Below are 144,179 nucleotides of genomic sequence, written 5' to 3' on the forward strand. Positions count from 1 at the left end.
CATACTTGTATTTTGTTGTGTGTTTTTGCATAAACTGTTTTTCAAGCCTTTGCTCTCAGTTTAGAGGTTTGTGTACAAACTCAAGAAACAAAAAGTATTCAGTGCTTACAGAATAAAAACAAAAATGCCTTTCTCTGTATACAATTTGCTGACTCGAAAGCTCTTGTTCTCACAGGGATTATGCATATTGCTGATTACTGGGATATGGTTTGTTGTTGTGTATATACACACTTATTCATCATCCTCTTTGTATTCTCTGATTAAGGTCAGCTATATCCAAGGCTTGGCAATAAAGATGAAAACGGCATTGATCTGTAGCTGCAGAGGATTGTCTCTATTTGTTTTTCAGACAGCGGAGTCAAAGGACTTTCTTTTCACTTGACCCTGTTATTATCAAAATATATGCAGTGTTTTTCTTTGCTGCTGTGAATTCTGAACATTATTTCACCTGACATGTCAGCCTTAAGGGGCTTCGCTTGTGTTTTTCGTTGTTTTGGTCCATTTTTTACAAATCATTGTGCTACAGCAGCTATATGAACAATGACTCCCTTTCATTTGGTGAAGTATCAACTTCAATGACGTCAATCCTCACTGGACACGCCTGAATTAGTAAGGGATCATCACATCACCACACGTCTCCAAAGCCCATGATCATTCACTTCATTCAGCATTATTTCACTTGGAATATTGTGTTTTTGCTGAACTTCCTGCTTTGCATTATTAGTATTTTATTTCCAATTTTAAGATAGAGCATGTTGCATGGACTTCAAGCTGTTTTTTAGTTTACTGAAATGGGATCAGCCTTTTATCCCATGCTGGGGAAACACTGGGATTTCTGAAAAAACATTGTGTTATTTTAATTCATTTTATTTGGAGGAGTTTGGGAATTTTTAAAACCATGCAAAGCCAAAACGTTTGCTGTGGCACTACAAAATAAGTTGGCATGACTTAATGGATCTAACAGATGAATCATCACACCTGGTTAGTCCCCGATCCACTCTGTAAGGTCAGTATTTGTCGGGATCAGGTGGATTAGATGGGTTCATCCCCTATTAAGAAGCAGTAAAGATGGAGCAGGAGGAGTGACAAAATTCGTCATTCCATTTTGACTGTTTACACAAGTTTGCTCCCTTAACACACTCTCTTAATGGCTACGAGACAGCAGATCAAGGAGAAGTGATAGGAATGTGACATGTGCAGTGTACCTTGAAAAAAGATGAAGAATCTATTCATTTAGATGACATGTGGTGGAGGCACAGAAAAAAAGAGAGCTGTGACTACAGAACTCAAACAGCAATGAAAACACAGAGATGATAATGGCAACACGAGTACCTGAAGCAGTACACAACAAGACAGACATTGTCTGTGATCAATAGACAGTCTGAACAGTCTCGTCACAGGCAGGTGTATATTATTTTATCAACCCCATGTTGTTGGGTGCAGAAAACAAAAGATTTTCTGCACCAATGGGACAATATTAGTTGCTATGGGACCAGAATACACATTCTCTTTCTCGAAGAAAGAATTGAAGAAATGAAGAAAATAATGGAGGAAAGCAAGAAAATGGGAAATTTCAAAAAGAAATCAATGGGAAGTGTATGTACAAGACTGCGGCAGGTGGCAGGTGTATTATTTCTTCAATGTGACTCTTTCTCTGTGGTCCATCCAAAGCCTGCACCACTCAGGAGGTGGTGGATCCAGCAGTGTGTGTGCCTCGAGGCTGCAGTATTGCCTTTGTTAGCAAAAAATTCTTACCTTTGGCTTGTGAAGGGCAGTGTTTGAAAAGGAGGCTAAAAAAATTCACAGTGGCTTCCTCCCTGTGGGGCAATGGGAGAAGGACTGAAGGGAAGGGTGAGAGGCTTAGCCAACAGCTTGGCTTTCATACTAAGCTAACGAGGGTATATTCATTATTTATGTCATTCAGTCCCCCCCCCCCCAACATTCCTGTAAACTATTCTTTGATTATTTCTGCATTATGGTCACCATAAAAAAAATCTGAAGGCCAGAGTGAATCTGCAATACTCCAGTAAATCAAACAACAGCATTTCTATTTCACTAACATTCATCTTGTCTTTGTGTTGCTTGGTTTCCATTCGACCTTCCCTCCCATACCAAACACACCATACCAACAAACTGCATGCACTCATGGACACTGTAAGTTGGTTTGAATAAAAGCATCCATTAAATTATATATTTGACCAAAAGTTCTGTAGTCTGCTGTTTTCAACAAGGATGCTGATTTAAAAAAAAGACAGGAGCTGATATTGAGAGAGTTGCTATATTCCTTTTACTGTATCGAGCTTCCCAGTAGATGATCTGCTCAGCGCTGGGTAAATTAGCATTTTAGAAATCCATTTACTGATGGAGATTTTGATCATGCTGGCCCAGGTTTTCTTTGCCCTCTGGTTAAATAGGTAGCGATACCAGATAAGAGTCATTAATATGTATGCACCTCTGATCTTACAGTGTAGAGGAGAGACCACATCAAATTTAGTTCAGATTAAACGTATTAAAATAAATAAATAAATAAAACATTTCCTGAGGTTTTGATTGAAGATATGAGTTTGGACCTGCTGAGAGATTACCTTGAGTTTACATGTATTTTCAGGCTGTGAAAGATTGATTTACATTTTAAATGCTTGTAAAGGCTATAATAAAATATTTGCATATGTTTATTTGAAGGGTTCGTTGAAGGGTCTTTTTAAATACCACCAGTGCCAAGAGGTTGATGCAAATATACTGTAAATGGTAGAAAACTGTAGGTGGTCAAATAAATAGCTCATTTAGTCATAAATTTTTTTTTCAATTAAGTAAAGTAATGTTTCTATTTGTACCGTCATCAGACCAGCCCACATCAGAAATGCATGAAAACATTATATAATCCTATGTTATTCAACAAACTGCTTTCTTCAGAAAGAGGACCTTCAGCTGTGATATCTGAGTACATTTTGCCGCTAATACTATACATTTAAATGCAGGATTTGGATTTGCAATGGAGTATTTTAACATGGCATTATTGATATTTTTACTTGAGTAAAGGATGTCAATATGTACAAGTGTTTCATTGGAGACTCAAAGCTACCTTGTAGGGTTTTAGACCGGTAGTGGTGCAGCAGAGCAGTGTTTTGATAAGTGGGTGCCAATAATGTTCGTATCACTTACTGTAACAGAGCCTCTGCTGTTTTTAGTTTCATTTGCGCATGCACACAGATGCCACAAGCTTAAAAAACAAACAAACTTCAACCTACCTTCACTCCTCTTCAATGATTTGACTTGATTTTATCTGAGTCACTGATTTTGTTTCTTAACATCTGGGTGAGTGGTTGATTTGGTTCAGTAAATATTTAAATAAGTGATAGTTGGTGTTCGTCACTTTAAGAGTCAGCCGTATTTATCCGAGTAGCTGATTTTATTTGATAACTAAATAAGTGATTCTGAGTATGTGTCACTTTAAGAGCTAGCACTATTGATCTTATTTGAGAACTTGATTTCATTTCATAACTTCAAATAAGTTACACTGGGTGTGTCACTTTAAGAGTCACTATTCTTGATTTTATCTGAGTCATTGATTTTATTTAATATCTCTTCACATGAGTGATCCTGGGCGTGCCTCAGTTTTGAGAGTCGTTGTTCTTTGTTATCTGAGCAGTTTAAAATGTGTGAGATTGCAGTGTGTGTCACTTTAAGAGTCACTGTTTTTTATGTTATCAGAGCAGTTGATTTTGTTTAATAACTGTTTAAATAATTGATTGTGGCATGTGTCCCTTTAAGAATTAGTGCTCTTTATTTTGGTCAAGTAGTTGATTTGGTGTAAGCTAACAAGTGAGACCACAGTGTGCGCCACTTTGAGAGTCAATGCTCTTGATTGTACCTGAGTAGTTGATTGTATTTAATAACTTTTTAAATAATTGATTGTGGCATGCGTCCCTTTAAGAATTAGTGCTCTTTCTTTTGGTGAACTGTGTAAATAAGTGAGACCACAGTGTGTGTCACTTTAAGGGTCGATACTCTTGATTTTATCCCAGCCATTGATTTTGCTTAATAGCAAATTAAATAAGTGATTCTGGGTGTGTATCACTTTAAGAGTCACAGTTTTTTACGTTATGGAGCAGTTGGTTTCATTTAATAACTATTTAAACAGGTAGCTACAGTGTGAGTCACTTTATCAGAGTAGTTGATTTTGTTTAATAACTGTTTAAATAATTGATGGCGGCGTGTGTCCCTTTAAGAATTAGTGCTCTTTATTTTGGTCGCGCAGTTGATTTGGTTTAGCGTGAACAGTGTAAATAAGTGAGATTACAGTGTGTGTCACTTTAAGAGTCAGTCTTCGGGTGGCTTCTCGATATTAATAGAGCTGCTGTGTCTTCCTCCTCTGACGTAATGCCCACAGCCTACAGAGAGACAGGCAGAGAGGTCCTGTCACAGCAAAGCGATAACACTAGTCTGAACAAAAAATTACAGATAACGAGCTGCTCTGCTTTGGATTGCTGTGGCCAGCAAATCTGGGCTCTGGGCGGCTGAATAACATACTATAACATCGGAATATTACAACACCAGAGCCAACCTAACTCACTAATCTGTCGGTATCAGTGCTGCCGCGAAGCCTTAACTATCTCTCTTTCCCTCCCAGACCAAAGAAAAAAGAGACAGCCAAGACACAGTCACCCCGTCCGACATCATCAACAAACAAAAACCCCACAAAGAGACGAAGCAGCCAGCCAGCCAGCCAGCCAGCCACCATCTTAACAGGCTGCTGAAAGAGACACACACTGAGAGAAAAGAGGCTAATGCTTATTTTGATCAACAGGTAAGCAGCACCAAAAGAAACACCACACAAATGCACACCATGCTCACAGCCCTCTCTGCCAGTTGGTGCAGTGACATTGTAAACGAGAGAAGAAAAAAAAACAAAAAAAAAAAACGCATCGGCGGTGCACGGTTGGAGTTGCAGATGGCGAAATGCATGCTGTCGGATCAGAGGGAAAATGAGGTTTGGTCGAGCTGAAGGGGAGCCGGGCTATCAGTGGTGCGTTTAGGAGGCAAATATTGCTGTTAGCCGCTAGTTGTTTTACGACGGGCAGCGGTCGGTTTGCGTCTTATGTAACTAACGGCCTGAGCAGCGTCGGTCAGGAAAGAGGGATCCGCTGAATGAGAGAGAGGAAAAAGAGCAGCGCCGCGTTCAATTCACATGGCAATTTACATTTAGGTTAGGACACCCAAACGCTACACAAATACAAATTGGGGGGCTGCTGGGGGACGGCTGCTGCTTTGATTTAAGACTGAGTGTGAAGCCAACAGCGAGGGGACGCGGAGTGACTTAGTCGCCTCAAGTAGGTTTGTGTTGTTGTTGTTGTTGTTTTTTTTTTTTTTTAAGTTTTCTTTCTTGTTTTTCTGACATTAATTTCCGATCAGCCGCATCCTGGCTGAGCTGCCAGCAGCCGGTGGACTCAGAGGGGATATTTTGCTCCTGTGTAACTTCTGTGTGTGACTTTTTCCCTGCTTTCCATTGATAACTTTTTTCATGACTGTTGTTGAGTGCAAACTTGATACTCAAGTTCACATTTTGTCGGTCCTGTGAACGCCGCGCGTCGAGCAGAAACGAGGGAAAGAGTTTCTGCGCCGATGGATGAGCTCAGTTTGATGCTTCAGTCCGCGGGGCTGAAAAGTGGAGAAGTGGTGCAAGTCGAGATCAAAGAGTCTGTGTTTATCAAGCGGTTTCCAGCCGATATGGCGCTGTTTTTGCACCTCTTTCATTGTTAGGAAGCTCGAGGGCGCATGGTGGATGTCGTAAAGGATCCCCAAACATCCTGTCTTATCAGCTTGAAAGAACAACAAGTACTTATTAGCTCAAATATCTGGCGTTTATTTATTTGCTTGTTGTTGAAACTTTTCTTGAGTGATGCCGGGAAGCCTGAGTTGCATTTCCACTCAACTTTGAAAAAGTTCCCCCCCCTCCTCCTCCCCTGTTGTAAGAAACTGTGATGTTCCTTTGAGATAAGGGAGCCGGGTAGGCATGACAACTCTGTGGGGAGAGCAGAGTATGTGAAGCCAGCACAATGAGGCACACACTGCAAGGAAGCTTTTTACATAGTCCTTCACAGTTCTCCAGATCTGGCCCCCAAAGAGCTGCTGATGTGTGGACCGACTTTTATTCAACAGATAACCTCAGTCATTTTTTTTAAAGGCAGAGCAGGCCCGCGAGACTTTGCTCTGACCCCACACTTGTTCACAGTTGTTAGAAAAGCGGACAGTTTGTATTTTATTAAGTGATTAATTCGTGTATTCACTGGATAACCTTGTGGAGTTGCACAACTTTTGTCGGCTCTTTCTAAAGTCCTTTAATTATAAAGCGAGTATCGACACCTTTGGCTTCGCAGCGTCAAGAAAATTTAGGCTTAAACTGATGTGTTTAAAAGTTGCTTCCAGTATTTGCTGAAAAGTTTTCTGTGGCAAAAAAAAAAAACTCTGCACTCTTCAGTGTGAGGAAAAAAGACAAAGTGATGGATGAAACTTTTCAGGTTTAGTTTGCAGTTTTACAAGCAGCGTCGCAACACGGCTCGAGTAATCCTGAAGCTGTAAACGCTGAGTGCTTGTTTGGACTTTTTAAGCACTTTCACATGAAGGACAGGCAGCAGTGGAAGCCGCTCGTCTTCTGGAAGATTTAGGGTCGTGACAAATGGTTGTTTTTATGACAACAAAAGGCTTTACAAGGCCACAAAAATGTTGTCAAAGCTGAATCAAGATAGCAAAGTTTTATAATAGAAAATATTTCTGTCTCCATTAAAATTGAATCGCCGGTAAATTTATGTGGCGTGTAGCTCCATGTGGGACTTTTCCAACTTTTTCTCCTGCTTTTTAAATTTTGCTCTTTGTAACTTGACATTGATGATGACGATTCAGCCGTTTGGCATCCACAAAGGCACCTTGTGAGCAAATCGAGTGCTTTTAACTGTCGCCAGCTTGTCACTTAGTTGGGAATACTCTTCAGAAAGCTCTTCGCCGTCCCGTCCGTCTCGCCCGGCAGTCGTACGTCCACATAATTTATTCTCACATCCACGGCCGCCATGCATGCGATACGCCTTTGCCGAACATTTTACCGACATTTAACAAGTTCCTTTTAAAATGTGCAGAAACATTTGATCCACCAGTGTATCAATCTGTAACGTTTAAAGAACGTTCCTCTTTCCAGACGCGGGATATTATTGTGTCTTACGGCCTTGTTCGTAGCTTCTATTAAACGTCAAAACAGTTGACGACTTCCTAAAGAGAACCTCTGCTTGTAAAACTCTTTCCCGTATGTGTGTGTGTGTGTGTGTGTGAGACAGAGTGGGAGAGAGCACAGCACTTTTTCCTGTGTGTGTGTGTGTGTGTGTGTGTGTGTGGAGACAGCCATGGCTTACTCATATGGCTGCAATATGTGAAGTCTCTGCGGTGGAACTGGGAAGAGAGAAAGTTTTGAGAGAGAAAGACAGAAACAGAGGGAGAGGGAGAGAGAGGGAGCACATGGAGCGAGGGAAGTCAGAAATGTCCTGTTCAACTAGCTGGAATGTATCTCCTGTGTTTTATTGATGGTTTGATGTTCTGTAAGACACGAGGAACAACTGTAGTGATTTTGTGGGCTGCCATGCATTTTTCTTTGGTCGTTTCAAAGCAGCGCTGCGCTACAGGGGGAAAAGTTTGAGGTGGAGTGGAAAAGGCCAGATGCTGTAGACGAGGAAATGTCTCTTTTGCCTCATTTTTCCAGCTCCTTTAATTATGTTATATTGATCATTTCCGCGGCAGAAAGGAGTTTGGTTTTTGTTTAGAAAGTTTTTGGAAAGATGCTTCATATCAGTGCAATATAAAAAAAAAAATAAAATAAAGGCCTAGAAAGCAAGTTCTGTCTTTTAAAGTGGGAGACAGACTTTTTTTACAGATACACAGTAAAATCAATAACCTCACCAATGCTAGATAAGAATGAGTCGAGGAAAAGTTTACAGGATTGATAGAAGGTTGGCAAACTTCTGCTGCGCCTCCTCCACATCACACAGCAGACGTTCTGGGGCGAGTTGAGGTATTTTATTTCCCTTAAGTTACCTGCTGAATCTGTCATTACGAAGCAGAACGAACTCCTGTCATAACCTCAGTCTCTCAGGCGCTGCCGTCTCTGTCCTTTCGCAGGGCGTTGCGTCCCATCTCACCTTGTCATAATGCATTTCAGCTAATCTTGGCTTATTACCGCCTTCCCGTAAACTGGCATTCTGGTGGTGGATGGCGTATTAACATGCTAGCAAATGAGGTAATCCCATCCACAGACCTGTCGCCCGCTGCAGAGGAGTGTGTGGAAATGAAAAAGCTGTTGTCTCCCTGAGAGAACGGCCCTCTGAAATCAGTTGAGCTAAATATTTTGCATTGTTGAGACAGTTTAGGATTTAACTGTTGGTTGCTACTGGAGCGACTGAAGTGGCATCAGGAGCGGCCGTTTAAAAGGTTTGATTTTACTGTTTTATTTAAGTTTGACTTTGTGTGGCAGTTAATTATGGAAAGCCTTGCCCAAATAATATCACATACCATAACATCTCCACACCTCACCATTAAGCGCCTGTGGTAATAAAATCTGAACTGTTTCCAGTCGATCTTAACAGCAGACCTGACGCCATATTGTTAAAACAAATCAAGATCATTAAGGTGTTTCTTCCTCAAGGTTTTTTAAGTGTTTTTCCTCACGTGGACGCACAAAGCTCATTTATTCCTAATTTCTGATCCCGTTTATCTATGACGGCGAACTGTCTTACCCCTCATCGCTTCCAATAAGCAGGAACAGATAGCATCTTTTAGTGCAAATCAGCCGTTGTTCATCTCAACCCTGCCTGCAGTTCAGATAAAGGAAAACCTCCATTTGTCACGGATAGTTTATTTAAAGAAAAAAAACCCTTCTGCGAGGCTTCTGGCTCTCTTGGCTCGAAGCTCTGTAACTCGCACGTCTTTATTACCCGGTCTCTTGTTTTGCTCATATCCCAAGGACACAATTGTTTTTAACTTCTTTAACTGTCTGGGCACATTGTTTTGGCTTTCATTGCTTTATATTAGCCGCTTGTAACGTCTGCGATACAGGGATTTGAGCTTATTCTCCTGTTGCATTTACTGGAAGTCACTCTGGAAAAGAGTGTCTGCTAAATGCCCAAAATGTCATCCCCACTCTGTCTGTGGTTAGCGCAGCCTTGTTTAGGCTTGAGTTTGTCTCTAATGTCTCTGGTCTTATTTTAGACTTTTAAGTCTGTCTTTTAGACGGCCTGCTTCAGATAACGAGCACATGGTCTTGGTTTAGGGTGAAATGATTCTTTTTTTCCCCCGTTTTTTTCTAGGTTTTTTTTTTTTTTTTTTGGGACAGACAGATCCTAAATATGGGACAATTTTTCTTCCTTTGATCCGAGAGAGTAAATAATCCTTCTGTCACGACACCATGGAGACTGATAAAGTGGTGGCTGAGCGGATTTAGAAGGTGATGCAGTGTATTGTGGTTGCAGAGGCTGTGCTGACACCGAAAGGTTGTGTGTTCAAGCCCTCACAGCACCTGCTTCCTCCTCGTAGCTTACTTTCTGTGCAGCTAAATGGAAACGTGCTATTTTCTGAAAGTTGTGCTAATGCTTTGCTCGCCCCAGCTTTGGCTCCTGAGGTAGTTAACCAAAGCTGAGTTGTCTGAGAAACCTGCCGGCCTGTTATGTGATGTGTTATGAGTTGACTGCTTTGACTCAGCTTGCACTTGGCATGCTCAGGCTTCCTGCGCGCCCAGACGTTCAGTTATCAATCACCGCTCATATGAGTTCTGACCTTGCGTCGAACACAAGTGGATTATTTGTTCCGAGGCCGTGTTCAATTGACTTTCAGATAAATCAAGAGCTAACTGACAGTGAATCGGAGCTCATTTGCTCAATCGTGTGCAAATCCGCTGCCGTTTTCCAGTCTAAGCATGCGCTATACGCAACAGGAGTTTTTCCACATGCCAGACGAATTTCGCTTCCCGCTTTAATTACACAGATCAAAGTTGCAAACATTTTGTGCCTCTTGAGTCGCTGCCCTTCCACCTTTCCTCCGAGCTATGCTGCAGGTGTTGTTGCGAGTTTGAAAGGTTTTGCAGAAATGAAAAAAAGAGCTGAAATGTTGGTGACTGTGTGTCATTAGGAGAAAAATGTTTCCTTTAAGCAGTTGTCAGTAAGTATCTTGAAACAGAGTGTGTTTGGTCCCTGAAGTGTGGTCAGATTTGTGTGAATCAAACAAACCTACATGTGTTTCAAATGTTGGCGTCGCAGAGATCATAATGAGAGAAGTTTGGAAAGCCCTCTGCGTCATAAGATGATGGTAAAATAGTCTTTTTTTATTGAGGCTTTGTAAATATAGTCCTTGAGCCTATTTACACTCTGATGGTGCATTAAAAGTTAAATTAAGTTTGATTTATGCTGTCCACTGGCATTGTAGGTCTTTGCGATAATAGGCAGTAAAAGCTTCCTCGTAATGGTTTCACATTTAAAGATGGAGCTCCTCATTAAAAGGTGAAGTCCACTTACAACAACTTGTAATCGAGGATGATAAATATTGAGCCAAAACCTGCAGCAAAAATCATTAAAGGGGGAATCCATTTTGGTATTGAGGAAGAATTATTGGGGAATTGCCCTTTTTAAATTTTTAATCCTTGCATAATGAATTTTAATGAGAACCAATACTGCTATTTCTCATAGCAGCAGTATTTTAAGAGGTTGCGGTTAGTGGAGAGGGGGGAAACATACTTATAGCTGTTCCATCAGGACCTCATAGGTGCATTATTATTTTATTTTTCATGTCATTTACTCTCATATGTCAGCGTATACGTGCATGGTGGCCAGAAATAGGTCTTTTTGTGTTATTTGCTTGGTTGTCTGCTCTCTTTTACAATACTCCTGCTGGTGTCAGCATACAGCTAACACAGAACAGGATAGTGGAGCTTGTTCTGCTACCTTCAGGAAAAAGCCACTTGCTGACATTTATTTGTTTTCAGTGTGGGAAAAAAAGCAGCTCCAAATGAGTCAAGAGCAAGATAATCCGTCGCAGTAAACATGCAGCTTGAATCTGGTTTTGTCGGAGATTATTTTTTTGTTTTATTTCTTCGTGCCAGTGTTTAGTGTTTACCTATCAGAGTGCATACTGTATTATGTAAAGCTTTGCCTCTGCTCTGTTACCGCAGGGAGATATGGAAGTCTGCGTCAGGATATAAACTTCCTGCAAACTTCATGTCTTCATATTTAGGATGTTGTTCACAGTGCTTCCTTTTTGTTTTAGCACTCTGAAATAAAGACGAAACAAACTATCACTCAGTAATTCTGGTGATCAGAACACGAATTAAGAGTTGATGATGATTTCTAAATGCAGCTATTACATATATACATTAAAGGCCATTGCAGGCTCTTTAAATTATATAGTTATTGTATTCCTGTGCTGTATCAGACAGTATAGTATAATGAGATTACACAGAGTGAGTGCGACGTGCTTTACCAGCAAAATTCATTCAAAGTTGTGGCGTCATGAGTACATTTGGACGCTGTGCTCAAGTGTTGCCGAGAGCACAGCTCCATCTGTAATTTCTTCCAGTTTTCACGCAGCACCCAGCAGACAGACAGCGAAAATTATCTACGGAAAATGTGACAGTGGCATAAGTGGCACGAATTTGAACGTGATTTATGTTGTAAGCTTCTTTGTGTTGAAGCTGAAAAGGCTGTGCAACACGCAGATGGAGAGAGTATTACCGAGCCATTTTCCTCAAGTGCTGTATGCTTAATTCAGCGAGACTTTTCTCAAGTAGAAGTGGCAGGTTTTTTTGTTTTTTTTTGTCCTCGAGGGGAGCTGCTTGGGTAAAAGTTGTCTCGCCCTGAAGTGAAGACACAGTTGATTGACTCTGAATGAGATAAAAGTCATTTGATCTGACGCACGTGGGAAAATTACCCACTGAGAATCAGCACATCCACCTGTTGCTTTGTAGCTGCAGGATCAAGTGTTCGACTCTGTTGCCGTTTTAAGGTCTGTATTTTAACAAAAAGTCACAGATGAGCGCCAGAAGAACTGGATTTCATACAACACCACCTTCCCTTTAGGTGCTATCAAGCCAAACTTGAGTTATTTCTGATGTGGCTGTATAGATTTCATGAATGTGGCATCCACTCCTGCTCTGTATCTTCTACGATCTGAACAGCTCCTCATGGTTAGCGTGCAGTATTGGAGCGCGCTCATCTCTTCAGCGCTGCTGATAGATGCCTATCAGTTATTGTAACAGTCTATCAGCTCTTATCTCCATCCATTGAGGTCAAGTGTGTCTCATTCGCTGCTTGCTTATGACTGAACTGACTCACTGTTTGTTTATTTCTGTACTGAAGGTTAACTGTCTGCCCTGTCAACAGTCAAACCAAGAACCAGCGCGCACGCACACACACACACACACAGATTTCTTAGCTGACGAATCTGTTGCTTTCTCTCCGTCTGTGTTTCACTTTTTCCCTTTTTCTCTGTAAGAGCCTCTTTCCCTCCCTCTGTTTCTTTATCTCTAAATCTCTGTTTCTCTTATTCTTACCGTGCTGCAACACAAGAAAGGCTGTTGGTGTCACGTGTGTTTGGTCATTCTGTAACCGTTGTCAAAATACTTGACTTACTGGCTCAGAGATTGCAATTAACTTTCATTTCAAGTGTAAATACGCGCTGGCATTTGTTTGCTATTGTGATCTTTCGCAGTCACAATAATATTTCTTCCAGGATTTGATGTGGCAGTCTCCTCTGCGGCAAACATGCCTTTTCCCCAGCGCATGTCTTGCAGTCATATAGCATTATCGCCGGCTACTGCCTCTTTATTTCATGCAGGGGTGTTTTTGTGTACGTACGCGCTGTTATCAATTATGCCGTTTTTTTTAACAATATTACATAAAAGTGCAATTTGGGCGTGTGCGTCTGTGTGAAATACGAAGCGATTTGTCTAATTTCTGAATGTGTAGCCTTGCTAGAAGCATACGTCTGCTGAGGAAGGGGACTCATTTTTGCCGCTTTTAAAACTATCGGGCCCTCTCGCTGCCACTCACGCACACACATATGCGAGCGCGGCCCCATTAGTATTGTAGTCTGGGATCTGGCTAAAACATCTGGTGGCTGAGTAACTTTTCAAAGTAGTCTTTGTCCTCACTCTGAGTGCATGCATGCGTGCGTCTGTCAGTGCGAGCGCTCGTTTGTGTGTGTGCGTGTTTGTGTGTCTGTGTAATAAGGGGCAGACTTTTTATGGCGTCCCGTCAAATTAAAAGTATGATTTAAATGACTAACAAGTATGTTTCTTTTCTTTTTTCCTCTCAGTTAAGCGAATGGCCACACCGGCCTCTGCAGAGTTTTGGTGCGTGCCTCTGGCTGTGTGGACTGTTTGCGCTGTAGAAAAAGCATTAAAATAAAGATTAAGCATGGATCTAGTCGCTGTAATTCATGAATGGCCAGCCTGGCCTGTTGTGTTATTTTATTCATGTAAGTCTGGCCTGCTGCTCCACAGCAGAGAGGCAGCGGGGAGAAAGCACAGGGAGATATGACACCCTTCCAGCTCGCCTCTGGTCCAGCTTGACATTTCTGCCCAGCTCTGAAAGAAGCAGCGAAATGTGGTTAGATCCAGCTAACAGCCTCACCTGTTCTCCTCAGGATGGGGCTGGGCTTGGTTTTGTGATGCTGTTAAATAATCCTGCAGTAGCAGCTCTGGGCTTTAGAGGTTTCTGCCCTGCAGACAGTTTGAGCGGATGCCCTCAGGGCTTCGCATCAAACCACATAAACTTTGAAAGAAGCAGGGATTCATCTTCTCTTACAGCAGTTAAGAGTGCTTAATCGGCACATTTAAAGGTGTAGCTTCTTGTCCTGCTACAAAAACTTTAGTTTAATGTGTGTATCATATATAATGTTGGAAATTGTTTGATGTATAAGCCAAGAAGCCACAACTGCTTGGCTCAGGTCGACTCTTTTTTTGCCCTCATATGAATTTCAGAGGCGCTCTATCTGCAGTGTAATTCCAGTGATAAGGTCGCCTCGGCTGCAGTCACTGGACCAGCTCTGTATGAGTACACATGTACAGTATACAAAACAGGAAATACAGAGGATATTCTTCTTGTAGTATTGCAACTAGAGCTCAGCAAGACCACCTGAAATCAATATTATGATTTACTGGCACATGCATTTTGTTGACTTTATGAAACGACAACTCATTTAGAGCTACAATGATTAGTCATTAATGAATAATTAATTAATCATTTTGAGTCATTTGAAATTCTTTTTTCTGGATTTTTTCATCCTCTATGATTGTAAATTGAGTATTTTTGGGGTTTTGGACCGTTGATCAGACAAAACAACGCCTGAGGGCTTCACCTCGAGCTTTAGGAAGCTTTTGGGTGTTTTTTTTCTTTTCTTTTACATCTTCAGATAAGATAAGATAAAACTTTATTGATGCCATGCAGGGGAAATTAAGTTGTTACAGACAGCAAGAATGAAGAGAAGATGTAGAAAAAGAGCAAATAGATATAAAAAAGGATACCAAATAAAATCAGCTCTTACTGTAACTGTAACTTTGTTGTAACAGAATAACAAAGTTAAATAATGTGCTGAATAATAAGCAGAAATGTATTATGGATTGTGACTGAGTAGTATTTGTTTTATTTACATATTCAGGAGTTAACAGCACTAACAGGTATTTGTTTGCAGGATAATCAGAGTAAAATATGCTCAATTTCTCTGAACACTCCAACCTGACTGGAAGCAGATCAGTTAATATTGGTTTTGGTCAGTTTTAGGTTATTGCAGCAATGAGGCTGTGCTACTTTTTTAAAACACTATCCAAACAGCCTCGAGCGATACCCTCCTCAGGACTCACCTTTGGGTCCTGAACCAGCATTTGAAGACCACAGAGATTCATGAAATTTGTTACCATCAGCATGTTCCTTTTCATGGATAAATAATAATTTTTGATGGTCAGCATGTTTAAAAAAAAACTTTCACTCAGAGGGAGAGTCTTCTGTTGGTGTGCACTGTTCAACAGTCCAGAACTCCCCTTTAAAGGAACTGATAAGTCATATTTGTCATGGTCAGCATGTTTTTTTTTTTTAGTTTTGTCTCACGAAAAAGAAGAAAAGTTGACTTGCTGATAAGTCTGTGTGTGTGTGTGTGTGTGTGTGTGTGTGTGTGTGTGTGTGTGTGTGTGTGTGTGTGTAACTGTTTTTGAAGTGTCTGCTGTGTGTGTGTGAAGAAGTGTATGCATGGATAGATGGATGATGGAGGGAGGGAGGTGGTTCTTTTTTGAAATGGAAATTAAGGGGGCACACATCTGGGGGTCTTTGAGACTTTTGTTGGGGGGGGGGGCAAGAAGGTGGGTGTCAGAGGCCCACAGTCAGAAGTGTGTATGTGTGTGTGGTCAGTAGGGGGTGGGGGTTAAGGCAGAATGGCTGAAAAAGAGGGAAGAGGAAAGGGTAGTTTCTCGTTTCTGGGGCGGTAGGAGGGAGGAGATAAGGAAAATGGGAGAAAGAAAGAGGGGTGTCTGTGGTCAGTGTTGGTCTGTGGAGAGAGAGAGAGAGAGAGAGAGAGAGAGAGAGAGAGAGAGAGAGAGAGAGAGAGAGAGAGAGAGAGAGAGAGAGAGAGAGAGAGAGAGAGAGAGAGAGAGAGAGAGAGATTAATGGATGGAGAAAGGAAGAGAGAAAAAGGATGAGGAAATGTAAAACTAGGCTGCGATAGAAGAGTAGAGATGGAAAAGGAAACGTTGAGAAGGTGTAAATAGAGAAAGAAAGGAAATAAAGAAGGATGGACCGACGAGGGGCTCATTTACATAGACACAGGAGTGGGAGGAGGAAAAGCGGGGAGAGAAAAGGGGGCAAAAGATCACTCGCTATAGTCGAAAACTTTACGGCTGACAGTTAAATTTACTCTGGGCCTGTGTGTGTGAGTGAGGTTGTGTGGTTGTGTGTGTCGGGGTGGGTGGAAAAGCACAGTGGGGGGCACGGCGTTCGTTCTGCAACATGGCTTTTGGGCTTTTTAGAGCGTCACACACAAGTCCCTTCAGAGGCTGATTCTATCTGGCTGTGAGAAACTCTTCTTTCTCCCTCTTTTGCTCCTTAAGCAAGTCAAGGAGTGAGTTAAATGATTAGACTAAAGTTCCCCTCACGCATAAGAAGTGTTCGTTTAGTGTCTGAGGTTCAAGAAACCAGGACAGATGACCTTGACAGATCTCTCTTCGGTCAGCCACTCCCTCTGCTTTGCTTGGACATCTACAACTTTCACACCTGTGTAAAACACAAGATGTGTGTGCTCTCCTCACCAGATTTAAATGTAACCTCAGGGGACGTGTCTGTTGTGAGATAAGATAAAACAAGCGCACCCTCATGCTTTTGTTTTTCAAATAACAAACATCTATTCGGGATTAGTTTGGCAAGGTGTGAAGTGCGGACATGCTCCTGCTCCACTTAAAGCGGTTTTAAAATTTGGAGTCACGCCTCGAAGGGTGAGATAAAACAAGTGGATGTATTCCAGTAATATTGCACCACGGGGCGACAGCCTCACTTAGAATACACATATGGGGTTATGAAGCGAAGAGTCTCAAAGTGTTGCAAGCCTCTCACGAATAATGCTTAAGAGCGAGGGGGCTTTGGCAACGTTCAGTTTTGCAGATGAAAACGGAGGAGGGAGGGAAGGATGGAAAGAAAAGAGCGAGCATGTGGAGGGAGAGGCAGCAGATCTGTGGCTGAGGAGGTGAAACACGTGTTTAGGGCACCACAGTGAAAAACTCCTCACTGAAAAGACACTAAAGCTTCCACTGGGTCTGGAAAGATGAGGTCTGGACCTGTTTCATATCGTATTTAGTTGTAATTTGCTGCAGCTTATTAAAATGCTCTAAACTGCACCCCATCATTATAGATTTAAATAGAGTATATGCTCAGTGGCCACTTTATTTGGTACACCTGTGTAATCTGATGCAATCCAGTGCAACAGCTCAGCCATGAATTCTGCCTTGATAAAGACAATAAAGCTCTGTTTTGATTGACACTGTCAGAGAGTTATTAATTCAGTTATATGTTTATTATTGAGGTTGCAGAACCGGTCTGCATTACATCGAGAGGTGTTCTCTAATGCTTTCCCCACCTCGGTTACAAGCAGGAATATTAGAAACACATTTTTCTTTAATGCAGTCCAATTCAACACGACTGCAACTTCCAACCTCAATAATAATATGGTCGAATGAACACCTCCAGGAAAGTTCCATTATAAGTTTCTGAAAGGTAGAATATACGTCAGAGTTGTTTTGCTCGTGCTGTGTTGTGTTGATGTGTGTAAATTACAGCATCCGTGACGTATCTGCTCTCTGTTCTTTGATGCTTCGATCAACAGGTAGTAGTTGTGGATGATGAGCTGATTCTGAATCGGATATGGCAAGTTGTGAATTGATTTATGGTTTGTGCGAAAAGGCAAAAAGAGTTTTTTAAAATGTAGTTTGTGTAATCAGTTTCATTCCTCGCGACAGTTTAGGAAAGTCAGAGATGCTTTGGCATTTGGCCGTTTAGAAGATTTGCAGCTTTGTACAAGAATCATATCAAAGGAGAGTTAGTACCTCTGAGGAACTACAAGCATGTTTGTTTGAGTACAGTACAAAGACGATATATTTAATGTTTCACCTCATCAACTTCAGTCATTTCTCTAAATATCTGCTTCTTCTTAATTTGATGGCAGCAACACGTTTCAAACAAGTTGGGACAGGAGCAGCTAAAGACTGGGAAAGTAGTGGAATGCTCCAAAAACACCTGTTTGGATCATTCCACAGGTAAACAGGTTGATTGGTCGAGTATGAAAGGGGCATCCTGGAGAGGCTCAGTCGTTCACATGTGAGGATGGAGCGAGGTTCACCACTTTGTGAACACAAAGCTCAGGAACGCTTTGTAAATGCTAACATTTTGTTTTTATTTACGTCTTTCGCAGCATTCCAACTTTTCAGGAATCGGGGTTGCAAGTAAGTCGTTTTCATTGCTGTGAATATCCTGCATGACAGCCAGAACTGTCAGGGACGCAGTGTGATCGTATCATATCTGGCTTTGGATCTTTGTTTAAAGTCCACTTTGTGAACGGAGTCCAGCCCCGCATTGACGACAGCGAGGCCCTGAAACCTCCCAGTCTCGCCTCCCGATGGTGTTCGACAGGGAAACGCTGCTTCACTTGGCCAGCGTGCAGATAGAAGGGCTCTGGAAAGGAATATAAAGTCAACATTGTGGGTTGAAAATGTTCCGTTGTGTGTCTGTACGTGTACGTTGTGTGTGTGCGCGCGACTTAAGTTTGTCCAGACATTTTTCCCGTCGGGCCGGCCGCTCGCAGGAAACGTCCGATTCTCCAGGAGTGGAAAGTGCGTGTGCGTGTGCACGTGACACAGAGTTGCGTTGAGCTGTGAGTGTGTAGCAGTTTGGTGTAGTCTATCTGTTTCTGTGTGTGTGTGTGTGTGTGTGTGTGTGTGTGAGACTGACGTAATGTTTGAGCTTACCCAGACAGAGACAAACCAAACCATGACACACACACATGCATACAGTACAGCGGTGTGTGTGCGTGTTTAAAATCATCAGCTATGCCTGGCAGACTTGCGCCGGCTGGTGAGATGTATGAGTGTAATGTGTGTGTTTCTGGCAGAGCTGCAGTTTGTTTTCCGTATTTTGGGGGAAAAGACAGCAAGGCAAGCGTCAACAATCAGCATGTTGATTTATGCAGCTACTAGTTCCTTCCATTACGCCTACAACTACCACTGAGGCAGAGTTTGTTCTCCATTATTTTTGATGTATGAGAGTCTTAGCTGTGCAGAGCAAGGTCAAAATCAACAGTCCCGTGTTGATTTATGCAGCTTCTGGTCTCCTGCTACTATCGTACATCAAGGCGGGACATTAACACCGGCCCAGTGCGGATTCTGTCCTGACTGTGGTTGGTTAAGTTTGTCTCCTCGACCAGACGCAGCAGCTTTTAACCGAACGGCAGGTTCTGGCCAGCAGACCCCAAAAAAAAAAAAAAAAAAAAAATTCATTTCCAGTTCACAAGCCTATGATAAATCCCTGAGTCATTTATTTGTTCCATTGCCAAAGTTTCTGTAGTTTATTTCAGTAAATAAACTGATGTTAAAGGTGAACTTATTTTAATTTTCTCATTTTTAACATGACAGCAGGAATAGTTTTAATATCCTGTGTTTTTAGATTTATAAATAAATCCCCCTTTATGTCTCCCCATGACATCCACTATAATGTCTAATAAAGGCAAAATGACCCAAAATTAGTCTTAAAAAAACTAACAGAAGTCATAATTTTGAGACTATTTCCTCCACTTTTACATATTTGAGTGTTTGAGCCCTGCAGATCTGTTGGATCCAATAATAAGCCTCAATTCATGCTCCACAGGGAGAAGAAGACTGATACCATTCGTGTGATTGTTTAATAGCAGCTAAGAGGCACTAAGAGGAACATATCTATTACAGGGAAGTGGCCATGTGTCAGTCAGTTGCACGTGCGTGTGTGTCAGAGCAAAACTTGAAAGCTCTGGGCGTCGCTTACAGTAATAAAAAGGCCGACCACGCCCTCTGCTTTCACGCCAGCAGCTGAGGAGATCTGGTTGATCAAGGTTACTGGCAAAAATCGTTGGCGTGATCCTGTTATGACAATGTGTTCGTGTCTCGTCACAAAGATGATGAAGGAGTTTCTGCTTTGCTCCATTGTTTGTCTCGGCTAACCCACACGTCGAGGCTGCCTGCGCTGCAGAGCCGAGCGGCTTAGCAAGCCACACCTGCAAACCGAATCTCTTTGATAAGAATATTTAGAAGCAGGCATAATTGCAACTGCGGTGCACAGCACAGAAAGCAGGTTCACTGTATGTCTGCGTGTAAGCGCACGCTAATGATTAGCTTTCGTTTAAGGCTGCATCTAATGATTAGTTTTATTGTCCGTGAAGCTTCTGCTTATTTAATTGATTAATGTTAGAAAATTGTGAAAAACGCCCTCTGAGATTTTCCACAGGCAGGGTTGACTTCTTCAAATTGTTTGTTTTGCTCAAATATCCATCCAAAAACCCCAAATATTCCACTTCCTATGACAGAAATGCCGCAAATCCTCGCATTCAAGAAGCTGGAACTTAGCAACCGCGGACCTTTGCGCTCCTCTGATGATCTGCTCATCGATTAATCGGCCAATCGTTTTGCCTCTGCTCTCATCCATCAAGTGTGAATTTCGGTCGTCCGTCAACAGGAATTCATTTGCTTTCACGTGCGCTGTGTGTAACCATAGACAGGCATCAGTGCACCGTTTGACGTGCACATCGGCACTCAGTGTCAGCTGCTCCTCAACCGCTCATGCTGGGGTCTGTTTTCTGACACGTCCTCCGCCGGGAGATATCATGTTAGTATTTTCTAGCCAAGGTCTAAAAACCATATTGTTTCCTTTTTTGTTTTTTTTTCCTCCTCCTCCTTCAGTCAGGGGAGTTGTGACTAACTGCCTCAAAGTGAACCCTTGGGGTGACTGTGATGACAATAGCTGTTGATGGAGAAGAAGATACACTCAGATAACGTGATTTAATCGGATAATTTTCATTGAAAAAACAGCGTTTCTCCCTTTTTTAGCCCTTGATGTACATTTCAGGCTCATTTTTGGACCATTTTAAAGGCTTCTGGTAATTTCATAGTGTGTTTAAAGGAGAAATGAAGAACAGATGTATCTCCTTTTCCTGTTGTGTTTGTCTGCTCTTTCGCCTCTTATTCAGCTTTTGATGTTAAATCCATGTTGCAGTAGTGATGAGTCAACAACTGAAGAAAAAAAAAAAAAAAGAGACCTACTTTTCTGCCTGTCTGTATTCAGGGCAGACATAGTTGTGCTGTAACTTCAATTTAGCCACCCTGTTTTTAGCATTCAGAACATAAAAAAACAATTAAAACAAGAACTTTTCTGCCGTTTTCAAACAAAACAAATGCACTTTTATTTTTAATTACTCTGGCTTTCTAATGTACTTAGAAGATAAGCAGTCGGCAGACTCAAAGCAACAATAACTTTCAGATGTGGCGGTGGAATCATGTTATTTTCAGACGGAGCTTTGCTGTTCCTTTGAATATTTCACTTCTGCGCCGTATTTGGTCAGACGGAAACCCAAAATTATAGAACTTTTAAAAACCAGTAAAAAAAAAACCCTGCCTGCCAATCGCGTCCGTCTGCGTGTGATATCTGATTTTCTGTCCGTCCGAGATGTTTCTTAGAACTTTCGAGCGGCACGCTTTGTGAATCTAAAATACAAACAATCAAAACAAGTGAATGAACCTATAATTTTCATATGTAGTGTTTGAATGAAAAAAACGGTGTGGTTTCCTGTCTGTCCAATGAGTAATTGATGGAATGTGGAACTAAACTCAGCCGACATGACATCTAAAAACAAACCAGCGCGCATCAGAAGAGGAAAGCCCGCCGGTTGGCCGATCTGTTTGTTTGTATTGATACAAGATAAAGTTTTATTAGTACAACGCGAAGATCAGCTTTGTGCATTTGGAATCCAAACAAGAAAACCAGCTCAAAGAATCCATTTCAGATGGAACAGTTGAGTTGAATATGAAACAATGTGCTCTCTGTGCTCTAATTGGTGGAACATGGAGCTTAACTCTGTCTACATAACATCTAAAAACGCAGCAAGACACATCAAAAAAGCCTTTCAAAGACAATCATTTTCCCGGGGACAGAGGGGGGGAAAAAAATCACTGAAAGATGAGGAAGAAACAAGCATAATTAGTTTGACCAGCATGTCATTTGAAACGGCATTAGCAATAACAAATCAGAAAACAATAAAAGATGAGAACAAAGATAAATTAAAGGGCTTGTGTTTGATGGTAAAAATGATTGAAAATGAGCTTGAGGGGAGTCAGCGTGCATGTACAGTGTGTGTGTGTGTGTGTGTGTGTGTGTGTGTGTGTGTGTGTGTGTGTGTGTGTGTGTGTGTGTGTGTGTGTGTGTGTGTGTGTGTGTGTGTGTGTGTGTGTGTGTGTGTGTGTGTGTGTGTGTATTTTGGTGGCAGTGACACAGCTCAGCATGTGTGTGCGGGTACATGTGTGTGTGTGTATGTGTGTGTGCATGAGCGGGGGAGAGTTGGTGAGTGGGTATTTGTGTGTAATCATGTACGTCAGGCCGTCATGAATGGTGTGTTTGAGACAGAGCGGAGTGTGGAGTTCCTCGGGCTGGACCAAATTGGAAACAGAAAAACAAACATTCCCGAGGAACCCCCGCTCTCCACCTCCCCTCCCCCAGCCCTCCAACACCCCCCCCCCCCCCCCCGTCTGCCGGCTAGTGGCGCAGTCCAACCTGTCTGGGACAATGTAACGGTCTATAGTCGGACCGGACCACACACGTTCGTGGAGGGGGGTCGGAGCGCAGGAGGAGGCGTCTGTGGCGGTGGTGGTGGTGGTGGTTGGGGTGGGGGGGGGATCTCAGCCACAATGACAGTTGGAAAAACAGACAGAAGAAGCACATTAAAATGACAGAGAGCTCAGTGATGGATTGATGGGGAGGAGAGTGATGGAGAGGGAGGAAAAGTGAGACGGAGAGTTAGAAGTTGACGGACGTGTGACATGGAAATGGGAGTTTTAACGGCGGGAATGAAAGAACGAGATAAGTCACGATGTGGAAATAAAGAAAAAATAAGAGGATAAGGAGAAAAACAGAGGGGCTGGGAAAGACAGTGATCGCGTAAATGAGTAAGCAGCAGCTCGGCTGAGTCAGAGGTCCACGGGGAAAATATTTAGTCACACTCACTCTTTAAGAAAAAGAAAACTTTTCTCTCCCTTCTCTTCGCCCGTTGCGAGTACTACTAATGAGTAAGTCGCCCTCCAGTTATTCTTTTTCCTTTCTCTCGTTCTTGAAGTAAACGTTCATACTTTTCTTTCAGCTCTAATAGCTAATGCTATTATGTGGTCAATCATGTAATAACCGGAAGCGTGTGTGTCTGTGTGTGTGTGTGCGCGCGCGCTCAGTGTAATTTCACAGTCAGGATTTTGCAGCCTGGAGAAAAGACCGCAATGAGTGCGACCTTTCTGTTTGCGTGTTTCCGTTTGAGCGTCCATTTACGTGCATTTGAAGCCGTGAAGTGGAAGGTGTCCCCGTCGCGGACGCTGTAAGGTTACCTGGGTTCCCTCCCAAACGTCTACCTGGAGCACATCAACCACTTTCTTAAAAAAACATGTTTATATGCTCAGAAACATAGCTGTTTTGCGATGGGAGGGTCTTTAAAATGACTCACAATTTCAGTAATGACTCATAATGTGCTTTACTTTTCATGCCAGCAAATCCTTTTGTTTTGTCTTTTTTTTTTTTCTCTCCTCAAACAGCATATATCCCTTTTTCAGATAATGACACACTCCAGCTCTCAGATGGCTCAAGTGTTAATTTTCTATCTCTGTGTAGCCCAAACAAAGTCAGACCTGCATGTGGATGTGGTCAGGACCACACCGGACCAGGTACACCACTGAACAGGTATCCTGGGATATGCAAGCCTCTTCCTTTGCATCCATTCCAGCTCTCTCGCTGTCCTGCTTATTTACTTTGCATTTGAACTTCAAGGGCTGCTTGTAGCTGAAATATAAAGTTATTAGTTGCGTTACGTCCAAAGAAAGACAGTTTAATGTGCACAGTTGTAGAAGAAGAAGATAAAACAATGACTTTATTACCGACCAAGAAACAAGTTCCAAATATAGACTCTGAAGGGTGTGTGCTTGTATGTGTGAACACTTTTCTTATCCACCGCTGATACACACACCTACACACACAGACACACACACACATACACTGCTCAGACTGACCCAAGGAAACTGGCTTTGTATAAATACAGACTCAGATTTAGATTTGCGGTTAGAGGGAGAAAGAGGCAAGACGGATGGAAAGAAGAAGAAGGGGTGGCACACAGAGCGAGAGAGGAGTGGTACAGACAGAGAGGGTGGGGTGATTTTTGTGGTTGGGGCAACAAAAGGGGGAACTGAGAACTGGAGAGTCTGACATTTAACACTAGAATTACCGAATAGAGAAAATGCAATCATCAACGGTCGCAGCCGCTGGAAATTGAACGTGCGACAGTGAATTTCTGCATTAATCCCTGGAAGTCGCTCATTGATGACCGCCTTGTCTGGACTCATGACGCGATCAATATTGAAATGGAGTGAATAATAATTGTAGAAACACAGGAGGAGTGAGGGAAGCTGAACGCTGGGGCCACTGATTGCTACCACAGGCTGTAATTGTCTTCTAATTTGAATTAATTCCTCGTGGTATTATTAGTGGCTTTTTTGTCACCAGCGTGTTGGCAGCACACTGTACTGAACACTTTATTCAAAGTATTTTTAGCTGAGTGTGGACGTTTGTTTTATAGAAAGCTCTGACTAGACTTCACCAACTTCTATAATGCCCCCCCCCCCCCCCCACACACACACACATGTACACAAGCTTTTGGAAAGAAGCATTAGCTATAAATTGAGCGTGGCCTTCCTCACTACCAGCTTTTAACTGCAGATTTTAGAGGAAAAATCCGAAGAAAAAAAGGATGAAAGGTTTCTTTATTTGAGAAAAGCTGGTTGATGCCTTCTTTTGTCACTGGCAGGCATGTTTTTTGATGTTTGTGTGGAGTACATTGTCAGTGGCTTGGCTTTAAATCAGTCTTCACATGTGGAAGGCGTTGTCAGTTGTCAACTATGGTGATAAAACAAAATTGGTACAATTAGAGAGTTTGACTGGCTGGGGTCTCAGCGGGGCACCAGATATTTTTGCTTATTGCGCACCTTTGATCAGCCAGTCAATTTGGATGTCTAAAGTCTGGACAAAATTGTTTCCCGTATACGCAAAATCTGGAAGAAATGTCCGAAGTCTGCCTCCAATAGGTTCCAGTAAATGTTACGAAATGTGCTCGTTTCTAACATCGTTTGTCCTTCTGTCATTTTCCAGGTTGTTAAAGTGATGGTGGACTCTGACAACCGTGACTGAGGAGCTAAACCAGAACCAAAAAAAAAAAAAAAAAGACCGGACAGCAAAGAAGGGCAGCCCGCAGAACACTTCTTACACGGATCTACAACACGCTTGATCAAACTCAAAGCTGCATTGCCCAGCTGGTGAGCATCAGAGGAGCAACGGCCCTGGACCAAAGGTAGCTGAAGCTGCTTGGAGTTTAACGCCGTGCTCCGACATTCATGGACCTGTGTGGAGTTACGTGGACCTGATAAAGAAATGGTGGGATATTAGGCCGGGGCTGACACCTGCTCTCTGCGTCCCGTTATCGCGTGGAGTACAGAGGGCCAGTAGCCGAACCGCTGGCTGCTGCTGGACGCACCGTCGCGGCGCTGGGTCCAATCGAGCCGCTTCAACAGAGCTGATGCCAAGGCCAGGAGTCAGCCATGATGTTTTTATAACCTGATGAACAGCAGAGGTAGGACATTTATGATTTCATCCAATGATTTCTTTAATCCTAAATCCCTCAATATTATGTTTAATAACTTTAACAACATTATTAAATCTTTTAATTTAACCTTCATTCTGAAGTATAAAGTAAAATATAATTTATCATCACACGTGTTTGAAGTACATGTCTGCATGCTTCCACAACAGTTACGAAGTAGAGGTTGGATCACATGTATTTTCTTAAATATTTGATTATTGATCATTGATATATTCTATCAAGGGATTACTGAATATATCTAAGATTGCTCAAATCATGAGCGATTATCATTCACGAACTGGTCTCTGCTACACTTAGATTCATCCTGTAGGACTGCGTAATTTTTAAGAATTTCTCGCATTCATGCAGATTAAAATAGAAAATGCATAACAACCTTAACAGACTAAGTTTGTGATGTGTGTGTGTGTGTTTGTGTGAGTGTAGCACAGAGAGTCATGGTTTTTGCTTCAACTTTAAAGGCAGATAAAAACGAAACTACAGGCATAATTTGCTTGGATGGAAGTAGAAAGTTTCGGCCGGCGTCTGTGCCTCTCGAAGCTGGATGAGCTCGTGGGGCTCAGCAAATCAGCGTTATTGCTTTCAGCTATATTGCAGGAGATGGTTTACTGAGACCAAATGACTGGCTGATAAAATGGCGTTTATGCAGAGCTGCTCTGAGAAGTATGATGAAAAACTGCTCTTAGTCATCACTGGTGGAGGAAGTGACTCTGTGTGTGTGTGTGTGTGTGTGTGTGTGTGTGTGTGTGTTGCCTCAAAACGCTACCCATATGCTGTGGTCTTCAGGTTTAACTGCTGTACTTGCGAGGGCGGAAAACTGTTTGTGTGATTATTATCCACGTTCAGAGAAGCTGAAGAATGTCTCGGGCATCTATGGAGCGACTGACGGGAGATTACCTGTTCCTCCATCATGCCTGCATCATGCAGAGCTCATTAGTTCAGTGGTAGCAACTTAGTCAATTGTTTAAAGAGTAATCTCATGTGTACTTAGAGCAAAATATATAAGTAATTCTTACCAGCCGCGTCTTGCAAATGACATATGATGACATCCAAGCGGACTCTTTTGAACCTGTTAATTTAAATGACAAACTTTATTTTAACTTTTGGCTGAAAACCATCAGTTTGTTTACGGCGTCTTTAAATGAATCGAACAGGCCGGAGCTTCAGTTGCTGCACGCATTCATGCGTTCAAAAGCTCACACACGGTTTATTGTACTACAGGAAATGCAAATACATACAGTTGAGGTTATTGTGTTAGTGTGCACAAAAAGCTGCAGTGGTTTGTGGTGCAGGATACATTATAATAATAGCTGTGCGATTGTTCTATTGTTTCTATTGAAATACTGTGTGTGTGTGTGTGTGTGACTCCCTGCATGTGTGTATGTGTGTGTGTTTCAAGTTCATTGAGTTATGGTGTACATGTGAATATCCTTTACGCGTGTGTTTGTATGTGTGAGAGACGGAGCATGAAATTTTGGGAAAGTAGATGTGTTTGTATTTTGTTTCTCAGGACTGTGCATTTATGGCGCGCACACACACACACACACACACACACATACACTGACAATTTGTTCAGCATCACTTTGTTTTTTTTCCTATGTCATCAGTTGTACCAAGTGTATACACACACACACACACACACACACACACACACACACACACACACACACACATACAACTGCTGTGTTATACTCCTACACCTGTCACCACACACTGACGTGCTCTCTGTCTGTTTCCTTTCTCTTTCTCGCACACACTCATGCTTTTTTTTTTTTTTTTTCCTGCTGTCTCGACAGTTTTCATTGTGAACCGTTAAAAAAAAAAAAAATACAATAAAAAAGTGAAAACTGTCCACAGTGATGTGTCAGTATTATCCAAAATAACTGGGATGCTGATTCTGGAAAGAGAGTTTTACAAATGCCATTTTTCAGCGCTTTGACACAAAATTCCATTCGCTCTAACTACACTGGGGTGGTGGCAGAAGTCTTAAAGGAGAATTTCCCCAAATCTCCTTAAATAAAACTTAAACTATCTGTAAGGCTAAACACCACAAGAGGGGGAAGTGGGGACGTATTTATATGTGTGTGTGTGTGTGTGTGTGTGTGTGTGTGTGTGTGTGTGTGTGTGTGTGTGTGTGTGTGTGTGTGTGTGTGTGTGTGTGTGTGTGTGTGTGTCATTTGGGTCAGCTGACCCCTGCAGGAGGGCTTATTGGCATACTTTGTGTATTTGTGTGCTTTCATGCTGTGTATTCTTTATGGATGTCTGTTATGTGTTTGTATAGATAAATGATCGGTGCGAGCCTGAGTGTATGAGGCCTTTTGCGCACAAGTGCGGCCATATGTGCGTATGCGTGTTTGTATGTGTGTGTGTTTGTGTATGTTTTTCATTATGTGGTATGGTGGCTTTGCTTGGTGATGTTATTCAGCAGGGCGGATTGCTTTGAGCTCCTTGATGCTTTTAGCTGTGGTCTGTGTGTGTGTGTGTGTGTGTGTGTGTGTGTGTGTGTGTGTGTGTGCGTGTGTGCGTGTGTGCGTGTGTGTGTGTGTGTGTCCAACTATGTCTATGTATGTGTATGTTTGCATGCCTTCAACTGTGTATACACACATGTGCACGCCTGCACGCCTGCATATGTGTGTGTGTGTGTGTGTGTGTGTGTGTGTGTGTGTTGTGGTATTGTGTAGTCTTTGATGTGCTAGTACAAGTCAGATTTGGCAGATTTTTTTTTTTCTCAGAGTTTTAGAAAACAGGAATGTTGAGTCGGGACAATTCAGTCAGGCCCACAAGCAAGTTTGACTCTCATGCTACACACAAACACACTCGCGCACACATTACTTAAATGTTTGGGAGTTTATTTCTATGATGTAAAGCCCCACAGATGAGTTTTGCTCCTGTAACCCCGATATTGTTTTTCTTCTCATCTGTCAGTGCGTCTTCTTCTGTTTTTTTTTTTCCGGTGTCATCCTCTCGCCCTCTGTCTCTGTGTGTCACCGTGTCTCTGCCTCACACACATTAACACCACCAGTTAGAGAACGTGTGAATGTGTGTATGTAGATGTAAGCTACCTGTTGACCTCCTTGCACAAAATGGGTCAACAGGTTTGTCATTGTGTGTCTGATGATCTCATTTTCTCACAGCTTTATAGCAGGATGCACAGCTTTCAGTTCACACACACACACACACACACACACACACACACACACACACACACACACACACACACACACACACACACACACACACACACACACACACACACACACAGGTTTTTGTATCCGTGTTTCATTCTGTACGTCATGTGGGACAGTAACAAATGTCCATTCATTACTACCTCCTTCACACACATGCACACGCACGCACACACACATGCACGCCCACTGCAGATTTTTCTCCTTGTCCCCCAAATCCCAAACAACAATTAATTCAAATTAATTCAAATTAAGACTTATTAATTATGCAGACATAGATTAATAAAGGAGGTGTCACCAGCTGTCATTGCAATTAATGACTTAATTTGTTGCTTTGTTAATGATCGACTTGTTTAAAGGGCACAGAATCAATCAAAGATCAAAGTGACAGATGTGTGTGTGTCTCATTCTCCCTGTGGCTTTCTGTGTGCAGTGTGTATGTTTACATGTTTTGTTACTGTTATTTGTAAGTAGCAGGAAATTGAGGCAGCAGTCTTTATTGTGCATTGTCTCTAATATATCGATCACATTTGGGCTGAACGCCCAGATATATTAGCAGTGAGCGTCCAAACTTGGCATTTACAACAAGTTGCAATGCTTTCAGGAGTCAAAGGGTGAGTTATTGAACTACAAGAACCATAATGCAGTGTATCACACTCATCAGAATGTGATGCTCGTGACAGTGTGTCATTGTTTCTATGCGCAGTAAGAGCATTGAATAACGATCAGCTTTTCACTCAAATTTGAGGAATTTACCCAAGTAATAAAATTTATTTCCCCCAATAATGACTTTGCTTTGGCGTGTCTCGTTCCCAGACTCGTGCCAAACTCGTGATGAATGACTTGGTCCTCGTATATGCACGCATGCCTCCTCTGAATATTGGGCTAAGTCCATTGGGCGCGTTGCAAACTAGCCCACGTACCGCTAACTGGAGCTCATTCCCAGGTTTGCAGCCCTTAAACCTTGTCAGATCTGACAGCCATGTACGGGCCAGACCTGCCTCATATTTGGAGCAACAGTCAACTAAGTGGGCCGCCTGCCCCGACACTCAGCACAGTCAGCCCAGCTTGGCTTCTGATTAGCTCTGTGATTGATAATCAGAGTGTAATGTTGCAGTAGCTTGTTGCCAGCGTTAGCCTCCAGCTTAGAATATGTCTTATTGTTATCATAGCATGGCCTGGTTAAGGTGCTTTGCTTGCTGGATGAAATGTCAACACTAATGCAGGCAGTGGTGTGCATACCACACAGTTCATTTCCAGACACACATAGTGGAAAGCACTGAAAGGTAATTGTAAAGAAGAAAAAAAGAAGTCTTCATACATACGTTTCATTTAAAAACCAAACATTAACTCAGTGTTTTATTTGTATAGTGAAGTTGCCTTGTGGGAAATACTCACGCTCTCCTCCTTATCCACCTGTCAGCCAAATCTGACCGACGTTTCTTGGCTGCATTGTTGGTTCGTTTTTCACTGCTGGTGTCAAGTCTGTTTATTTATTTAATTGTTAACTATTATTTAGTCCAGCTTTCCTGGGGTGGGAAAAAATCCATTAATCAGATTAAGACCGGTAACCAGGCAAAGCAGGGCCAATGGACCAAGCTAGTTTTCAGTGCTTCCACCAATTCGTCTTCCTCTCTGTCTGTGCCTGCGTTTGTGGCAGAGCTGGGCCTGAAATCCATTAATCAGATTAGGTTAGAAACTGACCACATAGCTAGAGGGGGGACCAGACCCCAACTAGTGGTTCAGTATTTCAGTGTTATTATACCCCAGAATTACACTCCAGGCTTGTTCATTGTGTGTGTGCATGTGTGTGCGCTTGAGGCGTGTTGTATAGACGTCTATAGATCCGTGTGTGTGGGTCTCTGATGCTGATCAAAACTGGTTAGGTGTTGTACCACGTTAGCACTCAAGCACGCGCACACACACTTACTTGAGTCTTGTAAATTTGTTAATTGCAAACACACACTAATGCTTCTCAAAAGCTTCTCCTCTTTATCTCCGTCTGTGTGCTTCCTGCGTGTGTGTGTCACTGCGTGTGTGTCACTGCCTGGTCCTGCAGTAACCCGTGCTGCACCGATTGCTCTGCAAATTTACCCTTTAATGAGGTTTGCTTGTGTTTGAGGCTACCTGTTTGTGTTTGTGTGCGTGCAGCTTGCGTGTGCGCCTATTGTCAGGGTGCGCGCAGATGTGGGTGTGTGCTTTTTGTTCAGTTTTGGCTACAACACTGTGTTGTAGCCAAGTGAACAAGTGTTAACAAGCTCTGTGCAGACTCTATTTATTTAATCCATATGCTGGTGAACTATACAGCTGTGTGCTGCTCCTGGTATGTCTGGAAGGAAAAATCACTCTGCAGTCGCAGCCGTGTCTGAGGTACAGAAATGATTGCCAAGTCAGCTCCGATGTGGCTGCTTATATTGATGAAAACTCCACCTTTTTTTTGCTTAAAGGAGCACTTTGCTGGTAACATTTTTTACTATGTATTAGTCATCGGGGTGACATGCCTTTACCGGCACTGCTGGCAGATGTTCGCTGTATCAGTGTGTAAACTTTTACTGTTCGCTTGTATACCCTGACGTCATAGGAGGAGTTTGGCCGAGATCGGCAACTTTCAGTTGCAGAGTGGATTTTATGGATTGCTTCACATTTTATAACATGTCAGTATCTATGCAGATTTGTGTGAGCCAGAGTCCACTGCTGAGGAAATGCAACAAAAGCAAACAGAGGCTCAGGCTGCTGCTGATAGTGGTGCTGCCAGTACGGCAGCTCCAGCCCCGCTGCCCAAGACGATAAAGACAGAGCTGCTGGGAGCTGACAGGCCAGTGGCTGGTGGTGGCGCTGCAGCTAGCAGCCAGCGCAGCCAGCTAAAGCAGCCAGGCTGCCTGGCAGCAGCATAACAACTTGCCAGAACAATAAAAGCAGAGTAGCTGGGGGCTGACAGATAGTTCCAACTGGTCGTTTTTTCAAGTCCAGGTGCCCATCAAAGCCAAATACAAGCGAGTCAGTCACCATGACGCAGTGAGTTTCACAGCGGACTGCTGTGCTTGTTTGACTGTGCAGAGGGAGCGCTGGTCTGTGGATCAGTGTGGGCGCAAAATTGTCCTCAAAGATAAACAGGAAGACATGAGCATCACCAGCAAGAACAAGAGAGAGATTTCTCTAAACATATACTGCGCTCATACGTCTCGGCAATGCATTATTTGTCGCTGCATAATTGCGAGTGCTGGATGTTCCTTCACAATACAGGAATGATCTCAGCACTGCGGGGCAGAACTGGGTGGAGAAAATGCAATGTTATGCTGATTAGTCACTTTGTTTAAATATTAAAGCTTCTCTCAACAGACAGCTGAACTTGTCATAGGTGATCCAGCCTGTCTTACCGTTCATTACTGTGGCAACAACAATAGCAGCTAATGGGATCAGGCAGAGGCACATCAGACAATGGATGAATAGAGCAGCAGTAGTGCTGGAAGTATGTATACTGGATATGTTTATTCATATATGTAGTTTCTTCTCTCCTCTTATGAGAGGAAGTTTTGCTCTCTGTGAGATGACTCTGTGCTCTTCTCTTTCCCTGCATCATGTCTTACATAAATCCGTCTTTTGGTCTTAACGAATCTGTATTGAGCAAGTCGACCTGGAAAATCGGACGTTTTTGACTCCGGTGCTTCGAGTCCCTCGGATACGTTCGACTGCAGTGACAAACACTGTTGAATGTGACTCCTGAATCCTCTTAGAGCCAGCTGTCAGTAACAGAACGTGAAATGTTCTATATCGTTAAGTAGATTGGAGGACCTGCTGTGTCTTTGATTACAAGAGGAAAAGGGGACAATGAGACGTTGGCAGAGAAATTGATTTAAATACTTTCACAGAAAATAAAGCTGTGACCGAAAGATTGCATGAGAAAAATATGACTTTAAACATTGTCGCTGTTAATTACTTCCAAAGTGCTGGCAGCGCACCATATTGATAGAAACGCTTAAAAGGACAGCGCTGGATTGATTTGAGAGGACGAGACAGGGAAGACTGAATGTTCAAACATGAGATTAACGTTATGATGATCTCAAGGCTGACTTAATAAGGCGGTGTCTGTGCTTTGTTTAGTTAAGATCTGCTCAAGTTTGGCACATGATTCTGCTTCAGAGATGCCATCGGTGCAGTCGCTGTGGAGTGACATTTAACTTAACATGCTGCTTTCATGTCACTTTTTAATGACGTTGTTTCTTGTCTCAAATCTTAGATTTTTTAGTGCAAGACTTCCAGTCAGCTGCCAGTTGTTCATTTTGCTGATGGGATCGAAGTTTGTATCTTCCATGATGCTTTCTCAGTCCATGTGAGCCACAGGAAAATGCTATATACTGATAGTTTTTATTGTATAAACTATCGTTCCAGGCTTGCGGCAGTAGTTGATGTTCCTGGTGTTACGCAGTGTTCTGGCAAACATGGATTATGTTTCATGAAAATTTCCTCATCGTGGTTCACCTGCTTCATTGTATTGGCCAGAATATAGCCAATCACTGCAAATCCCTGGTGGAAGGCACGTTTTCCACCGAAGAGTTGTTCACCTAGTTAGAAATAACTTACATCTTGGGCACATACACTTCACTGTTGCATTGTCAGCACAGCAGCCACATGGTGATAGACATACCCTTCAACTTTTTAGCTGTTAGTATGGGCATCACCAGTGCCGAATGGCAAGTAAATCAAATACTAGCTATTATATTAGCCCGTATACCTGTTCGGTCTCAGCTCTGTGGTGCTGAAGACTTCCAGCCTTTCGCAGACATGTGCCCCAGCTGCTTAACAGAGTAGATTTACAACCACCTCTGTTGGAATATTAAGTTGAATACCTACTTTTAGAATGGGGAAAATAACTAGCCTCTTTAATGGATAAGTGCCCTAGAATGCTTAATGCTGAGCCTCTGCGTGTGTGTCTTTGAATGTGTGTGTCTTTGAATGTGTGTGTGTGTGTGCGTGCGTGCGTGCGTGCGTGCGTGCGTGCGTGCGTGCGTGCGTGCGTGTGTGGGGTAATCTCTACGGCAGGTTCCTTGCCATTAGTGCACGACTGAACAAGGCAGCAATTCATTCTGCCGGTTTAACTGTCTGGCGTGCGTGTGTGTGTGTGTGTGTGTGTGTGTGTGTGTGTGTGTGTGTGTGTGTGTGAGAGAGAGAGAGAAAATCTGTGGATGTGATATGTGTGTGACTGTGTGGCAGGTTTCTAAGTGCAGAGTGTGTGTTGTTTTTAGAGAATTGTTTCCGTGCGCCTGTCTGCACCATATGGCCCAATGTGGAAAAAGGCCCCTTTAGGGGTCTGTGTGTATGAGAGTGTGTGTGTGTGTGTGTGTGTGTGTGTGTGTGTGTGTGTGTGTGTGTGTGTGTGTGTGTGTGTGTGTGTGTGTGAGAGAGAGAGAGAGAGGGAGAGAATGTATGTGTATTTGTGTGTATGAGTGTGTGTACAGCGGTCTGGTCTGCCCAGGGTGAAGCTGTAAAAACAAAAAGTAGAAAAAAAAGAGACTACATAGGAACAGTCATGTCAAATACTGCACCATTCTCTCTCTCTTGCACACACACACTCACACACCCGCACACACACACACACACACACGCACACACACAGTCACTCCTCTTTTTATTTATTTGATTTCCCTTCTCTGTTTTTGATAATAGTGTTTTTTTCCCCCTCGTCCTGCTTTGTTTTCTTTCTCTTGTGTGTCATTCATGTATTAGCTCTGATTATTGAGTCTAATGTGTTGTTTTACTCCAGTGATCACTTTCTGTTCTTACTTCCATAATTACTTTCTTTTCAGCATTTGTTTTTCTCGCCACTCTCTTGTCATTTTTTTTGTTCTCAAATTGGTGAAAATAATCACTTTAATTTTTCTCCCAGTAATCACTTTCTTTTCTCTTTTTGTTTTTCATTTGTCTGTTTTGTTTTTAGCTTGTCGTTTATTTTGTCTAATTGGCGTAAACCTCGGGGCTGTGGTAATGACTTTTGAGGTTAACGAGCTTCTGCTAACAATCACTCACTCACTTACACACACACACACACACATGCACAAGCAGCACACACTTGTGCAAGCCAGCACAAACTGACACACACTCTCAAGTAAGCATGTATATGCATATTGTACACAGATGTAAGCATGCACTTACAAACACATTCATGCAAGACACACATGCACAGACTGACAGGCCTCACAAAATCTGCAAGCGTTGACATTATGGCGAGAAACCAGTCACATTTGATTCATGAAGCTGGCGTACAGCTTCACTTTGAGTGCATCTGGAAGGAAAAAAAACTGCCAATGAGACTAAAGTGTGACATTTTAATAAATCATGCGCGTCGAGAAATGATTGGATCACTCCACTGGTTAACAGGTGAGAGTGGCATGATTGGCTATGAAAGGGACATCCTGGAAAGGCTCGGTTGTTCAAAAGCGAGGACGGAGCGACAACTTGAACCCGTGAACACATGATCGGGCGAAGGATGTTACTACATGAGCTCAGGAACACTTTGAAAAACATAGTTCGTTTGCAAATGATTGACAGTGTCCTGGGTTGTACAATCAAAGTGCAACGCACAAACAAGTGCAGCGCTCAATGCCTGCCAGGACAGATTGTCCAAAAGTGTCAGGGGTATTGTCGTATTCAGAGCCACCCACCATGACAAACACAATTACTCCAAAGCTGAAATAATTAAAAGTCGCGGTTAGAGCATAAATCTATAAGACTGTCAAATGATCCATGAGACATCTGTCTTTCTGTGTTGAGGACAATTGTGGTTATCAATAAAAGAACGTTTTGAAATGGGAGTTCATATTCGGGAAAGCACGTCTGAAACCAGCGGCTCCTCCCACTTTACCAACAATCGCTTTGTTTCTCTAAAAATAAAAGAAGCAGTCTGAGATGTTGTGTTGCAAAATCAGAGCGTTTTCAAAGTGTGTATGACACAGACTGAAACAGGGGACAGCATTCCCTGTGTTTAAAAGGACAGCGGTGTGATGGCATGGGTGTGTGACCAGAGAAGCAGCAGCGGATGGAAATATTGTTTCTCCCCTGAAATACTCTCAAAAACCAAAGCTTCTGTGTGCTATCATTAAAAGTTCTGCCTGTCAGCCTGAATCCCTGCAGTGACGGAGCTGCACAGGTGTGTGAGACATCCAGCTGGTCAGTCTTTTCAAAACCCTTACATTCAGCAACAGATTAAGGATTTTGGACGCATAGCTTTGAGATGCTAAATTCCACTAAGCCTTATTGATGGCAGGAGTCTGACTTGAGTCTTGACTGCAATATCCTGCTAGTTCTCCTGGTGTGAACTCTGCTTTAATCTCTCCCCGTCTCTCTCTTGCTCTCTCTGGTATCTTGATATGGTCTGTGTTCTGCTGTGACTTCTAAACATTTACATTTCTGCTTTCAAGTGCTGTTTATATATGGCCCTTATCTGCTATCTAACACACACACGCACATTAAGACAGGGACAGACGGTGAATCAAACCTTTAGTCGTCCTGACAGCAACTCTGTTGCTATGTCCATAATAGGACAGGAGGAGAGAGAAAGAGGAAGGCAGTAAGAGAAAAGAGTGCCACATAGACAGAAGGAGGGGGAGGCAGATAATTTGCCACCGGAGTGTTTTTTGGTGAGGTGAGGCGTGGAACTTCAGTGACTTTAGCTCACAGGCTTTTTGTGATACTCCACTGATCCCCTGTTGTGGGATTTCTCTTTCCATATCCCCCCTTAAATTGCAGGCTCCGCTACAGAACAGCACCCCTGGGACTGGTAGGGATTCTGTGTCTTGCTCAAGGACACTCTGGCAGGTTGGAGTCTAACAGTCACAGGGGAGACAGCTTGGCCTTGTGGTTGAAGGATGCTTTAGTCTCTCGGCCACCCTGCCCTGCTACCCTTGGCTTGTGTGCTCGAATGCTGCCCTATCTGGATAAACTCTTGACAAATTTCCAGTGTGGAAAAAACACCTCTGGGACCGATGTCTCCTCCCTCCTCTTCACTCTGTATGGTAGGACAGAAAAAGGTGCAAGGGCTGCACACTGTGCATGCACAGGGGGTTGTATTGGTGGTCCCCAGACTTTCCCAAACCCCCTAAAAGAAAATTAATTGGCCCGAATTCTGATAATCAATTAATCATTCAAATAATAAGCAAAAATGGCACAAAAATGTAGACTGAGCTTCTCAGCTGTGAGCACTTTCTGCATGTCCCTGTTTTGCATTGGATATGCAATTGGATATTGCATTGGATTTTGGACTTTGTGAAGACATTAGCATGCTAACATGCTCTCAAAGACAATGCTATCTCAATGCTAACATGCTGATGTTAAGTGAATATAATGCTCATACCATGTTCACCATCTTAGTTTAGCATGTTAGCATGCTAACATTTGCTAATTAGCATTAAGCAGTCCAAGTACAACTGAAGCTGACTGAAGTGGTTGCAGTTGGTCCTAAAGGGGGCATGAATGTGTATAGCAGACTTCCTGGCAATCCTTCCAACAATTGTTGAGACATTTCACTCAAAACCACAAATATCAACCTCACGGTGGTGCTATAAGACAAGTCAGGATCACCAAAGTCATCGGCATTCATCCTCTGGGGGCCATGAATGTCCGTTTGAATTTTCATGGCAGCCCATCCAATAGTTGTCGAGATATTTCTGTCTGAACCAAAGTGGGCTGATGTTTCCATCCCTGGAGCCATGCTGCTGAAAGCTAAACCCAGGTTTTGTGTTGGAAAAGCATGTTTTTTTCTGCTTTCCTCTGCTGGTAATCGTCTCACAATCCCCAAGTTGGAAACCACAGTTTTCAAAGACCAGAACTGCACCAGCTTCAGGTGTCAGCTTCCAGCATGACATGGAGTTAGGACACTGAGCCTGGACCGGCTCCAGAGGCGCTCCTCACAGCTGATCCTGACCTCTGACCTTCCTTTTATCCTGCAGTGAGAGAAAAGACAGTACTGTTACAGCGATGAGACAGGACTACTTTTCATTTGATCACCCAGTGACACATTGTCAGACGGCTAGAAATCGACAACGTATTTGCTGTTAACCCAATTTGACAGCGCTCATCCGTTTTCTTTTATTGAGGATAGTTGAATTTATTGCTTCAGGGAGATGTGCCATGAGTGGCAGGATGATGGAGAAAGGTAGGGCCGCAGAGGAGAGGGATTGATAGAAAGTCTTGTTACAGTGAAACTATGGTGCGAGAGAGAAAGCACAGAGGGGTAATGCACTGAAAGAGAGGGAGACAGAGAGTGGGAGGAAATGACACATAGGTGGAAAGAATCTCATCCCTGCTCCTGTCTAATGCCGGCTTTCTCTTTCTCCATCTCTGACACATTTGCACACTTTAATGTGCACACACACACACCATAATTGAACAGTAATTGAACACTTCTTATCTACTTATCCGTCCAAAGAGGTTCAAAGTAAAGATTCAGAGATCGTGTGTGTGTGTGTCTTTGCATGCGTGCGTGCGTGCGTGTGCACATGTGCATTCGCCGTCTGATTCTTATCACACTGTTTGACTCAGAGCTGCTTTTAAGGCAATGAATTCACGTCCCGTCCTCTTTCTGTCTCCCCGTCTCTTCCCTTTCGTGCTGTCTTTCTAAATCTCCCCCAGTCTCTCCTTGTGTGTTAATCTCCTTTTCTCTTTCTCTCTCTCTCTCTCTCTCTCTCTCTCTCTCTTTCCCCCCCATCTTTCTTAAGTCAGAGAACATTTATTGTCAATTTTCCTTGCCAAACACAAAGACAGCAGCTGCAACTACGAAATGTGACTAATAGGTGTTCAGCTTCCTGTGTGACATGAAATAAAATAGTGTGAAATCTAAATCATCCTCTGGACTAAATATCTCTACCTTTTTAACTCCCTAACTCCAGTTAATTGACTCACTCTCTCCATTTGTCTATCTCTGCCTCCATCTTTCCCACAGTTACATGCTCTTTGTGTTCTTTGTGGAGATAATGCTGTTGTCAATATGTATCCGAAGCATGCAGAGGTGCAGGTTTGACAGGTTTAAAGAGAACAGATAACTTTGCCAGCAAGGAGAGGAGTTTGTGTTCTCCCCCGTCTCTTTGTCAGTTGACATTATGGAGTCAAGCTTTGCACAGATTTGGTGGACATTTTGGGGACAGATTGGCTCCTCTCCCCCTCGGGATCAGTTGGTTAGACTTAAGAAACCTTCAGGTCAGCTGCCAAACGGCCTTGATGTTTTCTGTGTAAATCAACACCGGGAGATAAACTATCCGAACTGTCATGCGTTTTTCAGTTTTTGTGCTGTTGCCAGAATTGTGGTTTGTTGTATTTGACTCATGTGTAACTGAAGCGGTGCGAGTACAAATATTAAGTACAGGCAACAGGTAGTGATTGACGGCAAGGGAGATAGCCAAAAGGCAGATAGAGGGGATAACAGTCAGTTACACCTCTGGCTAATTTCCCCATTGATGCCCATGTATAGTGTTTGACATTTTACAATACACAATCTGTGGTTTGGCCTCAGGGCTGTGAACCATTTTCTAACATGCAGAAGACACTTTCAGCTGTCAATTTCAGTAAAAGTTGAACATGGAGAAATGGAGGAAAGTCTCAGCAGCGCACAGAGCTGTGTTGTGTTTTTTTTTTTTTGTCATTCATCAGCGGTGTAGATCAGAGAGAGATTAGAGAGACGAATAAAAAGAGATGAAAAGAGGGGAAAGACAGAGGGAGGGGCTGGGTATAAAATAAGAGATGAAAGGATTTAGGGTGTAGTAACAGCTAGATAGGTTTAAGCACTAAACCCTATGTGTTTGTGCGCGTCCATGCTTGCATTTGTGCGTATGCATGTGGATTTTGATGGGTGTACCAGCAGTTAGATGGGTGTGAGAACTAAAGATTACATACCTTTGCTCTTATTACTGATCCACACCTGAATCTCTTGCAAATCTTTGACCTACTTAAGTTGTCCTGATCTCGTTGAGGTCGCATGACTTATCGTCAGCATGCGCTTAAAAGAGGCTGATAAGTTCTGACAGAACAGGCAAGATAGGGTGTGTTAAGCTTTGTCATTATTTTAGGCCCGGTGAGCTGATAGCTAACACTCATTGGATCGCACACCCTCAGACAAAAAGGCCTCCCCAGGTGAGATCAAGAGTTGTGCCAATATCTTTGTATAAGCCGAAAAAATTGCCCAATCCTCTGAGTGATAGAATCAGTCTTTTTCCAGGTTTATCTCGCAGCCGACAGACACGTTGTGTCGCTATCTTTTGTATTCACAGTCCTGTTTACTTCATTTGACAGGCGGAATAAATAAGCAGGAACACTGAAAGGCACAGACACACAAAGGGCCGGTTTGACCTCGCGTAAAGGAAGAGCTCAGTGACGATCGTACAGCAGAAAGAGATTCCACACTGCTCATCAGCTGCTTTTAGGCACTCTGTGCGATCAGTACAGCGGGATGCTTCAGCTACATGCATCCACTCCCACAGCTGTGTTCCTCTAATGAGATCTGTATCTGCACACGCTACCGGTAATCCTACGCGATGAACTGTGCATGTTGCTCGTATTAGACAAGTCAGGTGTAATGCTGTGTCTGCCCTCAGGACAGAATATGGTAAAAACAGCCTAACTGATGTCAAAGTGAATTTCCACAGCAGGTGTTTACAGGGGGCTCTGTTTACATGCCGCTGCTTGCTCTTTTTCTCTTATTATCCAAAGTGCATTTCAGAGGGGGCGCCGGCACCTGCTCCGCGACGCGCCATTAAAGACTGATAACATTCTGTCGATATTTCAGTCAGAGGACCCTTGTCAAGACCCGTAAAATCATCCAGAGCACCCTGAGACAGATAATCACAGCTGATCGATTTCAGTTTTTCACGTTGAGAATGCAGAATTGGATCAGATGTGGTCGAAGTACATTACGCTCTCCTCCTTGGTGTGCATACGCAGCTGTGTAGGTAGATCTATGGGCAGCTGTAGCCGTGTGATTTTAGCAGATTGGTAGCTTTGTGCCAGGAAACAGTTCAAATATGAGATGCATGAAACAAAATGCATAATCAGGTGTGTGCTTTAATCCAAAGTGACCTGCTGATATTGACGGCAGTGGGAATGTTATCTGCCCTTTAAAGCCGAGGAGCTTCCCATCCTGGACGCATTCTTGTTGCAATGTTCTGTTTATTATTTATTGGATTTTTTATGAGTGAAATCAAATCTCTTGTCTGGACCTTTTAAAAAATACAGAGTAGGGTTCTGCTCTTTGTCGCTGTATCTCTGTAGCTTTGTGGGTTTATTCATGTTTCGTTTGGTGATAGTTTTATTCATCATGTCCAAATCATTTATCCTCTGCAGGAACCTCATGACTGCATTACATTTCATGTACATGCACAGCAGGATCCATCTACTGTAGGTCGAAACAGCAAGTGTTCATCACGCACTTCGCTAGCAGCAACTCAAAATAAAAGAAAAAGTGCTATGATAGAGTGATGTGTGAACATAGAGGAGTGACTTTGGGTGTGAAACAAGACAATAGCGTTCTGCCTATTGACCTTTGCATGTGTGTTTACATGTGTACTTGCAGTTTGTTTATACACTTAAAAAATTCTATTTTTTTTCCTAAAAACCTTATTGCGATAAACCTAAAGTGTTCAACTGTGTGTGTGTGTGTGTGTGTGTGTGTGTGTGTGTGTGTGTGTGTGTGTGTATCATTAAATTTTAGGGTGCAGGCAAATAGTGGTTAGGGTTAGGGTTGGGGTAAGGAAATGAATGTAAGTCTATGTAATGTCCCACACAAGTGTGTGTGTGTGTGTGTGTGTGTGTGTGTGTGTGTGTGTGTGTGTGTGTGTGTGTGTGTGTGTGTGTGTGTGTGTGTGTGTGTGTGTGTGTGTGTGTGCGCGCATGCTAAGGAGCTTTTATCTCAAACACTGATGTCGCAACAACCTGCAACTTCCCCTCGCACAGGAAAGCTCTGTGCGTTTGTGTGTGTTTGTGTGTGTGTGCATGCGTGTGTGTGCATGTGAGTAAAGATGAAAACGAGTGAGGAAAGCAGTGTGTGGCTTTAATGCAGGAGAGATGGATGTGAGCTCACACACCCTCCCCCCTTTTATTTTTTTTTGTCAGGCAAACCTTCTCCATCACTATACTGTCGGGCGACAAGGCGGCAGCTTTAATTAGGAAAAGAACTTTTATCGCCTCTAAGAGAAAGAGAAGCAGCTTTTTCCTTTGAGTTTCTTGAGGTATCCCCCTTGTGAAAAATGTGACACCTGCTCTTGTAGAAAGAATGATAGCCTGAAGTTAAAACAGAAACTTGACACTTCAATAAAGAATTTTAGGCTTTATTTCAGACTACGCCTGACATTTTTAACCCCACTCGTACTGTCTGTGTCTTCTCCAGCTCATAGAAATTCAAAGGGAACGCTTGAAGTATTGCCTTTCTCGCGATAAAAAGCTATAAGATGGATACATGCTGAAGCTCCTTAGTGTCTCTGATGATGATCATCATCATCCGGTTGCTGGGATTATCGTTTTAGCCGTAATTGTGCAGCCCTGTTGTTACCATAAAACAGTTCCCATTTTGATTGCTCTAACTTCTCCAGTTAATTTTCCAAAATGATCACTGTTCAGTCTTGTTGAAAAGGTTCTCCATAGTTTTAATGCAGAATGGGTTCTGTAGTAATTCTCTTATGGCTGGTTGTCTACCTCTGTAGTCCCTCTGGGCAGGCCAAAAGTCTCATAACCATCCGCTCTCTGTCTGTCTGTCTGTGTGTGTCTGTATCTGTGTGTGTGTGTGTGTGTGTGTGTGTGTGTGTGTGTGTGTGTGTGTGTGTGTGTGTGTGTGTGTGTGTGTGTGTGTGTGTGTGTGTGTGTGTGTGTGTGTGTGTGTATCTGTCAGTTGTTATGCAGGATAGAGGAAATGAAAGCTCAGACTGAGCCCCAAGGCTTTTCTAAACTGTCTCAGTGTCCTTCACATGCATGTGTTTGTGTGTTGCTGTGTGCGTCTGGGCCTGAGCACATCTGCTCCCATAAATAAGTGTGTGAGAAAACACGAGTTTGTGCTGAAAATGAGGAAAGAATGCACCCATGTTCTGTCTCTGCCTTTTTCCGCTATGCAAAGTGCCCACGTGCATACACACACACACACGCGCGCACAGACGGCGCACACACAGACGTATACATATACTGTATGTGCACAGTGTAAGGAAGTGATTGAATCTCAGATTTTATTGTGAAATACTGGGCAGCACTGCCTTCCTCTTTTTGTTCTTTGTGTGTCGTGTGTGTGTTAATGTGTGTATTTTGTGCAGCTTTAGACGCTCTTTTCCAGACCTGACAGAAGCTTTCCTTGTGGACACAGAGTACAATGTATTACATCATGCAGGTGCAAGTATTTATGACTTCAGCGTACTGTCATTTAATACATTTTCAAGTAAAATGTCATCATTTAGTTTAACAGTATTTCACTTAAATGGGTTAAAAAACACGACTTTATTGTTCTGTCTGTTCACATTTCTACGACCCAGTTTGTGTGTATGAGTGTATAATTTCCTGGTTGTCCCCCAGCAACCCCCGAGCTCTGATCACAGGAAGTTGAGAGGAAGTTGTCAGGTCTCCGTGATATACACACAAAGCACACACACACTCAAACACACACACTTCTGCCTCCTCCCACGCTTTCACACTAGTAGGAGAAATAGTAGTGGCGAGCAAATAAAAGAGCGAAGAGGAGCAGGAGAGAAGGGGGATGTGTGTGTGTGTGGGGGTGTTCAGGTGTGATAGTCTTTCTTTCATGAGGCGCTCTTTCTTCGTCAAGTGTGAAAAGTCTGTTTCTACGCTGTCATCTCTCACCCTTTCCTTTCTGCCCCTGTTCTTCTCTGTGAGGCATCTGCCGCTCCTCAACAGACTAATGAGCCACAGACTCCAGAGGAGGGAGAGCGACCGGCTGCTGTTCATTAAACATGAGACCCAGTGTTCACCGGCGATACAGTGCAGACGCAGGACCGCAGTACCCATCAGGCAGCTCTGCAGCCGTATGAGAACGGTTTCAACTACGCGTACCATAAAAAAACTAACAAACAAACTATATGACAAGATATGAACGACTTCCTCATGGCGGCTATCCCAGAACACGAGGCTGAGGACTGCATACAGTATGTGAGCGCAGCGTGAGAACGAGTGTGTTTAGATAGTCACCTCCTGTCTCAGACGTCGCGTCTTAAGAAATCCTAAGCGTCATCACGGCGTCCATGATGAGCACCTGATATCAATGGCTGTCGGATCACAAGTGCGTTTTGACCACTGGCAGAGGCCCGTGCATCCTTGAAGGCCTCTCCAGAGCCGGGCGTAGCGCTTCGATCAAATTCAAAATTGCTCATCTTGCCAGTGCATATATATACACATTACCACACTCTGTGAAATTTAAAGTGTCCAGGCCCTTTAAATGTAGAAACTTAAAGGGTCTTTGCCATCTTAACCTATGAAATTCTTCAGTTTGGCGAGTTTCTGTAAAAGCTGAATTCCTATCCTGAATGCAGTTAGGAAACATGTTTTAGTCATAGCAAAAATCCTAGATGGCACCCTGAAGTGAGATACCATTTCAGACAGGACGTGTCTGTAATGAGGCCCCTGGTTATTGTCTGCTCTGTGGCAGCCGTGTCCCGTCTTGTTAAGGAGACTGGAGGAAGGGATTAACAGAAAGCAGGTTAACAAAGCAGTGTTTCAGGTGGAGAAACCTGATTTTGGGGCCACGTACTGCACGCTTAACTGGGTTTCTAATGGCGCTTTATACAGGACGCAGACAAAGACCTGGACAGGGAGGTGACTGCTATGACAGCAGTGTGATGCAATCAAAGCAAACGTCTTTAAGTCATTAATCCTGAAGAAAAAGTCTAAATAAGTCAGTTTCTATCGCTGAACTGCAAGTTATTTGTAAAGTCCAACAATTGGAGATGTGGACACCCACACCACGAGCATGAGATGGAGCTTTTCTCTGCAGCTTTGGGTCAGCGTGCTGCGTTCGTGGTCCTCAGTGTGTGGCCGTTTGACCGTCAGAGTCGCCGTTTGTTAGGCGTGTGCGCCCTCAGCGTGCTGAACTGTGATAGTTCCACAGCAGATCAATATCCTGAGACAGACTCCAGCGTTTTCTCTTTGAATGTGAGCACAGAAAGTCAGAAAGCTCAGAAATATCAGGTTACTCTCTGAAACAGGAGTTTCAGGGGATTTAGATGCGTCACACGTTGGGGGTTTTCGTCAGATTGAAGCTGAAGTGCATAACAAGGGGTAATTGTTGTCAACTCTGAGCAGTTGTGGACTTTGATGTTATTGCGGGTTGCATTTAATATTCATATTTTCTTGGCTTGTGGTTTTGTGTTGTGGTACCAGCACGGACGTCTTCTCTCTCTGTCTCTCTTGTCTCATGCAGTACTTTGTATTTTTTACTCTTTGTTTAAGAAGGCTTTTCAAAACAGACGCCACTTTAATACAGTATTTCTAGGATTCCGAGGACGCCCTTCAATTATTTATCAGCCGCAGCTTTTGATGTGGTTGTCTTTCGTGTGTGTGTGTGTATGATGTGTTTGTATTGCGTATCTGCGTGTGCTGTCAGTGCGTTTCCTTTGGTATTAAGGACGTGATTCAGTACTTTTATCGCAGCGTAAAATGTTTTGTTTTGTTTTTTTGAAGAACTGCAACACGTGTCACCTGAAAAACATCTGAGTTTGCTGTTGATTCTGTTTGTTTTAATGCAGCAGAGGATTTAAAACTGCTGAGTGTGTGTGTGTGTGTGTGTGTGTGTGTGTGTGTGTGTGTGTGTGTGTGTGTGTGTGTGTGTGTGTGTGTGTGTGATGTCTGCTGTGTGTATGCTGCTTAGCTGATGTGCAGGAAGAAGCTAAATGGGGATTAATTGAAGCTGGATTATTTTGAAATAATGTCAATGATTAGATGCAAACGGTGGAACTGATCTTTTAATGTGGTCACATTAAAGTGTTTTTTTCCAATCATGTTGAATTCAGTGAGATGCCATTGCTGATCAATCCCTATTGGACAACTGTGTGAATGTGTGTGTGTATGTGTGTCCTCTATTGAAGGATTTAATATATGTTTGTTCCTGTTTTTATTTAAGTCTCTTAGTCTCTTAACTCACTGAAATTATTAATCTCTTGTTAAATAAACAGAAAAATGTGACTTAGCAGGGGACCTGTGTGTGTGTGTGTGTGTGTGTGCGTGTGAGTGTGTGAGAGAGAGAGAGAGAGAGAGAGAGAGAGAGAGAGAGAGAGAGAGAGAGAGAGAGAGAGAGAGAGAGAGAGAGAGAGAGAGAGAGAGAGAGAGAGAGAGAGAGAGAGAGAGAGAGAGAGAGAGAGAGAGAGAGAGAGAGAGAGAGAGAGATCTTCCCTCAACCTTTGTCTCCTGGTGCCAGTTTAACAATAATTAATTACACACACACTCCTCGCAGTCTGTGTGTGTGCATGTTTATGTGTGTTTTCCCTACTCCTGCATGTGTGAAACTGTGCTCCCCCATGACAATTGTATGATTTATCCCTAAAGTTACAAAGGAGATTTCACACACACACGCACGCACACGCACGCAACATACGGTGTAGCCGTTGACCACAATTTGCTCGCCACAAAAATTGGTTGAGGTGACATCATCATTGATGGTGAGAGAGAGACGGAGCGAGATCCATTTTTAAAGGAGCTTTCTTAGACGTGACCACACACACATGGTATGCTTCACACACACATTCACACACAGACAGAGTAGGCTCTAAGGACCATAGCAGGGGACCTGTGTGTGTGTGTGTGTGTGTGTGTGTGTGTGTGTGTGTGTGTGTGTGTGTGTGTGTGTGTGTGTGTGTGTGTGTGTGTGTGTAAAGTTAAAATCCAGACAGTCATTCCAGAGGCCAGACTATTGAGTCTTATAAACTCTCAGGTCACAGATTATTGAAATAGCAGAAGAGATATATAGTCTGCGCCTGTGTGTGTCTTCAGTTTCACTTTTTCACGAAACCACCACAAATTGCAGAGAAGACCCAGAAATCCAGACACACACACGAACGCGCACCTGCATGTGTATGTGTTTATGCGCATAAATGGCTGCGATTTAATGAAATAACATAAGTGCGTGTGAGCGTGAAAGATTTGGACGCGGTGTGTGTGCCTGTATTTGAATTTGCGTGCATGTGTGTGCGTGTGTTGTAATGCTGATTTATTTCTGCATCGTTTATAGCCCCGTTGGGAACTGAACCAGCAACCTCTTGGCAGCTCTTTCGCTGTAATAGTCTAACATGCACACAGACGGTCTATTGTGTAGACTAATCTAAGAAAATGTACCTTGTTTTAACCTGCTAACCTCCACCAATTTGGCTAGGAATGCTTGGACAGCATAATACATTCAGATGTATTCCTGCGGAGAGTAACCTGCTTTCATACTCCCCTGACCCACCTGTGGGTCCCGACACACACTTCAAAATAAAGTTTCAGAGCCAAATTTGCCTTTCCTCATGAGAGCAGCTAGTTTGTGTCATGCTCAATAAGTCACAGCTGGAAATGTGACTTTCTGTCACTCTGTGTCTTTTGTGCGTGAAGCAGAATTTCAGTTTTAACTTGGTGGAGCGAGAGGCTCTTCGTCCTCTCAGTCGTTTCTGAGGTGCTCTTGAGCAGCAGTCTAAAATCACTCAGTAGCTAGAAGAGCATGGTTATACTGGAAAGCTCCCAGTGATGTGTTCATGTCTGTGTGTAGCTGGTGTTAACCAGTGTCTGCCTTTAACTCCCCACAGGGGTAAACAGCCCCCCTACAGAGTAAGCTTATTACACACACACTTACCCACACACACACACACACACACACACACACACAGAGTACAGTGCTTCCCAGACCCTGTGTGGTGCCGAAATCCAACGTAGTTATTCGAGGTCAGACTCCTCTAATAGACTTTTAATAAAGTTTGTGTGGTGGGGGGGCTGGCTGGGATTGTGTAAGCGTGTTTCTGTGAATGCAGGGTGGATGCAGTCATCTTCAGGCGCTCTGTTTGGTTTTTGTTCGAGTACTGTGTCTCCCACTGTTCTGAATCTGTGTTCGCGCGCAGTGTTGTTTCCTATTCAACAAATGAAAACATTAATATCTCAGAAATAGTAAGTACAACAGCCCTGATTATTGATAAAGTTATAGTGATGTGCAGATGTGCACAGCTCATTTGAGTCGTTGTTGGATTCAGCTAACTGGCTGTTGTGTCTGAATTAATATCTCTTAACACCCAGCAAAAGGCAGCCATATGCATTAAAGCTGGGATTTATAAACCACAACAAATATAAGAAATATTCATTTAACTTTGTTGGCTTTTGTGAGAATCGTGATTTTTTGTTCTGTACGTACAGTTTTAATTAAATATTGTTGGATTTATCTTACGTTAAAGAGTGTTTGAAGGCATGGTCCGATGTGCTTTTATTTTACACCCACACGTGCACTAGCACTCACTTCAGAGGACATTACATCGACTTACATTCATTTCCTGGAGATTTACCCTAACCATAACCACTGCTTTCCTAAGCCTAACCTTAACCAAAGCCTTCACCCTAGAACTGAGCCATTTGCATTGCTGGGACTTGAGTTTTGTCCCCAGAAGAAAGGCCAGTCCCCACAGCGTGAGTCCAAACACCAGTGCGAGCAGCCACATCAGTGACACAGTCTGAACTCGTTCCAGGTTTTCTATTTTTCGATCATTTCTTCACTATATTTGATGAACAGATACCTCTCTGCCGGTCACATACAGTAATTGAGCAAACACGCCCAAAGTAAGGAGAGCAGAGAAATGGAGATTGAGCAAGAGACAACAACAGAGAGGACGGAGGGAGATGTGTAAGGGTGGGTGGGAGCAAGAGTTTAATTGCGAGATCTAGATGAAAGAAGGACAGATAGGGACAGGAGCAGACGGAGGGAGGTGTGTTCACATCGTCAGTCTGTGTGTGTTGATGAGAAAGAGGCGAATGCAGAGAGCGGGAAGCAGAGAGAGGCAGCTCGGAGGAGCGAAGGGGCAGAAGCAGAGTGACGGGCTCAGAACGAGAGAGAGGTATTGAAATGTGAACCTCTGATTAAGTTTGACATTTAAGATGACATATTTTGCATGCTGTTACCCCATTACAAATGAGTCCTGCAGTGTGTGTGAGAGAGAGAGAGAGAGAGAGAGAGAGAGAGAGAGAGAGAGAGAGAGAGAGAGAGAGAGAGAGAGAGAGAGAGAGAGAGAGAGAGAGAGAGAGAGAGAGAGAGAGAGAGAGAGAGAGAGAGAGAGAGAGAGAGAGAGAGAGAGAGAGAGAGAGAGAGAGATTGAGATTTGCTTGATCCATGGCAGGAATGAATTGGGCCCCTGCTACACAGCAGATGAGGAGTGTGTGTGTGTGTGTGTGTGTGTGTGTGTGTGAGTGTGTGTATGTGAGTAAGAGTTCTGGCATTGATTAGGGGCCTAGCAGGCGACTGAGAGCTTTTAGTCTTAAAATGGCAGGTGGACTCTGTCTCACAGTGATTTTATGCTGTCCTCCGCTCTCTCCCTCCTTCTGTTTCTCTCCCAACCCCCCTGCCTATCTCCAATTAGACTCCTGCTTCTGCAAAATCAATTGCAAGCTGTTTCTTACCCCCCCCCCCCCCAACAGAAAAACCCAGAAACGCTCCCTTCAGCCGTCTCTTATCCCCTCTTTTCTGGAAGAGGCCAAGCACACCAGCGCTCCCGTCCAGCACTTGAACTAAGCGCCACATAGCAGCGTGCACTTGTGGCCGATTCCTATTATTATCCCACCACTCTAAATAGGCTCGGTTTCACGGGCTGATCTGTTTTGTCTGTGTGGGTACTAAAAACGGTCACGTGCACGCTTTCATTAATATTTTCCTCAGCTGCTTTCACTCACTGACACGTAACCTAAAGCTACAAGCCGTTTCAGCGTGACTGCCATTTTGTGCATCAGTGGCCTTCCTAGAAGTAATAATCTGTGACATTTTCATCTAAATAAACGACTGCTGAGTGATACGACACAATCAGGAAAGCTTCGACAGCAACAGCAGCGGCTGGTGTCTGCCAGGTCCTTCCAGGGAAAAGCCTTTTTCGGACAGGAAGTCATGTGTTTCAGGTTCCTGGCGGCCACGTCGTATTTGGAGTAAAGGAACTATACGGCCAGCAAACCATGGCTGAACATGCACAAAAATGTACATGCAGTGGTTTCTTTAATGGAAAATCCAATGAGTCGGACACGTTGAGCGTAGAGCATAAACAATTAATTAATCAGTTAGTCGATCGACAGGAAATTCATCTGCAGCTATTTTGATCGCCCATTAATCATTACAGCCTTTTCCCAGCAGAAATGTCAAACAGTTGGTGCTGCAGCTCCTCAAATGTGAGGATTTGATTTTGTTCTTTGTCTCACAGTTTAGTAAACAGAATAGTCCAATTTACAGTCATGGACCTCAGGGCTCAGGAAATTGTATTATTATCTCTTTATAGACCAAAAATGTATTGATTGATTCAGAAAATAATTAAAATAATTGTTATTTGCAGCCCTACTAATGATAATAATTTAATAATTTGCGCATCCTTTTTACATATACTCAATTGAAAACGGCACAAAGACAGTATATTTAATGTTTTATCTCATCAGCTTCATTGATTTTGGTAAATATCTGCTTATTTTGAATTTGATGCAGCAACACGTTTCAAACAAGTTGGGACAGGAAGATGATGAAAGCTCCAAAAACACCTGTTTGATCATCCCACAGGTAAACAGGTTGACTGGTAACAGGTGATATTGTCATGATTGGGTATGAAAGGGGCATCCTGGAAAGGCTCAGTCGTTCACAAGCGAGGGTGGAGCGAGGTTCACCACTTTGTGAGCACATGATCGTATGAAGGACGAGCTCAGGAACACTTTTTTATTTGTGTCTGACACAGCAAACTAACTTTCTTGTAATCAGGGTTGTAAGACTAAAATGTGCCTTCCCGCTCACACTTTCAACCTCTTCATTCATATGTTCTGAAGCCAGTTTGCTCCCAAATGAATTTAGCTAATTAAATTATTTTCTGCTTCTCGTGAATCCGTGTAATTTCTTCCGTGCGCCGTTTGGCCGGGACAGCCCGCCCCCACACGTCCACACGTACTCGCTCACTGTCAGTGGCTTTCATTCTTCAAGTTCCCCATCACCTTTAAAAAAAAAAAAAAAAAAAAAGGATTTCAGAACAAGACATCTGGGAAAGAATTGTTGTATTATGTGAGTCAAAATAAACCAGGAACCTCACTGTGGTTTGCAGAGTTGGTGTAAATGCACCAGCCTTTCTGCTGCACGTTGCCGGGCCCTGAACGAGCTCGGATCTGTCGAAGGGTTTAAATAACAGGACGTTATTTTTGTTGTTCCTCTGAAGGATGAGACGAGGCTGTCTGTGAAGCCCCCCCCCATGCAGCCCGATAGTGGCTTATAAACACTGCGCTGTTTCTGTTGGCAAAACTTAAAGTGACTCTGGAGATTCGGGGAAGTTTTAAAGTAGATGTTTTAATAGTCATCCAGTTTTTGAGGATGCTCATTAGTATGTGGGGCTCATCTGCTCTTTGCCTTTTTTCTCTCCTTCCCTTGCTCCTATATGTCTCTCCATTTCCCCAGACAATCTCTCTTTTTTCCTTTTAAATGAAGAAAATATATTCTCCTTCCTGTCTAAAACCTCTCCTCCCCTCCGAGCCCCTGCCCTCCTCCCATTTACCTCTCTCCCAGACGGCCCCTACCTTCTTTCTCCCTCCTCTCCCTCATCCCTTAACCATACTCCTCTGTGTACCCCACCTCCCTGTAAATCTATCTGTTTTAAAAACCGAGAAAAGACGCCATGAAACAGAGGAAGAGGGAATGGCAGCGCGAGAAAAGAGCGAGGACGGATGATGGGGAGCAGGAAACGCAGGGACAAAGACGGAGAGAATAATACGAAGAGACAGAGTGACGCAGATCAAGAAGCAGAAAGAAAAGCTTGAGAGAGATCTCTCTGTGTAACAAGACCTTGCCTTTAGCATTATTTCTTCATATGTTGCACATTAATCCTTTGTTTATGACAGATGGAGATGCCAACTACAGCTGTCCCACGGGGAGGGGAAGAACAAAGCTATCTGAAGGCAGAAGAAATATGCGACTGAGATTCCCTATCAGACCCGTCATAGTGTGCGTTTAGAGCCTCAGCTGGGTGAGATGGTCGAGATGTACGGGGGATCTCTTTTTCCAATTAGCGAGATCTGTGTTCTGTGACGCAAACAGGCTTTCTTTGATTTGTCACGAGTCCTGATAGTTGTTGTGATACGTTCCATTAATCTTAACAGTCGTCTGGTGGTGTGACGACCCCGAACACGTGGTCGCGTTGGAGCCTTGACGCAACTTATATGTGACATGAAACGCAAAGACTCTTTTTAGCAGAGGTCTAACATTGACTGTCATTGGCAGCGTTGGAAAATTACTCTCACATGATTGACAGAATTAATCACCACCAGCAAGTAATTTATCAAGCAGTATCAAACGTTTGCTGGCTACAGTTTCTCACGATTTCACTATTTTCAGCCATTTTATTGATAAAATGATGAATGGATGGAACGACTGATTACTTGATCCTGCAGGGAATTGTTTCTTAAAGCCTAAACTTCAGCTGATTTTAGTCGTGCCCAGCTGAAAGCAACATGACGCGAAATCAAAACTTCTTACTTGCGTGGGTTTGCAGCGCAAACGTGATCAAATTCAGTCGCTTCACACCAAACTGCATTAAAAAAAAAATCACAATTAAAATTCTCCTCCTCACCTTGTCCAGACATTTAGTACCTAAACATCCCACACCCCTCTCGGTATATCCTTCAACAGATGTCTTGGGCGTGATTATTGGCAATTTCAGATAAAGAGCGTCACTGGCGTTGGGGCTAATTGTAGTTGATGGAAATGATTAAGTGACGCATTTATCCTGACGATGGTATTCAGGCCGCTGTGGTGTATAGGGTCTAATTGTAGCTAGTAGCAGTAGTTGTTATGTGGTATGTTGTGGTGGGCTGTACCTAATTGTAGTTGATAGTAATGGTTCCAGTCTGTGTATACAGCCTGAAGCAGACAAAGGCTGTGCTGTGACACTGACACACACGCACACACACAGATGCATACACCCAGAAACAGAACCATACGTGCAGCCTTTTAACACACACCTCTTCTCCTTGCCCACATCCTGGAGCATGTTAGCAGCACATCAGACGTATGCTAATGAGTATGTGATGGCCACATAAATAAATAATGGATTGATTGTTGATTTCACGCTTCACCAGAGTCATTCGTGATTTTCCTATTATCGCTCCGATTAACTTTTTGAGCTGCCGCGGAGATCTTACGGGGCGGATGGAAACACAGTTAGGTCAGTCAGAGCTTCTTAGGTCGGGATTTCAGCTTCATTGCTTTACCACAGCGATCTGTAGTTTTCCACTGTGTGTGTGTGTGTGTGTGTGTGTGTGTGTGTGTGTGTGTGTGTGTGTGTGTGTGTGTGTGTGTGTGTGTGTGTGTGTGTGTGTGTGTGTGTGTGTGTCTGTGTGTGTGCACGTGTGCATGTGCGTGTGTGTGCGAATGATGAATTCTAACTGGGTGTGGTGAACATCAGATGAGATTTTCCTCTGCTCCCTGCACTCACTCACTCACTCACTCACTCTCCCTCACACACACACACACACACGCAGACACACACAGTGAGTGCCAGGGCTGGTCTAGGCGTGGGCCCTTGCAGACATAAATTGCTTTATTTTAATAGTTGTATGGTAGAGAAAGAAGGAGAGAAGAAATGTTCAAATGCTAGAAAGGCCATAGAGAGAAAATTGGATTGAACAAAGAAAGCAGCCCTCTTTCGCTCATTTCTCTCCTCTTTTTCTGTGTTTATGTGTGTGTTTTATTTTCTCTTTTCTTCCTAATCCACCAGATTACATTACAGGCTTGTTAAAATATGGTCCTTTTCAATATGTTTATGTGTATCTGCATGTGTTTGTTTATGTTCGTCTATCTGTTTTCAACTCAATTCCCTTCCTTTAGAAGTGTGTGTGTGTGTGTGTGTGTGTGTGTGTGTGTGTGTGTGTGTGTGTGTGTGTGTGTGTGTTGACTCGCTCATGCTTTAACTGTTTGCTATCAGTAAATAACAACGAGCGTTTATCTCGCGCACTAACACGGAGTTAGTCACAGGATCGCACGCATGCTGCATCGCTTGCGCACACACATCATCAAACGCACATTACTCACACACACAAACACACATTCAGTGTCTCTCTCCGCTCATATTGCATTGATCTAAAAGCGATCAGTTTTTGGCGTCTATCAGGCGTCTGTTCACTGTGTTTATTACCAAACACACACACACGCACGCACGCACACACGCATACAAACACAGTGTATGGGTCAATGGGTTGACTGTGTTTACGACCGAATATGAACTGAACGACCACAAATAAACACACACTCGGGAAACGCACGCACGCACACACACACACAAACACACACACACACAGTATCTCTGTCTCTCTGTCATGACTGTTGTGAACAGAACGACCACAATTGTTCTCTTTTCAAACAAAAGAAACATTATGGTTTAACATAAAACACATGGTTGGTTATTTGATGGCTTTGTATAGTGATTATAAGGGAGGGAGGGGGAGGGATGGTGGGAGAAGGGGAACGACAGAGGGAGAGAGAGGGCAGGAACAGAGAGAGAAAATTTTTAATGATGGAATTGCTCAAATTATTTGTGAAAGAGGGCATCGGAGAATAAGATATGGCCGAAATGCAAGCAAAATGAGACCTTTTTACGTTTTATAGAGTTTTTTTTTTACGCTAATTGCAAATGAGCGTGGTGGCGAAAGAGGGGGAGGGAGAGAAAGAGGAGGTGTGAGGGGGGTAAAAGCAAAGTGGAGAACAGGAGGTGACACGGACAGAGCAGGAGCAGAAAATGAATGAAAGGCACGCGGAAAGAGACGCGAGAAAGAAAGAGAAATCCAGAGGGCTGGAGGGGATGAATCGCTGTCTGCCGCCTCCCTCATCCATCTTTCTGATATGGGCTGTGTGGCTTGATGTGGTTGTCTGTTGGCCATTCTCCCCGTCTCTCTCTCTCCTCTCTCTGTCTCCCCCACTTCTCGCTGCGCCTCACCCTCCCTCCGCCGCCCCTCCCCTCCCTCGCCCTCCCGGCCTCTCTGATATGGTTTGAGTTTTGATGTGGTCGTGCGTTGAAGATTCTCACGGATGGTTTCTATAACGATAAAAAGATTCACTCCCTGGTTTTTAAGAAAAAAAAAAAAAAATGCACGTAAGGATGCAACGAGCATCCCGACACGCACGCACACACCCCTGACAAACCTCTCCCAGCTGAGATGTTTCTGATTTGTCGGGGCTGTTTTTCTTTGACGAGGTTTGTGGTTGTGGATCCTCGCAGTGTTCGGCCTTAAAAGAAGTTTGTAAATTGAATCAAAGCAGCTTTGTACACATGCATCATTGTCAGAGAATTCTGTTTGTGTGTGTGCATGCAATCCACAGTGTGTTATAAGAGTCCTGCACACACCTTGTCTCTCTGAGTGCCTTGATTTTAAAGGATTATGAAAACGTCGACTGTGTCCTGTTTATGTGCTTAAAACCTTTCATGTCAATGCATCACTCGAGCAATGACACACAAACTTTTCCTCTCTCTGTCTCTTTTCATCTTATCAGCGATGGTGAGGAAGAAGAATCCCCCTATCCGGAGTGTGGGAGGTGAGGAGGAGGAGGAAGAAGAGGGGAGGAGGCCAGCAGGAGAAGAGGAAGAGGAGGGAGAGGAGGAGGGGAGAGTGGGAGCAGAGGCCGAGCGAATCAACCGGCCCTCTGAACCGGAATCCTCCGAGCGGATCAGAGGAGATGAGGAGCAGGAAGAGGAGGAGGGAGAAAGCGAGTGCGTATCCTCGTCCGTCTCTCCCTCATCGGTCGGCGATCGCTACAGCAACGAGGAGAGAGGGGGGAGAAGAGGAGGAGGAGGGAGGGCCAAGCAAGGAGGAGCGGCTTTGACTGACAGACCCGAGAGCCACTCGGAGCCTGAGGATGGGGAGAAGGGGATGGAGGAAGGAGAGAGGAGCGAACGAGACAGGGGGGAGGCAGATCATCTCTCTGCTCCTCTCCTCTCCGCTGCCCACCTCCTCCAAAGACAGGAAGGAGGGGAGGAGTCGACGACTGACACCCCTCCCCTCTCCTCCAGCCCCTCTCCCAAACTCCAGGACTTCAAGTGCAACGTGTGCGGTTACGGTTACTATGGCAACGACCCCGCCGACCTGGTGAAGCACTTTAGGAAGTATCACCTGGGCCTGCACAACCGCACGCGGCAGGATGCCGCCCTGGACACACACATCCTGGCCCTCCACAACATGGCTCCCCAACACACACCTCTAGGTAACTCCAGCTCTGCTCAATGTGTCGAACGCGTGTTGATGCTTAGTGAGCTAAATTAATGGAAAATAACACAAATCTGTGCACAAGATGATGAGCAGAAGGATTAGTACGTGTAAATAAATCTGAACCACAACAGTTCTACAACCCCGAGTCCAAAATAAAGTCGGGACTCTGTAGAACATAAATTGAACAGAATGCGCTAATTTGCTAATCTTTTTTGACGTATGCTCAATTGAAAACAGCACAGTGACAGTATATGTGTTTTACCTCATCATTTGTATACTTAATCTGAATTTGATGGCAGCAACACGTTTCAACAGGGGCAGCAAAAGACTGGGGAAGTAGTGGAATGCTCCTGAAACACCTGTTTGGAACATTCCACAGGTAAACAGGTTGATTGGTAACAGGTGACAGGATCCAAGGAAAAGCTGTGTGTGTCTCAGCAAACGTAAATAACACGAGCATACAAACAGATCTTTTATAAAGCTCGATTTCATGACAGTTTTAAGGCAGATTTTTGATTTTGTATTTATTGCAAAGCTTATTTTTCAGTATTCTCACTGTGCACCAGCTTCTTGCAGCAGCAACTTGTTGATTGTTGACCTAAAAGTCCTTCCTTCTTCCCAGAAGTCAGGCATGTCCTTGGATGTTTGTGCCTCTGGCAGCCTGAACCCTGTTTGTTTATCTGCTTCTACAAGTCTGACCCTTCCTTGTATTTCTGCTCCCAGATATACAGACAGGGCAGGGGCAGAGGAACCAAGCCAAAGAGCTGGGGAAGACGAGACCAGATGTGCACAATCAGCAGCACAGGACAGTTATGATGAATGGCACATATGATGTACAGGTAAGCACTGGCCTCAGTCCTGAATGCAAATTCATACATTTAATATTCACGATGATGCATAAAGTCTAATAAATGCATCAGTGCATTTAATCACACATATTGCCAGAGGTTCTCAGATTTGGTGAACTTTAATCCCGTCAGCATCATGCTTACAGTAGCTGCAAACAGCGTCTGAGTTCAGTGCCCGTGTCGAACTCTTGATTCAAAAAATGGAATATAAATCCTAAAACTTGCAGCAACCCCCCAAAGAATACCTTGGAAACACAGACTGGAGCCTTTTCAGATATAGCAAACACATGTTGACTAGATTACCAATGATGTCTTCATGATGTTGATGGAAATGTTGGCAATCATGAAGCACTTGAGCAGTTTCTTTTTTTGCACTTGTTTGACTGTGTGTATGATCTTTGCTTACTTTTTTTTTTTTAGCAATCTCAGTGCCCTGCCTCCCAAGTTCCCCCGTACTGTTTTTTAATCTGGTACTTTTAAGTTTAAGAGGTCATGCATTTTACAGTTGTTCTACTTTTAGCTCGAGCGTTGAAACTGAAAATGTTTCACAAAGTGCGTTAGGGATCTACAGATGTAGATGCAGCGCAGCACTGATGCATCTGCTTTCGCATTTGCTTCACATCTTTGCATCTGCTTGTTGTTAACAAAAATAAGGGCACGCACTTCTGTGAAAATTCAGAAAATTGACCTTTCTCTCTGGAGCGTTGTTTTCATTAATTTAAAATCTAAACTTAGGGAGAAATTTACTAAAATCATCTTCATATTTTTCTCATTTGAGGACTTTGTCAAAATATGACTAATGAAACAGTAACATCAACTGGATTGAAGTAATATTTCCAACCTTTTATGAATAAAGCAAGCAGCTCAGATCCCTTTTGTAGATTTAATCTTACAAATAATAACTTACATAACAAGGCGTAGGTTGCAGTGTTTGCATTGCAACATCAAGCAACCTGACAGCATATCGAAGGAGTTTTAAGCAATCAATCATTTAGAAACTATGATTCAAAACAGGTGGCACATTGGTTCAATTAACAATTCAATACAAGCATTACTCATAAATCTGTAAATCTAGGCCCATAACTGAACTAATTTATTAGGTTGCACAATCTGCAACTGATTTGTGACATAGGGTGTGTGTGATTTTGACAGTGAGGCATTGTGTTGCAAGTTATAAAACTTTATAGACTGACAGATGGAGAGACACAGAAAGCGAGACAAACAGGGCACCTGGCGGACAGGCTGCACATGTGTGTGCATGCGTGCTCGAGCACACACTCACAGATTCACAGGTACACAGTCTGCTTTACAAATCACTTACAGGCAATGCATATGCACACGCACATATGCATACACTTGCACAGCATGCATCATAGTCACTGTGTTTTAAATGATGGGGAATTAATGTATATCCGGGCTAATCCCTCATATTCATCGCTCAATTTGTGACCATTTTAAAAAGGGCGAGTGTCTGGCGGGGGCTGCTCTGCTGAAAAGTTGCAGTACAAAAACAGGAATGCTGCAAACTTTCCTCCTTCAAGATAAATGTTGCCCCTGCGCTTAAAGATGATTGAATTTTACCTCGTAATTGCACATCATCAGAGCACATTAAAAAGCCAGACGTAATTTGCATCTGCAGTCTGGACATCAGCAGATCAGCCAATCAGTTTGAGGATGAAACATGTCTTCAGTGATTTGGTTTTATTTTTCTGATTATTGCACTTTAAATCAAGGGGGACTTATCAGTGAAATCAACGGCCGTAAACTGGTCAGAATGACCTGGAAAGTCTCGGCTTAACAATGTACATAGTTTACTGTCCCCGTTATCGTCAGACACATTGTTTGAATTCACGTCAGCTTCTGTATATCTGCCGTGAAACTGGCTTTCTTCACCATACACATACATTATTTATAGCCTCTCGTAAACTTATGTAAGTCTGAGACTACTTATGCTCTGGTTGTGATCTTTAAAACTCACATTCAGAGGCATGTGTCTGTTTTTTTAATATATATGTAAAACAGCAGAATGGACAGTTTTTATTTTGAAATGAACTTGCTAAAATAGTGCGGACCGTAAGTGTCAGACAGACAGACCTCTTTCAGGTCACCTTTCGTAAATCAGATGGTCATTAGTGACAAATTTAGTGGAAGATGTCAAAATGCCATTGAGTTGCTCTTATCCAGCAGCAAAATTAATCCCAAATCAGAAACCGTCGAGTCACTGAAAGAGTTTTTGACCTCATCAGACTTGATATTTCAAGTTTTACTGCAATATGTTCTGTCCATATCTTGCAGCCTAATTATCAAGCCATTTATTCCTGATTAATTCATGGTTTTTAGTAGTTTGAGAGGCTGTCATGCTTCTGAAAAGTCACATTTTTCAACAGTGGATATGCCAATCAGTTGCCAGTAAATACAGAGGAAGTGTGCAAATTAATTTCAAGTTTTCATACTTCACACCCGAAATATATTTTCAATACTTGCCCAAAGTTGTAAGTATCAAACAAAGTATGATTTAATAAAATAGGCTCTTAAATTGTATTTAATTGTCATTTTCAGCATTGGGACTTTTCCAGGTTTGGTAACAGTTGGGTCAGGGATTAGGATTTGAATGTGTGTAAACAGTGGGGTTTTGTCTGAAAGCTTTAAACAAGATGATCTAATAAATGTGTGTGTGTTCGTGTATGTGGGTGCATACGTGTGTGTGTGTGTGTAGGGGGGGTAATAGTCAAGGAGTTTCATTTCACTTTAACCAGGAGTCTGTAATGGCCGTAAGTCACGTAATGGGCACAGAAACACACATACACACAGTAGTCAAGCACACACACACACACACACACACACACACACACACACACACACACACACACACAGAGCGAGTCAGAAATAGAAAATCCAGTGGGCTTAAGTCGTCATTATGAAGAAAAAGTGAAAGTATATAAAAAAAAGCGAATGAAAGGGGTCTCTATTCTCTCCATCCCTCACTCGCTTTTTCTCTCTCCCGCCCACGTTTGGAAAATTCCATGTTGTCATTTGCTAAGACGAGATGCCCTGTCAACCAATGAGAGTTCAGGAAAAAAAGACTCGTGGAGGAGAGGGATAGGGGAAAGACGGACAGAGCGGGAGAGATGGAGGAGGAAAGGGGAGAAGGGAGTGGAAGAGACAGACAGAGAGAAAGGCATTGAAACCAGTCGTTCTAATCGCCTGTTAGGCAGCGTAATGAAACAGCTGTCAGACACATTCAACTTTCTTTTTCTTTCTGCGTTCTCCAGTTGTCTCTCTCGTCATCTGTCCTCGTCTCTCTCGTCCACCTCCTGCCTTTTTCTTTGCTCACTTTCATACTCTGATTCCCGTTTTTCTCGCGCTTCTCAATTTGCCTTTCATCCATCTCTCACCTCTTTCTTCTTCTCCCCGCCTCTGTTCCTCGACTTACACATTTTCCTCTCAACTTGTTCCACTTGTCCTCTGTTCTCTCACTCCCGCCTCTCACGCCCCCCCCCCCCCCCCCCGAGTCTTTCTGTCCATTCTACTTGCTAAAACGACTTGATGTTTGGCTCTTCTCTAATTGCCTGGGCAGGGTCTGCGGGACGTGAGGATTGGATGATTGCTGTCATGAGATCACAAACAGTAATAGATCTCATTTAGCCTCCTGAATTTATTCTCTTCAGTGGAGCTGAAATGTACCATCTCACATTTTAAATTGCTTTTCTTGCTCATTTTGTAGCACGTATAAATGTTTGGTCTTACCATCTTACTCTGATTCGTTAGTTTGCCCTTTTTCTGCCATTTTTAAGTTTCTGTGTTCAGGGAATAGCTGTTTATGAATATAAATTCCTCTTCATTGTCTTCTCCACAAAGAGAGACAGTGAGAGGTTTAATGACCAAGTTTTAAATGCAACAAAAAGGAAAACATGAATGAATGAATAAATTAATACAAGATTTGTTGTAAATTCATAGTCAGTGCAGTAATTTTGGCTGAAATCAAAATTCATTGACATTTGCAGTCAAAATCAAGCTAAATGCTATCTGAGAAACTTATGAAACCATACACCTTTGCTCACTTAAAATGCGTCTTACCAACTGCATTTTGCTCTTGCCAAACCTCCATTACAAGACTGCCAAAAGTCGGCATCAGACCACGGATCCGTAAAAAGACAAATCCGTATTGTGCAGTAGTGAGTCTAATGTCACTGTAAAACTTGCCAGGTTTCCTGCGCACCAGTATATGCAGCAGCGCAGCATAATCACCTCCAGTCGAGGGGCTAACCTAATAAAAAACAGACCAGTGTCAGGTTGCTCGCTCAGTAATGCAAAATCTTGGCCTCGTGCGCTGGATACTACAGTCGAGCCTGATGGATATGTTATTGGTCAGTTTCTGTAGCCTTTTAATTGTCTACAGTTACATACGGAAAATAAGGGATTACGTTCGTTGTGAGCTTCGTGCTGAGAGCAGATGAGACATAACTTTCCATGTTTGCAGCAGCGCAGCAATGGTGATGGTGAGTGTATTACTTTTTGACTTCAAGGACGAGGTACACCCAAATCTGCACATCACACATATGATCCAAGCTAAAGTCACATAGTTATTTTGGAATGACTAATAACTTTTGGCCGGTCTATTTTTAGGTATTATAAATTATTGGTTAGAGGTGGGATTAAGTAGCATTCAGCTACGACCTGAAAATGAGATGAACGTTGAATATGAAATGTTGGTGAAATGTATCGTAAAGGATTCTCCTCCTGAATAGGACTTTGAGCCTTTTTGTAGGGCATAGCGGTCTCTCGTTGGTCGTGCTGAACTTCAAATCCACCTGCGCTCATCAAGCGGTGTTGCAGTCACGTTTCTTTTACTTTAGAAATGATCTCTGGCGAGCATATGCACCACATTGCAGAGAACAAATTAAGCAGAAAAATGGATCCAGATGGGACCAGCTGTTGGCTACCTTTGGTAGCACTAAGCGAGGACCAGTACAAGTATCATATCTATGATTGTATGATATACAGAAGTCTTGACGTAACAAAGTCTTTTTTGTCTGTTCCTCTCTTTTCTGCTTGCCAACAGGTGACGCTGGGTGGCACGCTAATTGGGATCGGCCGTAAGACCTCTGATTGTCAGGGCAATACGAAGTATTTTCGCTGCAAATTCTGCAACTTCACGTACATGGGCAGTAATTCTCTAGAACTTGAACAACACTTCCTGTCCTCGCATCCAAATAAAGTCAAAACTCCGCCAACCACGCCCCTGCTGGCGACCAATAACCTGTCATCGCACGACAACCAGACGAAGGAACGGAGTCAGATGTTAGACGGGGCGGAGCGAGTCGCAGTGAGAGCGGAAGATGATTCCTTGGTCGGGTACTCCATCCCAGTCAGGGCCTGTTCAGATACGTCGAGCTGGACGGGGGAGCCGGGTCGAGGTGCCCTGCAGGCGTATTACTGGTGTAAGTTCTGTAGCTGGAGCTGTGAGTGGTCAGGGGGCTCGGCGAAGCTTTTAGAGCACTATGAACAAAGACACAGAATGAGCTCGGGAGGCACCATGAGCCCCAACAACTCCAATCCTGGGGGCATGGACCGAGAGAGGGAGAGAGGAGGGAGGAGAGAAGGAGGAGAAAGAGACCACGTGGCATCCAAAAGCCGCAAAGATCTATCATCCAACCCGTCCAGCACCAGCCAAGGTAATTAAATGGGAGAAAGTATGGTGAAATGTGGCGGTGAATTGCTTTGAGTGTTTGGAAGGTAGCTACTTTAATGGGCCACAAGATTAATGATCAAGTGTAACAAAATTAAATAGCAGTCTAATGATTTTTACTTCTTCTGGTTCTATAATACTGCTCGCCTTTGCTGCTCCTACAGACTCTGCAGGCCTCTACTTATTTGCTGTAACAACTACCACAAAACTGCCCGACCCCTTCTTTTTTATTGTTTCTAGTGCTCTTGCTACTTGACCCTCTGTGTTTGTTTCCGAACATGTTTTTCGACTCGAAGACCCAAACTCTTTTATTTAACAGATCTGTGCTGTGTTTTCTGCTTCCTAGGAGACCCAAACAGCAGCGATTCAGACGCAGTCGTGACCAGTTACAACTGTCAGCTGTGTGATTTCCGCTACTCGATGGCCCACAGTGCAGATGTGATCGTAGTAGCGCCGTTACTACTGCACTACCAGCACAACCACTCCATCCACCGGTGCTGCATTCAGCACTGCATGTACTGTCCGCAGGGGCTCTGTCAGCCGCACAAACACTTGGGGGAGGTGAGATTAACGAATGTTTATTTGCTTGTTGTTTTGGTGTTTTCGTAGCAATTATAAGAAGAAAAAAAAAAGCTCCGTTTTGTAAGCACAAGAAAATAAAATGTAATATATGAACAAGTGTAAAGCTAATTGTTTCAATTTCCAGCCTAGTTAAAATTCCCTTGCTTGCCCCAATCCACCCACACGCGCCCCACCCTCCTCTGTGCCAGCTGCCAAACAGTGCCACTGCAGCTGTTTAAAATGCAAAAAGGATGGTTAACAGCCAAAATTGGGGGTGGCATCATTCAGTTAATGATGCACACACACACACTGGTCCCCGTTGATATCACCTGCATAGACGAACACATCACAACACCAAAGAGAGAGAGGAGCGGCAGAAGTCTAAGTTCCCCCTATATGCACAGTTTTGTCGGTAACAAATAAAGCATGCAAAACATCCACGCTGCTTTTCACCAACGCCTGCCTGTGTTTTCTCAATAGGTGTCTCATCCCTTCGCTTGTCGGAAGCCCACCTGCCCTAAATGCTGTTCCAAGTTTCCCCAGTCCACCAAACAACAGGACACCGTGGGCTCGAAACCAGCGACCGCCACCTCACCCAGCATGACCCCTCCTAATCCTAGAGGTGACCCCGGTGTGACTTTTCACCCCTCTAACCCCGCCCATCCTGTCGTCACACAAGGTATCCAAAGGCAAACTTCACCCAGCATACTTAGTCAAAATGTTTTAAACTGGATCGATTTAACACTTTGTTCCCTGCTCCTGATTGGTCCTGTTTTCCTCTTCCCAGGCGTCACCCACTTGTGCGACCAGTGCGCGTTTGCCACCACCGACATCGATGTGTTGCTCCAACACTACGAAAGCTGCCACACCCTGATCAACCTAAAGGGGGCACCACCGCATGTCAAGGCTGAGGATGAGGCTGGGGGAGACAAGGAAGGGGGCAGAGCAGCAGGAGGAGGAGGAGAAAGGGAGTACTCTTGTACAAAGTGTCACTTCATCACAGAAGTGGAAGAAGAGATTTTTAGACACTACAGGTAAGAGAGAGTAAAGTTGTTTTTTTTTTTTTTTACATTGTTGATTCTTATACATGAAAGGGTATTAAAAAGCTTTAAGATGCATCGGAAGTCTGTGTTTTAGTCAACACAATTATGTTTTCTTAAGGAAAGTTGAATGTTATCCAAAGAGTCAGTGTTCCAGTTACAGTCTATGACGACATGTTCCAGTAACTGGATGACGGTGAGTATTATAAAAATAAATTCCGTTCTCAAGTCTGGAAGATGATCGTGTTTTGCTCGCGCCAGCATTCAAACCCGTTTAATTCTCTTATTTACTCCCAATTAGCCAGGAAATGTTGACTGAGCACACTCCATGTCAGCAGCGAGCCATTAAAAAAAAAAAACGTACACTGATTAGACTCATAGACACAGTGTCGACATTCACACCTGGAAGCGACTCAGGCTTCACTGATTTGTATCAACACTTAGATAAATGATTGACTTTCTTGTAGACCGGCATGTTTTAGCTAATTGTCTTCTTTTGCCTTCTAATATGTTCTATAATGACCCACAAGCAGAGATGCATTGATCTCACAGTGAAGTTACTCTTTGTAGTACTTTAAGGTTGAATCCCATTTCTCTTCTCTACCCCTACCCCTTAGCCCTTGCCCCTTGAAACGGAGTGCCAAAAGTCAACCCCTCCGAATTGGGACACCCCTTCGACAATCGCATACGTCATCAGTAGTCGCCGCTGCCTCTTACGTAGGCAGATGCGACAAGCTAATGCTACCGTCACATTCGATTTGTGTATGACATTCCTGCATGTTGTATTCCATAACGCTATGAATGTAACTGAATACCAGCAGCGAGGTTGCTGAAGTTATTATTGATAACGTTATCACTGTAGATTATCATCAGGGCTGCCCACAGAGCACCGCTAGTGGCATTCAGCCTGGCAACAGTAACCACGTAACTGAAGCCTCGACTACTATCGATTTTTTTCGGGGGATTTTTTACGAGGAAAATGACCACTACACATTGAAACAACGTTAAAATAGACAATGAAGTGGTTTTCGTACATTTTAAAACTTTATTCATGGAGAAAATACTTACATTTGTGGCCTTCTTTAGTTGCGGAAGCAGCCATCTCGCCGGTCTTGCAAGGCATTCTGGGAAATCTGTCGTACCCCTCCGTTTGGAGTGTGTCTCGGAAAAATCTCCATTTGGAGGGGTACATAGCCCTACCACCTCCCCCTACCCCTCCGTCATAATGGGAATTGGGGCACCCCTACCCCTCCACATGGACGCGCAAAACGGAGGGGGAGGGCCAAGGGGTGAAATGGGATTCAGCCTAAATGTTGCTGGAGCTTAGATGCTTTAAGGCTGTTTCCTCTCTCCTTGGAAGCAGGTGAAGTTGTGGCAGAAATCCCAGCTGTGGGATGGGTTTCACCGACATCCACTTACTGTATGTCCACATTGATATTAGCTCAGGTTCTGTTTGCTGTTTATGGCCTCTGGAGCTCTACTGGCAGTCTGAAAGTGATCGGGAGATCAAAGCGTGCCTTTCAGTTCCTCCCGTATTACAAGCATCGGGTCCCCTGACCTGCCGCGCTATCAAGGACTTAATCTAATCTTGGCATTAACTCTGAGACATGGAACTGTGAGAAACTGGTTTTGTTGACAGCCTTTAGAAAGTGACCTTTCCATCGCTGCTTCTTTTAGGCATCGCTGTCCTTTGGAAGTGCTCTGGTAAAATACGCTGCTGTATGTTGTCATATTCACGTGCAAGGTCTATGAAAGAGTCCGGCCCTGATTAGAGTTGAACCCCTACATTAACAGTGCCAGACTTTTTACTTTTTTATTTATTTTAGGTTTTTTTACAGTGCAGCTTGCTCACCTTCAGTCTGAGATTCAAGTGTGTTATACCAGTAGCAGCTAATATACCACCGGTGTGGTCTACTAACTCTGCACCCTCAAATTTTTTTCATATTCAAATTTTTCATATTTTCAGACGCAGTTTGATTTTGCTCCCTTTGGAGCCGCAAATGGCTTTATAACTTTTTCACATATGCAGTGGTACTCCTCAAGAGTACCCCCTTAATTCTAACTACTAGTAGTGTTTTTACTGACTATCCTTCCTGGGGCTACTCTCCCCAAAGATGTGCAGAGTTTGTGTTTTCCAGCTTTTTTGTTTCCAAATGAGTCTTAACAGTAAAATCTTGCACATACAAGCGACTGTGTACACCTGCTTAAGAAGCCATAAGCTCGGTTTCACAGACCTCTAACAGCCTGGATAGGTCAGAGTAGACTCCACAGCCAATTTGTTGCCTACGCAAACACACACGGAAACACACACATGTTCGCTGGGTTTTCAGCGCCAGCAAATGACAGAGAAAGCTAGAGTCAGTTAGGGTGGGAAAGAGAGAGAGGGGTGGTGTGGGAAAGTTGTGGTTGCAGACAGAGAGACCGAGAGAGACGCACAGAACTGAAGACAGCTGTGTGGAATCTTTCTGGCTATCTGAGTATTGATCAAGGTCGCTGATCTGGATTGCTTTTTCATATATGCTCACAAACAAACTCACATACACAAGTTACTTTTTCTTGTTTTCTTGCACACACACACACATGAAATTACACTCAGACACAGCCATCTTATCGAGATTTCTGCTGCAAATCAATGAAAGATTAAAAAGTTTGATTCAGGGTGAGAGCAAAGAGGAGAGAAGAAGGGATGGAGTGACAGAGAGGAAGGGAAGAATAGGGCAAAAAGAAAGAGAAGAAACTGTTGCAATGACAAAGAAGCAGGGGGAGAAACTGAGAGAAAGGCAGAGAGGAAAGCAGGGAGAGAGGGGGACAAAGCCAGAGAGAGCGAGAAAGAGAGTGCCGAGGGGATTTAACAGTCCACTCACGTCCTTAACAAAATCTAAGCTCTGAATCTCGCAGCTCAAATCAAATAAAACTGAAATAAAGCCAGAAAGTTTCACACCGCCACTAAAATCAAGCAAAGCTAAAAGGATACCAAGGCCAAGCTTTAGAAAACAAAATTCAGGATTTAATTATAGGGTGCTCAGAACAAAGGGCCATGGTGCTGGGTGGGGGGGGGGGATTACCAGCTGAAACAAACCAATCAATGTCCCTCGTAACTTTTGCACCTGAACACCCTCGCTGAGGTGCTGACATTTGTAATGCGCAGACACACCAACAGGAACGACTGCCATCCAGTGTGCCTTCTGTTGTGACGGCGGAGAATTATGTTGGGTTTTTTAACCACTTACGTTAAAACATTCAGGGCTTCAACATGCAAAATGTGCGTTTTCATGCACAAATCACACATTTTATTCCACATGCTGAACATAGAACACATAAAAGCTTATTCTTGAATGTTTTGGTGCTGCAGAAACACTGCCACACTGTGACTGTGATGATTGAAATTTGTTGAGTTTGCATAGTGTGTATGTGTTTGTGTGTGCGCAGACTTGTGACGTGCAGGTGTGCGTTGACCTCAGAGCATGTGGGGGTCGTGACCCTGAGCGCAGACTCGTTATTAGAGGCTTTTTGGTGAGACCCTCAAAGTAGATTGCACAAAGGTAGCACAAAGGTGTTGGATGTGCACTTATCAAATGCCTTTAGATTGAGTTTCTTGACACCAGTCGCAGAGGAAACAGTGTCTCCTTCACATGGGAAAATAAAATAAAATGTGAAGCTGTGTTTCTTCCATAGACATTGCTGCAAAAACAGTCTTTAGGCAGATTTTGGTTCCAGTAACAGGCACTAGCATTAGCTTTAGAAAGTCTTGAGTTCATGTGTTGTAGCACTGAGCACTTGCTTTGCCCTGTACATTTACCCTGTACAACATTTTCATGTAGAGGATATAACAGACATTTTTTGGACCATTCTTCTCAATTTAATCAATTTATTTTCTCAGAAAGCCTTTTAAAAATCCTCCACATTTCTCCATGTTGCTTTACAAGAAGTGCCTCCAAGGGCAAAATTACAGTTTCCTGACAAACTCCTCATACTTTGGTGATGCCAGCTTTTCTGGCTATTGTCAAACAAACGGCTTAGTGGAAAAAAAAAAAAATCTGACAATACTTTTTCAGTTTATCAAGAATCCAAGAAACATGTAAGGACTTGCTTGCATTTAGACTGCTTTGATTTTTTTTATGCTTCACTAAAAAAATAAGTGGGTTAATCAGTGGGTGAGTGCTCCAGTCCATGTGCACATGCATGCATGTGAGGCATGCACTGCACATGCATGCATGTGCGGTGATGACAAACAGAGAGGCCACTGTCTTTGTTCAGCATCTGGACACATTTAAGTCCACAAAGGACAAGGTGTACTTTACCCACACACACATTTTTGCAAATTCTCTACAAGTACCTGGATCATTTTGATGTGCCTGAGATGCTGTTTAAAGCCCCAACTTGAGTCTGTCATTACCCCGGCCATTTACCTTCGTCATCAGTAAATAAACACAGGGGCAATAGATAAACAAAGACAGATAATATTTACAGAGAACGAGAGATAGAGAACTAGTGTGGGGGACGGAGAAGAGACACACATCTGCTCTGTATTTATCTTTAAATGTATGTTTTATTTGTTTGAACTCACATGTCACGACCATTTCTCTCCCTGTCAATCATGCAAAAAAAGAGATATATGACGAACAAACAAGTAGATTTTCTTAAAAGTTATATTCCTGGATGTTTGCTCCTTTTTTTCTGCTGCTCATTGTTTTGTATTTATACCTTAAAGTATGTTTTTCCTGCATTATTGAACAGAATCTGATATTTTTTGCGTATATATACACTGTTATAAAACACTCCCATTGCAGCGCGGCAGTAATAAGAAGTTAATCGTCAGAAACACAGCGGCAGTGTCGCGCAAATTAAATAAAAATGTTTAAATAATTAAGAATGACAGCACTGGATTGTTATTCTGTAGTTTGTTTTCCAGAAGATTCATATTCATATATTCATTTATGTATACTTTGACAGCTGCTTGTTAATATTTTTCCATCGTACCTAAATATAAAGCAGCTGCCCTCAGCCGGCCCACCAACAGCCACCGCAAACAGGAGTCCAAGTTCTTGATATAGATGGTCGATTGATTTTGCTCGTTGGGCCGCACAAGAAGTGTTTCCTGAGCCAGGAAAATCCCTGATGTTGTGTATCGTATATATTGCCGGTCATTCAGGGCCTTGCCAGCAGGAAATGAAGGTGGTTTGTTGATGGGTGATTCATTTCATGTCATTCAGATTCATTTACATTCCTCACAGTTTTGTCTTAATTCGCGGTGATGTAGTGGAACACTGGGTCACTTTTTGGCCACTGGTTCGGTGAAACTCTACCCGAGCGGTTGGAGGAAAGCAGGCAGGGACGAATGCACTTTACGTTAAGTTAATTCAGGGAGTGGGTTTCCTGCAAAATGCGATCAATGAATTGTTTCAAACACATGTCATACACAGCTATTAGAAATGAATCGTTTTACATTTTAAATCAGTGGAATTCATGATGAATTCACTCTGGAAGCAAAAACAAACCGCGTCCTTAGATCTTCATTTTTATGTTCGCTCTCATTAGTGTTACTCCTCTGACTTAAGTGTGACTCACTGCTTTTCAAGTGGGACGCTGTTTACAGTATGTATATGTTTAAGCATTCGAATTCACGTTTGTGACGTCTCTGCTCCTCTTCTCCCTCTCTGCAGGCGTGTCCACGCGTGTTGCCGCTGTCGACGCTGTGACTTCACGGCTCCTGATTCGTCAGCCCTCCTTGACCATTTTAACTCGGCCCACTGTCACGAATCCTCTCCCTCATTAAGCTCGCTGACAACGACCTCCTTACCCACCTCGCTGACGCCTTCGTTAACACTCTCGTCCAATGGCTGCTCGGCCCCTTCTACCTTAGCCATTAAAGAAGAAAGCAAGGGGGATCTTCGCCTCCTTTACTCCCTTGCGCCGCCTGAGGGACGGTTGGCGGAGGGAGGTAGAGAAGAGGCAGGAGGGGTGGTAAAAAGTGAGGGAGGTGAGGAGAAAGAAAGAGAGCGGGAGAAAGGCTGGGTTCTTGGGGAGACAAGAGGACTGGGAGAAAGAGGAAGCGAGCAGGCCCACGGCTTACTCTGGGTGCCCAAGGAGCGAATGGGACCCGAAAGAGGAGTAGAAAGAGGAACAGGAGGTGGAAGTCCTTCTCTTTTCTCCCCCCAGCTCTCACTGTCGTTCGTTTCAACCAATCATGAGGCCTCGCAGCAGAAAAGAGGCGTGGCTTCGCCTAGCATGGTTTACCTGGGAGACACAAAGTCGTTTTTGGGAGATACCAAGTCGTTTTTGGGAGATGCCAAGCTGTATGGAGGAGGGAGGTCAGGAGGAGGTGCCGCTGCAGGTGGAGGGGAGAAACAGGTCCAGATGCCCCCTCAGCAATACACAGGAGGAAGTGGAGGGAGTGGAGGTGGAGGAGGAGGAGGACAGGAGACCAAAGGAGGAGCTGCGAAAGAGGAGTCGCAATCCCTCCTACGGGTAAGGTGGAGCATGTAAACACCCCCCTCCTCCTCTCGTTCTTTATCTTCCTCTGTTTCACATTCATCTCATTCTCTCATTTAGCCGCATCCTTCTTCTGTGGCTCTCTCATGCCCTCGTATTAGCTTGTAGCTCTGACACTCTGAATGAAGACGTTTGTAGTTGGCGCTCTAAAAGCAGATGCTACCTGCTGAGAGCATTAGCTGTCAAAGTGCTTCTATTAATATGCCTTCATCTTCTTTTCCTTTGAATCAGATGTGAGGATTAGACCTCATGCAGAGAGCGGCTACAATGAAATCTCTATCTCTTCCGTCATATTTACACTACTTATGCAGAATGCCTCTGGCTAAAAACATGTGAGTGCTTGTGTCTGTTCATATCTCTGTGAGCTTGTGTGTCCCTGTTCGTGTGTGTGTGTGTGTGTGTGTGTGTGTGTGTTCCATGACATAATTTCCTTTCCCATAAGTTGCATTCATCCTTTTCTAAAAATTACATTTTAACTCACAACACTGAGAAACTTGCCTGTTGCTATGGCAACGGAAGGCAAACTGACAGTTACCACGGTTACCAACTGTCAGTCAGTCCCCTCATCCTACTTTGTGGCCCACAATGCATTTCACTTCGCAGTGATGTCATGGACTGGCAGGAACAAACTGTGGTTTGCCTGCGCCGCAGAGCTTATTGGCTATGATCACATTAGATCAGAATAGACTGTGTGTGTGTGTGTGTGTGTGTGTGTGTGTGTGTGTGTGTGTGTGTGTGTGTGTGTGTGTGTGTGTCATGTCAGGGCACTGACATGGGTCGATGTAAGCGTTATTATTAAGTGTGAGAGTGGTGTACGTGGTGTGTGTACGCACATATCAGTGTGTGAATTGAGTGTATGGCTTGTTTGTACAAGTTGTGGGTTGGTCTGTTGCGTTTGTGTGTCTCTGTGTGCGTGTGTGAGGTGTTGGCAGTAACTTGGCAGACAGGGCAGGGTGGGGCAGCAAGAGGTTTACTCATTATCATGGGTGGGGCAGTGTGTGTCTGAGAGAGAGAGAGAGAGAGAGAGAGAGAGCACATGGGTGAGAGAGAAGTGGAGAGAGCTGAGAGGAAGATAGGAGATAAGAGTGCACAGCAAAAAAAGTTAACCCTTTAACGTCACGTTTTCCTCTTTGTTTGCCGTAAGGAAGAAACCAACCAACCTTTAACTCCCTCTGAATCTCTGATTTCTGCCTCTCTGTCTGTGAAATGTAACGAACGAGTCAGATCATGTGAGTGAGTGAGCTTCAGAGCCAGGTTAGCTGTTCCCACCGCTTCCAGTGGCTATGCTAGCTGAGCTAACTGTCCCGACTCTGCACGGACATGAGGTAGACATGGATCGTCTCATCTAACAACTGGAAAGGAAGCAAAAGAGCATATTTCCTGAACGGTTGCTCTTTTCCTTCAACATGGAGAAACGATCATATACATTCTGCACCATCTATTAAACCCTTCACTGAAGCTGTGTGATGTTTACCCTGAGGAAGCTTGTCAGTCAGTGTTTTTAATGGCTGCACCCTTCAATAAAATTACATTTCCTCCAGTTTCAGGTTGGAAATATCTGCGATCTCCGGGAACTCTGGGATCTGGAGTTAAAGTTTAGCTGCACATCGTGAGTTTGTATTGACCCACCGATTGATCAGTAAGATCATATATTCCATGTTTCACTGTGTGTGGGACTGCGTCAGAGCTCTAAGGTTATGTAAGAGAGAAAAAGAAAAGGAAGATAGTGAGTCTTGGAAGGTGAGAAGAAGAAAGAGGAAGAGACAAACAGTTGAACAATTTATTAAAGGAGAAACCGAGCGTGACTTATTGCTTTAATAGCTTCATAAGATATGGCCTTTGCTGCTATCTATCTCCCTCCTCTCACAGCACAATATTTATTCTCAGTTTCCATGGCATGCACTGACATGTCTAACACACACACACACACACACACACACACACACACACACACACACACACACACACACACACACACACACAGCCTGAAGTTGACTCATCAGTGGGCAGGGTAAGGGAGGGGCACTAATGCAAAGGATCATCTGAAATAGCTTAGTACACAGACGCACACACACACACACACACACACACACACACACACACACACACACACACTGTCACTTAAGGACACACACGCACAGACGTTTAGGGCAAAGTCTGAATTATAAAAGGTGAAACCGCCCAAAATACAAATGGACTCTTTGTAAATGGCAAGTGAGAGAGAGGAAGGAGAGGATGTTGGGAGGGTCGGAGGAAGAAAAGCAATGATGGAAGGATGCAGGGAGGGGGGTCAGCAGGGAGGAAGCAAAGGATTAAAACGAGACAAACGCTGAGACAAACAGCCAAAGTTTAAACACGTGTGTGTGCGTGTGTGTGTGTTTCGCTTTGCGTGCCTGTGTGTGCGGTTCTGCGCCGGTATGTGTTTTCCTCATCCTCACTTGTTCTCTCCTGCATCGATCCGTCCTCCCTCTCCTTTTCTTTTCATTCCTTCTCGCTCATTTTCCTTCTTTTCCTAAAAGGACAACTCACCTGATGCACAGGGATCGATACACACCTCACACACACACACACACACGAGGCGCCCACACAGGCGTGCACACACACACACAATCTGAGTCCATGGTATTGTGGTATGTGAGGCCTCTTGCTTTGTAGACAGGAGAGAATATTTTCTTTTGAAGGGCCTGATCTCTAATTGCTGCACTGCATTGAGACATTGCCTCTCTATTGGCTTTGTTTTCATAGTGATTTATTACATTCAAGACATTTTCTCAGTCCGAAATCTTATTTTCTGATGTTTTGATTGACTGCACGAGGCAGGGATAGAACGCGTATGAGGTTTAGAGATGGAATTAAAGTAAAAGCCTGGTTGACGGTTCAGTTTATAAATGGAACGAGACAGACTTTGAGTAATGGTGGTTTTTCGAGTTAAGTAGGGCTGAGAAATATCCACCTCTGAGCCAAACATATGTGAACACATGTGAATATACCCAAACATATGTGAATGGACCCAAAATTTAGACCATCTAATACATTCCAGACTGTGTTTTCAAAGCGAATTCCACCTCAAGGACAGCAGAGAGGAGCAGATAAATGGACGCGAGCAGGGAGAGGAAGAAACTGTGGATGTGACCTTACATACACAATATAATTGTGTTCATCTTATGTGGTCATAATGCAGCGCTGAAACATGAACCTTCAGGGTTTTAAAAGTCCCATGCGTGACATTCAGTTCCATTTGAGTCGAGAGACAGAGGGAAAATAGAGAGACGAACTGAGGGAGATAAACGGGAATGTGTGCTTTCAGCAGATCAGAGAAGAGTTTCATTAAAGTTTCTCTCGTTTACATTTCTGCCCGACGGAGCTAATTATGTTTAAAAGACGCACACACACACAACACACAGACACGCACACGCAGCTACATTTCCATAAAGCTCTCATTACTGCGCGTTCTGTTTCCCTTCCTCCCTCTTCCCTCGCGTAAATCCATTCGAGCCAGCGTACACGTGCGTCTGCGTGGCTGCGTGCGCTCTCCGCTGCTTCGCGTACTCAATTATGCGCGATGTGTCCGCATTTGCATTCTGCCCGTGCGCGATTGTGTGAGAGTGTGCGTCTGTGTTTTGTAAGGAAATTAAAGCATGAATTGAACTTATTTTCCGTGCTGATAATTTAACATCACTTTATATCCGCTACAGGAAATTATGGAGCTTATGCCCAAGTCTGTGTGTGTGTGTGTGTGTGTGTGTGTGTGTGTGTGTGTGTGTGTGTGTGTGTGTGTGTGTGTGTGTGTGTGTGTGTGTGTGTGTGTGTGTGTGTGTGTGTGTGTGTGTGTGTGTGTGTGTGTGTGTGTGTTTTGAGAGAGACACAGAAAAAGGGGGAAAAACTTAAGTGATTTAACTTATAAATTGTGTTCCTGAACTGATCTGCTGTGTTATCTGAATGTTGTCTTTCTACTTCCTGGCCTTTTGCTCTCCCATTATAAACTCATAAAACCTCTTCAAACTGCCTTCAATGTATGATTGTGTGTTTGTTTTAGTTTCGTCTGTTACCTTTTGAAAACTGCCCTAAATGAAATACAGAAAAAAAGGCGATTTGTTTCAAAGGCTGGCCAAGTTTGTTTGAGGTGAGTTAAGAAACTTAAAAAAAACTAAAAAGACCTCATTGATCAGTTGATGCTATCACAGATATATTGCTGTTGCTCTATAAATCTTCTGATAAGACACGAAAAACTGCAATACAGGAAGGGTGAAAAATATGTTTGAAGTAATTAAACACGTCAGGCACATTTTTCAGCTGTAAAATGTCCCACACATCACATATCCTGGTGACACATAACCAAAATGAAGGGATCCAGATGAAAAATGTTTTCATATGCTATGTGTTGATATTAAAATGACCTTTTCACACTCCTCTCGCAATGCAGACAGTGCACAGTGAGCGCTAACGCGACATGATGGAGTCTTTTTGATCTTGGTTGCTTCGTCTCTTTATTGCTGATGTGCAAGATTTGGCTCAGGCTGGCAACGCAGGCAACCGCTGATGTGCCAGTAAGCTCCGTGCCACCTACGAACAACTATTGACGGCTGCAGCAGCCATTAAACATGAATACAGCAGTGTGAAAGGTACGTTTTCTGCAGACGTCCTTATAAGGATCAGGATGCCCTGCTAAAGACTGTTAGCATCAGATATACAGGCACTTATGGAAAACCCTAGGTGCTGAGGTGTGTGTGTGTGTGTGTGTGTGTGTGTGTGCGTGCGTGCGTGCGTGCGTGCGTGCGTGCGTATATGTGTGTCTGAAAAGGGGAAGACTTACTGATATTCACTAAACTGTTCTCCCACTCTCTCCCTCCACACACACACACACACACACACACACACACACACACACACACACACACACACACACACACACACACACACACACACACACACGCTCAGACAGAGTTGTCTGTTCTGGACCGTTCAGTTTGTTTGTGTAGCAGTCACATTTCCCATCAGGACGCAGACTCAAATAAACACAGCCATGCTGGAAAGGGAAAAAAAAAAAGTGCGTGCGTGTGTGTGGTAGCATGTGTGTGTGGGGTAATGTGCCTAGTGTATAAAATCCAGGCTGTGTTTAGTGTAACAGAAACATAATCAGACAACCTGTTTGCTGTAATTTTGACCTGCGTGTGTTTGTGTGTCTGTCTGTGGAAATAGTGGTGGACAAGTGTGTGTGTGCGTGTGTTACGTGTGTGTCTGCTCGAAGGGAGTGTGTGTGTCACAGTTATGACCCGTGTGTGGCTTTACGCTGTGTGACAGTCCACAGCAGCCTCATTGTCTGCAAGGAATATTACATTTGGCTTGAAAAACAAATTACACCATTTTAACCACATTCAGACCCATTTTGGGTATTCCACACATGCCACGCTTACACTCACATATCACAGCTGACAACATGCCTAGTGGGAAGGTGACAGCTTGGCGTTTTTGGATCATGCTAATCAAGAAGTAGCTTATTTGCTTGACTATATCTTGGCTCGTGTTTGGATGTTAATCCTCCTTTCAAGCGCGCTTTGAATTCTCTGATTGACTGATTCCGACTCGGGTTAGAAAAAACATCAAAAGTCAAATGTTCCCTTCTCAACCTGCCTGGGAAACATGACTTTTTACCACATCACACCGCTTCTGAAAGTGTAAAGTCAGTCATCAGTCATAGAAAAGTACACTAAATTGACTTTAAAATCCAAGGATTTGGCAGAGTGGTTTTTCTTTCGGTTACATTTTTGGCAGCAGGAAAGTGTAGTGATTAGTCAGATGTCCCTGAACTGAAAGCGCAGAGGCTCTACCCCCTCTGTCTGACGTGTCTCCCCCCGCTGAAGTGTCCTTGAGCAAGACATTGAATCTCTTTTCGCTCCGCGGCTGCTGCTGGGTAGCCGACCCTGCAGTTGACCTTCCTGATGAGGAGAGGCAGCAAGACGAGGAATTATACCTTCTGGGATCCGTGAAGTATTAAAACACACTTTCCTGCGATTGTCTAAACTTTACTGGCACTCGGTGAATTGTCCTATTTATGACAAACTGCACCAATCTGGTGCCAAAGTTGGAAAAACCATTAAAAGTATTCAGATGCACCAGGCTCCACATTATGATTATACAAGAGTCTCGAGCTCACATGCGTTTGCTCAAGAATCAGAACAAATCGACTTTTGATTTTTCCTGGACGATGCAGCCGTTTATATATCATAATATCCTGTAATACGATAGAATTAGTTTGACTTGAGCCTAACATGCCGTCTATTCAGATACCTTCTCTCTCCAGTGAGCGTTTCATTGGTTCAGACACATGCCGCTCACACACACGGCCTTTTCATTGGTCCAGCTGGGAGCCCATGACGCAGATGTTCCACCCTCCCTGCCAGTGAACCAACCAGGTGTTTTTCATCATGTTGACATGGCAACGGTAAAACACAGTGGTTATTTTAGCTCCTAGCTGTAATTTAGACGTTTACATCAATTACTGTTACAATCAACTTACACACACACACACACACACACACACACACACACACACACACACACACACACACTACTGGAAGTGCGTGCGTGCATGTGTGTGTGTTCTTTTTATATTTCTCTGTGTTTTTCTGCCGTTCCTTTCACATCCACTGCATGTTTCTCTTTGTTGTCTATCTCTATCTCTCCCTCTTTTTTTTGTGTGTGTAAGGTGGGAGCAATTCTCCACAGGCTGTATGTGTGTGTGTGTGTGTGTGTGTGTGTGTGTGTGTGTGTGTGTGTGTGTGTGTGTGTGTGTGTGTGTGTGTTTGCATACATGTGCATGCACATATGCATATGCGTGTGTGTTCACACATGGAACCAATATTGAGGCCAGATGATCATTTTGCTACAACAAGACCTCTACACGCAACGCAAGCCAGCTACACACACACACACGCACACACACAAACACACACACACACAGAAATGCATTGGGTACCCCATTCTGGCAGCACTTGTGTAATTAGGAAGCTGATTGGTTAGATTAAATGTCCATCTGACCCCTGACCAATGGTTAATTTGAAAACCCTGCTTGCCTTCCCCTCTCCTCTGTCTCCAGGCTCTCCTGGCTTCTCTCTCCTTTCCTTCCCTCATCTCTTCTTTTAATCTGAGGTTCTTTCACACAATCAGGCTTTTTGCCGCGGTAATAGTGACTGATGTAATTTGACAAACGAGAGAAAAGAGGCTGGAGAAAATGATGGTGAACAGTTAATGTAAAACTGCTTCCAGCAAATGACTGGAAGTAAATTGAAAAACGACTGCAAATGGCTTTTTTTCTGTTTTATCAATCAGTGCATCTAGGACATATAATGTAAAAAAATGTCCTACTTAGCAGAAACACCAAATGAAGAACGATGTACAGCTGTTCAACACATGCACTTAAAGAGTTTCTTCTCTTTAATATATATATATATTTTGTCCTTTGGGTTCATTCTCTTCTGTACATTACGCCTTGCAGCTCAGTTGAAGCACCTTTTAACATTCAGTGGAAGGATGTGCATCACCTGCCAATCACAGCAGCAAAACAATGAGGGACAAGAAGCTCATTTCATCCAATCACATTTTAGCTCTTCAGGCCTGGAGGTAATATGACACAGCGCTGACATCCCAGCCTTATCAGGGCAGCTGCACTGACCAGTCATCCTGAGGGGACAGAGTTGAACTATGCCTCTGAAAGAGACAGGCCGTGACCTACTACTTTTAGGTTTGAATATGGCCTGAAAGCAACCTGGAGAAACACTGTGTCGTATTACCTTCAGGCCTAAAGAGGGAAAATTCCTTCCCAGTGTGTCTTCCATTGAAGTTTGAGTATGGAAGATGGGATTCGTCATCACAGCGGCACCCCTCCTTCACTGCAACGAGAAAGCAGATTTAGTGAAGAATCTAAAGTTGCAGCGCGCGTATTGACATTCGCATCACACAGGCGCACACCCACACTCACGCCCACACGCGCGCTCTCAAACACATACGGCGTATGCACGCACACAGGCTCGGCCAGTCATTTTGACACTTTAATCCACTTCACTTTAGGACATCTTGTCACAACGTGCTTTGGTGTGTGTGTGTGTGTTTGCGAGCGAGCAATGCCATGGCAACCTTGGCGATCCAAGGCCCTCTTGGCAAGGTGGCAACATGGCTCCGGGCACGCGCACGTGCAGCACACTGTGCCATCTGTGTGTGTGTGCATGTGCGTGTGTGGATGGAATGCAGAGCAGAGATTTTCACTTTAACTCCTCGCAGTGGAAACGCACATCCACCCTCAAACTTATAATGCACTCACACACACTCACAGCGCCATGCATACGTGATATGGGGTGAAAGATTGAGAAGTATACATCAGTTTTCTCTCTCTGTTTCTCCCTTAACTCCTCCCCCTCTCTCTTTGCCTGTCTCCCCCCTGTGTCCCCTGTGAGGTCTTCACTCATTAGGAATTCTTCACTAGTGTGTGCATGTGTGTGTGTCTCCCTGCGAGTGTGTTTATGAATTCTGCTCCACTGGCATGATGCATCTTGTACACCCAATTTCCCTTAAGACCATTTCTCTTTTGTGCTCTCGCTCTCTCTGTATCTGGCTGCACAACACAACAGGACCCAGCACAACTCAGCACAGCTTCGGCTGTTGAAGACTTGTTTGCTCCCAGAGTATATATCGACTTGTATTGTGTTCCTGTGGTCCCACGTAGCCCAGCGGATAGAGCCAAAGCTAAAGACATTAGAGTCCAGTTGTGCTGTGAGAGCCTTGTTTTTGTTCCGTCTTTGCAGCAAAGATGTTTTCATGAGAGCCATAGAGAGACTGAGTTTGCTCAAGTTGCATTTTGGGATCTGCGCCAGTGCCTCTCCACTCCATCCAATAGGTGCAAAGCTACTTGACATTTTCTCAGAAATTTTGGAGCTTTGCTCCATTTAAACATTGCGTGTGCACAAAGACAAGCCTGAAATATGCAATTTTTAAATCAAAAGTTAAGATCCATGAAAACTGACAACACATTAAAGAATTCTGTGGAAACTAACCGATGTACAAAAACAATTTTAAACTTAAGAATTGGTGACACTGATGGAACAAAAATAAATAAAGCCATATGAGCCTCCTTAATTTCCCCCATATCAAATTGTACATAATTATACCTTTGTACGCTGTCAAATGTGAAATCCAGGCCAGAACTCTATTTTTGTTAGTTACAGAAGGCGCCTCTGATTTAAGGCAGTACGGTCGCGATGCAGTGGGAAACGATCAAGCAGTCATCACAAAGTACAACACATCAAAGGAAATCCAAAGAGAGACGACAGTGTCACGCAAGGAGCATAAAAGTGAGAAAACAGTTAACAGATACGCTGAATTCAAAGGAAGGTTTACAGGATTCACCTGCAGCAGAAATAACCGAATGAACTAAGAATCAGCATGTGATATCAGTGTGATGCCCCCTGTTGATTCGTGCGCTTGCTCCTTTTAAAATCACCTTTTGACTTAAGAGCTCTGATTATGTGACAGAAATAGAAATAGTTTTGTTATCACTTTTACCTTTTTGAAATATTTATATTGTGTTTCGGGCTGTGAGGGGTTAAAGTTCAACCGGGTCATTTTTCATCGGAAACTCGAGCTCACAGTGAATGTGACAGAAATTTACATTTAACCAATTAAATTACAGTGTGGAGTTAATTGGTCCTGTGTTTTCCCCTTTTTCCGTTAAACAATATTCTCACACTGTTATCAAGTTTGTTCAAATCCTGTTTTTATTGGTGCATGTTTTACTTGGAAGTCTGTATTTGTGTGCATGTGACACACACACATATGACTTAAACATTTTAAAATGCCTTTGAGAATGATGTAGATGATAGTTTGTGAAAGGAGTGGAGATTATATTGAGATGAGACGAAAGGTGAGAGAGCGCTGTGTGCTGTTAAACATCACTTTAATAATTGCGTAATTTGTGTATGTGTGTTTGCATGGCGTGTGTGTGTGTGTACTGTTACTTGTGCTGTGCTTGACGGTGCGTCATTGCTGCAGATGTTTGGCTTCTGAGGTTGCACAGATAGACACACACACACACACACACACACACACACACACACATGCTCTGACACAAACATTCACACAGTCAGGTCCCCTAGTCCCATCTATCCTGTTCCTTAATAGACCAGGTGCAGCGAAACAATGGGTGTGTGCATGCCTGCCCCTGTGTGTGTGTGTGTGTGTGTGTGTGTGTGTGTGTGTGTGTGTGTGTGTGTGTGTGTGTGTGTGTGTGTGTGTGTGTGTGTGTGTGTGTGTGTGTGTGTGTGTCTCTCACTCTGAACTGCTGTGCTCACATGTCCTTGAGCATTTTTTCAAGTTCTTTATGATTTTACTGCATAAGCATCCAACAACTGGATTTAACTTATAAATGGAGATCTCTCAAAGGACACACGCACACACACACACGCACACACATGCACACACACACACACACACACACATTGTCTGTAGTCTGTTTGTTTCCCATCAGAGGAAAACATAGCAACTGGCCTCATGTGTCCACTTGCACCAGATCAACACAACTCCAACCCTGTTATCTCCTCTCTCCTCAGACACGTTGGAACCACGGTCCATGTTTTCCGACTGTAAGAGGATATTCTTTTGTTATTTAAGCCAAGTCAGATAGGATCCACTTCCAGTTCTGCATTTATTCCTGCATTTTGGGTTCAGGTCACTGACATAACCAAAGCCATTTTAGAGAGAAAATCCTCTCTGAAAGTGGATCCATGTTATTCCTTTGATCTAACACAGCTCACTGATTAAGAACAACTCTGTCTCTCTTTCTCTCAAAGCCACAGACCTGAGAGTTGCAGCTTTTATGTGCGATGCTACCAAGAGACTTGTGAACTCTGCTGACAATAAATAGGCAGCTGACATGAAAATAGTGGAATTTCTTTCCTCTCTTTAAAGTCCACTTCAAGGATCGTTTGTGTTATCACTACCGGGATCTTATTTTCAAAAGTTTGAATCAATAACAATAACGCTGGACCAGCTCGCCAAGCCAATGCCTGAGATCTGAGAATGTGGAAGCATCGCTAAATAGAAGTCCAGCAGGTCAGGAAACATGAGCAGTGAGATGATCCTGAAACTTGAAACAAAGCCCCTGATTAGCCAAACCCGTACCTGTAATTATTAATCAAACCGTCTGCTTTAAACATCCCTCACAGTTTATAGGGGTTGGGTTCAACTTTAACCTCCCGCACACAGTTTTCCTGTGCGATGAGGGTTTATTGTTTACCGCCTGTGTGATGGCAGCATTTCTACTGATCGCAATGGATGCCAAAGCTGCCAAAATAAGACAAAAAGTTTTAGTAAACTGGAATTACTCTGTAAAAGTAATTTAAAGGTGCCCTGTGGAAAATATTTTGCAAACAAATAAAAGTTTCATTTGCATTCTGTGTTTTTTAACCAAACCACATCGCGTGTTGAGGTTTAACAGACATGTTTGTTTGCTGCGCCTTTCCTGATGTAAACACCTGCCTTTCAAATGTTTTAATATTTTGGCACATTACTGCCACAGACTGCCGATAAGTGGCGTAAGGCAAAATCTATGCATGCGTGATACAAAGAAAATGTCTCCCTCAGTCTGTAGTGGCACTCCACTTTAATCACAGTTACATCGTTGGTCTAAAATTAACTGCAAATATGACAATACTACATAGTAAACAGTCTGGCTGAGTGAGTTAATGTGTGCACATAGTCACATGCTAAATACAAGCACATATGAGTAAGTGTGAAGCTTGCGGACACACGCACACACACACACACACACACACACACACACACACACACACACACACACACACACACACACTTCTTGCTAACAGATGAGCATATGTGAAAGATCAGCATTATTTAAAGCCCCGCATTTGCAGATCAACCAGGAAACAAGTGCTGCATTACCTCAAGACCACCAAGAAAGTGAGCAGTTGGCAGAGGAAGAGGAAGAGAGAGAGAGAAGAGTGCACCAAAGAGACAAGAGTAGGAGTCAGAGAGACAGAAAGAGCAGGGAGAGATGACAAAGACAGGAAGATGAGAGACAAGATGCAGGGAGAAGGAGCAAAGAGAAATAAAGGCAGACAGAGAGGGAAAAGGGAGCAGCTGCCAAGCTCTGAGTGGGGTTAAGCATCACCACAAGTACAACCTAATAAGGCCTGAAAGTGCACACACCCGCGCGCACACACGAACACACACGCACACACAGACTTGGCCAGTGTTCAGACTCAGTGTTTCTGCAGTGAGCATCAGTACGCAGTAACTCACATCTGCCTGCAAAGCCGAGCACTGTTGTGATGCATAATGCTGAAGTCTTGTGGGGGAGTTTTTCCTGACCTTACACTTCATGATATTTAAAGTAATTTCAGTTGTAGATTTCTTTCCAGGTCTGCTAGAATCCTACTGGTGGAGCTGTCTCACCAGCCTTTTTTTTCCCATCTTTCTCTTCTGACAAAATGAAACACATTTAATATCACCTTCAACAAAAACAAGTTTACACTCCTACACAATCTACAGCCACCAGCTTCCCGTGTCTGTCCTGTGTTCGAGGAAATGTGCGACCCGCAGATGCAACATATGAAAGAGTGAAAACAGTTGTGACTCCATTCAGATTCTACCCAAAGTCACACATTGATGGTCACAGGATGCGTTGCAGCATCAGCATGTATCCTGTCTGCTGTGTTTTGCTGTGTTACCTTATCTATCAACCAAGCTACGCCTGCGCTGCAGATGCTATCTGTCTGCCTCTCTGCCTTTACTGTGTGTGGTCTGCCGTCTATATTGTGCAGCATTTCTCTAGATTGTCTGTACTGTAAATCTGCCGTTGCACGCGTCTTTCTCTTCCCCTGATTTTGAGTTTCTCAGTGAGAGAACAGACTTGTGATGTGGAAACTGTGTCATTTAAAATGCAGCATTTCCAGGCTACACCGCATCACATGTGTGGTGATTGTTATTAAATGTGAGAGTGTCACCTCCAGTGTATGTTAGACATTAGTAGAGTTAGTTAATTAAAATGACTGGAATGTAGCACAAACCCTTTCCACATCACTGTTTCATTCTGTTGTTTGTAATTCGAGGTCTTATCCTGTTCACATTCTACATAAATGAGTTCCTGGGGGCAGACTGAATATGTAATTTAAAAGGCTTATAATATCACTGCCCCATCATTGGGGCACGAGTCGATCTGACTATAATAACACGTGTACTGCATTAAATGAATGTGTTGCTGAGATGTATTCTTAAAGTGTGTATGCCAATTTTAGCCTTATTCTTTCAGCTGTAACTCTGGACTTGGGAGCTATAAAAAATAGATATACAACATAACTCAAAGCTGTAACGAGGCTTACATTCACATCTTGTAGTTCAACAAGTACAAGGCTTTAGTGCTTCAATCAGTCTTTGTTGTAGGATAATATCAGTACACAAAAGTTATATCTCTTGTATGAAAAAGGGAAAGCCAGGTTTGCCGGCCTCTTGACCTCGAGAAACCCTCTCGATCTGCACACTGAGCTCCAGGGGATCTTCTATGAATGCTGATACCGTTTTCCAAGAGAATTGATTGGTCAATAGGTGCTGCTTTTATACACATTAGTATGTCACCTCGAACATAACCTCTGGAACAGGTTATGTGTGCACCATGAGTTGCTATGGCAATGTACCCCAGAAAGAAGCGAACCACCGCCGTAGGCTCATCTCTTACTAACAGCCCGATTCATTATTATGCCGATGACTCAGGTATTTACTCTTCAGCACCCTCTATTGACAAAGCTTTGTAGAATTTAAAGGCAGATTTCTATTTGGCCCTAATTAGACTTAAGCCTTTTCTAAGTCCAGATAAGAGTAATTACATGCTCTTGACCAGATCCGAAATGAATAATCCTTTAAGTTTTCCTCTCAGGAAAATAAGTGATGAAAAATAATTTCTAAAAAGTCATGTTGAGGAACTGACTAAGAAGCTTATATTTAAATTGGGTGTCTTTTTTTTTTTTTTTTTTTTTTTAGAAATCAGCAGTGCCTCCCTTTTAGCAGTAGGTTGCATTTTGTACAGTTAGCATTTCTATCAGTGCTCGACTATGCAGGTGTAATTTACATGCATGCTGCTGCTCATAGCCTCAAGCCCCTTAATGCTGAGTATCACAGTTCTCTGAGATTTATTTCACTTGACAGCTTCAGAACCCACCACTGTATCCTCTGAGAAACTAGGGTGGCCATCACTTACCACTCGAATGAAACGGCCTTTTTTTATTTCATTTACAAAGTCATACTTAATAAGCTACCGTGTTATTTCTTATCACTTTTAAGATTTAGAAATATGGGTTACTGTACCCGTACACAAGACTGCATTACCTCAGATATCCCCTTTATGAATACAGAACTGGAAGAAAGTGCGTTCACCTATTGTGCTCCTTATAGGTGGAATTAGCTTCAAGACTCCCTTAAGTTAGATAAATTTTTAACCTTAGAACAGATTAAGCTTCTGCTGAACAATGTTTTATATAATGAATGCTGCTGTTTCCCTTCCCGGGTCTGCTTTGTCCCTGTGTCCTTGTTTCACCGTCTTTCTCTGTCATTTGTCTTGTGTTTGTGTTGTATTGTACAAGAACACACTTTATCAGTTCTTTTTGTTATATTTTTAGACAGCACCCTCGTGAGTGAGAGTTTATTAAATACAGTTTGCAATCGGACAGTCAATCAAAACAGTTCAAGTTTTTTAAACCATCTTTTGAATACAGTTTTAAATGCTTTAGTCGTGCACAGAAACGGCCCAGAACTGGAGGTTTTCGGGGGGAAACAATGTGCATCTCTGTCACTGAGTTCCCCAAATCCCCTCTTTAGTACTTCCAATCTGTTTAAACATTATTAAGCCCCAGCAGCATTTTACACCTGTTGCACGTACGCTGAGAACCATACCACGCTTGCTCCATAATCAGATACAAATCACATTCTCTGGTCTCAGCAATAAGCAGTGATCTAGTTTTGAAGCCAAATGCAAGAGAAAAACTCAGTAATTCTCTGTTATTAGGCGGTTCTTAATCTGTTCTAAAGTCTTTGTGTTGTAACGTGCAAGGTCGGGTTTATGCTTTCACAGCCTCTGTGTTTGTGTGTTTGCAGTTGGGTATCTCAAACATTATAAAATTATTATAGAGACAGTTACTGGCCAAAGAATTAAAGGTTTTAGTGGTGGTTCATATCTTTGTTTTCTACAATTAGACAGTTAGCATTTTTAGCTAAACTTGAACGATGAGTTCATGAGCCGATAAGATGGTTTTACACAAGGGACTCCCATGTTTGCATGATAGTCTAGCATCCACGTGCAGTTTTTCCTGGATGCATAACTCTTCAAGACAACTATAAAACAAACATGTACGTCATGGAGGCTGCAGCATTGCAAATTGGACAGCAACAATACTGTGGAAGGTCTAAACAAACTTAGCAAGCCAGCCATTCCAAGCTAAATAATAGCTGTTGAGTCCCTAGCAAGCACTAAGTGAGGAATGAATGTTGACATTGCTGCCTGAAACGCAGCCCTCCTAAGTAACCTAAGAAGCCAAAATGAAAATCGTCAACTCCCACAGTATTCAGACAATAAAAATTAAATCTCAAGACACACACGCACACAGACGCACACACACGTAAAGCAAAGCAGACAGCTCCTGCTCGCTCTGCCCTTCCCTCCCCGAGGCAGGGAAAAAGCAAAGGAGCCTTGCAAACCAAAATGAATAATGGGAGGATGGAGAGATACGGCCTAATTTTGTGGCCCCCCCCCCCCCCCCCCAATGAGTGGTTATCACTTTCTCTCACTGAGTGCTTCTCTCTCTCTCTTTCTCTCTCTCTCTCTCTCTCTCTCCTTCTCTGCTGAATGGAGATTAAAAGCTGATAGGAGATTGCAAAGACATGTTACACTCCTGTTCTGAAACACACACACACACACACACACACACACACACACACACACGCACATGCACATGCATACAGATGGTAACATTAGCTCTTGTATAGCTGGGAGCTCTTGATGTAAAACACATGTTCCTGCCTCGGCAGTGTGTGCCGGTGTGTCTACGGCTGTTTAAACCAACTTTATCGCTCCATCAGTTCAGAGACAAGGAACGATTCATTCAGAGAGAGAGGGGAGGGGGTTGAAGGGTAGGAGGGAGGAGTGTGTGTGAGTGTGTATGTGCTTGTGTGTGTGTGTTTTGGAGACAGTGATTGACAGAATTTCTCCATTTCTCCCTTCAGTATTAATCAAACCTTTGGAATGTAAAACACAGTGATATTCCGGCTGTGGATTATCCCAAAAATCCACAGCGTCGTACAAACATGATGCCTTTTTCACTTCTTTGAATGATAGATGACATGGGCTGCTATGCGTAGTAAATGTTTGACAAGGTTACACATATTAAATACACGTCTTTCAGCAGCTCCATTATTTTCAAGAAAAAAGTAATTCTGCAGATGTTAAAATTAGTTCTAAGTGTTGTTTTGAGCTCCTTTTTTATCAGCTCAATCAAAACTGTCTTAGGCTGATATATCAGCCGATTGCACATATGTCAGCATCGGCTTAAGAAACAATGAAAAATGCGCTTATGTTGAAATAAGAATTGAAATTCATTACATTTGTTGTCCACTAGAGAGCAGTGACGAGCACTTGTCCAGTCTGTGTCTTGTCCACCATAAGAGAACCGTTTGTAGATTGATTGTTGGCTATTGGCTGATGACTTATTATTGGAGTAATGTGAATAAGAGAAACAGAGCTTAATCTGCTCATTGTTTCATCATCACTCTGACTGTAGCAGAAATAAATAACCAGCAAACATGAACAGATCGCCTATGTCGAATCTGCAATTTCTAGTCTTCTTTTCCACCTCTGTCTCTTTATCGATCCATGAATTCTATATATTAAACCATCAGAGTCATGCAACAGGAAATATGAAGCACAGCAGGATGACTTGAAGACTGAAGATTGTGCAGAGGGGACTTTGTTTGGGCCCTGTGGCTCCGTTGTACCTGCAGCTATTCAGTTAAGAAGCTGATTCATGCCTAAATTGTAACTGTGGAGCAGGTCTGAAAAAGGACAGCAGCACCGACACCATGTCTGCTTCTGGTTAACCACCAGTATGGGTTTAGTCTAGTCGGAAAAAATAAAAGTACAGGTGGCTTCAACATACACATACTTACACATATTTTACTCTCTGTTCTCTGTGTCGCATCAGACTTCAAATTATCCCATTCTCATCCTAACAAGAGAGAAAGGAGGAAGGAGAGAACAGAGACGGCCAGTTGCTCGAAAGGTATAATCCATCACAGGAGAATCAGCAAAAACATGTATGAAGCGCCGTCTTTCTGCCTTCTGTTTATGCGGTGCCCTAAGTTTTGTTCTATTTTTATTCTTTGGCAGCAGAGCAGCACTGAAGCACCGGATCAGAACTGTAGTCACATTTCAGCTAAACTGCAGAGTGCTGTGAAATTAAAAAACGAAACACACATGTCGATAACATTTTGTTAAACCGATTGATGGGACGGCCAAACGCAGCCAGCGAAATAACAGAAAACAAATAGATTTGCTTGATAAAGGTTTCTTCTCGCCGCCAGTCGTTCTAGCAGACTGAACTCATCTACATTTAGATTCACCGGCCAATGTGTGTGGTCATCCGTGCCTTTGAGTTAGAGCCTGTGTGTGTGTGTGTGTGTGTGTGTGTGTGTGTGTGTGTGTGTATGTGTGTGTGTGTGTGTGTGTGTGTGTGTGTGTGTGTGTGTGTGTGTGTGTGTGTGTGTGTGTGTGTGTGTGTGTGGCTGTGAGCTTTATTGACCAGCAGATGAAGGCTGTGTGTGCGTGATGAGAAGCAGGCGACCAGATGGACTTATGGGAAATAAAAAACCTTTTATTTATTTATACGATTTGATTAAATGGCATTTGTTTCTGTCTCTTGGTGTGTATGTGTGTCCATGCGTGGTAATATGTGTGTGTGTGCGCTTTGTATTTAATGACAAATAGAATTGAGGGATCAGGGCAATCAGGTTTGAATGATTACTATGGGAGCGAGGGAGAGAGACTGATATGGAAGGAGAGAAAGGGAAGGAAAAGAGACACAGTCAGATTACAGAATCAGCTAATTCTTAAACATCAGCTCACAACAGAAATCGCTGCTTGTGTTTGTCGATCGCTTTCTCTCCTCCTTCCTCCTCCTCCTGTGTGTGTTCTTACAGTCTGTTCATCTCTGAGATGGATACCAGTGTTTCTGCCTTCCTGTCCTCTCTCGGCAGCCCTCTCCCGTCTGTTCTCTCCTTCCTATCAATGTCTGTCTCCGCGTCAGTGCTTCTGTAATAATGCCATTAATTACAGCAGCTTTTTTTAAAGAGCTTTTACAATATTGCCCCCGGATATTTTTCTACTTTCAGTTAATGGCTGTTCACATGAGCTCTTTCTTGTGTGGATTTAAAGAGATCCGATGCATAAAAATGGCGTCCTTGCACATCGGGGTCATTTGGGTTGCAGCTAACCGCTATTTTTGTTGATGTATTGATTATCTTCATCTTAAAATATTGGTTTTGTTGATAAAATGTCAATTTCCTCCAGCCTCAGGTGACATCTTCATGTTGTTTGATTAATCACTTAATTGTTTGGTCACTGAAACATCAGAAAACTGTGTTGCTGCATGCTGAAAAATGTCCATCACAGCTTCCTAAAGCCAAATGTAACGTCTCAAATGTCTTGTTTAGGGCTGCAAATAACCATTGTTTTCACTGACGGTCAATCTGTCACTTGTATTCTCAGTGAATCGATTAGCTGTGTGGTCTCTGAAATGTGACAAAATGGTGAAAAATGTCCATCAGTGTTTCCCAAAAGGCCAAGATGACGTCCTCAAATGTCCACAACCAAAAGATATTCAGTTTATTGTCACAGGGGAGCAAGAAACTAGAAAATATTCACATTTACGATGCTTGAATCAAAGAATTTCTACTTTAAAAAAAAGACTTGAACCAATTAATTATCAGCATTGTTGCCAAATAATGTGATAATTGATAGCTCATCAGTTAATTGTCACAGATCTAGACTAGTTTTGTCTAAGCAGTCTAAAAGCCCAAAAATAATCACTTTACTGCCATAGGTATGTACATCCAAGAAGAGCAGGAAATTCTTACATTTGAGAATATTTCTGATATTTGCATTTTTTAGTGGATTAATCGATAATGAAAACATTTGGCAATTCATTTTCTTTTAATCAGCTAATACGTGAATTGACTTGCTTGACTTGAGTTGCAGCTTTACCACCAACATCTCAAAATCCAAAGATATGTCATCTTTACCAAAGAGAGGTGATGCAAATCCTGTTTTGAGAAGCTGGAAGAAAGAATATTTGTCATTTCTGCCTGATAAATTACTAATAAACAGTAACTGAGGCAGTTAAATGTTCTGCCCATTGACATCATGGGTGCTCGCAGCACATATGGTCAGATGTGTTTTAAACAGGTGCTGTCTGGCTGAAAGACACTTGTTTGGCCTTCTCATTTAATATTCAGGGATGTTCCTGTGCTTTACAGTGCAGCCTCCAAAGGTCACTCTCAACAGTTCATAAATATTTGGTGTACATTAAATCCCGGCTGGGAGAGTTTTTTATGCTCCTTCCTCATTAGTGTGAGTCAGACTGTCACTGAAATAGCTTCTAATAGAGAGTGAAACATGTATAGTCATCTGATAGAGATTTAATTTGAAGATATATTTGTCATTATGTTTGACATAGTTGGTGCAGTGATCACAATGGAAATATATTTCTCTGATGCATTTTGTGAAACATCTTGTAATTTGTGTGTCTGCATTTCACTGTGACCTATTTTTTTAATTTTTATTTTTTTACGTTTAATCGTCCACAACAGGAGCTTTCACACGCGCTGCATGCCTGATCCGTGTCAGCTTTTGCGTTTATCTTTCTGAAAAGCATTAGCATGAGCAGAGACTGCCAGCAGATTGCTTTTGCAAACTCGACTCGAAACTTTTGCCGGAGAGCTGAAGCCGGTGTGGTCCTTGTGTAATGTTTAAAAAAGTAACGAAAACACAGCGATGATCAAAGTAAAGAAACAGTAAACCCCGAAAGAATTAGGTCAGTCGTATTTTCTGTGCGAGTTTCAGAGAAGGGCTGTGCTGTTCTTTTGTCTTGGTTGATTTTTCTCATTAAGATAATTTTAGGTTGGATGCTTTTCTAGAAAAGTTTTTTTGGATCATAACTCAAATGATTTAGAAATGTGGCTCCCCAGAGGAGCTGAGCTGCCTCAGCCTGCCAGTTTACTGTGTTTGTGCACGTGTGTGTGTGTGTGTGAGTGTGTGTGTGTGTGTGTGTGTGTGTGTGTGTGTGTGTGGTTTGCGTGCAGTGCAGTTCTTGTGTAATGGCTGTAGCTTACAGAGGATGTAGTGTGTGACTGCACAATGTGTATCTGTCTACTGTACAGCAACTAACAACCTGCAGCTTGCTAGACACACTCAGTTTGGGTAAAGAGTGTGATCTGCTCGCGTGTGTGTGTGCGCGTGCATGCGTGTGTGTATGTGCGTCTGCGAGAAAGAACGAGGGAAAGACAAGGATTGTCTACATATGTTCCAGCACAGATTCCAACCTCATAAATCACTTCAACTGGTGTTCAACAGTCAATCTCTGTCTCTCTCTCACCCTCTCTCTCTCCGTCTCTCTCTCTTTCTCAATAGAAACACGCTCTTCTTCCTCTGCCAACAGGGAGATTTGTGTTCTGTGTCTCTGTCGTATAGGATTAGAGAAGAGACAGAGAGAACAGAGGGAAGAAGGAGAGAGAGGAGGAACGAGGAGGAAATGGATAGAAAGGGGTAAAACAGAGGGGGGAGAGAGGGAGGAAAGAAAGATTTTTGCCTTTTTCTTGGCAGAATGTGAGTGTGTGCTCTCTCTTTTGGCCAATCTCTCTTCTTCGACATCATCTCTGTACTTCTCGCTTACTCTGCTCGTTCGTGTGTGTGTGTGTGTGTGTGTGTGTGTGTGTGTGTGTGTGTGTGTGTGTGTGTGTGTGTGTGTGTGTGTGTGTGTGTGTGTCTCTTTATCTGTGCCTGTGTGTCCTGATGTTATCCAGATGTGCAGCTACAGTGGGCTGTAAAACTCAGAGTTATTGTCATAACATTGTTGCTCACTGTGTGTGTGTGTGTGTGTGTGTGTGTGTGTGTGTGTGTGTGTGTGTGTGTGTGTGTGTGTGTGTGTGTGTGTGTGTGTGTGTGTATGGGAGGATTAGTTGGTTCGTGGGCGTGTGCACGTGTGTTGCTTCCTGTCTTCGTCCTCACACTTTATTACCAAGCTGATGGAGAGCCAACACATGGACACACACACACTTTACACACATGCACATGCTGTATGAGCAACACGAGAGTCAGTTTTCTGCAGTGTCATTTGTTCCATTATATATTTACAGGCTCTTCACTCCATCTGTGTGCAGGATGTCCAGCTCCTGGTCTATTTGCTCATCTGTGTTGGTGGATTTAAGATAACTGGCAGTGGTTTGGAATCAATAGCTCCTCTGTGTTTTGCATCATGGCTCTGCCAGAGAGGAGGAGAGATACAGCTTGGGCCATATAGGGCTGAGAAATAAACCGTGTGTATCGTGTAATGTGTATGAAACAAGTATATAAAAGCTTAATCGGCGACTTCACCGGCTGTAATGACAACTGTCGCTGCTGAATTTACTCAGCTGTAGTTTGCAAACAATGAATCTGCAAGTTGGCCAACAGGGTGTCCTGCACACGTGTTCTCCATCAGGGATGACAGCTTATCCATCGTTCTCCTTTCTCCCACCACCTCCACTAACCAGTCTGTTAAGCCTCTTCCTGTCTGCAGTTTAGATGCATAGATGAAGGCTGGTTCCACCACAGAGTCCAAAAAAAGACCTGCATTAGTCCAGTCCAGTTTATTATTCAGGTGAACACTCGGGTACTTGTAAGATTCCACCTTCTCAGTATCCGTTCCCTGCTTGTTCGCTGGTGTAGGAGGAGAGTGTTTGCACCTAATAGGCTCACTCTCTGCAAAACAGTCTTTGGCAAAAGATGTGGAAAAAGTTTTTGAAAATAAGGAGTCATGTCTTTCTGCTGTTCGTAAAAAGGCGAACGGTGAATCATGATGTACATAATCAAGATCGCCTCATGGCAATCATACACATGTAGGTAGCTAACATTAGCTCAGCAGTTATCAACAGTACCCCTGTCAGTCAAGGTGGTCACCCAGATGTCACTAATAAGCAATTAATGTCTATATTAATTTGTCTTTATCTTTTTGTGTATTAGTTGGAAAGTTTACTCAAAAGTCTCCGACTGACTGGCATTATTTTATCTGTTTCTATTGATGTCGGCACAGCCACATATCGCAACGCCACGTCGTCAACAAATGCAAACCTGCAGTTTAATTAATAGAAAAAAGATCGCAACATAAGTAGCACTCAATATTGGCCAGAAATATATGAAGTTGTCATGCAAAATGCTCTTTTAAGCAATAAATAACAATTGTTAAATGCGAGCGTCTTGTTTTTCTCCCAGTTCCTCACATCGTGCATGCTGGTATCTGCCTACAGATACGACTTTCAGAAGACGCCTTTTGCTGCCTGCATTCGTATTCCCTGTGAAAAAAAAAAGTTTGTAATGACTAATTATTCAACACATGAAGGCTTAATGTGGTTTCTTTTCTTTCCACAACGCCCACTCCGCTTACTGTCAATCACCCGACACCTGCAGGACGAAATGGAAAGTCTCTGCCAGGAAACAATCCTTCAAAAACGCACCGCCTTGCAAACTTCATTGCAGATCCATCGGCTGTTAACGGAAGCAGTTAATCTCAATTAAGGTTTGTCACCTTGAAGGCTGTAAAGTCACACACACACGCGCACAATTCCCGCAAGACACGGCTGTGGACATTCGCAGGCGCGGAAAATCAGAGTCACTTTGATAATGCGTGTGTGAAAGTGTGTGGGAGGAGGTGGCTCCTCACCTGCGACAGCGCGTCTCCTAATGAAGTTTATAACCACTAGAGGGAGCAGTGAGCTTTGGCTTCCTGCTCACATATATAAAACTGATTTCCCATGTTTGCACACGTACTGCATGCATGGAGAGAAGATGAGAGGATGTCAGGTGCAAGCTGTGCCGTCACTATGAGTTTATGTCTTTTTTTTTTTTTTTTTTTGCTGATGCACTCTTTCCTCACCCATGACCCCAGAAGCAATGCACAAACTGCCCGACTGTTTATACTTCAGCTCAAGCATAAAACACATTTGGGGCGGTCGTTACAGTTGATATTACCTCGTCCGTCCGCGCTGTGGTTCGGCGTCACAGTGACTGCTGGAAATGATCAGTATCTCTCCTCCGCTCCCTTTCTGTTTACTCCTCTCCGACCTGTATTATCTCTATTGTTTTTATTTGTTTTCTCGCTGTGAAGAGATGGGAGAGAAGATATAGCTGCAGATAAAATAATGAAAGTTAAACAACCAAAAAAAAAGACAATCCGAGCTGTGGACTCACAGAAGCATCTCCTCTTCTGTGTCTTTCTGTGGATGTTAATCACCCTCTGTCTCATCCCATCCCCCGCTCCCTCTTTCTTATTCTTTCTCTCAGCAATGACTAGCTGCTAACTAACACTCTGAAGGTCTCTGTATCTGCCAGCTGTAGGTGTCTTTAGTGAGTCTGCGAGAGTGTGTGTAGCGGCGTGTGGAGAAAAAGTCAAGCCCCCAGGCTGTATCCGGATGAACGATGTGTGTGTGTGGATAATATCAAGCTGTTAGTACCAAATCTTAGTCACTAGCAGTAATTTGTTCGCTCTCTTTCTCCGCTTCTTTCTCCCAGTTTCCTCGTCGCTCGCTCTTTCTCTGTATCTTTCTGGTCCTTTCTCAGACAGATTGCTTTCTGCAGGGGTGGCAGAGAAGACGAGATAGACAGAGAGAAAAATTGAGATTCCTTGTCCTTGAGTGACCCAGTTCCATTTCTCACTGAAAATGAAAAAGTCTGCTTTGTAGTTCTCTCCAACCGCTGTTTCTATTACAAGGATTTTTGTTATTGGGTTTTTTGAATGTAATAAATTTTGCTCCGTTTGGCTTTTCGTTTTCTTTTTACCTCCCTTGAGCAACGCAAACAGCCAGCGTTTCTTGGTGTTTGAGATAAATCTAGGATGTGGACTCACATGGTTACTGCTATCAATATTAAGTTCCATTAAAGGGAAACATCTCTGAGATAAAACAGTTTAACTTGCTTTTCTTAAAATGTGTATTTTGTCTCATGTAGGTGTTTAAGCCCCTCTGGTGATTACGATGGGTGATTTACTCAATTATCGGTGCACCACTGCACCCGTTTAACACTCCTACATATTAGTAGAATGGCACTGTACAGTTTACAGTTTGTGTCACATATGAGACGACATAAAATGTGAATTAATGACATTTTAGAGTTAATTTAATTTGCTTCAAACACTGCACTAAACTGAAGTATGCAGCGTGCTTCCCCATATGCTTCATATGAGCTGAAATGGGCTTTTAAAAAGCTACTGTAGCAGCACAACACATGAACTGACTCTTTATCGAGGCATAAAATAGCAATGTAGAGGCATTAAAAACCATTAAGAGATGAGCCATTGTGTCCGCTGGCAGTCACGTGTTTGACAAAAAGTGCAGATAGCAGAGATACAGTCAGCATTAACAAAGCAGCAGACCCAAATGGAGCTCAGGATTCCAGATCTGGCGTTGACTGTAGCGTTAGCACGCTGCCTTTGGAGGTGTGAGAGCAGAGCTTGATTCCTGGCCAGCTTTCAAACCTGTTGATAGATCTGACTGTTTGGCAGCGGCCAAGTGCCACGTGTGGAAAGATCCTGTTTCTTTGGAACCCAATTAAGGCCTCAGATAAAGTGACAGCCAGGATTTGAAGCTCGGTAGGACACCGTTTTGTGTTTATGCTGTTACCTCAGTGCTTGGAGGCCTGTGTGAAGCACAATATGAAAACTCAACAAATAGAAGAAGAAATCCCTTTTTTAGTCACATTTTTACACACAACATCCGAAGTTAGGAGGGGAAACCGCACACGGCATGCATATCCATCCATCCATCCATTTTCTATGCTGCTTATCCCTTTCGGGGTTGCGGGGGGGCCGGAGCCTATCCCAGCTGTCAACGGGCAGGAGGTGGGGTACACCCTGAACCGGTTGCCAGCCGATCGCAGGGCAACAACCATTCACGCTCACACTCACACCTAGGGGCAATTTAGTCACCAATCAACCTAATGAGCATGTTTTTGGTCTGTGGGAGGAAGCCGGAGAGAACCCACGCATGCACGGGAAGAACATGCAAACTTCACACCGAAAGGCCCGACCCGGGAATCGAACCCGCGACCTTCTTGCTATGAGGCACGCACACTACCTGCTGCTCCACCGTGCAGCCCCCGCCATGCATATGTGAAATTTATTCTCCGCCTTTAACCCATCCTTGGTCCATCCTTCCTCCGCGGTGGACCAGGAGCGGTGGGCTGCCAGCCGACCGGCGCCCGGGTCACCAGTGGTCAGGTGGTGATCTTCTTGCGTGTCTTTAGTGGGGGTACATTTTATGGAGGATCCCCCAGGTGAGCACGGGGAGAACATGCAAACTCCACACAGAAAGGCCCCTTTTTCCTCGAGCAGCAGGCACCGAAGGCATGGTGGAGGACACGCCCAGCGCCCACAGTGGGATTCGAACTGGGACCTTCTGGCTGTGAGGCAGCAGTGTTACCACCTGTGCCACCGTGCCACGTGGACGTCATAGTACTCTCTCTCTCTCTCTGATAGCATGAGGGTTATCATACATGGTGCTGTCTGGAGCAAATGGAACAAAGATGAGACATTGATTATACGCACACACACACACACACACACGTACACACACACACTCACACTCCTTCGAGGGTAACTGATCTGTTCGGTTCCTCTTGGCAGCTAGAGCATGACCATCAACACCCCAAATGTGTGTGTGTGTGTGTCTGTGTGTGTGTTGCCTCACTGCAGCGGCCGCTTTGAGAAGGAGAGAGAGGGATGAAGGGATGAAGGGCTGCAGAAAGGGTTGGAGTGATTCAGATATTGATGTGTTAGGCTCTAACTCCACCCCGAGGGCCTGTCAAGGTGGAAAATGTCAAACAGACCCCTGGCTGGTCACACCAACCACTTAGCATCGCTGGGAGCCTCAGCAGTGGTGGTGACACAGAACAAGTGCATGCAAAGTGACAAAGAGCTCCACTCAGTCATATCTTAAAATATACTGATGTATGGAAGCACATGCACTCTGAAATTCTGTGTCGACCTCACACAACCTGCACATGCACTCATATGGCAAGTTTTCAACAAGTAAAAGGACGGGAACATCCAAATAAACTTCTGAAAGCGCTCCTGTTGGATAGCCCTCTGCCCCACTGTCCCTGTTTACTCAGATCTGGTGATTTACGAGTAATTGACTGACCATTTTCAAAGACATCACCTCTGGGAAATAGTGATGGGTGATTTTAACTTTTTTTAGCCATGCTAGCACCAAGCTAACGTTAGCTGTACATATTGCAGTGTTTTGAATGGATTGCCATAAAATGTGGTGCCCAGAAGATGAACTTTCATGATCTCGGTGACTTTTCCTGTAGCGCCACCAGCTGGTCATAGATTTCACGTATTCTGTGAAACATCTCAGCGTCTCCTGGATGGCTTCGCACAACTTTTTGCACAGTTGACATTCATAGCTCAGCGAATCTTGATGACTTTTGATGGTCCCCTCACTTTTTATCTAGTCCCAAAATGAGGTTGACATTTGTGTTTTTTTTACTGAAATGTCTGTTGGATAGATAGCCATAAAATGTCATATAGACATTCATGTTCGCCTCAGGAAGAATTGTAAGCACTCCTCTGACTTTTTATCTACTACCATTATCAGGTCAAAACTTTGTTTAATGACTAAATACTGAATGACACTCCCATCCAGCTCAGTTGTACTTTGTTTAAATGATAATTAACAAAACTCAGCATGCTAACATGCTAAGCTAAGATGGTCATTGGCATTGGCATGGTCATTATAGTATATCAGGATGCTGAGGTTTGTATTTAGACTCTTAATATTGTTATAGAATAAATGAGAATCATCATAATCAATAATTATAAGAATTGCAGCCCTACTCATAAAGTTCTGAACTGTCTGCGCTCCTTTTGTTTTAATCCTTACACATAACTTTGTTGGTGATTTTAAACGACTTAGACATGCTGTATGCATTGTCCCTGTATGTCTGTGTAGCATACAGCAAACAATATAGCTGCATCTGTACCACTATGCATTTGCGCATGCACACACTCATTTAGACCTGATGGATCATGCAAAGCACCACCTTCAACATGCGGACTTCTGCTCTGGGACAATGTCAGCGTACAGTCAACAGCTCTACAATATTCTGAAGGGTTGCTGACGGTTGTGCGCAGTCATATTGAGGCTTGCATAATGCAATGCTACAGTGCTGTCAGTTCCACAGTAATGATGGTTAAAGGTCACAGTGTTTCATTAATTTCAGCCACTCTTAATCGCAGGCAGTAGTGCTCTCGGTGTGAATTGCTTTCCACCAGAGATGGAAGAAAAGTGGGCGGGCAGCTGGAGATGGAGCATCAGACGACATCTGAATTGACAGGGTGAAGATGTAGGAAAAGATGTTTTTTCGCTGTTGGTTTTTCTCATGCTTCCATCGGTTTTAAAGTCAATTACATATAAATGTTGGCAACCACCCCTCTGAGGACATTTGATTACTGAATTCATCATTTCCTTTTAAGACACCTCTTTTTTTTTTCTTTTTCAATCACATTCGAGCAACGCTTGTTCCTGCTCTCATTATGCTCCTGAAGTATTATTCATTTGTTTTGCTACGAGTCCATGGCCTCTGCGTTTCGATGCGCGGCCTTAATGAGCTGGCTAGCCTTATCATTTGTCCCTTTGGCTTCAGTTTGATTGTTGAAGTTGCCCAGTGGGCTTTGAAGCATACAGTGTTATTAATTCATATGCATTTTGCTCAATATAAATCTAAAGTTTAGTGTTCTGACTTTGATGGTAGAATGTTTTTTTGGAAAACCACTACGATAAATATTGTTTTTGGAATAATTAATACCTACTGTCCTCAAATTTATTCAGGCATGAATCTATCGCAGTTGTTTAGAGAAATATTAAGGCAGCTAAATAACATTTTACAGTGAGTTTCAGTTCTGTTGCTTAACTACTCCCATTCAAACCTGTGTGTGTGTGTGTGTGTGTGTGTGTGTGTGTGTGTGTGTGTGTGTGTGTGTGTGTGTGTGTGTGTGTGTGTGTGTGTGTGTGTATAGACCTGTGCTGTAAAGGCGGTGTGTTCAGCACAGCTGTACTGTTCAGCACATCCTGCTGTGTGTGTGTGTGTGTGTGTGAGTGTGTGTGTGTGTGTGTGTGATTGAGTGAGTTTTTTTCTGCAGTATGTGTGTTTCCCGTATCTTCCTCTGCTCAGTGTTCACCTTGACCTCTGAGCCCACCCAGTGTTGCTCATTCCCCACTGCCATGACCTTTGACACTAACACACACATGCAGAAAAAAAAAAACATAATTTTCCATCGGACTGAGGTCGAGAGAGACTCTGAAAACGTTCCACTTCACCAAAGAGATGAACCCTCCTATCTTATGCCATGGCCGCCATATATGCCGTGTTTACTCGTCAATACATGTATTGACAGCACACAGAGAATCAGACAGGCAGGTCAGCAGGTGGATGACCAGGTGGAGGAACAGCTCGCTTTGACGACAGGCAGACAAAGTGATCGGTGAATGTAAAAGTACAGACAATAATTCATGCTGCTGTGTGGGGGTATAAATTAAAACCTATCAAGACGAGCCTCCCTGAAGGACCCCTGTGGAATTTCAAATATTACAAATGGCAGAGATGTTGTGAAAATTTCCTTCTCTACTTGTGGATTCACCTCTCCTCCTCTCTCCTCTCCACCCTGGCCTCCTCCTCCTGCTCTCCCCTCTGTACTCTTCAGCACTAGGGCTAATTGGGGAGATAAAGTCATTTAGCAAGGCAGTGTGTGTGTGAGAGGTCATTTAGAGGTGTAGTTCTTTAAAGTGCCATCCATTATGCAGTTTGGTTGGAATTGCTCCTCCTATTATTTCTTGCTCTTCTTTCCTTCCTTTCCTCTCAATCATTTTTTACATCCTCCTCTTCTTTCTGTCGCTCTCTCTTCATCTCTCTCTCTTCCTCTCCTCGAGTCGGGAAATCTTCCCCCGTCCAAGGTAGTTTGGCAATTAAGATGCATCGCCGTTTTGTGTGTGAGTATGCACATCCTCGCCCTGTTTAAATTACGACAATTAAAAACATTCAGCGATACAGCTGTTACCATCAATCCAGAATGGAATTTAGGAAATTAGGAAACAAGTTGTTTTTGCTGCTGTGTTAACGGAGAGAAATGTGTTTGTGCAGGTTTGTGTCTTTTTTAACTGTTTATGAACACACAGTTTATTGCCTGTCGACTCAGTTTACTGCGTGTAATTTAATGTCTTATTTTCATTTGTGCATGTCTTATTTGTTCCTCTCTGTAGAGCAAGTTACGCTGGTGGTCATCACTTAATTACAACATCAGACAGATGACCGCCATCGTAGTGGCGGTCTCACAGATTTCAGTCCTGGTTGATTTGGCGCCACCTGTGGTTACGGGTGGTAACAGCAAGTGCTGCTTCATGCTACAGGTCACAGAATTCTGGGGTCAGCAAAACAAAAATCTGACATGATTGTGAGTCTGCAGACAAAAGGACATAGTGAAGCTGTCACTGAGAAGTTGGAGGTGTGCAGCCTGCCGCCTGCAGCTCCTCATCGAACAGCTCGCTGTGGCTGCTCTCCCATTACTACCTGCAATATTTCAAACTGTTCCGCTGTCTGACTGTTGTCTTGTTTCGATGGACAACAGCAGTAAGTATAAAAGTCAACTCGTGTTTTACCAGCTCAGCGCTTTAAATGTGAAGCAGCAGCAGGTTCGCATTAGCAGTAACTTAATACAGCATTTTTCCAGGAATGTCACCACAGACACCCACTTCATAATACTGCAGATATATAAATATTAAAATACTTTCATCAGTGAGCCATTGTCTCAGCCTTCATTGTGTTACCTCAACAGATAATGACCAAACATTTATTTAAATAGAACGTGTCGTTTTGTTAATCAACCTTTTGTTTTAATCAGGAGAGAGTTAGACTTTTTTCAGGGTATCAACAGGAGGATCTCTATGATAATGATGCTCCTACAAACGCCAGTGATGTCCAAACACCTCTGCGCCCACAGCGAAGAAACCAAAACCTCGTCATGAGCAATTTCCACTACTAATGCTCAGTTATATTTGAAAAGGCTATTTGCCTAATAAGAAACTCTGCTGTATCATAAGTCTTCAGGCCATTATCCACCCATTTTTAATTGTTTTTTAAAAATATGTATTCACACAAACCCCACAGTCATTATCTTGTTATTACAGTGATGCAAGTGGGAGGATTTTAATTATTAATGACGAATGTCGCTTTTAACTCCACAGCTTTAGAGCTGCGGTGAACACACACACAGAAATACTTTTGGTAAAATGCATCCAAGGTTCTTTCTATATATATGCATGAAATTCAGAGCCTGTGGTTAGAGGTTTTAAAATAGCCACCTTTCAAACACTAAACCTCCTCAGCTCTGCTTCTGATTGTAATCATGATAATCATATGAAAACTGCATGTGGATATCTTAAATGTCAGGCATCCGTTGGAGTTGCAGATAAGATTGTCCTAAATTTAGGCCAGGATGTGACCTGTTATCCCGACTCGGAGACAAAACACAGCGTTAAGAGTCATCAGCCATACAGACATTCTGATTAGACGGGCGTGTTTCTCTAATTAGACGGCTCAGTTTAGTGTTTTGGGTTTCAGTTCGACTGACGGTGTTCTGCCACTGTTGATTTCAAACACTGCGCACACAGTTTTATTGTGCAGCAGTGCTAGCGATTTAGCTTCTAGCCCACGAGTACCTGAATGGGTCATGTGGGTCTGTGTTGTGTGGGAAGCAGTCCACTGAGCTATTCTCAGATAAACAATAAAATACAGTCTAAGACAGTTAATAAGACACTTAATACCAGTGGATAAGACTACAGGTATTAAGGATGCACATTATAATAATTCTCTCTCTCTCTCTCTCTCTCTCTCTCTCTCTCTCTCTCTCTCTCTCTCTCTCTCTCTCTCTCTCTCTCTCTCTCCCTCCCTCCCTCCCTCTCCCTTTGGGCAGTGGGGTGAGTTAAGATTTCAGTGTCCTGGTTTCCACACCAGATTATGTGCGAGTTGTGTGTGTGTGCATGCATGCTGCAGCACATTGTGTTACTGTCAACCTACAGGGCCTTCCCATGAAGACACACACGCACGCTAACAGACACACACACTCACATGCTTATCGCCCCTTACACTCTCTCTCTCTCTCTCTCTCTCTCTCTCTCTCTCTCTCTCTCTCTCTCTCTCTCTCTCTCTCACACACACACTCACACACACACACACACACTGACATGGTGATTTGCTGGTCAGTGTGAAGTGGGTCACTGCTCTCCAGACACAAATATGAAAAAAAGTTTTCTAAGGAATGAAATATAATTTTAGATAAGGAAATAACTTCTAACCAAGGAAATGCACATGTAGCTTTTTAATAAAGAAAATGCATTTCATAGAACCAGATAAAAAACAAATTTTAGATGATATTATTATATATTATAATCAATTTTAGTGGAAAAAGCGAAGTGTTTTTTCTTCATAATGGGAATTCAGCTTAATTGCCTTTAATTCTGTATTGAATATCACATGCACTGGATTAAACTTCTCAGCTTGTCACTGCTTAAAATGAAGCAGTGTGTGCTTTTGCCCCCTCATCACACGTTTTTTTTTTTCCTCTTTAATCATCCAGTGACGCCTCAGATTCAGCCGAAGTCCCCCCTTGATCAGTTCTCAATTTTCAGTTTGCTATCATTTGAGAAGGTGTGAACCCAAACAGTTTCATTTCTGAACAATGCTGATTGGTTTCTGTTTCCCTGATTCACATTAATTATGTGAACTTGTGAAAAAAAAAAAGTGGAAAAATTAGCTCTGAGGCTTTGTCCTGTGTGTTTCATTCTTCCCCGGGTATTACATGCTTTATCACTGCACACAGAAAGTGCAAGGTTGAATCAGTTCTATTATAGGAAGAAGAGAATACACACACACACACACACACACACACACACACACACACACACACACATATACGCACAGTATATCTTACGTTATCTTATCAAAATGGTAAGTTTTAGCTTTATAGAATCAGTTGCTTGATAAACACAAAGTCACCTAACTGGGTATCTATCAGCAGTCCAGACACAAACACACAGAAAAGAGACACTTAGATACACATTACTGCACACACACTAGCACAGATCAACAAACGCACACATAAACAAGCGTGGTCTCCAGGTCCATGGACTCCAAGTCTGCGTGCATTGAGGCCGTTTATCAAAATTAGATCAACGTGGACCGATTTCCTTTTTTCTCTGTTTGCTAATGTGCTCTCTCACTCACTCACTCTCTCTCTCTCTCTCTCTCTCTCTCTCTCTCTCTCTCTCTCTCTTTCTCTCTCTCTCATACACACACACACACACACACACACACACACACACAGTTCACTGGTTATCAGGCTTTTACCCAGAACACATAACTGCGAAGTCGATGCAACTGCAATCGTTTATCAAAATTAGATCAATGAAAATAGGATTTTGCTTAAGTGCAGCCCAGTCTGTGTTTGTGTAAGAAGTCAGCGTGCACATTTTCTGTGCAGAATCAGAGCCTCTGGTTGCTCTGCAACAAAAGGTAGCAACTACTGTATGAACTGAAAACAGTAGGGATGAAAAGACCGCTGCAGAGAGAGGGGAAAAAGGGCCGGAAAAGACTGATAGCAAAGGGTGAAAGAATGAAAGGAGGTTGAAAGGAGGGAAGTGGGACACATCTGTGTGTGTGTGTGTGTGTGTGTGTGTGTGTGTGTGTGTGTGTGTGTGTGTGTGTGTGTGTGTGTGTGTGTGTGCACGTGCGTGCGTGCGTGTGTGAGAGAGAGAGAGATTGACCTCACTTTTCTTTAGTGCCAAGTAAGGATGTGTGTGTGTGTGTTTGTGTGTGTCATGGTGATGTCATCTTGTTTCCGGTGTTTTTTGCTGCTTTTCTTTAGACACTCAGCTGACACTCTTGGTTGCTAATTCATCCGTATACACACACACACACACACACACACACACACACACACACACACACACACACACAGGCGCATAGGTGAAGTGACAGGGCTGTTGTGAAAGCTGACACCTTCTATTTGACTCTCACAAAGAGCTGAGTGTGTGTGTGCGTGCGTGCGTGCGTGTGTGTGCGAGTGTGTGCGTAGTATCTTATTAACAAAGGATCTGGGTTGTCATGTCTTCGGCTCCCTTTTCCAGCCCCTCTGCTGTGCAGAGACTATCATTGCTTTTTTTTATATTTATGGAGCAGTTGCAACTGTGTATTTATGATATTCTCATTGCACAAACTGTTATCACAACCCAGCACATAACACACTTATCAAGTTTCAGTTTCAACTTTATTTTGTCCCACTGGGCAGCTATTTAAAGCAACTTATATAAAACTGAAAGAGGCCTAACAGCTGACAGCCACCCATGCAAGGTGATACAGACTTTCAGGCCAGCATGATAGGATATTACCATCATCGCCGTTATCAAAACCAATCAATGACAAGCAATCATCTCTTTCCTCTTGCTTATACCGTTACATAGTGGCCTAAGGCAGGAGGGATAAAGGGGTCGTTACACCTGATTATCATGGCAGAAATGAAGAGATGTGGCTTTTATGGCCTTTTCATGTGGCTAGGTGAGTCTGATCGTTTACGTTGACCTTGATCTATTTCACATTGTGCAAAGGGAGTTATAGTTGTTTAAAGAAAACTTTCCAGCCAGTATCCACGCTGTCAGCTCTGGGCTTTGCCTCAAACACCGTTGCATCATCATTGTATATGTACTGCATTTATTCAGAGTAGTACCTGCGCCAGTGTTCCTGCAGTAGATGACTACAAATCCAGCATGTTAACGCTGCTCAAGAACCTTCCAGCTCCTCTGCTGCGGCTCACTCTGCATAGCTAATGTCTGAGGACGGATCTCATTCATTGAGCCTCGCTCGTGATTGCTCCTAACCGCCAGGCTTGGTTTTAAAGCAGTCTCACATCATCGCTGAGGTTGTTTTTTTTGTCCTGAAATTTGATTTTGTTCAAGTTCTGTTGCTGTGGCTTCTAAAGAGGGGAGACACTGCTGACTGCGCTTCACTCCTATCGCGGTGCTGGGAGCGTGAGGGCTGCGGGAGCGGACCGTGAGAGGAGAGCTGCAGGCTGTGTGAGGAGGGGAGCTCGGAGCAGCCACACATTGAGCTGAAGGTCATGCTCCGTGTGATCGGGCAGGAGGTGCTGTGTTAGGTCTCAGACCGGCCATTTCCCGTCTAGCAACAGTTTCCTCTGTGCCAAGTGTCTTTCCTCCTTTCTTCACGTGTAGTTTTACGGGTTTACTACCACGGAAATCTGTTCGACATTTTAATATAGCGTTGATATTCAGCAGCAAAAATTGGTTGCTGGTGGTGACATTCAACTTTATCTCTGAGGATTCAGTGGGAGAACTCTGCATGGTTAGAAAACAGAGCACATTTGTTTTGCTACAGTATGTTATCATTATGCTTTTTTTAAATGTCTGTTGATTCCTGAAGGGATAATTAGTCGTTTGGTTGCAGACCTTCACAGAGTTACCATAGGCAGGGCTTTTTTGGAAGTTTGCTGCTGCACTAGTTTCTCCCCGCCTCACTGGTAATGTCATCTGAGTAGATAATGAGCAGGAAATGCAGCCTCTATTGCAGGTCGCAGTTGGACTGTGTCCATTTTTCCAACTGAAAAACAGAGCTGTTCTCGGCTTAAAATGAATCAGAGATTTGGTTCCTAATTGTTTTTTTTTTTTCCAAGTATCAGAACTTGTTTGAGTCGTCCTCCCTGCTGATTCTAACAATCTTTAACTAGGCTTTTTAATTATTTAAGTGGCTATGTAGCATTTGTACCTCGGCTTCTCAATACATACGACTATGCTGTTCCGTATTTATTATTATTCTAAGAGTCGTTGTTTGTCTTTTTTTTTGTTTTTGTTTAGTTTCTCCATGTTGCATTAGGATAAACCAGCAGAATACATTCAAGTCAACTCAACTTAAATTCATTCAACTCAAACCCAATTATTCCATTAGGAGAAGCAATTTAAATGCACACAGTAGTCTGAGAGTAAACCACACACATAGACTTCTGCAGCCATATGCTTAACACGTACGCAGACCTACACACACGCACACACATTTAACTCACAAATAGCAGCTATGGGGGGGTCTCTGTTAGATTGGTCCCAGATGCTTGTGTGTGTGTGTGTGTGTGTGTGTGTGTGTGTGTGTGTGTGTGTGTGTGTGTTGGGAGGGTTCATTTGGTGAATCTTTATCTGAAACTACCTCTGTATCCCTGTGCACAGATCTATTTCTTCCTCTTTTTTTCACATTTTTGTGTGTGTGTACGTGCGTGCATGAGAAAGACAGAGCGAGGGACTGATCCAGTATATAGGATATTGGACTTGGCAGTATGGAATTTAGTTAATTCCTCCAGCTAGTCTTCTAGCTTGATTAAATAATCGCTGATTTAATGCAAGTCAGTGCGTGTATCAGTGTAAGTGTGTAGGTGTGTAAGTGTGTGTCTCTTTCTGTGTGTGTGTGCGCAAAGAACAGGGCTGACTTACTCCGTAAGTGAATTAAATGTAATTTCATTTTGAAGGACTTTGTTTAGAAAGCCCTCTTTTTAAATTCATTCGAGACCGCAGGGCACCTCAGTCTGTTTCTTCATCCTCGTTCTCACATTCCCTGTCTCCGCTTCCATCTGCATGTATCTCTCTCTGTTTTGTCACATCACCTCAAGGATAGCAGCACCTTGTTTTTTTGAAATGCTCGCGTGTTTAGTTTTCTTTCAGTATGCGAAATGAAAAATCAGTTTGTTTTGTTGCAACATGAGATTTGCACCTTAAGAAAAATGTGACCCTGATTGAAGAAAGTGGCTGGTTTTCACAAATTCAAAGCAAACAGGAATTGTTGTCTTGCTCTGTAAGTCCTTGACAGCAAGATCTTTTCATAAGCTGCAAGATAAGAATGAGCTTGAATGTTATTTTTAAATGGGTGTAAAGCATTTTGACTTACAGCAGCTCATGTGTAGGCCACCAGTCTGCCTCACCAAATCATTTCAAGTGAAGCTACACCACCAGAGTTTAAAGATGCCACCACATATTGGTTGCAGATGGAAGTTAAAATACATTTGAGGGACTCGGTATTGCTACAAAACCTAAACCAAGCGGATGCTTATCTATTTCGGCCAGCTCTTCCATAACGATCTGAAAGACCGTGCTGTGTAAACAGTTTGTACAACATCTGTAAATTTATGGCTTCAGGAGAATCTCAGAGTGGACCTCAAAGCCGCAGCTGAAGGGTTCAGCCACTGTGTGGTTACACCATATGTTTTGATGTCGAATAAAAATCAGATTCCCGAGAATGAAGTTATAATTTATTACTGCGTTTTATGAGCAGAGTCACGAGAAAGTCACCGAGAAAACAGCTCATAATTCCGCTTGAATTTAAAGGATAGCAATCACTTTTAAGCCATTTAATGGAAAGCTGGCATGGCGGCGCAAACCCACAAAAGTCTAAAAACAAAATTAAATTGGAGTATTGGAGTTGTTCAGCAACACGGAAGGGAGGAATACATGTAATATAAAGCCTGTATTCCCAAACAAACAGGTCATGCAGCCCCTTTCATGTTTTCTTCTATTAAATCTACTGGCACAAGGGAAAGAAGGCTCCCTGTTAGAGCTGCTAGTGCATTGGAGCAGAGAGACTTAGCACACTGATTGTGAAAGTTATTAAACCAATAAATGTTGTTTTATGTGCAGCCTGCCACTGAGTAGATTGTACTCTTAATTTCTGCCGGCCTTTTCGTGAGCTGTGAGCCTGATAAAATCTGCAAATACTGTCATCTTGTCTGTTATGTTTTTTGACGTACGCTCATTGTTTGCACTGATCTTTCCACCAGGAGATGAAATTATCTGATGTCTCCGTGTTTGAGTACAGAGGAATAAGAAAATTCCATCAGCCTGTTTTGGGTTTTTTTATATTAATAAGATTCAGACTGGACACCTGTCAGCTTCAGAGGTCAGAATAAGCCTCGGGGATAACGGAGCAGTGTTTACACTAGTTACTTAAATGCGCTTCCTTTTTAAGAAACTTAACTTTGTAAATAAACATCAATTTTAAATTTTATTTGTTGGCATGGCTTTAGCTTGATTAAGAGGAAGTTGATAAAAGCTTTAATTTCCTGACTAATGAATGTGTTTGTCTGTGTGTGTGCGCCTCTGCATGCATGTGTTGCACGTGTGTGTTTGTGTCAGAGGGCGTTGTTGGTGGTACTAATTGAACGGTATCATAGGCCGCAGATAAATAGATGTCATTAAGACCCTGGGTTCTAATTACCTGCAGCCCTCCTCTGCAGGCTGGGCTGAGCGGGAGAGGCCAGGTATCAGCAATCAATCAGAACACATGCACCGGTACACACACGCTCTGTCGACACACACCAGCACACAAACATAGTCACAAAAAGTCATCAAGAGATGTAGTCCCATTCAAACCTGTGTGTGTGTGTGTGTGTGTGTGTGTGTGTGTGTGTGTGTGTGTGTGTGTGTGTGTGTGTGTGTGTGTGTGTGTGTGTGTGTGTGTGTGTGTGTGTGTGTGTGTGCGTGCAGATTTCCACGCATGTCAAGCCAACCATATGATGATTGAAAAGGAAGTGAGAGTTCATGAGCCAAATTTTGTGTGTGTGTGTGTCTGTGTCTGTGTCTGTGTGTGCATGCACACGTGCATTTTGGATGGTGGTGGGGGCTATTTCTGCACTTTTCTTTGTAATTGACACTTGAACCTCTCTCTCTCTCTCTCTCTCTCTCTCTCTCTCTCTCTCTCTCTCTCTCTCTCTCTCTCTCTCTCTCTCTCTCTCTCTCTCTCTCTCTCACACACACACACACACTGTACTATCCTTTTACCCTGTTTCTGGAGTAGCCAAGACACCCCCAACACACACACACTTTTGGATTGTGGCCTCTCATCCAAATCTCGCATGCCTTCATTAGCCAGTGGAAGCAAAGATTTTCAGGTGTGTGTGTGTGTGTGTGTGCGTGTGCGTGAGCATGCATGAGCGTGCGTGTGGGTACATATATGCATGTGTTGTACATGTGTGTTTGCGTGTGTGTAAGCGCGTGCATGTGTGTAGCTGTGCACACGCACGTGTGTGGGGGTGTGTGTGTGTGTGTTGCGATGAGGGGCAGCTGTGGGGCCATATGTGAGTGATTTGGGCGCTCAGAGGGAAACTGAATTCTGATGACAGATGCAGTGTTTGGCTTGCAACACTACACACACACACACACACACACACACACACACACACACACACACACAGACACAGGAAGCGTACATCAATCAATCACCTGGCTCTGTCTCTCTACATGTGGTAACCGTATGGTGTGTACACACACGCGCACACACACACACACACTGACAGGCTCAGTGTGCCATTGAGAGGATCAGATCATGTAAGTGTTCTGCTGTGTGATGTCAGATGGACAAAAACACATGTACCATAAAGACTCTAATATTAGCTCAGGTGTGTATTATATACAACGTCAGAGGAAACAGGATGTTTTATTGTACACGTTTTGAGACTGAGAGACAAAGTTTTTCCAGTGTAAATAAACACATGTAGGGGTTCCTCGTATTAAATCTTTGAACAATCTAAAAGTTTGATTTTCTAGGCTGATACAGACAGAATGAAGGATGTTATCGTAAATGTCTGTTTATGAGCTGAAATTACAGCAGGGAAACAAAAGAGCTATTAAACCACATTTCACTGGCACTACAGTTTGATGTTTAATCTTTTCACACTCTCTGGTACAGATGTTTATGTTCCTGATCACACAATTAACACTATTTATTTTTGATTTCCTTTTTTCCGCTTTAACGGGACCTTCCTCGTATGTTTGCACAGAGCGGCAAATGAACTTTGGATTCTTGCCTTAAATATGACCTTTGCTGTTACAAAAGGTGTTTGAACAGTGTCTTTTCAAGCTCGTAGACTGATTAATTCTCACCGCAAGTAAATCAAACTGACAAATGAGATTCTTCAAATGTGTCTGCACCGTGACGCTCAGGACTTAATATGTCTGCATGTCTGTGTGTGGTGTGTGTTCCCAGAGAAATGTTAAGTGGTTAATTGTGCTGTGATCCTTGCAGTACACTAGACTGCAAAAATAAACTGAGCAGCGCCGCGCCCACTGGGCTCTTCTGCTTTTAGCTGGCAGCACAAAACAGATGCTCGGTGGAAGTGCTGGTAGTGGCTCCATCTGTACCTCTGAGACTACGGAAAGCCTGATTGAAGTGCAGCGCTGTTTTATGAAAAGTTGAAATGTTTTAAACTTCTAGGACTGGGTGCTCTGCGCCCGACAAAAAAAAATATGCTGAGCTCTCAGCACTGTCATGAACATAAAACAACAAGAAACCAGTACTGAAAGGAAAAGGCCCCGGTGGACACAAAGTCCATGATGGAAGGAGAGGGAGAAGCAGATTGGGATAACAGTGAGAAGAGAGGGAGAACAGGGAAAGATGGCAGACATACAGGATGTGTGTTATGAACCACACAGAGATCATCAGTGAGGTGGAGCCAGAGACAGATATGCACATAACACACAGGTCAGAGAAGGGAAAATGCTGGTGTTTCTGCCATTTAGATCCATAAAACACACTGAAATAAATGCAAAGCTTAAGAAAAGTAATACTGAGTAGCAAAGAGGAGGCAGGATTGGAAAGATTAAGAGGAGAAAATGGAGATCGGAGGAGCAACGAGGCTGAGATGAAACTTAAAGAGATGGTGAGAGAGAGAGAGAGAGAGAGAGAGAGAGGGAATGAACAGACAGGCAGGTAGAGGGAGAAACAGACAGTCATGGTGGAGAAAGATGAGGTATGCTGTCCTCTCAGGGTCATAAAGGTGGTGAATGGGGCCAGAGACTTAATGGGATGGAGAAACGTTGTGATTGGCTCATTACTGTGATGGAGCACGTTGCCACGACAATTGGCCTTTTCACCCCCACCCCCCCCCACCCCACCCTTCCTTGCACACACTACTTTTCTATGCACCACTGCTCCTTGAACTGCAGAAGTGTGTGTGTGTGTGTGTGTGTGTGAGAGAGAGAGAGAGAGAGAAAGCGCACACTAATACAGTTAAAGTCAAACACTTGCCTGTAAAGTACCTCCTGCAGTTCAGATAAATACTAAAACACTTTATGCTACAAGGTGAAAGCATAACTCATCTCCTTCCACATCTGTCAAGTAGCACTTGGCAAAATTACCGCAGCATCTCGCATCTCTGTTACAAGAGATCTCTCTGAGACGCCATGTTTAAAACACACAATTTATTCAGCTGGACTGGATCATTTTCCTTTCACTGAAGTATATTTTGGTGTTTTTATTAACCTTGTTCTACTCGGAGAAAATCAGCGTAGAGGAGAACAATGTTCTCAGTAGGATTTCCCATTAGGCATGATAAATGAGCGCACATCATCTCTGTGCCACCAAGCCAATCTGTTTTCTCTCTCTCTCTCCTAACCTTACTAGCAAGTCATTGTTCTTGAGTGGTGTGAAAATGAAATAGCTATCAAAACTTCAGTCGGCATTTTCTGTCCTTTTTCCTCTTTCTTTTCTCTCTGTGACTTTGCTTCTTTCGTAATCTCCCAAAGTTTTTCAATCAGTCTATTTGTACTCCACTCTCAAATGTTTTCCGTCTCTCTGCATCCGCAGCGGCGCAGAGGCAGCGGGGTCTTCTGTGCAAACTGTCTGACCACCAAGACGTCGTTGTGGAGGAAGAACGCTAATGGAGGCTACGTCTGCAACGCGTGTGGTTTATACCAAAAACTGCATTCGGTGAGTCACACACAGACATGTACACGTGCACGCAAACACCAGCTGTGTATTATACTGTACATTTCTACACAAACAGTGGTGAGGTGGATAGAAATAGTTGTACCAGATGTGGTTCATCAAGGGTGCTTTCACACCTGGTCTGTTTAGTTCAGTTAAAATAGACCCTGGTGCGTTTTCCTGGTTAGTCCAGTTCATTTGGCTTGGTGTTAAAGCTGTCAGTCTGAACCCCACGTGGACCGAACAATCAGAACAAGATTGTTGAGACTCTGGTGAAGACTCTGGTGGGGTTTGTTCGTAGTGTGACAACAAACGAAGCAACCGCAGGAAAGAAGAAATCTATCTGCTGATCATGAAATCTGTTCAGGAAGGGGTCCTATAATTCATCCATATAAGCCATAAATACATTGTTATCCTGCCTCTACCTGTTAGTCATTACTCATAACATGCAGTCGATTTGTACTCTAATAATATGAATAATGCTTCGGATTGGTCACACCAAAAAACCTCTGTGCACATCACAAGCATTAAAGTGCTACGTAAACCCACACAGGTCCCGATGATGCAGGATGACAGTCACCAAACTGTCCAATCAGCCAGTTCCCTGTCAGTGAACATAACTTCATGGTCACGCCAAAGTGCAGGTGTGAAAGCACCTAAGGTGTCAGTGCCTGTGATCCCCTTTTATTGTAGTTTCCTTTCAAACTAATCAGAATTCAGACGAGAAAGAAGCTTTAAATTTCTTTATTAAATGTACAGCGATAGAAAGGAAACTAATTTGACAAGTGTATCATCACACAGGAGTTAATTTGCAGTGCTGAACTCCGATCCAGCCATAAGAGACCTACATGCGCTCACTCCACAAAGGTTGTACTGGACCAGGAACGCAGACTATTTTGTGTTTCAGTACATCCACGGGGCGGTTCTGACCGCTAATTATCATTCCTCCTGTTGGCCGATTAGCATATGAGGCAAATTAAATGGTGCATACTGCAGTAAAATTTTTGTATATATTCTGTGAATCCCACTGTGAAAGTAATATTGTGGATAAAGTATATTTGATTTGGTGGGTGCTGGGAGTTACAGACCATTTCAACAGTCACAGCAAGCCAGTTCCATGGAGTGAGAAATATGATGGAATGAATCAACTTTACCATCTAAGCCTGGGGAAAGTCTATGGAAATCCCAAATTTAATTAGACTGCATGAATTACAGATGAGATAAAGAGCCAGCGTGGAATTTAGTTGACTTCAGAATATGGAGCTTTCTCACCTCAGATATGTTTTTATGGAGCTTACGCTAATTTCACACTTGGATATACCTATTTAACCCAAGGGTTTACAAATATTATTGGTGTGAAACAAGCCTTCAGGGCTTGACGTATATACTGTATATGCGATATGCCGGGTTCATGTTCACATATTGCATTTTTAAGCTCCGCTTGTAAAATTTCAAAGTGCACAAAATTGTTTCAGTGCAGTAAATCACAGTGTTAATAAATGCATCAGGGGGTTGACTGCGTTACAACCCAGAGCACTGTGCTCCAATTATCCAATGGATCTTTAAAGACCTTTTAGAGGCTGACAAGCTGTAGCAGTTTACTCCTTCCTGCCCCTGCAGTTGTCCTTGGTTCAACCCGTTCATCTCATCTGCCGCTCCAATCACGTTCCAGCCCCCTCTTCTCTTGACGATCTTCACGACAACCGTATTTTATATCCCATAGTAAAAGTTTTATACGCTCTACACACATTATTAGAGAGGATAGCAGCTAGTAAAACACTTCAGAGTGAGAGAGGGTAAGGCAGAGTTATGAATAAGGAGGGAGGAAAAAAGTAAGGGGGGGGCGAAAAACAAAGAGAGAGAAAAGGGAGGAAGACAAGAAGGGGAGGAAAGACAGACAGACAGACAGACAGACAGACAGACAGACAGACAGACAGACAGACAGACAGACAGACAGACAGACGGAGGGAGAATTATGTATACCAGTACTAACTCAGCCCAGGCATTCTATCAAGCCAACCCCACAACCATAAAGGTATACAGCATCACAGATACCGTGTGTGTGTGTGTGTGTGTGTGTGTGTGTGTGTGTGTGTGTGTGTGTGCGTGCGTGCGTGCGTGCGTGCGTGCGTGCGTGCGTGCGTGCGTGCGTGCGTGCGTGCGTGCGTGTGTTTGCCATTTGAGTGTCTCACCCAAGGTTGTAGATACAGAAATGCTGTAAATGGTGAGCATCTCAGTTCTTATGTACATGTCCAGTTAATTAGGCTGCAAAATATACTGTGGAAATTAAATAAACGAATAAAAAACCGTCTCATCTACGAAGCTACAAGAAATTGGTTGGCTTCCAGAGACCAGTGATCCACGCCGAAGCACATCAGACGTCGTGCAGGTCCACACCCTGTGACTGAGACACTTGAATGTAAACTAGCGAGGTAAAGAGGAGGAGGGCGTTTAGAGGCAGACGGGGAGGAAGAGCAACGAGGCAGAGGCTCGAGCAAAGCATGTTTAATTTCTTTCCAAAGCAACAGCAACGGTGAAAGACAGAGAAAGTGCACCAGGGTGAAAGAGGGAGGCAATAAAAGAGAAGGAGCATGCATACGATCCCACAGTACATATGAACTGCTCAGACACCACCAATCACACTAAACAGATATACAGCAGAATGTGTTTTAGTGGCACAGTCGTGTCCATTAAGAGCACACTGAAAAATCAGAGTGTTTGTAGTCATCATACTGACTTCACTTAGTGTGAATGGATCAAATCCTGCTTTGAATTGGTATTTACTGCAGCATGGAACTGGGGCACAGCTTTGGACTGGTTCCACCATGGGGGTCGCTGTTTCTTCGCTCTTGCCTTTTTTTTCCTCAGCCACCCTTCTCCTGTACCCCCCCCCCTCCATTCTTCATCTCCTCCTATTCGTTTCATGTCCCCTCCCTCTACCTCTTCCTCCTCTGCTCACCATTTACCTCATCTTCCTCGTGCCTGCCTTCCCCTTACACTGTTGTCTTTGCCTTTTCCTCTCTTATTCTCCTCGCTCCTCTTTAGCTGGAAACACAAAACCTGAAAAGAATAAGAGAAACGTCAGCTGACAAAGAAGCTCAATATTGTGACGACTGACACGAGGGCTGACATTATGTCGTCAATGTGGAGGCTGTGGAGGCGCGGAAGGATTCAGGTGTCTCAAATGGACACTGGTTCATTGCTATAAATGACTCTTTTCTCCTTAAATAATCTGAGTAGCAGCTCTACAATGACTGATACCTTGCACACTGAGGCTGACGCTGCCTTTGACCATGACACACACACACACACACAAGCATGCTATTATGCACAGGCCTTTAGAGACACACATTCTCAGTCGCAGACGTGGAGCTATCCACACACACACAGAGGGATAAATCATTCTAAGGGGATCCCAGCATAGACGGAATACATTACAAAAGCTTGAGCGCTTTATTGCCTTTTTTCTTTAAATAGAAGCCTTTCATCTCATCCACTTAAACACCTCTTTCATTCATCCATTTTCCTCCATCATATTTTCCCACTGTATTGTCCTTCTCTGTGCATCTTTTCATCTCCCACCGTGTATGTCAAGAGCCCCACATTGCTTTAAGACATACAGTACAGACACAGCAGGGTTTTCTGGAGCCATGCAGGAGTTACATATAGGCACGTATAGTACATAGGCACATAACGAGGCTCTTTTCTGTGCCTGAAGCCCAATAAATCAGGCCCGCGTACAGTGTAAATTTGAATAAGCCTAAACTTTTCTTGACGCTTGAAAAGCTCTTCCCTTTTTGCCACTTGAATCTGACTTTGTTGTCAGTTAAGGCTGTGTGGAGGTCACTTTTTCTGATGTGTATTTAGAGAGGAGGCTTCAGTGAAGTTGGTTCTTTAATAGTGAAAGGATAGCAGATTCATTACTTTGGAGTTGAAGTGTAAACACTTTAAAAGACACTTTAAACTGTACAGTTTATTTAACTTCCAGGAAAGAAAATATTTCGCTAATTTGTCTGGAAACGCTTTTGACTGTTTTGATCTTTTTTGGCATTTTCTTTGGATTGAAACATCAAAAAAGTTACACCAGTCATCAAGCAGCTCACTTCATTAACCCCAGTGGGAAAGCGGATGGAAAGGATGTCACTGAGCACTTTTTGTTCTTCGTAATTCAGCTTTTTCCTTTTTAACCCAAACTCTTAAGTTTCTCTCGGCTCATAAAACCTGTTTCTGTACCGTAAATGTTTTTTCATTGTGTAGTTTGTTGTGCTTTTAGTGGGAATGATAACTTGATGATCAAGTGGATAAGACATTAATGAAGGTACATGTTTCTTGTCAGTGAAGTGAAAGTTGAGTCTTAAAAACAAACTTCATTTACATCAGATGTAAGCACTCCCTCTTGTGGTAAGGGCAAAAACCGCAGTCTTAGGAGTGCTGAATAATTTTAGCATGTTCAAACAAGCAATTAATTGGTCATGAGCTCAAATAGATATTTTGTATTGTACTCAGCTGTTACAATTTATTTTTTCTAATAAGACTAATTCAATATCATCATGGTCAAATAATGCCAAAATGTTGTCTAACCCTTTGTTTCCTTTGTCTCGTAGACACCCAGACCTCTGAACATCATAAAGCAGAACAACGGTGAGCAAATTATCCGACGGCGAACCCGGAAACGCCTCAACCCTGATTCCCTGTCGTCTGAAACCCCCGCCCCCAAGCAACAACGCATCACCAGCGAGGAGCGAATCAATGGCGAGGAGTCCGACAGAAGCTGTGCCTCCATGAAAAACCAGCAGCCGTCCCCTCGCTCGCGCTCGCCCCGATCCACTCAAGCCTTCCTAGCCAATCAAACTTTGGAGATCCACCGACGCATGCCTCCTCTGCTCCTCCCTTCACATCCCCCCTCCTCATTGGTAGCTGAGGGCAACGGGGGCATCACTGAGGGAGGAATTATATCAAAAATAGAGGGAGGTAAAGGAGGAGGGGGATCAGAAAGAGGCAGTCCGATTGAAAAGTACATGCGTCCATCCAAACCGTCTAGTTATTCGCCTCCTGGTTCGCCCATTGAAAAGTATCAGTATCCCCTTTTCTCCTTGCCCCTACCATTAACCCTCTCACCTGATTTGACCCCCGAGTCAGACTGGCTCAGATTCTGGACCAAGTATAAGATGGCAGCCGCCTCTGGGGTTCCTGGTAGCATCAGTAATCTAAGCAGTCCTGGTAGCCTTGGAAATAACGCTCACTATCTTGGTGCCATGGTGACTCCAGTCCAGCATCCTCAGCAAAGCTACACGGTGCCTTACTGCGCCTCTCCCTACTCTCCTCTCCCCCCTCCTCCAGCTCCTCCTCACTATCCTCCTCCTCCTCTCCATTCCCAAACCTCTTCATCCTCATCATTAGAAAATGATGCTCCTTTGGATCTTGCAATAAGACAGAGAGACACAAGCGCTGCACACGTGTCCACGAACGGCGCAGAGAGAAGAAGGCAAGAGTCGCCACTGACTGAGAGGTTGAGAGAGAACTGGAAAGGGGAGAAAGAGGAGGGGGAGAGGACAGATGGAGGGAACCAGAAGGAGGAGATAGGAAAGGAAGACAAGGATCATTTGACAAAAGGTCGGTCAAGTGTCCCATCGAATCGCACGATGGTGGAAGTGGCTACGCAGGATGACCTGAGCAACCGTTGTGTCCACTGTGGGATCTACTTCCTAGACGAGGTCATGTATGCCCTGCACATGAGTTGCCACGGTGACCGGGGACCATATCAATGCAGCTTTTGCCTCCACGTGTGCGCGGATCGCTACGATTTCACCACACACATACAGAGGGGCCTGCACAGGTACGCAGACAAAACGTTGCAAAACAGGGGTCACACGCAAGACGGCATAATTCAGAACGTCACAACGGCGGCAGAGCGCGAGAGTCACAATGCGACGCCAGAGGAAAAAGGTGACCACGGTGAGGTCACAGACGAAAGCAACGATGTCGAAGGAGCTTGTCAAGACGACCAAGCAAAGGAAGTTACAGGCAATGATGCCACTGACAATGAAACGGGAGTAGAAATGGAGGTTGCAGGAGAGGGTCATGAGGTGACAAGCCAGGAACTGGGAGACAAGATGGTGTCAGATAGTAGTGATGCCATCACAGAAACCACAGAGGTCACAACTGAGTCTAAAAACTTAGACAAGAACACTGAGAGTAATTAATCTGATGCCTGTGACTCACACAAACCTTGAAGAACGTGTTTTATTGGATGAATAAGCTGTTATGTCTCCATGTTCCTGGAGGCTAGCTCATGTCAAAATGGGCCTATCCTGGGCACTAAATGGAACACATCCTTATGCTGGAAGCACTCAGCTGTCAAAGTGGTCAAAAATCATTGTAGGCTCCCGCTGAACTGCTGCAGGGACAGTTTGGAGAAATAGCCTGAACCCTGTGTTGAGTGACGGTCACTCGACAGCTCTGTGGCAAGTATTCAACAACGGAGTCCGGGCATGCAGCTGAAATCACCTTTAATAAACAGTCACTTCATGTGCTTTCCAAATAAGAGGATTGGAAGGTTGACTGAAAGTTGGACTGGTCTCATTTAGGATGAGTTTGAGGAGCTCAGCTCTTGCACAGCCACCATACAGCAGAGCAAAAAAAAAAGAAAATGCTACAAGCGAAACACTTTAACTGAACTGAGCTGAGCTGGTCTGCACCATGCTATACTGAACCCCGAGCTGGTCCAGCCCAGTCTGATGCGTCATTCATTATCTTGGTACAACCAGATGTGATCTGGTTAGAACTGCTCTGTTCTGGTCCAGAGCATGTTTTTGACTGTTTCACCGCTGTGCAAATGGATCCAAAACCAAAACTTGTTTCGACTCTTTGAAACTGGTCAGTGTTAAACCAGTTTGTTCCGGCTCAGCTGGTGTTACCTTGGTACAAAAGGATCAGCCGATTTCTTTCTCTTGTGCCCTGTTGTCTCTGAAACTGTCAGTGCAAAGTCACCACCGCTGCAACATGGCCCACGATGGGACACCGGTTGGGTTTGGTTTGACGGGGACGTTTTGAACTGCTTAGAACCAGTTTAAGCTGGTTAAACCGGTGTGACTCCGGACCGAAGTGTTCTCTTCATCCATTCGGATCGAACCAAGTGACATTATTTTTTACCTTCCTCCGTGCCATGATACTAGCTACGTGCCTGGCTGCCTGCCTAATAGAACAACCATCTATTAACCTGCTTAACATTTATATTAATAATAATAATGGTAATAATAATTATGATGATGTTATAGTACAAAACATGCAATTTGCTACACTTTCCTATATATAATATGTTATTTTGTAAAGACAAATAATGCTTTTTTGCAGGAAATGGTACTATAAAAATTAGTCTTTTTGAGTTTTTTGTTTTTCATTTTTGAGTTATTTGTTTGTGTTCTTATGGACACTTGTTACATTGATAACAGCCGTCTAACAGAAATGGTACAGCAGAAGAGGGGGTTGTGTGTATGTGTGCATTTGTGTAATTGCTTTTATGTGTGTAAGGATCAAAGGATGTGTCCGTCCCCAAACGATGATGTAAAATAATGAAGGCTTGCGCTCGGTGTTTCAGTCCTCAGGGGTCACACGTGTTGCACACCAACCCACCTGTTTCATAGCATGTGACACATCATTTTTACATGTTAAATGGTCTAATGGTTTTAGCATGTTACATGATTTTCTCTTATATACATATATGTATATACATATATATATATATATATGTTCTTATCATGCTCTTTATGTGTTAACAGGTCAGAATGGTCTTAGTATGTAACTTTTTTTTCTGTATGTCTTTCATATGTTAGGTTACATGGTTTTATAGAGAGACTTAGGACCTTAGGGAGATAACCCCTAAATTTTATCATAAGGATCAATTGCTTGGGTTAACTGTATCAACTTTTGCTCTGCATCAAGTCTGCAGAGCCTCTTGCCTACAGTGTTTTATTCAGCCTGTCATGTGTCTGAGAGTTTGGTAGGTTACGTCTCCGTAGCATGTTAGCATCGTGTAAAATCTGCAAAATAAGTTGCCTTTTCTATGGATGGGAACTGTTACATTTTAGACAAATATTTCTGAAAAAAAAAAAACAAGGTTACATTAAGTTGCATTTTATTATTCAGTGAACTGAAACGATCATGTCCAGCTAACCCGTCCCACCTGACACCGCAACTGAGTCTCTCTTTGAACCAAATTTTACAGTTCTCATCATTTATTTTTCATCCGTGAAAGAGTCGTGACAGTCAGTCCCCCGATGCGTCAGAATGGAGCAACACAGTGGCCATCTTGTTTATTTTTATAAAGAGAGAATCACTTCTCCAGCCTTGCTGCCTTAGTTGCTAGAAAACAAAACCAACCACCAAGGGACTCCTTTGAAGGAAGTAATAATAGGTCGAAAGACAATAAAAGACAGGAAGGAAGAAAGAATGAGAAAAAGATATTTTTCTATGCTTATCCAAAAGACATGAATGAAAAATATTCCGCCTAGTGCCTGGTAACCTGTACAGTTTTTCTAAAAGGTGTGTTTATTTGTGTCAAAAAGTTATGTAAGTTATGAGTCATGTCAGGCAGCAGTTGGGCGAACAGACTTCTATTTGAATTCCCATGTACCAAGTTATCAGAGTCATCTATTGATTTCAGTCTCGCTGTCTGATTAGTCAGATACTTGTTCACACTTGGTGTTTTCAGCCCATGAGAAAGACCCACGAGTGCTTTTCAAATGAAACTGGTTGCTGTGCTAACTGTCAGTCACTAGTTAACCACCTTTCATGTTTGCATGTACGTACACGACTTAGTGGAAATGTTGAGACATATGCCTCTGTAACGTTTGTATGAGAGACTTTAATACCAGGAAGATGTTCTCTACTGTGCGATTGGTTTATTTGGAGTTGGAAGCTAAAGTGTGGCATGTGGTCATGTCACCAGAGTGCCCATATCATGGTAAAAGTGTTATTGTTCCTCTCCTTTCTTTTCTTTTTAAATCAGAAGTGAGATGAGATTTCTTTCTTGCAGATATTTCAGAACAATGAATCACAAAATTTGACAAATTCTCGACTCGAGTCGGAACAAAATGAAATAACTGAACTTTCCACCGAGCAGTCAGTGTGTTGTGGAGCGCTGCTAGCAGGCTAATTCCTCTAGTATCGACATTACACCTTAAAGCATACTTTTACACAGGAAGACCTTGAACTGTATACTGTGTATGTTGGGGCATGTAGTCTAGATTTTCCATTTTTTTAATAATTAATCATGACAGTCCGAGCAAAGTGAAACTTTTTCCAGTTTCTGTTGAAATGCTCAAGGTGTACTGCATTTCCATTATGCCTTTACTCCTTAACAGCCAAAAAAAGCCCGTCTAACCAGCACTGCACACAGTACTGAATGTGTCTCACAAAAAACACTAAGAAACCTTTTAAAGTATTGGTGCAATATATTTACATCAGAGCTGAAAATCTGGCTTATCACAGTCACGGGAAGACTTCTCACTGCTGCCGTAAAAATGCAATGAACTCAAGCTATTCAGAATGGCACCTTAGTGTCTGCCATACATCTCACTCTGGTGTCAAGTGCAGGGATTTTTTGTCCCCTGAAGAGTTCGCTTAACACCTTTACCATGTATGGTTCCACTATCCATATCACACTTGTCAAGCGAAGGCTTATGAGCTGCATGCGTAACATGGTTTAAAACTACTTTTATTCTGAACTTTGCCCTTTGATTTACTGAATAGGTTCCATCAGGCTTTATCAGGCATGATGAAGCTAATTCAAAAAGCAAAATGTTTTCTTTGGCTTTACTGCAGGAAATCTCTTGTGCTGATGTGTTAAGATTGTAGACTATACGTTTTTGTTTTTTTTTTAGTTATGGGCATCTCTTGAGGGGCTGCTAGCGTAATCAAACTGTTTACATTTGCAAATGTAGCAAAAAAAAAGGATCTTTGTTAAAAGAGAATAAAAGGAAGGACTGAGGGATACCTGCTGAGATGGATGGATGGGTGCCTTTGAAGAATATATGGGATCAAATGACGTTTCTGATAAAAAGAGGTTTAGTTAGCGCATCCATTCATCGCCTCTCTTCTGTTGTTTGTCCCTCCCCTCAACATCACTCGTATCTCTCCCCGATGTTGTCTAATTTGACACCTACCTGTCCATCTCTCTTTCTTCTTATCTCTCCACCTGTCACTGCTGCGCTCTGCCACTCATCACTTCCCTATTGCTCCTCTTTCCTGAATCCTTTCTTTTGTTAAAGGTAATCTCAGCTGGTAGACAGGTCGCAGGGTTTTAAATGGGAGTTAGGCGATTGTGTCATGCCGCATGGAGTTGAGCTGAGGTCGACTCAGTTACGCTAGAACTGACAGGAGCTGCTTAGGTTATTACCAGCAGGAAAAATTTGAAATGCATGCTCGAAGCAAAGGGTGGATTTTCTCAGATTTAGGTTTATTCTTTTGCCAACGGGACTCACATTTAATAAAAATTCAACACAAATTTTCATCTTTTAAAAGATGTGAAGTCCTTTGGTAGAGATTTTCATGGGATTTCTAGGAAACAGTGCGACAAAGATAGAGTATGTAAAAAAGAAAAAAAAAAGATCAAATAGTTTTTGCCTTTTTTTTTCTCTGTTTCTTTTTGTTCAATCTGGGCGCATATCTCATCTTGATGAACCACAAGGATTTCTCAGTGAGCCGGAGATAAATTCTGATGCCAAAATGTTTCAGTAGTTTAGCTTTTGAAAGAAAATCCTTCCCCTGTACTTACCGAGTTGAAAGCAAAAAAAACACAGCCTTGACAATAAAAAATGTTGCTCATGCACACTTTTTTGTATTGTAAGTGCTCTGCAGAACCGTTTCCTATCCAGATACCTTCTTTTGTGTATTTGCCAGCTTAATATTTCCTCCCAGGATACTGTACATCTAAACCATAGTAGATATTAATGCTGATAGGAATTTTGGGAGAGCGCTTCAGCTGTCATTTACACTTCAAAACAGGCATTTTTGGCTAGAAATGAAGTTCTGCAGGACACACATGACCTTGTTTTCCTTCAATAATGAGTGTTTGTTTTAGGTTTGATGGCATTTCACATCAGCGTTTACATTGGGGAGCCTTAACAAGTGTTTTCATTTTTGTCTTTGTCAGAATGTGTTATAGAAAATGATGCTGTTGCTTGCACTCCATTTATTATGTTCTTATTGCCAAGGAAGGGACAGCACACACGCACACACACATACGCACACACACACACACACACACACACACACACACACACACACACACACACACACACACACACACACACACACAAAGACACACAGCAGCAGTGGTACGGATTGAGTGTACATTATGGGATGTACAGTGTTAACCATGGGAGACAAGGGAGCTAAAGGCCAGTTTATTAATGGTCAGACACACACATGCATGCAAACACACACGCACGCACACACACACACATACATCAACTATGTACATTTAATCAATATATTTAGTAGAATTTTGACTATTCAGTTGAATGGCTTTTATAGAAAAAAAGTGGAATTTTTTTTTTAGTTTTTTTTTTTTTCTTCCTCATGTTGTATTTTATTCTGCTACCTTTCTGTACGTTATTGTTTTAGGTTTTATTTCATGCAAAAATGATATTTCAACAGCATATTTTGACAGCCAAGAAAAAGTTTGTTACACAGCTAAACTTGAAGAATAATGTTGATGATGATGATGATGATAATAATTAATAAAAGTAATAACAAACATACTGAAAATGGACAAGTGATGTTTGATTCATCTGTGATTTATTGCAGGAAAAAAAAGAAATGCTTTGTTCGACCAATCAAACAACACAGACTGCTGCAGTCTGTAATCTTCATGTGTTAGACGATCGGGTTCTAATCTGAGACAAACTGCAGCCTTTTTGGGATCACAAAGGCACAAATGTGGTGGCTGTGGGCTCAACAGATGCGGTTTTTAACACAAAGCTTTCATACCAAGTCAGGTGAATTTATTTCAGAGAAGATTTCCAATAGAAAAAAGTGGATCCTCCAAACATGCCTCCTGCTGTGCTCTCTGAATGCAGCGAGGAGCTCCACAGCCGGCGTATTTTTCTATTCACATCTGCTGCCTGCCTGCCTTTTTTCTGCTGTTTTACTCACTTGCTTTTCCTCCTGATACAAGTAGGTAGTATATATGTTATTTATTTGTCACTTATATTATGTAATACTCTATAAGTCCAAGTGGCTCTGAATAAAATGTATGAATGAGCCTTAATCGTTCTGTCTGTCCGCACTGACCAATGTTCCTGTGCAGAATAAGACATTTTGAGCTGGTCGAATAGCCATGAAATTTTGCATAGCTATTAATGGTTCCCAGTGGATGATTCCATATGTTTTTTGCGACCCTGTGACCGTTCATCCAGAGCCACACTAAGCTATGACTTTCTGCATGATCAGCACTTTGTTCCATCAAAAGGGAGCTTGTCAACTAATGACATTTGCTGTGAACATTCATGGCTGTCAGAGGATGAAATTGTAATTTTGTTTGTGACCCTCCGACCTTTCCTTTAAGACTGCCAGGATTTCAATTTCCAGACAACAAATATTAAAGTCTGGACGATATATGAGCCACCCTGTTCAGCCACCGCCAGGTCAAAAATGTCAACTTTACATGTTGTTATGTTGTTGATCAGTTAAATTATGAATGATGCTGATTTTACTGACCCCGTCACCTTTCCTAGTATACGGTTACCCTCCAGACAGACTTATTTTCTCAGAGGTCTCAAGGTTCAAATGTCAATTTTGGCATAATAGGCAGCATATCATACCTTCATTATTTACAGCACCTCACTGACTGAAATTAACCAGAGGCTCATCTCTCACCACCACACATCATGCAGAAATAATGTGAGGGCACGTTTTAATCTTCCCATTACCCTCCTTTGGATCAGCAACTTTGACAAACTTAATCAGCGGTGTTATCTGTCAGAAGAAAAAGCCTGCTAATCTTTGGTCTATATTATATTGAGCATTATCAAGTTATCTTTGTGTTTATGATATGAACATTGATTTGAGTTGATTAACTCTGCTTTAGAGCCTGCAGTGGAATTCTGTCACAGCAGGACGCCATTTAATTGGGTCTATGTGTGTGTATTACTGATGTTGTGGGGACATAAATCTGTTTGCACAGTCACATTGTGGGGACTCATCTTCCTTATGGGGACAAAAACAAGTTCCCATAATGCAACTCATTACATTTTAGGGTGAAGACTTGGGTTATGGTTAGTGTAAAGGCTTATGTAAAGGTTAGGGTTAGGGTTAGGCAAGCAGTCGTTATGGTTATGGTTCAGGTGAGTCTCCAGGAATTGAATGGAAGTCTTTGTGATGTCCCCAAAAGTGATGGAAACACAACTGTGTGTTTGTGTGTGTGGCTGTGTGTGTGTGTGTGTGTGTGTGTGTGTGTGTGTGTGTGTGTGTGTGTGTGTGTGTGTTTGTGTGTGTGGCTGTGTGTGTGTGTGTGTGTGTGTGTGTGTGTGTGTGTGTGTGTGTGTGTGTGTGTGTGTGTGTGTGTGTGTGTGTGTGTGTGTTGCGACTGTGTGATGATTGGCCACAGAAAGTCAGTGTCAGACTAGAATATTAAACACCCTGGTGTCTACTGGAGAGGTCACCACACAGACACGTGCAGCTGCACATAATTATGAACCTGTTCAAGGCAAAAGAGAAGAATCCATCAAATGAATAAAAGGCAAAACAAATAAAAGGAAAGAGAAAACAGCTTGCAACAATTCACGGGCACGTTTAGATACTATGCATGCTAGAAAGGGTCATACGCGTCAGATGGCACATGCCTGCGCGCACAGAAATCTTCTGGCTTCCAACGTCAAACTCGCCTAACTTCTCAGTATGCGTCGCGCGCCCCTGCCTGTCTGTCTGTCAGCCTGCCTGTCTCGCTGTTTAAACATCTTGCAAACATCATTTCTGTGTATTGTAATTCATGTTTATGTATGAGTTACCTACACTGTTGACAGAGGGTTTGACTCTGTGTGCCTGCGTGTGAGACAGCAACCGAACAAGGAGGTGTGAGAGTGTCGGTGTGCAGGTGCTTATGCATGAAGCTGTAATGTTGTTGCTGGTGTCTCGTCTTCATGTGGGGTGATTGAGATGCACTTTCACAGCTGTCATAGATAGATAGATAGATAGATAGATAGATAGATAGATAGATAGATAGATAGATAGATAGATAGATAGATAGATAGATAGATAGATAGATAGATAGATAGATGTAAATTTGATCTAGTTTCTGGGCTCTTTGAATTATGAATGTGGTTCATGTTGACAGCTGTGAAGTTGGATAGTCCACAAGTGTGTACAGAGGAACAGAGAGAGAGTGTGAGAGAGAAGTATGGAGGTAGACAGTAGGAGAAGGGGGGAGAGAGAGAGAGAGAGAGAGAGAGAGAGAGAGAGAGATGATCTGGCTTCTAGGCATATTGAATATTGAATGATTCCAACATTGCTGTGAGGTCTGTGAGCTGATTCCATATTCATTTTGGCATATGAAGCCCTCATACAGGATAGATAGATAGATAGATAGATAGATAGATAGATAGATAGATAGATAGATAGATAGATAGATAGATAGATAGATAGATAGATAGATAGATAGATAGATAGATAGATCTACATGTATAGATATCGATATATTGATATATCTAGATATCTATACATGTACATGTATAGATGTATATCTACATCTATACATGGATGTATACACATAGATAGATGTATGTCTGTATCCAGATATACATTGGATTGTTTTGAATCCATCAAACAATCAAGCAACCAACATTGTCCTCTGTCGTTAGTCTCTTGTCAGCAGTTTGCCCATCTTGCACTTCATCCCCGATAGATTGATTGATAGATCGATAGATAGATAGAGGAGGTGAGATGAGAAGAGGTTGAGATTCATTAAATCAGTCATTTATAACAAAATGAGCTGCTGGAATATGTGCTGGATCTCTGCGCCTAACCAACCCCAGTCGCTGCTGAAGGCATAATTACAGCTCTACATGGCCTCAGTATGTCGCCTGTGTATCATCAGCTTCACAGTGAGGTCCACTGCAGAGAGATTTGATGTGTAATCTTCTTTCCTTTACAATATATGTACTTTTTTTGTACTTTATTTCCTCTCGCTTTCATTCTTTTTTTTTCTGACACACATTATTGGCACGACAGGAAAGAACCAGCGTTAGCATAACCACACTGTACCGTAAGAGGAAGGAAGAGAAAGAAGGAACACTGTCACATGCTTCAGGGACATGTTTGGCCATGCTCTGTTGTTTTGTTGTTGCGATCAAATCCATCAAGTACTATACTTATGTACAAAGTTAAGGTGCTCGTACTTCACTTGCATATTTGCATTTTATGCAATTTTATACTCCTGCTACCGCTACATCTCACAGGTAAGTATTGTATTTTTACTCCCCTGCACCCCGAGATTCATCCCTCATGCAGTGAGAGAATTCTCCTTCTTCTCAAACTAATTGCAGTATTTAAACACATTATTATTAGCTGGAAAATGACTTTTCCTTGAAGAAATCACTGTGCAGACATTTCAATGATGAAAAATTGTCCCTAAGTATTGCAGACAAGCAAGGACGTTAGCAATACTTTTTGATAGGCATACAAAAGAGATTTCTTGGCTTTCACTTTTACACGTAATCTGTCTTCTCTTCTCTTCTCTTCTCTTCTCTTCTCTTCTCTTCTCTTCTCTTCTCTTCTCTTCTCTTCTCTTCTCTTCTCTTCTCTTCAGTCAGGCCTGAAAAGACAAAGTTGTTCTCCATTTTCGTCTCAGATCAGACATCTACATGCCAGTTCACTCACACACACACACACACACACACACACACACACACACACACACACACACACACACACACACACAGATGGTTGTGCATGCATACACACATACAGTATGGAGAGAAATCACATATTCATATATACAGTATATGCATGTACACACACACACACACACACACACACACACACACACACACACACACACACACACACACACACACACACACAGCCTTTCCTTGCCCCGTCCTTCACATTAGGGCTCAGGAGTTCTTCAATAATAATTCCGTTAATAACATCTCTTCACAATAAGACTGATAATGGTATGCGCCTCTGCGTGTGTGTGCGTGTCTTGGGAAAGACTATTTCTGTTTCTTTGGAAAACTCTGATAAGCTTTTGCTCAGTTTCCACACCTGCGACTCACCACTCCCCCACTATATAACCTTCCCCCACTTTTCTAATAAAACGCATTTTAATTCTCTCCGCAGCACATGAGAGGACATCAGGGCAAGCAGTCAGAACAGCAGACAATAAAACCTTTTCCACTCTATTTCTGCCAGATTTGTTTTTAATCTGTCTTGACTAGTTGGTGTCTTTATCCTTGTTGCACTCTGACTCTTTTTCCTCAGTTTCACTCTGATTTTCAGACTGTACAAGTTCTACTTTGATTCTGCATCGTACATTAAACTTTAATAGGGTTCTTGATGTGTGTGGGAGAGTGTTTATCTGTGTTGTGTGTTTTGTATGCGAGAGAGGCTGTGTGTGTGCATGATATGTATGTGTGTCTGCATGTGCGGTTTAAACATTAATAACGTTTTTCTCTCTTCAACAATCACCAGAAGCAGAATTAAGCAGGAAGGAGATTCACAACCAATCTGAGCGCCACATTTTCTAGCCTGTCCTATAATTGTTCACGAAAGACTATTTTTTCTTTATCATTTATTGCTTTATTGTTTATTTATGATTTAGTTTGTGAGGGGGTTGTTTGGGCTGTGAGGCTTAGAAAAGCTGTGTTTTCTTATAGCAGTCTGAAAAGAAGCACCTTCCTGTCAAACTCTTCACATTGGATTTGTGCCCTCAGAGCTCTGATGTACGCTCACGCACCATCAATGCTTCTGCTCCTCTCTCCTTTATTATCTCCCACAGTCTCTGCCTGTCCAATCATCAGTCTGCTCATAGGACAATGTCTCCCCAACAATTGGAATTTGATCAAATTTGGGGGACTGATGTGTTTCACCGCTGCATTCTGGCATCCTCGAAATTGAAGTGATTAGGCAAAACAGCGATACAAACACAAGTCAAAAACAGGATGCATCGTGCATTCATGACAAACGATTACTGTCGCCTTTCCCGCATTCTTCGATGCCCTGACTGCAGTCACACTGCACCAAGAACCAAGAACAGGCTCAGTTTTAGGAGTTTTATGAAGAAAAAAAAACAATGTTAAAAGTTAACAAAATAGGAAAATATTAACTAAATATACAAGCAGCCAACTTTGAACCTATGCAACGGCAGCAGTTAAAGTACTCACTGCTGGGAAAGTGGAGCTGGAGAAATATGAGCTAAAGAAACATTCAGGTGCCCTAAAACATCTCATATATCATTAAAAAAGCAAGTAGCACACAAAGACTAAAGTGCTGCATGATGGAATACAGAAATGAAAAAGTATCGTCTGAGGCAAATTATAGATGAAATGTTAATAAGCATCTTTATGCAGCGTGTTGCCATATTTTATTAGTGTATCTGTAAGTTACTGGAAAGATGAAACCTCATTTTGTGTTTATGGATGAGGTTTTGGGCACAGCCTGGCTTCCCTTTAATAAAGCAAATGCTACACACTGGTCAATAAAACCTGCCTTGGACCTATGTACATCCACACATAAGAAATTAACCTGTCAATTACAACTGAAACCAAAGATGAAAAATGAGAAGCTGGAGTCAAAAGTCTTCTTTGTGTCTTTCACTCTTGCCTCACGAATAAGACAAACCTTTCCTCTAACACCAGTGGAGAATGTGTTTATTCCACAGTGCTGTGAGAGCCCGACAAAACACTGTAATGAACGACAGTTTGGGGTGATTTAATCTTCTCTTCATGCTCATCAGACTTCTTAGTGCACTGACAGAAAAAAAGTGCTGGTTTTAAAATCACAGCCGGTGGCAATTTCACTTTTTCTCTTCATGACTCACTAATTTTCTCGATGATGATTCTAATAGTTCATATACATCTTCACTTGGCTTTAGGCTACTGACATTTCACATCAACAACCACGAATACAGCAAGTCCTTGAAATATATTCAAGCTCAATAAGTGAGGAATGTGAAGCTTGGAAATACATAGTTCCTCAGGGATCCTGAAGAGCTGCTTATTGATAAGTAAAGAACTAAACTAAAGAACCAAAAATTCATTTTTATTAATGTATTCCCTCTCAGGGTAACATAGCTTGGAGAAATTTACAGGGGGATTGTGCTTATGAATAAGGGTGTGAAGGGGTCATCCAGCTCCAGGCCATGGCCCAGCCCTACACACCAGCAACACCGCTTAGAAACAGAAGGTCGAGTAAAATCCTACTTGAGCAGAAGTTTTCAGCATTTAAAATCCACTTGCCATCAGTTGCCCCTGCAGCTCCCCTGACAGGTAGCACAAACTCTGTTCTGCAACACCATGTTTTGTTGAAAAAGACTAACAGTTGTATCAAATAGAGCTGTATCATTCTGTATCAACATGTTAAGCTTCAAAAAGGCATTATTTGATGTGGCTCAATTGCTTTAATTTTTTTTTTTTTAGACCTCCGAAAAGAAGTTATATCCCCTCAATACAGGTTGAAAATGTACATCAACAGGTTGTGACCAACTCATCCATCCATTTTCTTTACCCGACTATCCCTTTCGGGGTTGCGGGGGGGGCTGGAGCCTATCCCAGCTGTCAACGGGTGAGAGGCGGGGTACACCCTGGACGATCGCAGGGCAACACACAAGACAGACAAACCATTCATGCTCACACCTAAGGACAATTTAAGAGTCACCAATTAACCTAATGAGCATGTTTTTGGTCTGTGGGAGGAAGCCGGAGTAAGCCCCACACATCCTGGAAATCCTCACAGACAAAAGAGCGTTCAGGAGCAGGCTGTGGTGCTGTGGTGCCACAATCTGGAAACAGCTGGACAGGTTTACTGTAAAAGGGAATAAACTGAGCAAGAGGCTTTCAATTAAAAACTGAGTACACTTGATCCTCGATGTGTTTTTAAGGACTAGTGTGGGGGATTTAGTGGCATCTAGTGGTGAGGTTGCAGATTGCAGAACTCATACCCACTGTAGGTATAAAGGTAATCAAAGATTTCTTATTTTCAGTCGATTCTGTACTGATGAAAACTTAATTCTAAATATTATGTTCCACATTCTGCCCATGGAGACCCATGATCTAATATATTGGTCCTTTAGTTGAGTTGCTTTTGATATATGTTCCCAAGACTCCCTGCAAAGCAGAATTTATAATTAGTGGTTTTTACTGGTGAGTTTAGAGTTTAGATTATATGTTACACTAAGTATAAATAGAAAACCAATGTTGTATTGCTGGATATTAGGATGAGCCACTGATAACCATCCTGAGATGAAATCTTTGGACATCTCTATGGTGAGCTACCAACTGCAGCTGCTGCCAATGGCTGCAAAATCAGTCTTAATTGTTGTCATTAAGGGTCTTTCCCTCACTCACCTGAAAAAGCTCAAAACCACAAAAAGGTTTTAAACCTCTAGAAAACCTGCCAGTGGCTGCTTTCCAAGAACCCCACGTCTCTCTCTTTTCCTGTTACAGCATTGCTGCCCTGACCTTTGCGTTCTCGGTGTTGCCTGCTTGTAATCTTGGTAATCCAGGAGTTTAAGCTTATTCTTGTGTGCCGCTAATTGAGTATGTTTAGCTATATCTCGATTACTATAGAATTATCCGCTTCAGGCAATATTTCGATTACGTGTTTACAAGGGTCAAAGTAGCTCAATTTCTCCAACAGCTCAGTTAACCTGGATCCATTTAATAATTGGTGTACTGCTCATCCCTGTGGTGCACTGCAGCATGTGATTTGCTTAAGTACAACACATGGGTCAAAGTATACTGACCTTTCACTTTTTGATAAAGCACTTCTATATAAATAGAATGAGAAAAATATCCATATTTTACCATCTGTTTTCTCTGATTATGACCTTACACTGATTATATGCACAAAAATGAGATGAGAATCAGAGCGCCTTAACTAGATCATTTTAATAAAAGTGCTTGTAAATGATCCCAGTGTGGGTAAGCAACTGTGTCATGTAGTGTCAATGGAGGAGAGAGGAGGAGGAGAAGAAGAAGTAAGAAAAAGGAGTTAAGAAAGCAAGTTTACACAAAGAGAAGCAGAAAGGGAGAATGAGGTGATGGCGGCTCCCACCTCTCCTCCTCGCCCTCCACTTCAGCCATCCATTATTCAGTATACCTTCAGGTCAAACTCTCAGTGTCTTCTTGACGTCTCCCCCTTCTGCTCCATACAGTATCTCCCACTCCTCTTTCCCCTCTCTGTATCTTCCTCTCTCCATCTCTCTGTCACCCTTTCATATTCCCCAGAAATGACCTCAGGGAGGAGAGACCTAGCTCTGAAATGTCAGAATTTTATTGATTTTTTTTTTCTTTTTAGGGTTTTAATTATAGGCGTATGCACATAGATTTTTGAAGGGTAGACGTTCCTGATAGTAAAGAAAAGTTTTTTGTAACTTGCTCTTCTTTTTTCTCTCCTCTCTTGATGGACACATGCAGGGCTTGATGCCAGTTTTTCACAGGAAGATGGAAAGAGGGCCACCTACAAATTGAAAGTGTCAAGTTTTATTCATAAGCAGCTATTTTGCGTTTCATTCGTAAGTTCCTTTTAAAGTCAGTATTGGCTTGTGTGTGTGTGTGTGTGTGTGTGTGTGTGTGTGTGTGTGTGTGTGTGTGTGTGTGTGTGTGTGTGTGTGTGTGCCTCCAGTGTTGAATTTCTTTCCCAGGTAAAAGTCACGGCAACCATGCATCTTTTAAAAAAGATTTGTGTCGCTTTAGATGGAGGTTCCTTCTACCTCCTATTCACGAGAGCAGAGTTGCCTGCCAAGACTGAATTGGAGTTACAGTACTTGAAAAATATCAAGTTGAAGGACAGCTAAATTTCAGACATATTCTGCAGTCTAGTGTCACTGTGGCTAACTTTGACTCCATTCCCGTCCCATTTCAAATTCTCATTTCACATGTCGCTTTGACCTTACTTTCTCCTAAATTTGCACATCACTTCTCAGCCTTAGTAAATAATTCCTTAATTTAATACCTGCGTTTTCTCAAGGAAATGCTCAATGTGTACAGCTTTAATACATCAGTTTATCACTATATATTCACTGAGTTCATCGAGAACACAGCTGAAAACTCTGATTGGTACCCACTCACCGCCAAAACGAAAATCCATAATGGTTAAAAGTGGATCCTTTCATTTTGGGACTATTGCTGCGATGTCCTGACACTCTGCTATAAGGGGTATGCTCGCATGTATTATGCACATACAGTATGCCATACAGTGTGCAGCGCCTATGGAAAATCCCTGCATACATAAACACAAGCACACACACCAGTCTTGCCCTCAAAACAACTCTTTATTTAATTTTTTATTTGTTTTACCATCTTTTTCCAAAGAGCAGCGAATGAATCTGCACCCAGGCTGTAGGGCTGCAGAATATATCACAATTATATCACTTGAAACAAAACCGCAGCACAAAATCTCCTGCTAATTAGTAATATTGAACGCCATAAATTAGCCACCAGAAATGTATTTACTCTATTAATGGTGGGCTATAGTGTCCAAACAAATGCAGATGTTTTCACCCTTTCCATCACCCACTTCCATGCAACAAATTACAAGGGTATGCAGGTCCTAATTCAGTTATTGTAGGTACAGAAAAGTAGTGGTGGAGGAAGTACTCAGATATTTTACTTAGGTAAATGTAGCAAAACAGTAAAATTAAAGCTCTGCATTTAAAAATTAACCTAAATAACAGTGCAAAATTATTAGCATTAAGATATATTTAAAGTACCAAAAGTGGAGTTAATTGTATTGGAATGAGCTCCTTACTGTTTGCTTTTTAACCTGCTTTATTACTTTGCTTTTATTTATTTATGTTTTCACTTTTCTGTCTTCTTCATGTGGAAACAGTTGGAGTCAGTTAGTTTGACAGCAGGTAGACGTTCCTTGTTTCATCCCGGACAGAAGAGGCTCTAACACCGCTCTGTGGACAGCAGTCACTTTTTGACAGGTCATTAGCCTAATTAGCCTAATTAGCTAATGCTGGTTGGACTTGGAGGAATGGCGTCAGTAACCGTTGAAACAAAAGCAAGGACCACCACAGGGAGAAACTTAGACTTTGGCGTGGATATTTCACCACAAAGGAACTTTTTTTCCCCAAGTATGGACGAATAAGGATATTTTCAGCCACACCTGGATACAAAACAAACTGGTTTGCTAATCAAGATTTACACCATGCTAATACAGACATGACGACTTCCAGGGGACGAGTAACAGGTGAGTTTTCCTAATTTAATTATAAGTAGGCAGTAGAAGTGTAGCTTACACGTATTTTCCTGTCACAACCGCAGTTCGGGGGCGTATGTCTGCAGTTAAAAAACGTTGGCGTTGCTTAATTACAAGCGTGAAATGTGCCGTTTTTACGTTGCGTTCAAAGACTTTGGTGCCTCAGGTGTGTTCAGACACCACAGCTGCTAGACAAACCTTTCACTTGGCTTCTCGTTGGGTTGATGGACATTATGAGAGTGCTTTGGCGTGTTTTGCGGCTCATGTTGTGAAAAAGCTCAAACATACTGTCCAGCTTGTGGTAGCTGGATTTCTCTGCTACTTTTACACCGTGCCGTGATCATATATTGCTATAGCATCCAGAGCGAAGTGGAGTAACTGTTGTGCGGTGCCTTGAGGTGGTTTCTATTATTTATGCGGTCGTACGGATTTCATTTGCATCAAATAGAAATGCCCCCACCGTCCTTGGATCAGGACATCCGTGAGAAACAAGCCACTAACTTTTTTGTGGCCATCCTTCAGGGTTAGGGTAGACTATTTAACATTTTAATAACATTCAGTATCAGTTCAGCTGTATGATTTTTCTGTACGGGGCAAAACACCTGAGCGACATTATTTCATGATATGATTAACAAGCCAAGTTTGAACACCAAAATGGAGTAAAAAAAACAAAAAAAAAACAAAAAAAAAAAAAAAGAACTGAACACTTGGTAATCAATGTGAAAGCCTAATTTATCCAGGAATTAAATAGATTAGGTGCTTTCACAGGGACGCTTGTGGAGACAGGGCTACAACTGAAACTATAACTTTCATTATGGATTTATTTGTCCATTGTGTTCTTGACCAATCAATTTATTGCTTAAAAATGACAGCAGTGACAAATGCTCATTACAGATGTATGTTTGAGCAACCAGCAGTCCATGCTTCAAACTTATTAAATTTAAAATCATGTAACAAAAAAATAAATAAATAAATAAATAAATAAATAATTCAAAAGCAGTATGTCTTCACATCTCTTTGGAACCAGTGCTTAGCCATTTTACTTTATTAAAAAAAAAAATCAAGCAATTAATCTCTCCTCTGAATAGAGGAGCTGACTGATGATCTTTGCATCAGCTGTTTTATTGTTTTGTGCACATGCGCTGCACTCATCAGCCACAATTTAGGGGTCTTGCTTTTGACAGCCTGGCAGGAATTAACCACTAACCAGTTCAGTTTTCCACTGAGGAACACGCTGGACTGCATCTGTGTCCTGGAAGATTTTAATGTCCCAGACAAATAAGGGAAATTTCAGTATGAGTTTGAGTATGGACCCAATTCTCTCATGTTTTTGTGTCAAAGTGGCTAATGGGGACAACAATTTTGGAAATTCGTCCAGTATTGAGCAAGAGCGCTGCAGCCATCAGCCACAAAAGGGCCGCAGTGCAGTTGCATTTGTGTTGTGTGAAAAGGCTTTTAGATTGAGAACACTTCAGAGACAGAAGGGAGAGGGATGGTCTTTATCAGCTTGACTGGAAGACGCTTGAATGATTAGATTATAAGAGAACAGAAGCTGTGTGATAAAATATTTAAATTCGTAAGTTAATGAAAAAAGTTGGGTGGATAAAACACACAGAGTCTTGGAGAGGTATTGTAAGGTGAGGTAAAACTGGAGAGACAGCAATTGTGGAGCGAATGAGCGATTAAAATGGAATACTTGGGTAATTACGGAAAAAAATAAAAAAGAGGGGCGAAAAGACGATTTAGTACGACAACTGAAAGCAGAGGAAGTCTGGAAAATGAAGAGGTGGGATGAGAGAGACGGAGAAAGACAAAGGAGGAACATAAATTATGAAGCCAGTGGAATAGCTTGCATGACAGAGAGCGAGGGACATGAATTGTAAAGAAAATGAAAGCGCCCACCAAGTGATATAAATTGACCGTAGATTCTCTCCAGCACTAAAGGCATTTTAGACAAGTGAAGGAGATCCAGCAGAGAGCTGATGAGTGAAGTGAGCAAAAGAGGGGAGGGGGGGGAGAAAGAATGAGTGAATGAGACAGAGAGAGATGGTGAATGAGGCAGGGAAAAGGAAGGCAGGGCAAGAGAAATGGGGAACAAATGCATCGGAGGGAGTTAAAGAGTGAATAAATGAAGCAGCAAGAGAAAGCAGGGAATGATAATGATCCTTTAGGAGTTAAGGGGGAGAGCATTAGGAAGGAGCAAGGTGGAGATAGGGTGAGTGACAGATTAGGGGAGAGTCGGAGAAATGGGAAACGGAGGGAAATGAATGGTGAGGACAAGATGACAACACAGATAGAAAGGTGGAGGTCTTTCTTTCCCTGTCTCTCTTCTTTTCTCATTTTCTAATACTTTATCACTCACTGTCATCCCATCGTTCAAGGGCTTCTTTTTTCCTGCCTTACCTGTCTCAATGGCCTACTCTTCATTTTTTTTTATCCTCCGTTCAATTTCTTTTTCTGCCTTCCTGCTTCCCTTTTCGTCTTTGTTTTTAGACATTAATTTCCCCATAGTTTAGCCGGTAATACATTTTGTCTCAGAAACTTAAATTCCAATTTAAAAGAGCAAAACGAAAGGGAAAAAAGATGTCCTTTTGAGCTGGTAGCATAGTCTATGTGTCATGTGGATTGTCAGGTTGCAAAAGTCTTCCATTCTTCAGTATAAAAGCCTTTGAAACTCCCCTGGAGCTCTGATGTATGGTCTTCAATTCAATTCAAAATGCTGTATTTGTCCCTCAAGGAGCATATTTGAGGCAAGAGAGTTTGCAAACACAAGTACACATAAACAATTCATTTGGACACATAAAAGAGCAAATCTAAAAATACAAATCTGACAATGTTGGAAGGAGCTGAAATACAAAAGGATTTGTGGCAGTGGCTGATCTGGCAAACAACATCCAACACCACAAAGGCACATTATGTCAAGAAGCGTCAAAGTGTATTTATAAAACTACACACAAGGTAAACTGCCATTTCTTGTACTGTGGCTGTTGACAGTTGTAATGGCCTCAGTAAGACCAAACTTTCTTCTCTTTGTTTCATATACAGGCTAAAACACATTCCTTACGGCACTGACTCAAAGTAATCCGAATAATAATGACAGTGATAATTCTAACAATAACTTTTCATTTAGCACCTGTCACACAGAAAATGCAGGTCAACGTGCTTTACGGTGTAGCATTAAGAACAAAAGTGCAATAGACAAAATACAAAAAAAGATAAATAAACTCATAAAAATAGAATAAAAGTTCCAATAAAAAGGCAGAGGAATGAAATCAGTTAAAAAAGATAGCAACTTAATACATTAACAAAATGCCTGAATAAGAAGGTCTTGAGTTGATTTTAAAAATGCCATCAGGGCTTGCATATCTAATGGACTTGTCAGGCTGCTCCACAGTCTTGGAGCGTAGTAGCTAAAGGCGATATTACACACATTTTGTGGGCAACTTTAAGAACAATTAAAGTACCAGCATCAGTGGACCAAAGAGCTCAAGTTGATTGATAAGGAGTTAAGAGGTCTGAAATGTGAGAAGGTGCCGTATCATCAAGGGCTTGGTATGTGAGTAAAAAGACCTGAAATTAATCGTAAAAGAAATGCCAGTGAAGAGTAGCTAAAAACAGGAGTAATGCGCTTTCTTTTCCTAGTTACTAAAAGTCTGATGGCAGATTTCTGAATTAGTTTTCCAGTCAACTTTTTTTGGGGACATGTATGGGGTCACTGGTCTTCATGTGCTTTTTTGGGGGCCTTGTTCGGTGTTAAGGCGCGCAGAAGATCTTTGTGTTTTGCCAATAATTGTAAAGTTAGGTTAACAACACCTTGCAATCGCTTCGTCTCCTTTTGACCTATAATACAGTAATAATAACTGTAAGCAAAGCACTCACTAGTCAAACAGTTACAATGTCCTTATTACCTAAAGTGAAACTAGCTAAAGCAAAATTAAATGGGTTAAAGGAATTTGTGATTCATATGTGTGTCCCTTTACTGAGCAGCATGTCCCAGAGTTTTTGCTCCTCACTGCTTAACTGTGAATAAGTTTACCTTATATCACATTTCTGCGTCGTGTTTCATTTCCTTTTTCCACCAAAAACTGACCACCAGACATCTAAACCATCCATCACTGTAGGAGCCAACAATGCAATCAGGCTCTGCTGTGATTTTCAAATGGAGGAAGATTTCTGCCTGTGAGAGGTGACTAAGCATAGTGTGACTGTATTAACTGATTCATTCATAAATTAGCAAATAAAAATGATTTGTATATCTCCTATATTGTTTCACTCGTCACATTTTTAGAGTGAAATAGACACGGACATATCTGCTTAGATTTGCAGTGCTTTTCCGGCAGTGTGCACAGAAGTGAGAGATGACACCCAGACACAGTGTAGCAGATGGGAATTTTAAGTATTTTCTCACAAGCTGCAAATCAGGAGGAGCTGTTTAACATTTGAGAGAACTTGTGAAAGGTATGTTTACAATGTGTTGGAGCTTCTGTCTGCCTGCTGCATGATTTGAAGGAGTGCAAGAAAGTAGCCTCAAATGGGTTGGATTGGCTTTAAGTGATTAGGAGAATTGGCCTTAAGCATGACTGTGGAGGACACATTTAAGTGTATTAAGATAAATACAGCAGCAAAACATTCAAACATTTTTGAACTGAATAGTGCCAAATACCCCCTGCATTCTGCTAAAGCAACAGATTGACATAACATTACAGCATTTTGAACAACATACTTTGTGAAGGACCTTTTATATCTTTGGCAAGAAATATTGCGTGTATTTCTCTTCTTTACCAAGGCCATTTTTTGCTCAATGTCAAAAATAATGTGTGTTTAGATCACAACCTGCACCACCACTGCCATTGTTTACTGCATAGAAAAGGATTGCTGCTTGTTGTTGCTGCCTCAGTCAGCTGTTCGATGCTCACCACTGATGCCACTGTGTGAGGTGTCAGAGGTCTTTAATCACAACGGTGACCATATCACAGAGGAGATTATTGTTTTGTTGCCCGCTGAGACTCTGCTGCCCTCCAATCCGCCGACATAGTTCCTCAGTTTGAGACAGTCACCTTAGATACCTTTAGACAAACAAAGAACCCAGAAAAATGTACTTTTTTTTTAGCATGCTGTACGTACAACTGAAGCAACGTAAAAAAATGATAATAAGTACTCATTTTTACATGTTTTTTTTAATTGTCTTGAGTCTATCATAAGGCATAATCATATCATGGTACATCATAATGTTATTTTTCTTCCAGGCTGACAGAAGCACCTGTCTTTAAAAACTACTCTGATCTTGATTAAGAATAACTTGAAACCTGCAACACAATAAATGATTAAATATACAAATTTGAAAAAATACGGGCAATTTCAAGATATGTCGACAGTTTGAAACTCCTGGAACTTTTTAAGGCATTGGTGTGGGACTTTTGTCACATCTGGTGTGAGGAGAGCTGCAGTCAGTTTTTGTTTTGTTTTTTTGTTGATCGCAATTTTGGGAGCAGCAGTTTGTGGAAGCTGAAGATTGAGCATTAGATAAACCAGAGAAAAGAACACTGACCATCCAATCCACCAAACATCTGGTATGACAATCTGTCGCAAAGGATGGTTAAAATTTGGATCTGTTAAAAACCAACTACTATTTCAGCTCCTGCTGCTTTGCCGTCAGACTCAGCAGTGTCCAATTTAAGCATAATCTCTCATTAAGAATTTATGGCATTCAGTTTGCTGTCTGCAGTGCATCCAAGTCTGAGGTGTGTATGTTTGTCCCCAGCAAGGCCAGGCTGGGTTGTAGATGGACTGATCGAGAGGATGAAAAGGATAGAGGAGAGAAGTAAGACTAGAAAGCAAAGGGAACAGATTAGAGGGAGGAGAGGGAAACAAAAGAGAGGCTGGGAGAAGAGATGAGTTCATGACAGGTCAAGTGTGAAGACAGGACAGGACAGGACAGGAGCTGGAGAAAAAATGAGGATGAACCGGAGGAGAAGTGTACCAACGCTGGGACAATTAGTCCCACCTGTGGCTTACTCAAACTGTGAACACCTGTGTGCGTGTGTGCATATATGAAGTGCATATTTTAATATCAGTAAAGCAATTCCAGAGAGATAAATGAAAAGACAACCAGTGAGGAGAAGAGGAAGATGGAAAGAGAGATAGAGATTGGCTGAACAATGCAATAGAAGACAGCAGATAAATAGAGGTATAGGTAGACATGCAGTAAGTTGCTTTCTACCCAGCTTGGCTCTGTTCTCCACCTCAGTCCACCTCTGTAGTGCTCCGCCCTTATTGAATTCTCCGCAGTGTTCTTTGCTGCTGGCATGATGCTCATTTCCTGCTTCATCTCAACACACTGAGTCGGTCCCTGCTGGTCTGTTCCACTGACTAACTTTTGATTGTCATTATTGTTTGCAGCATGTTCTGCAATTTTCCCTGGAACTGCTACGCAACACAAATGGCCCAGGATGCTATGTGGGCTCTCATTTATCCCGTCTCTCCTGGGGCACTTCTCACGCTCTCGCTTTGTTGTTGTTTGCGATGTCTGAACCGTATGCCGCTGCGGTGTCGCTTGCGGTATCACCTGTCTGCGTCGGGGTTGAATCAGGTGTTGTTATTGCTTGATGACCGTGAGCTGTCACAAACCCTCACTGCCTGCTTTCTTTGTTCTTCTGTTTGTAAAGCGGATCGTGACACTTCTCAGCCAAATGGCTTTTAAATAAATATGATAACACAATATGTTACCTTCTGTGTGTGCGCGCTTGTGTCTGGGAGGGACAATTTAGCCCGAGCATAAAATCTAGCTCTTTAAATTATTGCTCACACAGCAGCATGGTGCTGCAAAATGCAAACACACACACACACACACACACACACACACACACACACACACACACACACACACACACACACAATGGCTTCACACAACAATCACACCCATGTTTTACATGTACTGCAGCATTTAATCTTTAATGTGCTGACTTCGTGTTGAGTCATAAAAACTTCCCTTTTCATAGCAAAGGGCCTCAGAGGTTTTCAGACCGAATGGCTTTGTGGCTGAATGACTTAATACTGCATTTATGATGCATTGAAAGGTTGTTTTGGTATCATGAAGCTGTGACGAGTAACACAGGTGACTGAAAATCTCTGTAAGAAGACAGAGTGTGCTGAAGAGTAAGTAAGTAAGAGAGTAAGTCTCTATGGTATGCTTCAAAATGGTCAATCAGATGATATACTCCACAACCACATCAGAAATGCACATTTTTGGGCTTCATTTCTATATTGTTTCATGTTGTTTAAATACATATCCTCCAAGTCCTGCATATTTAAACTAAGTGTTTTCATTTATATAATGCAGGGATATTCACAGCATTTCACTGTCTACCAGGTGTCTGGTAGAAGCGGCGAGCTAGTATTACCTTTGCTGTTTTGTGGTCAAAAGTTATATTCCAGCCCGAAAAACCCTGCTAATGTCTCCTCCTATGACTCTGTGTTAGTTTGAGTTCACGAAGGTCCTGGTTGTTTACATAAAGATGAGGGGGTTTCTAGAGTGGAGGGAGCGCTCTTCATGCAATAACCTATCTCTGGGCTTACTTCCTTCTGGGGTTACTTCAATTGGTGTTTCTTTGGTGAGTTTGGGCGGGGCGCTGAGCTATTGACCGACGTAATTGCGCAGTTAGTTTCACCGCTCCGTCTCATGAATGAGCAGAGCAAGCTAAGAACAAGCAGAAAAAAGGCTGAAAAAATGTTTTCAACGGAGGAGTTGCTTGGACGAGATAACGGCACTGTGCTCAGATGCGCCTAAATGAGCGCGTGGACATACCTGTGTTAAAACATCTGTAAAACTGCTCACGTTCATTTTTTTAGCATGTACTTTTGTCACCTTTTTCTCAAGTTAAAATTCAATCGGATACATTGAACGGAGTGGACTTCATTTTTGTTATGACGATGCTACAATTATGTTAGGCCCCTATAAACCTATATGCGCAGCATTTTTTATTTTTTTTAATGATGGTAATGAAACTGATACCGTTGCTATTTTTAGATACATAAATGGTAGAAGTGGTTCCTTAATGTGCTATTGAGAAAAGAATCACGTGGTAGAGTAAAAAATAGCTTGCTTTGCCAATAAACTTGTAGCCACTGACAGAATGACAGACTCAGCGATTGAGTGATTTTTGAGGCCTGTTATGAGGACAAGCTTAGATGGGGCACAGTCTTAAGGCAGCTTTGAAGGAGGTAGGAAAGAGCTTTTCTTGGAGCAGTAGTGAAGAACCTTCTCCCAAAGCGTGCTGTCTCAAGCAGGTCTGACTGGGTGAGAAGGGTCGTGGGAGTCTGTGATCCACTTTTCTTACACTGTGCAGGTCTTTGAGAAGCAAAAAGCCACTGGCTCTCACAGCAGGACAGATGACACAGCAGATATTTCTGAGGGTTGGTAGAAGACAGGAGCAGACCAGACAGTGACGGACGTTGTGCTGATGCTCTTAAAAACAGATCTGTACACTTGGATAAGTATTGGTCATAACACATGTAGTGTTTTCAGCTCTGACAGAAAAAACTCCCAGTTGCCACTTTTTTTTTTTTTTTTTTTTTGATGGTGGATGGTGGGCAGGATTTTTCGAGTTTTGGAAATAATGATGCCTGGGAACTTCAACAACTCTCCCATGCTCACTGCTGTGCCCATTATTTTATAATAATGTGACGCTTTATTGATCAGCAGTATGGTCCCTCTGCCCCTCACCTCCATTCAGGTCAGGGCATCGGGCTGAAAAAAACAGTTCTCCCTGTTTGAGTGATTTCTCTCTAATAACTGAGCCACCCTGCTGCCTATAACATCCAGGAGGGGATGAGTAGGCGAGCGTCTGTGAAAGTGTGAGTCCTGAATCTCTATTGTTTTCTGCACATTAAGCTCCAATTTGTTTGTCTGCGCTCGACGATGACAGCCGGCCGACCCATCTCGCATCGATGGCTGTGTGGTGTCATCAGCGATCTTGAGCGCTTTGACAGTGGGGGCACTGGAGGGGCCATCAGTTCGGTGAGGAGCCTAGAGCAGGGGGAGGGTGCACATATCCCTTGGATGCACCTGTGCTCATAATCAGGACACAGACAAGTACACAAATATGCAATGATTTTTACCCCAGGAAGTGGTATTACCAGACAACTCATCATTTGAAGAGTACTTAGTTACCATGGCAACCCACACTGTAGCTTGGCCGAGGGGCTCAAAGGGAAATGAATGATCACTCTGCGCCAGTGTGTGTTTGTTTGTTCGGAAGAGATATCAATGAGGAGCATGTTTGTGTTCCACATCGAGGCTGTGTGCGATACGGTTGAGCTTTTTGCCGATGTTTCTGTGATACAAAGCGAGAGGAAAAGAAAAAAAAGTAATTGAAACATTAGGAAGAAGAGGACAGACAATGACAAAGACGTGTCAGGTGTAAGAAACGACAGATTGTCCACTTCAGACTGTGGGAATGAGAGTTGAATGCAGTGGATGCTGCCTGCATCCAACATGGGGCATCTCAAGAGATCCACATGAGGCCAGAGCATGAAGCTTATTCTTCTTTCAGCAGCTCCCTGTTTGGGGTCACCACACCCAATCATCTATTTGCATCTCGCTGGAAAACTTGGCCCCACCCTCCCCATTTATCCGGGCAATTAGGAATGCATCGGCTTGTGCATCCCCAGTGGCTTGGGAGCAACTTGGGTTGTGCCTAAGGACACTTCAGCATGTGGTTAGGAGAAGGTGGGGGTTGAACCGCTAACCCTGTGACCAGCAGACGATCCACTCTACCTCATGAGCTACATCTGCCCTAGTGGCAGAAATAAAGAGCTGTTGTTTTGTAAGTAATAATTTGTTTGTTAAAATAACATCAGTACAGTGTGTTAATGAGCATTGCTCAGGGGCTCAGGCTCTGTCATTAGAGGTTCAAT

At 42.9% G+C, this 144,179-nt stretch overlaps 1 protein-coding gene across 5 annotated transcripts; it reads left to right on the plus strand.

The window, feature by feature from the left end:
• The first annotated feature begins 4,374 nt into the window (after positions 1-4,374).
• On the plus strand, positions 4,375-118,492 carry trps1 (trichorhinophalangeal syndrome I). Of its 5 annotated transcripts, none has more exons than XM_070985215.1 (11): positions 4,375-4,807; positions 24,972-25,449; positions 55,345-56,052; positions 56,781-56,896; positions 61,968-62,580; positions 62,941-63,155; positions 63,636-63,834; positions 63,943-64,189; positions 69,859-70,663; positions 111,723-111,845; positions 116,447-118,492. In XM_070985215.1, the coding sequence occupies exons 2-11, from the start codon at positions 25,437-25,439 to the stop codon at positions 118,043-118,045; spliced, it is 4,638 nt and encodes a 1,545-aa protein (XP_070841316.1). In that variant the 5' UTR covers positions 4,375-4,807; positions 24,972-25,436; the 3' UTR covers positions 118,046-118,492. The 5 variants fall into 5 exon arrangements, with proteins under 5 accessions (XP_070841316.1, XP_070841319.1, XP_070841320.1 ...); XM_070985218.1 differs by lacking the exon at positions 4,375-4,807 and adding an exon at positions 4,918-5,026; XM_070985219.1 differs by lacking the exon at positions 4,375-4,807 and adding an exon at positions 4,939-4,990.
• Positions 118,493-144,179: the final 25,687 nt, after the last annotated feature.

This window comes from Chaetodon trifascialis, chromosome 17 (assembly GCF_039877785.1).
Source record: "Chaetodon trifascialis isolate fChaTrf1 chromosome 17, fChaTrf1.hap1, whole genome shotgun sequence".
NCBI lineage: Eukaryota > Metazoa > Chordata > Actinopteri > Chaetodontiformes > Chaetodontidae > Chaetodon > Chaetodon trifascialis.

Excerpts from the sequence above, each read along its gene's own strand:
- trps1 (XM_070985215.1), top strand. Across the intron at positions 56,053-56,780 it reads TCCCCAACACACACCTCTAG|ATATACAGACAGGGCAGGGG; the intron begins GTAACTCCAGCT and ends TTCTGCTCCCAG. Across the intron at positions 56,897-61,967 it reads ATGGCACATATGATGTACAG|GTGACGCTGGGTGGCACGCT; the intron begins GTAAGCACTGGC and ends GCTTGCCAACAG.